This window comes from Phoca vitulina, unplaced genomic scaffold, assembly GCF_004348235.1.
Source record: "Phoca vitulina isolate PV1807 unplaced genomic scaffold, GSC_HSeal_1.0 scaffold13, whole genome shotgun sequence".
Lineage (NCBI taxonomy): Eukaryota > Metazoa > Chordata > Mammalia > Carnivora > Phocidae > Phoca > Phoca vitulina.
In genome coordinates, this window is record NW_022589716.1 from 39,703,655 (window position 1) to 39,825,550 (window position 121,896).

Sequence of the window (121,896 nt, forward strand, 5' to 3'; positions counted from 1 at the left end):
AAGTATTGTTCTGGCTTAATTAGAGAATGGCTTGGGGAATGGGAGTCAAGCATGAATTAGAAAGACCAGAGGGTATTGTAGTCTTCCAGAAGAGAGATAATGGAATAAATGTCTTCCATCTGCCTCTCTGGATCCATTCTCCACCTTACTCCCCTTGCTTTCTCTCTATATCCCTCAGAGATTGACCTAGATAGACCACATTAAAGTTCCTGTGTCCCCTACCTTCTGGTAGTGTTCAGCCAATGGCAGAGGGATAAATGAGAATGAGGGGGTATTTATTCCTCCAGTTCAATTTTATGAGGTCACCCAGGGCTGGTTGGTCCCCTTGACGGAGGTCCTACCAAGGCCTCTCTAAGTAACTCTCTGTTTTGCTCATCCTCTTGGCTAGGGAAATAGTAATAGTTTCTTGTCACTAGTCTCAGGCACTACTTAGTCCCTCCTATTTTCCTCACACCATGCTCACACCTTTGTAACTAGTCCTTTCATTAGACTTCTCTCAATTTACCCAAATTTGATGTTCTATCCACTTTCTACTGGGACCCTGACTAATACAGGTGACAAGGGGCCATGGTTTCAAGAGACTCGTGGACGATCTGTAGAGCCGGTGACAGGACTTCTTAGTTATTTGCTTCCTTCAACGTGCAGCAGACAGACTGGACAAGCTGTCACCGAAGAGCACAGCACTGCTGGCTGGGGCATTCTCTCCCACAAAGTAGTTTCTCTAACTTGACACAAGGAGTAATAACAAAAGCATGAAATACCCTTCAGTATTTACCTTTTTCTCTATGTCACTAAAATTTTTGTTTGATTGCTTCTTTATAATATTTCTGTTACAGGATAGAGGAAACTTGCCCTTCAGTGCCCCAAAGGAGAAAGGAAAGTGCTAACTGGATGCCACCCCTGTCAATCATCTTGGGATATAAGAGGAAGCAGCCACTTCAAAGAGAAGAAGCAGGAAGTTGGTGCAGTTCAGAGTATAGTGAGGAAGAATTTTTCTGTCTAAACATCCTATAAGGGGCTCCTGGGTGGGCTCAGTCAGTTAAGCGTCTGCCTTTGGCTCATCATGATCTGGGGGTCTTGGGATCAAGTACCACATCAGACTTCTTGCTCAGCGGGGAGTCTGCTTGTCCTGCTCACTCTGCCCTGCTCATGCTTGCTCTCTCTCAAATAAATAAAAAAAATCTTTTAAAAACTAAAAAAATAAACATCCTATTAAGTGCAAAATATGTTGAAGTTCTAACCCCCCAGTACCTCAGAATGTGATTTCATTTGGAAATAAGATTTTTACAGAAGTAATCAAGTTCAAATCATGAGGTCACTGAAACCATAAAACTCCTAGAAGAAAACATAGGCAGTAAGCTCCTTGGCATCTGTCTTGGCAAGGATTTTTTTGGATTTGACACCAAAAGCAAAGGGAACAAAGGCAAAAGTAAACAAGTGGGACTATATCAAGCTAAAAAGCTTCTGCACAGCAATGGAAACCATCAACAAAGTGAAAAGGCAATCTATGGAATGGGATAAAATATTTGCAAATCATGTATCTGAAAAGGGGTTAATATACAAAATATATAAAGCATTCACACAACTTGAGAGCAAAAAACCAAGCAAACCAATTAAAAAATGGGCAGAAAACCTGAATAGACTTCTTTTTTCAAAGAAGACATACAAATGGTCAACTGGCCCATAAAAGGTGTTTAATATCACTAATCATCAGGTAAATCCAAATAAAACCACAATGAGATATCACCTCACACCAGTCAGAACAGTTAGTTTCAAAAAACAACAACAACAACAACAACAAAAACAGGAAATAACAACTGTTGGCAAAGATGTGGAGAAAAGGGAACCGTCATGCACCATTGTTGGGAGTGTAAATTGGTGCAACCACTGTGGAAAACAGTACAGAGGGAGAATGGACACCTTCCAATCCATAAACATAAAATCTCTCTCCTTTAATTTGAGACTTCCTTAATTTCTCAGCAAGATGTTTGTTATTTCCAGTGTCCGCAGATTTTCTTGGGGCTCTTTCTCCAAGGCTTTCTTCTCCCTGGTACTCTGCCCCCCAAATCCCAGCCGCTTGATAGCCTCAAACTCCAATCTTTGTTTCTTCTGTCCATTCTACGCTTGGGTTCTATACCATGTCTCACAGTCTGAAAAGTGTCCTCAGGGAGAGAACCATTGTGAATGTGGGACTCACCTTGTAGGCTTCTCTCCTCATGAATCATTGCTGGCGGGATGCCTGGGTGGCTCAGTCAGTTAAGCTTCTGCCTTCAGCTCAGGTCATGATCCCAGGGTCCTGGGATGGAGCCCTGCAGCGGGCCACCAGCTCAGTGGGGAGTCTGCTTCTTCCTCTCCCCCCCTCCCCCTGCTCATGCTCTCTCTCTCACTTTCTAGAAAAGACAAAAGAATCATTGCTTGCATTAGCTACTAACTAGTGCTGCAGTTGTTTAACATTGCCATCACTGCCCTTTTTCAGGGGCAGTTGGTGGCCTAACCAACTTCCTGAGGTTTGGGGTTTTTTGTTTTTTGGGGAGGTTTTTTGATGAGAAAAATAACAGAAGGATGAGTTGTAAGGCAGGAACACAGAATGAATTTGTAGGGATGGGTTGAGTGAAGAGTAATCAAAAGAGACAATGGCCTAGAAAAAGTGAATGGAACTCCCAGCACCCATCAGGAGAAAGCACATCCCTATTTAAGCTAAAATAATTGAGATTCAGATGATTCTGGGTATGTTTGGCATAGTCCTGTGCCTAGAAAACCCAATAACCCTGACTTCTTCTTTTTACTACAATAGCACTATTTTCAGCCCACTAAATTCTGAATGAGCCAGGCAATCTCCAGTGGGGGTGTTACTGGGCACTGGTTAATGTCAGCGTACATGAGAGGCACCCTGGGAGCCTGGTAAAGTGGAGGCTCTTGGGCCCCACTCCCAGGGCTTTGTTTGGTTGGCCAGGGGTGGGGTCCAGGAATCTGCAACTTTTTTTTCAATGCAGAGCTTGAACTCACAACTCTGAGATCAAGACCTGAGCTAAGATCAAGAGTCGGACGCTTACACAGCTGAGCCACCCAGGCATGCCTGGGAATCTGCAATTTAAAAAACTCTCCAATCAGTTTAATACAAGCATCCATGTTTCAGAGAAAGTTGTTTTCACGTACCAGTCAGGCAGTAAGAACCTATGGGGCACAAGATTGTTCCAGGGTAATTTCATCAAGAGGAAGGAGAAGGTCTTATTGATCCCTGCATCCCAGCCTCAGCACAAGTCCTGTCACAGAACAGGACTCTTGGAGAATAGTTCGATGAATAAATGAGCTGTGGTCCCTGCACAATTAGCCCTAATACCACAGGGTGGGCACCATGGCAAGACAGTGCCCAGGGAAAGATTGTGCCCAGTGCCCAGGCCCAGCCTCCTTGTATGCAGAGTTCCACTACCTTAGCTGTGTACCCTTACTTCATACTTTCCATGCCTTGGTTTCCTTGAATGCAAAATGGAGTCAATTAAGGAGGAGCAAACGAGTTACCCTGTGAAAACATTACAAACTGTGCCTGACACGTAACTACATTCTAGATACAAGTATAAACTATTAGCATCTTGATTAGTACTCTGTTGGCAGCTTCAGCAGGCTCCACGAATTGGACACCAATTATGTTTTGGGCACCCTGCTAAATACTTCACATACATTACTGCATATTGTCTTCCTAACCCTACGAGGCAGAGATTATTAGACCTATTTACCAGTGAGGAAACAGGCTCAGGAGAAATAACTTGTCCACAGTCACATGGAGCCAGATATCTGCCTCATGGCTATGCTATAGCAGCAGTTTTCAAAGTGGGGTTCCTGGATCAGCAGCAGCAGCATCACTGGAAATTTAGATACAAATTTGGGGGCCCAACCCTAAACCAGCAGAACCAGAAAATGTGAGGGTGTAGCCCAATGCTCTTTAACAAGCCCTATAGGTGTCTGATTGAGTTCTGATACAAAGTCAAGGCTGAGAACTCCTATGCTGGGAGACTGTGGGTGATCTGGCCAAACCAGATCATCTACAATTCCCAACATTTGGGAGGCCCACCAGGCTTCTCAGTCTCTAAATGTAGAACATAAACTTAAGCAAATGAACTTAAGTGTATGTCAAGATGGAGACATCAACTTGAACATAGAAGAGTTGTTTTAAATGACTTTAAGACAGAGATTTAGGGGCGCCTGGCTGGCTCAGTCAGTACTGCAAGCAACTCTTGATCTCAGGGTCATGAGTTCCAGTCCCACATTGGGTGTGGAGCCTCCTTGAAAGAAAGAAAGAAAGAAAGAAAGAAAGAAAGAAAGAAAGAAAGAAAGAAAGAAAGAAAGAAAAAGGAGGGGCACCTGGGTGGCTCAGTTGTAAGCGTCTGCCTTCGGCTCAGGTCATGATCCCAGGGTCCTGGGGTCGAGCCCCGCATCGGGCTCCCTGCTCCGCGGGAAGCCTGCTTCTCCCACTCCCCCTGCTTGCTTTCCCTCTCTTGCTGTCTCTCTCTGTTGAAAAAGAAAAATAAAATCTTTGAAAAAAAAATTTAAAGAAAAAGAAATAAATAAAATCTTAAAAAACAAAAACGTGGGGCTCCTGGGTGGCTCACTCAGTTAAGCATCTGCCTTTGGCTCAGTTCATGATCTCCAAGTCCTGGGATCCAGCTCCATGTCTGGTACTCCCCAGCTCAGGGGGGAGTCTGCTTTTCCCTCTCCCTCTGCCTCTCCCCCTACTTGTGCTCTCTCTGTCTCTCTCTCTCAAATGAATAAATAAAATCTTTAAAAAAAAAGAAAGAAAGAAAAAAGAAACAACAGAGATTTAATGCGGAATCTTTAGTGGGATATATCTTAAAGAAAAAAGAACTACAGGGGCACCTGGGTGGCTCAGTTGGTTGGGCGTCTGCCTTCGGCTTAGGTCATGATCTCAGGGTCCTTGGATCGAGCCCCGCATCGGGCTCCCTGCTTGGTGGGAAGCCTGCTTCTCCCTCTCCCACTCCCGGCTGCTTCTCCCTCTCCCACTCCCGGCTGCTTCTCCCTCTCCCACTACCCCCTGCTTCTCCCTCTCCCGCTCCCCCCTGCTTATGTTCCCTCTCTCGCTGTGTCTCTCTGTCAAATAAATAAATAAAATCTTTAAGAAGAAGAAGAACTACAAAGCAAACAAAAGCTGAATTCAGTAATCATATTATTATTTTTTATTTTTTTTAAAGATTTTATTTATTTATTTGACACAGAGAGAGAGACAGTGAGAGGGAACACAAGCAGGGGGAGAGGGAGAAGCAGGCCCCCTGCCTAGTGGGGAGCCCGATGCGGGGCTCGATCCCAGGACCCCAGATCACAACCCGAGCCGAAGGCAGACGCTTAACAACTGAGCCACCCAGGTGCCCCAGTAATCATATTATTGATAATCATCTTGGTATTGTTATTTTAGAACTGTTAAAAATAAGACAACAGGCTCCAAATTGAGTTACTTATGTATGCTAAGCCCTACATAACCACACCAAATCTTAACTTAATTACAGTTTTGGCTCTCCCAGGAAGGCTAATGAAAAATTAAAGACACAAGAGGTACCGAAGACAAAAGACTGTCACACTGACACGACTCCTCCTACTTCCTCTAGCCTTTACCTGAGCGCTCAGTCTCTTAATCCTCTCTCTGAATTGCCTTTCCACTCTGAAGAGACTAAAAAAACCTTAGAAGTCGGCCAAGTTAGTGCGGTCTTACAGCTTCAGCAGCTCAACACCAGAAACCTAAAACACCTCTGTCACCAGCTAGCGCCCCCTGGCTGACCTGTACTGCGCACCTGCTTGTACCCAACAACCTTGTCCCACATTTTTCCTTAAGCTCTTCTTTCCAGTTTATCTCTTAACTCAGGCGAAAGACCCAAGGGGCATAGCATCCTGTGATGGAAACCAAAACTACCCCTCAAGCGACAATGACTGCCAAAGAGCTCCTGCTGGCCCAGACCACCCAGACCAGTTTGAACTTAACTCCTGACTCATTCCTGTGCAGACAGACCATGGAGTGACCCATGGAGTGACAGTTACCTTTACCTCATTATAATACTAAAATCTCTGCCCAGTGAGGAGCACAAGCTTCATTTATGTAACCTACAACATATATATATATGGGCATGTTTCCTTAGGGTGCACACGCCACCTTATGCCCACCTCTATATAGGATGACAAGGCTCCCCTATCTAAATATTCATCCTAACCTTAAATAAAAGATACCCATTCACCCTTGCTCGGGAAGTTATTCCCCGTAATCTCCTTATTTGCTGCAAATAAACTTTCCTTGATGTGATAACTCCGCCTGGTGTACTTTCTCTCTGTGACTTCACCAAGAAGCCAACTCAACATTAGTTTGGTTACACCTGGGCACTCTTGTGGGAGTCCATCACCAAAATACTGACCCAGAATTCAGTGTCTCATTTGTACTCAGCCAGGACACTGGAAAAAAGATTGTCCTCAAAGGTTTTATCTAATCCTTCCCCACCAACTCTGAATGCTCCCACATCTACCTTCGAAGGAAGACCCCCCTCCCTCATAGGGCCCCTCCCAGGGTTGATGGGACTCCAAGGGATTCTCCAGTAAACTGATAGCAGTTATTCCCTTAAAGAGCCAAGGGGAAACTAAAATTAATGGAAAATCTTGCCAAATTCTGGTAGATACCAGGGCTACACTCTCTACTTTATTTATTTATTTTTTTAAGATTTTATTTATTTATTTGTCAGAGAGAGAGAGAGAGAGCACACAAGCAGGGGGAGCGGCAGACAGAGGGAAAAGCAAGCTCCTTGATGAACAGGGAGCCCAAGCAGGGACCCCAGGATCATGACCTGAGCCGAAAGCAGACGCTTAACCGACTGAGCCACCCAGGCGTCCGTATACTCTCTACTTTAAACCCCACTTGCTTTTAGCCTGCAGATGGGATCCTGGGAAAATTGGCAGAAGCCTAAGGGTGAGAATTATCAGTGCAGGTCTCCTGGATCTCTGTGGAGCCTGGCTGAGAAAGAAGTCACAATTACACATTGTCCCTTCCTAAGTCTAGACACTTGGAACTTGGTTTTGGTGTAACCATTGGTTAGCAATCATTTCTTTCCCAGGGACAGCTGTTGCCTTCTTGCTTGTTTTTTGTTTTTGTGGTGGCCAGCAAAGCAACGTTTCTTGAGCAATAGCAAAGTGATAGTACAAAGCTCACGAGGAGGGAGGGGACCTGAGAGCGTTGCTACGGGAGTTTCTAAGTCTAGGGGAATTTTATGGGCTTTTTGGCAGGCTGTTTTAATCTGATTAACCTTCCCTGTGCCTGTCATCCAACCAGGTTTTTGTCACCTATCTATCACAGGGGAAAGGGTGGAGGGCTCCTTCCAGGGTGGAGTAAAATCCTTTTAAGGGTGATTTCCTCTTAGGGTGGGGCCCCTTGTCCCTGCCTGCCTGCTTTCCAACTGTCCTTCATCATTTCCCCCTCTAAAGAGGTAATCCTAGACGACCGTAGCTACCTCCTGCTGGTCAGGGGCATTGGATGGAGCAGCAATCAAGGTTGCTCTCCTCCCGATCTATCAAAGGGTCCCCTGTAGATGTCTGGTTTGACCTCCATGTGAGGCTCCATCTGAGCCACCATTTGGAATTTGATGACCTTTATTAGTTAGTTATCCTTAATGATGATGGATATCCCAGACGAGCCCCATAAATGTTACAGGATTTTCTCCCTTGGCGCGCACTGCTTCGAAGAGCGGAGAGGTAGACCAGACAGAGTAGTGGGCGGCAGAGCAAGGTTTATTGAGCAATAGCAAAGTGGTAGTACAAGCCTCCCAAGGAGGAAGGGGACCCGAGGGGGTTGCCCTTGTCTCGGTTTTTGTCCTGAGAACTTGGCTTGGCTTTCTGCCTGCTTAGGGCACATAGGTTGTCACTTCTTGCAAGTGTAGGCAGCTCAGTAGTCAGGTTGGAAGCCCAAAAATATGGTCAGACCAGAAATGTGGGTTGCAGCTAGGGTCATACCAACTGTTGCCAGCCCTTGAGGGGATTGTCTTAAGTCCTTCTTTCTTTTGGCAGTCTTTGGGAGTGACTGGACCTGGGGAGGGCAGTATCTTTCGCACCATCTTTGGGGACACTTCTTGCATCCATGAGGTTGTTCAATACTTTGTCCTGGATGAAATTTACAAGTTTCAAAGGATTTTTTAAGCAGCTCCAACTCTTTGAGGAATTAAAAACAACTGTCCTGAGTCTTTGCAAGAACAGAAGCAGCCCATCTATCCTTTTTACCAACCTGAAAATCTTTACTATTCATCTCAAAAGGCTTGTCGGTATTGTAAAAATTCTGGGTTTAGGAAATAAAAGTCTTCTTTTGAGGAACTTGCATTCTTTCTCTGTGCCTTTGAGATATAAATGTTCTGAGTGGTCTTCTCTAGGAGCTGAGAACCATCTGTTTGAAATGCAAACCTTAGGGAGGTAATTCTTACCAAGGCGGGGAGGGAAAGGCTATTTGGAAACTAGGTGAAAAAAGTCTTAAAAGCTTTCTTCACAAATATTACTAAAAATTTTAAGTCATCTGAACAGGTAACCTTAACTCATTCCATCTGTCTGAAACACAATTTGGATTCAACTTTTCTTTTCTTTTCTAAATTTCTTTTCTTTTTTTAAAGATTTATTTATTCATTTGAGACAGAGATACAGAGAGTGAGAGAGAGAGCATGAGCAGGGGGAGAGGCAGAGGGAGAGGGAGAAGCAGGCTCCCCGCTGAGCCAGGAGCCCAATGTGGGGCTCGATCCCAGGACCCTGGGACCACGACCCGAGCTGAAGGCAGATGCTTAACATCTGAGCCACCCAGGCGCCCCTCAACTTTTCTTTTATAATGTGAGTTCTGCATTATCATACTTGTCTCATGACTAAAATTTTTTTTAAAAAGCTGCAAGATCTCTGTTTGCATATATATGGTTATGCATGTCTGTATGTTATAGATGTGTGATTTATCGACCTCTGGATGTTATTGCCAAAATTGATTTGTAGACTGTTCTATTTAATTGACTTAAAGAAAATCAAACATTTATATAAATCAAGTATACTCTCAGAAATATAGAAAACTAACCCAAATGTTTCTTTCTTTTAAAGATTTTATTTATTGGACGTCTGGGCGGCTTAGTCGATTAAGCGTCTGCCTTCGGCTCAGGTCATGATCCCAGAGTCCTGGGATTGAATCCCGCATCGGGCTCCCTGCTCAGCAGGAGCCTGCTTCTCCCTCTGCCTGCCGCTCGCCCTGCTTGTGCTTGCTCTCTCTTGCTCTCTCTTGCTCTCTCTCTCTCTGACAAATAAATAAAATCTTCAAAAAAAGGTAAAGATTTTATTTATTTATTTATTTATTTGAGAGAGAAAGAGAGCACAAGCAGGGTGGAGGGGCAGAGGGAGAGGAATCCCAGGACCCTAAGATCATGACCTGAGCCAAAGTCAGATACTTAACCTACTGAGCCACCCAGTGCCCCTAACCCAAATGTTTTTCAAGTTCACATGATCTAGATAACTTTGGGGAGGTTAAGCTAGTTTAAATTTGTTGTTTAATTAAAACAGGCATGGCTTTAGAGTTATGAGCATTAAAAATAATGCAGACATACAATTTTTATTCTACCTAGGTTTACCAAAAGTCAAATAAGCTCATGTTATCTGTTACAGAACTTGTCAGCAAGATAACTGGGGCACCTGGATGGCTCAGTTGGTTAAGCATCCTCTTGATTTCAACTCAGGTCCTGATCTCAGGGTCGTGAGATTAAGCCCCATTTAAGATTCTCCCTGTGGCCTTCCCCCAACCCCCACTCGCACGTGCACATTCTCTCTCTTAAAAAAAATATGAAATCCTGCCATTTGCAACATGTATAGAGCTAGAGTATAATGCTAAGCAAAATAAGTCGGTCAGAAAAAGATGAATACCATATGATTTCACTCACATGTAGAATTTAAGAAACAAAATAAACAAAGGAAATTAAAAAGTGAGGGGGGTGGCAAACCAAGAAACAGACTTTTAACTGTAGAGAACAAACTGATGGTTACCAGAGGAGAGGCTGGTGGGGGGAAGAGTGAAATAGATAAAGGGGATTAAGAGTATACTTAGGATGATGAGCAGTGAGCAATGTATGGAATGGTTGAATCACTATACTGTACACCTGAAGCTAATTTCACACTGTATGTTAACTCTACTGGAATTAAAATTAAAAACTTAAAAAATTTTAATATAAAATAAGTACAAAATAAGTATCTGATACAAAATAAGTATTTGGTTTTCTCTCTATTAAAAGGATAAAATTTGGGGGCACCTGGGTGGCTCAGTCATTAAGTGTCTACCTTCGGCTCAGGTCATGATCCCAGGGTCCTGGGATCGGGCCCCACATCGGGCCCCCTGTTCTGCGAGGAGCCTGCTTCCCCCTCTTCCACTCCCCCTGCTTGTGTTCCCTCTCTCGCTGTGTGTCTCTCTGTCAAATAAATAAATAAAATCTTAAAAAAAAATAAAAGGATAAAGTTTTGTTGGACTATTGGTCTTCTCTTAGTAAGAAATCACAAAGGTTTTTCTTTACCTTTTAGATAAATCTACCTGGAAAGCAAAGATTTTGTGTCTTACCAAAATAATTTACTGTGCTTCATGTTGTCTCTATCAGGTCTTTGATTACTGAAGAAAACTTGGTTTTCTCAATATTAAAAGAGCTAAGGGTGTTTTGTTTTTAAACAACTATGTAACTTTCTGTATTTGCCTTCAAAGTCTTTGTCACTTTGATTAAACGGATTTTTTTCAAAATAAAATTTTACTTGGGGTGCCTGGGTGGCTCAGTCAGTTGAGCATCAGAATCTTGGTTTTGGCTCAGATCATGATTTCATGGTCCCTGAGATGGAGGCCCCTGTGTGGCTCCACGTTCAGTGGAAGTCCGCTTGGAAGAGTCTCTCCCTCTGCCCCCCCCCCCCCGCTTGCATGCTATCGTGAACTCACTCACTCTCAAATAAATAAATAAATCTTAAAAAAATATGAAGTTTTAATTATTTAAGTAATCTCTACACCCATTGTGGGGCTCAAACTCATGACCCAGAGATCAAGAGTCATACGTTCCTCTGACTGAGCCAGCCAAGCACCCCTAAATGGATATTTTTGACAAACTCCCCCAAATCAAATTCTAAATGAAGTTTTTTTTTTTTTAATCTTGAACTAACTTTGAGAATTTCAGAGGGTCCCTAGAACATCTCAAAAGATTTGTTCTTTCTCCCTATAAAAAGGGAAAATGTTAAACTAGGTTTATTTGATTTATTAAATTACAAAGGAAGCATGCCAAATAGGAAGTGATGTTTAATCTGCTTAGTTTATATTTGTATGGGTATTTTTTTTTTTTAAGATTTTATTTATTTGACAGAGACACAGCGAGAGACGGAACACAAGAACTGGGAATGGGAGAGGGAGAAGCCGGCTTCCCGCCTGGCAGGGAGCCTGATGTGGAGCTCGATCCCAGGACCCTGGGACCATGACCTGAGCCGAAGGCAGACGCTTAACGACTGAGCCACCCAGGTGCCCCTGTATGGGTATGTTATTAACATACATGTTCCAGAACTTGTATAAAATTCCTAAAAATCTGATAGGCCCTGGCTTAATATTATCAGTTAAAATTTCAGGTATTGGGGCGCCTGGGTGCTCAGTCCATTAAGCATCTGCCTTTAGCTCAGGTCATGATCTCAAGGTCTTGGGATTGATTCCCCATGTCAGGCTCCTGGCTTAGCAGGGAGTCTGCTTCTCCCTCTGCCCCTCCCCCCTGCTTAACCAACTGAGCCACCCAGTGGCCCTGGGAGCTGTTTTTAAAGGGGGAAGATAAGGAGGTGTGGCGGCGTATGAAATTTTCCCTTTTTTGGTAACTGTGTCTGGTTGTAAGTAGCCCATTGGTTAGGTAGGGCCTATGGATATTTTGAGGTGTGTCCCCTGGTGGGCCTGTCTGTATTCTGCCAGGGGGTCGCTGTGGTCCCTTTCTACATTCCATTGCTCAAGCCTATTTGCCTAAAAGCAGCCTCTACATTTTAGGATTCTTTTCTCCACCTTTTCCCTTCTCCTAACCTGTAAAGATAATGCCATTGTGCCTGTATCTCAGGCCATTACAAAGGAAGGTAAATCAATTGCTGGATTTGCTATGCTGCCCTGGTAATCCTACAGTTCTTTCTGCTTGTGACTGATTTCTTCCTGATTTCCAATGCCTCAGCTTCTCTGGAACAAGCTTGCTGGATAAACACTTCTGGGGAAGTGGAGACATAGTTACATGAAATACACAAAATACATAAACAAGTCAACTGGCTTAAAGAAATATTCTCAGTATTCTAGCTGGTTTGGATCATGGATATTGTTTTGTTGGTAATAATTATTACTGTCTCCCTATACGCTATATTCTCTCAAAAGTTTTAAATGAATGTGTACAACTGTTGATCATCCAACAAATGATTTCTCTCCAACTGGAATGACAACAGAGAACTGAAGAACATAACCAGTTCCAAGGATATAATGCTGATATCATCTCTTGTGAATACTATACTGAGACCTGAAGAGACAATGGTAACTGAGAGTCACACTAATACTGATTTTTTTAAAAAAATATTTTATTTATTTATTTGACAGAGAAAGACACAGCGAGAGGGAACACCAGCTGGGGGAGTGGGAGAGGGAGAAGCAGGCTTCCCGCTGAGCAGGGAGCCCGATGTAGGGCTCGATCCCAGGACCCTGAGATCACGACCTGAGCCAAAGGCAGACGCTTAATGACTGAGCCACCCAGGTGCCCCCAATACTGATTTTTGTTTAAAAAAAAATCAAACCATTCAAGAGAATGATCAGAAGGGGAATGGGTGAAATAAATTTTTAGTCCCAAGATAGAGCTATTCCTGACTACCAGGTTAACAAACTGAAACTCAGATAACTTGTAAGTGCTCTGCTTGACCAGAAACACAGTAGCTTTAGTCAGCCAACCCCCAAACACCAAGCCTGAAAGAGGACTTCAACTCTCTTCATTGTGACCTCAAACTTTCGAATTAAGTTCTTCCTTCCAGCTTATTTCTTAACTTTCAAGCAAAAGATCTTCCTGGCAAAGTATCAGATGGTGGGAACCAAAACTATCTCCTCAAGCAGTAAGAACTGCCCTTGCCAGCCAGACCTCACCCATGACAATGACTGACCACACCTTTACTGCCTTAGGTACCCACTGACCTTCGTCCCACATTTTCCTTATATAAACCTGAAAGTATTTTTCGGCATTTTGGAGTCTTTGAGATGCTAGTCGGCTCTCTTCCCTGTGTTGGCCTCATTGAAATAAATTCCTCTCTTGTTTCACTACCACTCGTTGATCTGCCTTAGGGTTTTGTCAGCATTGAGTGGCCGAACCTAGTCGGTCTGGGACCCCCCCGAGTCTGGTGCTCTTGCATCCCTATGCCCCGGCTACAAGCCAACTCTGGGCTCTATACTTACTTCCTTGTTCCTTATTCATTTTCGATTTTTTTCTCTTCCTCGTCCCTTATTCTTTATCCTATAAAACCTTCCTGTCTCCTGCCCCATTTTGCAGTTCTCTGGACCCTGGGGACCAGAGACTGTCTGCTTCAGGAGGTATTTAAGTAAAGTCTGTTTTTATCACCTGTTAAAAAGAAACAATAGGTCCCGAATGGAGTCAATTTTGCTAAGCACCATCAAGACTTAAAACCTAACCTAGTTGCAGTTTCAGCCTCTCCCAGGAGTGTAATTTTAAACCAATTATTCAGGAATTTCCTGATCAGCACTAGTGAGGTAGTCTGCATTTTAATAAGACCCCCTGTCTGCTCCTAAGGAAAGGTAAACTGATGAATGATCCAGTCTTTTAACTTCCTTGTCCCACCTTCCGACTTTAAAACCCTTCCATTTTGTACAGTTCCCCGGAGGTCCTTTTCATTTGCTACCTTGGATGCTGCCGAGTTCATGGACAGTTGATTAAAGCCAAATTTCCTTGAATTTCTTTTAACACACCTAAATTGTCTTTTTAAAAAAATCATTTTGTAACACTACTAATCTGTTAGGGATAAATACTGAAATATTCACAGATGAAATAATGAGATTTGCTTTAAAATTATTCTACTGGCTGGGGGAAAGACTGATTAAACAAGATCGATTGGCATATGTTTATTATTGTTGAAATGGACTAATGGATACATGAGGGGGTCATTATACTATTCTCTCCACTTCTGTGAATGTTTGAAATGTTCCATTAACAAAAAAAGAAAATTATGGTGCTTTTCAATCACAGAATTTCAACATAGTCATGACTGCCGTTTCCTTCTTTGATAACACGGGTTGACTACAGGAGCACTATAATTATAGGGACGTTGTGAGGAGTAGTGTAAAAAAAAGTGCCTTACGAAATGCTGTTTTATTTTTACTTACTATTATTACTATGATTGCCAACACTAATTAGTTGCCTCCAAGCGTTCCCTCCTCCTCTCCCTGTAGTGGTTTATTCCACTCTTCCTCCGGTTATTTCCCATAGTTCCTTCCTCCTAGTTCCCGCACTAACACCCCTCCCGCAACCCCAATGGTTTAGCCCGGCTTCCCCAGGGGAAACCCCGAGGGGCGGAGCAAGAGTTATCTGCGAGTAGCCCCGCTCCCTCTCCCTAGACCATTTGGATCGCTCCACATTTGGGGGTGGGTCGGTAATCACGGGGCAGGGCGCGAGTCCCGGGCTCCGATTGGTCAGGGCCGAAGTAAACATCCGGCTGGGTGGGGCGGGGCCGGAAGTGGAAAGGGAAGGCGACGGCTGAGGCTTTTCTGGAGGTTCCGGACTCGGAGTTGGTGCCTCCAGGTGCCATGGGCAGGGCTGAGGCGTGCTGAGGGGGACGCCGGGTGCTGAAGGGGACGCGGGGCTGGGCCATGGCGGGTGCTAGGGCCGCCGCCGCCGCCTCGGGGGGGCCGTCGGCTTCTTCGGGCAACCAGCCGCCACAGGAGCCGGGGCTTGGGGAGCTGCTGGAGGAGTTCTCCCGGACTCAGTACCGGGCCAAGGACTGCAGCGGGACGGGCGGCTCTAAGGTGAGTTTGGAGGTGTAATGAGCACCAAGAGAACTCCTTGGCTTGAAAAGTTACAGAGGAAAGGCGGAGGTCAGGGGTCAGAGGAAGGAGAGAGGGAAGTTCCCAGGGTCTGGACCCGGCGAGTAAGGGTCGGGTTCAAAAACCGAAAAAGGAAGAACTGGGGTCAGAAGAAGCCAAGGAAGGACGTCCTTTGGTTTGAGACAAGGCGTTTGGAGGTCAAGGATCAGAGCTGAGGGACCATGTTCAGACATTAGAGAGGGAAGCTGAGGAGGGTTCTTCCCGTGCATCAGGTGTGGGTACAAAAGCCTCATGTTGAGATGATAGAAAAAAGTTTAGAGGATTGCTCCAGGTCAGAGGTCAGAATGGAACCAAGACATGGGCCGAGTGTGTTGCTTCCTTTAAAGCCTTCGGGTGACTTTAGGCCCATCCTTTTCCTTCCTCTACAGATAGGAAAACAGCCCACACTCCCTCTATTCCTTTAAAAAGCAAGTCTCAATTCCTCTTTTTTCTACTCTTGGGATTCCCTTCAGTCTCCTTATTGCCAGACCTGGAAGGTATCCAGCCTGGTTAAGGCCATTCCCATCCTAGGCACTGTTTGGCAGTCAATTGGAAATCTTGCGGATCCTCCTATCTCTTACTCCCCATGTGCTTTTGGCAGGTTTAGCATCAGGCTTTCCAGTGGGATTCTGTTCCATTCTGGGCCACGAAACTCTGGTTTGGCTCCAGGGGTACTACTTGCTGGAACATACTGCAGTTGGCATCCTGCTACTCTCTGGAGTAGCCTAGGGAAGACTTAAGTAATGATGGGATTTCCCCACTCTCCAAACAACCAAGTGGTTTTCAGAGCTTAGCCTGAGGACCACCTGTTTCAGCATTGTCTGGGATCCTTGTTAAAAATAAAGGTTCCTTGATCCCATCCAGTTCTACTGAGTCAGAATTTCTGAGGGTGGGAACCTGGAATTTGCATTTTTTAATAGGCTTCTTCATGATACTCATGCATCTTAAAATTCGAGAATTCCTAGTTTAAGCCACTATGAGTTTTTCCATTGGTCTTTTGAGTGGCTGTGGAGGGTCAGTGGTTTGCTGAGCCCCTCTTCCATCTTCCATCTCTAAAGATTAGGGTTGTCTTAAGTTATACCTGACTTTCACTGCAGCTGGCCTTAAAGCCTCTCCAGGCTTCCTGATCTCTTGTAGACTTCTCAAGATAATTACACGTCTTATGCCTTTTTTCTAGTGGACCTTTCCCTAAACTGTGAACTAAATAAGAGCAATTTTTTTTTAAAGATTTTATTTATTTGAGAGAGAGAGAGAGAGAGCACATGAGAGGGGGAAGGGTCAGAGGGAGAAGCAGACTCCCTGCTGAGCAGGGAGCCTGATGTTGGGACTCGATCCCGGGACTCCAGGATCATGACCTGAGCTGAAGGCAGTCGCTTAACTGACTGAGCCACCCAGGCGCCCCAATAAGAGCAATTTTAAGGGGAGTTCATTCTTTTATTTGATAAATAAATGGAGTGTGGGGAGACAGCCTTGTCTGTAGCTTTTACTCATTACACTAACTAGAGTGTCTAGGTACTTGTCTGTGGCTAGAGAATGGGGAGTAATCTGGAGCCAGGGGAAGATAATGGATTAATGTTAAAGTAACCTAGAGCAAGAGTTCTTAATATTTTATGGATTGTGGACCACCTTGAAAATCTAATAAAAATTGTAGCCCTTTCCTTCAAATGCTTAACAGTTTCACTGCAACATTGAGGGGTTCAGAGACCTCCCAAAACATAACCGCATATAGATTAATGAAGTACACATCTAGGGCCTGTGTCCCAGCAAAGTGTCTCTTCCTGGCATTGAATAATAATCACAGAGGCACATGTCATTCCCAGTGACCTCTGCAGGTCCCGAGCTGCCTAATTCTCATACTCAGAATCCCAGAATCTTCTTTATGCTCAGGTCTCCTCCTCTGTGCAGGTTGAGCGCATTGAGAAGAGATGTCTGGAGCTGTTTGGCCGAGACTACTGTTACAGTGTGATCCAAAATGTGAATGGGGATATCTGTGGCCACTACCCCCAGCACATCGTGTTCCTGGAGTATGAAAGTTCTGAGAAGGAGAAAGACACGTGAGCATCATGTAACTAGAGTGTGCCTGTCTGGGGAGGCTCTGACAGCTCATCCCCAGAGTCAGGAAGTCTGCAACTGGGCGGGAAACTGGGCGGGGTAGACTCACTTTCCCCAGGTATGAAACCTTATCGGACTCTGTTCCATTCAGGGTTTGATAAGTTAGATTGACAAAGTAGCATGGCATAGAATGAGAGGTTGGAAGTCACAATCCTGGACTTCTGTTTCTCCCCCACCCTAGGGCCCACTGACCTAAGACAGCTTACTTCACACCTCACCATTCTGAACCTTAGTGTCCTTTTTTAAGGGAATGGGGTGGGAGCTGTGCTGTGTTGTTGACATTCTTAAGAGCACTTAACCATTTATAGGGCTTAAGAGCCTGAGGTCTGAGGTCGGACTGCTTTGAGTTTATGTGCTGGCTGTGTAAGTATCTTGGGCAAATTATGTAATCTCTTTGTCTCTTGGTTTTCTCATTGGTAAGTTTCTGTCTCTGTTTAGAAAAGTGGCTAGTGCAATCCCAGATGATAAGTGGGGCTATTACAAGCCTGGCATGTTTACTGTAAGAATTAGAAGTAGGAGCTACCATTTATTGAGGGCCTGCCAAGGCCCGAGTGCTTTCTCTGGTTAAAACCAGGTCATATACGAGCATATATAAAGCACCCAGCACAGGATACAACCAAAGGTAGTCAGTAAATGGTGGCAGTCGTTTGACACTAATAAATCATGACAGCATGGAGGCTCCAGGAAATGCTTTATGTTGATTTCAAAGTTTGTTCCCTTAGTCTCCGTGCTTGCTGCTGATTTTAAGAGAATCCAGGAGCTGTTGTCCACAGTATCTGTGAAAGCATGGCCCTGTAGATGCGATGTTAATGATGAGTGCAGCAGGCCCTCACTATTGAAGTGTGCCTATCAGGAACCTGCTAGAGACTCTGGATCTCTGGCTCCAGAGCCACTGAATCAAAATCACAGTCTAACACGATGCCCTAGTGATTCATATACACATTAAGGTTTAGGAAGCGCTGCTGCAGACAAACCAGGGAGAATGGTTAATTCTGCCTGGAATGTGTGTTTAGGAAGAGCCTGTGGTAGAGATCCTCTTCAGTTGGAACTGGAAGGATGAGTAGCAGACCTGACATGTCCTAAACGACCAGTTTATATATGGTCTTGATCATCAGGCCAAAGAGTGTGGACCTGTGGGTGTTACGGTTTTATTGTGCTAGTATCCCCTGAGCACTCATTAAAATCACAGATTTTAGGGTCCCTGAATCAGAATTTCCAGAATCTACATTCTTAGAGAGCTCTCTAGATGAGCCTTAATATACCGTGTAGCCTGAGGAACACTGTTAGAGGCCACAGGGAGCCAGAGAATGCTTTGCAGCAGAGGAATAACCAGGTGAGAGGAGTCTAAGGACTAAGCCTTCGATTCCTTATCTGTAAAATGTAATTTCTATTAAGTGTACCATCTCATGAGGTTGTGGTGGGGTTCACTGAGAAAAAGGAAGGTATTAGGAAAACAAATTGTATGTAGATCATAGAAATTATATCATATCCTCAGTCATATAACTTAAGAACTCCAGGGATCTCTGACCCTAAAGATCTGGGTTTTGTTAAGGCTCCGTTATATATGGTTTCCATCTCTTCCTAACTTCTTCCAGAATTAGTTAGGTAGACTCAACATCTATAAGCCCTTAGCTACAGTTTCTGAACAAGATCTCTTTTTCCTTGCCCTTGCCCTCCCCTCCACCCTCTTCAGTGCTGGCTGATGGTTTTACCTTGGTGCCCCGATGGCATTCTGCTATTAAGCTAAGCTTTAGTCAAGATGGTGCTACTTCAGCTAGACTATGAGCGAATCACCTGTGCTTTTAGTGACAACACAAAATCTGACTCAGTAGTCTGGAGTGGGGCCCAAGCTTCTGTATTTTTTCACAAGCTCCCAGGTGATGCCCCCCACCCTGTAGTAGAGGTACATTAAGGAACTCTGTCTTGGTTGCCCCACAGCAGCTTTTCCTGGAAGGAAACCAGCTCAGTGCTGATGGCAGTCGAGCCCTTAAAAAAGGGGAAATGAACGTTTGCCGAGGGCCTAATGTTTGCCAGGTGTTAGAGTTTCACACAGCAGCTCCCTCAAGCCCCGCAACAACCCAGTGAAGTAGGTGGTATCACTTCCATTGTCCCGAAGAGAAAGTGACAACCCAGGGAAGTAACTTGGCTTTCCTGAAGACCACAGAAGCAGTAAGCAGGGTGGGTTTAAAATCCGGGTCTTTCCTCACTCTGCTCCGTGGGTCTGTCTGCCTTTTCTTTCTGTCATCACCACAGTTCTTCCACCAGCAGAGCCGCACCTTCTAGGCCAGGGCCATGGTGGTGTATTCGTCACCCTAGAGGAGTTACTGAACTTTGTTTTTACTTTTTACTTCTTGTAAGGCCTTGAAGTAACCCTGAGTGGGCAGTGCCTTTCAATTGAAGAGAAAGGAGTATATGCATGTTTAGGTGGGAAGAAACAGAACTTTTGCTTCTTTACATACCTGGCTTTGGTGTTAATAGGACAGTAATGAGACCGCATTACACAGGGTAGAACTGGATTTAGGAAGTGGTTTAGTTCTGTTAATCTACCTCCCCAGTTTAGCCCATCATCTGGGAATAGAAGTCTGGATAGGGATCTCTGAACAGCCAAGACATGTGTTTGTCAACAAATGTTCATTGAGCTGCTGCCATGTGGCAGTCCCCAGGGATCCAGTTGGAAGTCCTACCAGATAGATGAAGTCCCTACCCTTAGGTCTTTTGGGTAACACAGACCAATAAAGAAGCAATGACTGTGTAACAAGAACCAGAATTAGGGCAAGTACAGATGAGGCACTGGGGGATAGTGGTTAAGTTCTGTACCTAATTCCAACATGGGTGGGACTGAGGAGTCCCCCACACCACCAGTTCTTGGACACCAGCTGGGCGTCCTGCGATTCAGCTCAATTCTGACGCTATCTCCCCAGAGATAGCATCAGATTCCACAGGTTAATAGCTCAGTCCCACAAGACAAACGTAAATACAAAGCCTACGTTTATTCATTCAAATCTGAGTATCATGTGCCAGATGCAGCTCAGTGCTTAGCACTGTAAGAAAAAGATCCTAAGGCCAAGAGATAATAAAAATAAAAGCAGGAACTACTGAGAATGGAAGCTGAATTGGTTCTTTGAGTAGGGGGACTAGCAAAATAAACCACCACCTAGCCTAACCAGAAAAAGTATGCCACTTCTACATTAAAAGACTGCCCACAGCCCCTAAGAGGGAAATACTGGCATGTTTTCCATCTTGGTTTTATGGAGTTTGCCGAATGGAAGCTCTCAGCCTGGGAGCATCAAACACAGTTTGAAGGCATTTAGAACTCAGAGGGAGCTGCTGGTGTGACTAAGTGAGATCCTGTGGCAATAGATAGTGCTGATCAGATCTGTGAAAATGGCTTGGGGCCACCAAAAGGCAAGAGGAAGACTACTGTGGACAGTATTGTATGTGCTCTCTGTTTCATATTCTCCTGGCATCTGAGTTGAATTAGGAGATTATTTTGTACTGAGGTGCCTTTTTTTTTTTTTTTTTAAGATTTTATTTATTTATTTATTTATAATAAATAAGCAGAGGGAGAGGGAGAAGCAGGCTCCCCGCTGAGCAGGGAGCCCGATGTGGGGCTCGATCCCAGGACCCTGGGATCATGATCTGAGCCAAAGGCAGCCGCTTAACCGACTGAGCTACTGAGGCGCCCCCTGAGGTGCCTTTTTATTTCATAGAGAAACTGAGTGAGGGGAAGTGGCGGAACTTGGTTTTCAGTGAGCCATGGACTTTCTAGGGCATGGCTGGGTGGCCAGTGCCACCCTACAGGCACCTTGAAGAAGCACCCCAGCCTCTTCAAGTTTGCCATTCTTGCTGACTTCAAAGAAGAAAAAAAATGACTACAAAAGTAACATCTTAAATCAGACCTTACAGAAAAACACACCATGGGAAGTGTAAGTTCTGTTCTTTTACCCCCTTGTTCTCTTTCCAAGATCATCAAACTACTGGTCCAGGTTTTTATTTGAACCCCTCTTTTTAACTTCAGTTTCAGACCCCCACTTGACAGTAGTTACTGTGGCCTGCGAATGTATCTGTGAAGACTACTAAGAATCAGCATTATCTTTAAAAGACTGTTAATCCCAACGGCATCCAGATAGACTTAAAAAGCTAACCACAGATGTGTAGGAGTTGAACTTACTCATTTGGAAACAGTTATTTGTATGCATTTGCTGTGCAAGAACACCTGGATGCCCAGAAGGATTAGGATGTAGAAGGAATTAAATGCCCTTGACCTGGAAGCTCACCCTTAAAGGAGGGAACATGAGCGTCTTCCCTCCCTTCTACTCATTTAATCTACATAGTGTCCCACTCTTAACTTTCCTGCCTCTCCTTTCTCGTGTAACCAGAAGCTCTGCCTGGCTGATTTGGATTGGTAGGTGAGTCTATAAGAAGAGACCTTGTTTTTAGGGTCTACTGATTTGATTATGGCTTTGACTTGCTGGAGCTCATCTCTAAACCTGACTCTATGATGTTCTGGAAGTTCCTTACCAAACCCAGTGCATTAACTACTATATTTCTCCGTGCCACAAATAGCTGCTTTTTTACCTCCTTTGCTCCAGCATTCCCTGCCCTGTTTGCTGTTTGGACTGTTAAAGATAGTTGGAATGTTGATGAAATATCAGAAGCTTATCACCATGTGAAATACGAACCTTCTTAGCCTGCCCCCTGAAAGATCACAAAAATGGCCCTGTGATTTCCATAGGGTCCCCAGGACAACTATTGTCTTACTCTGGGAGTAAAAAAATGTACACCCCGGACGTAATCAGCATCCAGTTTGCTATGTATATTTCTGTATTTTATGTACCATGTCTTCAAAGTAGCTCACTTGTTTTTTCATTTTAAGGATTCTAAAATCAGGATGACTTAAATTTTATTACCTATAATATAGCATTTTTTTTCTCTGCCTGAAAAGCTTAACATATCCGTGATCTAGAATTTAGGGATTAAAGCATTTACTAAATTTCAAATGAGTATTCACGCACACATCTGCAGACTTCGCATGGGGTCTTTGTGAACACACACACACACACAGACACACACACACACAGTGCCCACTTAGAAGCCAGCCTGACCTGACTCTTGCCTGTGCCTTAGGTTTCAGAGCACTGTGCAAGTGAGCAAGTTGCAAGACCTTGTCAACCGTAGCAAGACGGCCAGGTGCAGAGGACGGTTTGTCTGTCCAGTGATCCTGTTCAAGGGCAAGGTAAGAATACACCATTCCCTTAGACCCTGTTCTGGGGTAACTGGCTGAATGCAAAGTGTATGGTCGACTTGTTCTCAGCATTTGCCAGCCAAGTGTTGGGTGATTACTGGGTGCCTGGTGCTGTGCAACGCAGGCCATAGAAACAGACCGATTCTTTTTTTAAAGATTTATTTGACACAGAGACAGCGAGAGAGGGAACACAAGCAGGGGGAGTGGGAGAGGGAGAAGCAGGCCTCCCACTGAGCAGGGAGCCCGACGCGGGGCTCGATCCCAGGACGCTGGGATCATAATGACCTGAGGCGAAGGCAGAGGCTTAACGACTGAGCCACCCAGGCGCCCCAGCAACAATCCAATTCTTATACCACCTTCCAAGGGAGTCTATGTAGGGAAGGGATAGTCACACCAGAGTACCCCACCCTGTGCTTTTTTTTTTTTAAAGATTATTTATTTATTTATTTGTGTGAGAGAGAGAGAGAGTGCCCGAGCAAGCACAAGCAGGGGGAGCGGCAGGCAGAGGGAGAGGCAGGCCTCCCGCTGAGCAGGGAGCCCAATGTGGGACTCAATCCCAGGACGCTGGGATCATGACCTGAGCTAAAGGCACATGCTTAGCTGACTGAGCCACCCAGGCATCCCACCCCACCCTGTGTTCTGGAGCCAGATTGCCTAGGTTCAGATCCTGGCCCTGTTACTTCCTGCCTATACAAGGCCTCAGTGTCCTCCTCTATAAAATGGGAATAATAATAATGCCTACATCAAAGGTTTATGGACTACATTAGATCAGGTAAGTTAATACATTGTTGTTTGTTCATTGTTGTTCATCCTATAATTTACTAAGTGTTTACTGAATGTATATTAGGTTTCAGGCCTTAAGATACATCAGTGTGTAGACAAAAACCCTTACTCTCATGGAGCTTATACTGTAGTGACGTTCGTTAACTTGGCTCCTCAGTGTGGTCTCATTTACCTATCTTTTTATAATCCTTTGATGTAATTGATGTTCCCATTTTGCAGATAAAACGAAGTGATTAAGTAACTTTGCCAAGTTTACCAAAAGAGCTGGGATTTGAACTGAACCTGGAGTTCCCTCAGGCTACCACACTGAAATTGAGGGTCCTCCGGTGTGGTGTAAGAGAGGCTTGGACAGCAGTGTGGAGTGACTCAACGGGTGGCCTCATTAAGTGAGCAGGCCGTGGCTTGAGAGCACTGGAGGAAAAACAATGCTAGCTGGCACACAGATGGGAGGGTGCTCCTAGCAGGTGGTGCAACATGGGGAAAGGCATGGAGATAGGAACCAGAGGGGCCCGGGCACCTCCCTGGCTGGTGGGGAAGGTGTGTGCCAGGCCAGAGGATGGAAGGGATTGATTGCAGGAGGCCGAATGCTGACCAAGTTGCTTGCATTTGCCAGGAGAGCAGTGTGATTTTTGAGCAGGGAAATATAGGAGGAAAGTAGCTTTTTCGGGGGGATTAGTCTAGGAGGAGCAGACGAAAGTAGGGAGAGCCTGGAGGAGGAGAAGGGAGCAGATGCAGTCTCTCTCTTCAGTTGGCAGATACATGAGCATGTGGCTTGCAGAACCCAGCTGCCGTTACCCAGTGTGGGCGGTCAAGCGCCCGGACAGTGAGGAGGAGAGATGTGAGGCTTGTTTGGGCCCCTTTGTGCCTGCCTTTTCGTAAAATGGGAGAAGAGCAAATGTGAAAGGGGAGTTAGGAAAGGGGACTTGAATGAAGGCTTGCTTGGAGAGGTCGATTGTATGGAAAAGCTGATATGGAAGTTCCTGAAGTTGATCGTCTTACAGCTTTTTGTCCCCCCTCCCCCTTTGGGAAGTTGTCGGGTTCTTGCAAGTTATTGGAACTCCAGTTTAAAGACCACTGCTCTATGGAGCATAGTGCTTGTCACTAGAAATTACATAGGTAGTACTCAAACCAGTGTTTGCTGAAGTGTGTTCCAAAGAACAGTAGTTTAAGGATACGCTTGTGAAAAGCATTCCCTGTCCGTGAATGAGAAATTCTGCATACCTGAGTTGGCCTGACCACAGGCTCCACATTCATAAAGTCCATTGGTACATGTACATTGATATAACAAAGGCTCAGAGACGTCTTGTAGCAGAGAGACCTGTGTAGCTTTGTCAGGTCTGGTGTTTCTCACTGCTTTGTCTGTACACCACGAGTAAGGAACTTTCCTGAATGTGTTTGAGAAGTGCCACACTGAACAGCTGAACAAGTGGGGTTTCTAAATGGCAGATTGTTTGCACTTACAGACTAGGCAGGCCTGTGAAAAAGAGCCCTAAGCCACCTGATTTCAGAGGAAGACCAGGGAGTTAGAAGGATTATTCTGAGGAGTCTTTGGCATTCATAAATGTTTATGAAGGCCTTTGCCATTAATCCTGCTTTCTTCTCCTTTTACACCTTCTTATCCAGGCAGTGAGATACCATTTCATACCTTTTGGCTTCCTCTGACACAGTCACTTTTTACCTCCCTACCTCCCTACATGGTCTTCATTCTAATTGCGTGTTTGAATGTCTGTCATTTCCTCTCTGCCGTAATCCCTTTGAGGACAGGGGCCTTGTCTGACTGTTGTCCTCCCAGCACCTAGCAAAGTACCCACCCGGCTTAGAAGTGGAGGCTCAGCTCCTGCTGTTGGATAAAGCAGTAGTGGGCCCTGTGCTAGTGTCTGGGGCGACAGAGATGAGTAAGGTGGTCCTCATCCTCGTGAGCCCAGTGAGTGGCAGACAAGTGAACGGGCAACCGAGAGGGAGAGTAGGAAAGGTAGGGGAGCGTGTTCTGTTGTGAGATGGGGACCTCATCCTCAGATGTGTGGCACACGGCAGGCGCTTGGTAGCTAGGGCGGTGATGGCGGTTTATTACTAATACTTCAGAGGCAACCCCTCTGCTAGCTTGGGGAAGGCGGGTGTGTTAGGAAGTGCTTGCTTCCTTCAAAATTCACTTCAGTGTGGCTAGTGCAACTGAGGAACGAAGTGTTTGATGTTATTGCAGTTAATTTATAACTGAAACAACGTGGAATTTTTTTGTGAAACACAACCGTATTTGGGGTCGGGACTACTTTTTCCTTTAAATGCTAAAAGTAAAGGGGCACCTGGCTGGCTTAGTCAGTACCCCATGCGATTCTTGACTTCAGAGTCATGAGTTGGAGCCCCATGTTGGGCATAGAGATTACTCAATTAAAAAAAAAAATTTTATTGTAAAAAAAACAAGGCTAAAAGTAAAGCATTCAAGTAAAATACAGATCGAATTTTAAAGATTTAGTACAAAAAATGTAAAATATTAATGATTTTTAAAGTAACTATATGTTGACATAATATTTGGGATATAGTTGGGTTAAATAAAATATATTATCAAAAATTTTTAAAAACTCAGTTCAAGCATTTAAGGGTAAGGTGTTCTCCTATGCCATTTTCTTCCCCAACACTTGTATTTGACAAGTCATCTTTCTCTTTGTTTCGTCCCTTAAGAGATGGGGAGTAAAGGTCTGCCACTTTCATCTGCGTGTCAGAGTTGGTTAGTAGATAAGCGAATCCTACAGAGCGATACTCCCCATGCGGAATTAGAGGCCACTCACAATTAGATAAATGGAGAGCATTCACAGTGCATCCTGCTTTCTCAGTCAAGAGCTAAGCTTAAAGTGCAGAAGTGATAGGGTTATGGTTTGGAGCCATGAGGCTCAGGAGCAGGGCTCAGGAGATAGAGTCTGCAGTCCAGTACCGCTTCCGCCAGGTGCCACCTGAGGACCTTCCTTCAGAGGAGGTTAGTGCCTCACTGGGGGAGTTAGCCAACTTGCCTGCTCTTTTCAATCTGATGAGTCCTCTGGGCCCGCGTCTCGCTGCCTGACTTACCAAAAGGCAAGGACAGACAGATCTAAGGGATATGAGAGAACTGGGACAGAAGGAGGTATCTGGACCTAGAAGAGAGTTCAAGAAACAGTCTCAAAACTCAAGAGCCAAAGACAGTGTGTGTCTCTGCTCTGAAAAGATTCGACAACAACAAAAAAATGCAAAGAAAAGTGAGATTTGGTGTTAGCAACTTCGATGATGGGGAAGGGTGGGGATGGTAACACACGCCAGTCAAACTCAGAGAAGCTTTCCCAGGCGGCTGCTGAAGATGGCGGAGGGGCGGATACTGGTGCTCGATGGCAGAGGCTATCTCCTGGGCTGCCGGGTGGCCATCGTGGCCAGCTGGGTGCGGCTAGGCTTGAAGTCATGCGCTGTGAGGGCATCAACATTTCTGGCAATTTTACAGAAACAAGTTGAAGTAGCTGGCCTTTCTCTGCAAGCGGATGCACACCAACCCATCCTTTGGCCCCTGCCACTTCTGAGTGCCCAGCCGCATCTTCTGGTGGACAGTGCGAGGCCCGCTGCCCCCTCAAGACCCAGCAGGGCCAGGCTGCCCTGACCGCCTCAAGGGTTCCTGCCATCCTATGACAAGAAAAAGCAGGTGGTGGTACTCGCTGCTCCCAAGTTTGTGTCTGAAGCCTACACGAAAGTTCGCTTACCTTGGGTGCCTGACTCACGAGGTTGGCTGGAAGTACCAGACAGTACTTGAAGGACAAGAGGAAGGAGAAGGCCGAGATCCATTACTCGAAGAAAAAGGTGCTCATGAGGCTACAGAGACAGGCTGAAAAGAACCTGGAGAAGAAAATTTTGACAAATACACAGAAGTCTTCAAGACACACAGACCCCCGGTCTGGGCCCAGTAAAATTGGCTGTTTATTTCTGGGGGGGGGGAACCCTCAAAACAAGCTGAATGCCCCCTATTGTCTTGCTCCTAGGAATCAGACCTCCCCACTTAACGTGAGAGTTTCTCAGGTGCTAACCCTGGGGATTGACACTTCCCTGCTACAGTTTTCCACTTCCCTACTCCCCATTACTGGGGTGGTCCCCTTAGAGCATCTCTTAATGGGGGCTAGAGGTGGGTCCATGGATGGACTTGGGAGAGTCCAGGAACCTCTAAAATGTAAGTTAACTGTGGTGCATACATTTTTTTCTGGGGATAGTTGATCATTTTCATCAGATTTTCAAAATGCTTTTGGACCCAGAGAAAATTAAGCAGCCCCCACCAGAGTGTATCCTGCTCAGGCCAGCAGGAATCCCAGCCCATGTCCTTCATCACAGACTGCCTGGACAACCTTCCCACAAATCTCTTCTTGTCCCCAGCCCTGAAAAAACACCACACCCTGCCTTAGGTTGCTTTTCTATTACCTGCCCCCTCCCCCAGACTGTCACTACCTCAAGAGAGCCGGAAGGTGACCTGGTGATGCCCACCCACACCCCTTTCCTGTAGCAACAAAACCTTGGCTCTCCTACTATCTAACAGGTAGAGAAGAAAAAGAAGCCCTCAGGCAGTATTTTGCAGTCTTTCAGGGACCTGCTTTACCTTGCCAGTCTGTGTGACCCATTCAGAAATGAACTTCACCCCTCTCTGTCATGCAGCTGTCCTCTCTAATATAAACTCCGAGCCACCTCACTGCCACCCCTGGCCTTTAGCTAAACTCTGGGTTAGTTGGCTTACCCATTACCACCTATCTCCTCCCATGCCCCCAACCCTACCGGATCTCATTACAGTTTAATTAAAGATACAGCCTCAAAATTAGATTTTGAAGTTCAGTCCAGTTGCTTGGTTTCTAGGATTCTAGCTCTCAAAGTGATGTTTAAGTAATGAGGAAAAGAGTAAAAAAAAAAAAACGAAACAAAAAAACCCGTAAGCACAGTTATAGCTACTACATTTCCTTGATAAGGAAGAGAGAGATGTAAATAAAAACAAAAACAAACCACCGAAACATTTCTCCCTTAATTGACCCACCTGCTTCAGAAGTTGCTGCCCCCCTGTGCTAAACAGTTCCAGATGATGATAAGCACACAGGCTGTGGAGGTGGGTGGGTCTAGACCGAATCCCAGCTTACCCGTCCTTGTATGACCTTCCCGTGCGTTCTGTGAAGCAGCTGCAGTGCATGCACCCTGCCACAGCTCCTCGTGGGCTCACTGAAAATTCAGTGAGAAGTGGTGTAAACGGTTCAGTGCCACGGCCAGCACACACACATAGACCATAACATCGAATCCTACACACATACACGCGTGACAGCCCCTAAATCCGTCCGTTACTCTTAGTAGCACTCCGGTGCCTCTTGGGAGAGCTCCTCCCTTGACAGGATGTAGATTAAAAATTATAGGCATTCTTCAGATTGACTGCTGTGGCCTGGGTGCTGATAAGACTTTGGGGAGTGCTCCTGGACCCAGAAGCTGGGCCTGGAAGACACTGCGGAGTCCTAGGCGTTCCTTCAACTGTGCGCACTTGAGAAAATCATCTTGACCGTCGGCCAGAGTGTACAAACTGCGGATCTAAATGTACAGCAGAGTGATTATAGTTGTTAATGTTGTATTATATGCTTGAAAGTTGCAAAGAATAATGGTCTTAAATATTTTCACCACATAAAAGAAATGGTAATTGTGTGACATGATAGAGCTGTTAGCTGACTCGATGGTGGTAATGATTTTACAATCTATAAGTATATCAAATCAGCATGTTGTAAACCTTAAACTTACACAATATTGTATGTCAATTATATCTCAATAAAGCTGGGAAAAACAAGAACAAGAAAACCCTAGAAAAGCATCTGAAAATGCTGTTTCTCTCCCAGCACATTTGCAGGTCGGCTACCCTGGCTGGATGGGGGGAGCTGTATGGACGCACTGGCTACAATTATATTTTCTCAGGTGAATATTGAGCTACCTCCTCTGACTGAGAACCAGAGCCCAGATGTAGAGAAGAGCCACCCACGCCACGGTGGCAGAGGTGGAGAGTCTGAGCAGTCTGGGTGGAGACCAGGGGCCTTCCCTTCACTCAAGGAGATGCTTGGGTAAAGAAGCCCGCCAGGCAGAGGGGACATCTGATGCCGAAAGACACGAGGGCTGCCCTTGGGGGTGGTGTCGGAGCGGGGTGGGAGGAGCCTGGTCAGGAAGCTCCTGGGTGGAGCCCTGTGCAACAGCCTTGGTGCTGACAGGTTTCTCTGGCAGGGGGTGCCGATGATGCCTGGGCAGATTCAGAGGACATCACCGAGGAGGACTGCGCTCTTCGGTCAGTGCCAGATTGTTATGGATCTGGGCTTGTATTGGGGATGGGCTGTCTGACCAGTGGTGGGCATTTTCATACCGATGGTGTATGCTCATCACTGGTCCAGGTGAGTGCTTTGGCTCCTTTCCTTCCACGGCTAAGTCCATGCCCCTGAAATAGGGTCATTAAGGTCCATCCCATAGCTTCTCACCAGAGCTGATTTTATTGGCTGGCTGAGCAGTCTGTCTCCCTCCTGGGCAATATCTCAGCCCCAGGGTCTGCAGGTCTGAGACAGGGCTCAGACATCTGTGTGTGTGTTCAAGCCCTGTGGTTTCCAGGGTGCTGACAGCCAGCCTACCAGGTGTCACAGCACACCTGGTGCCAAGGCACAGGGCAGGGGCTACAGGCCCCATGTGGGAAACCCAGAGACTAGAAGTTACACAGTTCATCAACTTGTCATCGATGCCATAATAGAGCTTGATACAAAGAAGTATTTTAGGCCCCCTTAAAGGGAGGAAATGGGTTGGTTCACACTCTTCTACCTCCTTTCCAAATGTTTTTAGAAAATGACACCCTAGGATATTTTGGAAAAGCTCCTTTGCATGGCCTGTACCCGTGGGAAGTCTTTAACTGGTATCAGGCATCTCTGGAATGCACACGAGCACCCTAGTAAGATCAGCTGCCCAAAATCATGGTTTGGTGCATGAAAAGGCATCTCACTATGCCCAGTTCTGCCTGTTAGTTCCAAGAGCAGCAGCCCTGGCTTGTGCTCAAGAATGTTTGGCTCTCCCCCTGAGATCAGACGACCTCTGCCTCAGCCAGGCCGTCTTCCATAGCGTACACTGTTCTTGGCGAGGACACTGCTGTGGACAGCAAAGCAGTGGGCATTAAAAAATTAATGGTGACTGTGTACTCATTCTACTTTTGCCTTTATCTGTATGACTGATCAAAAGACAGCCTGGGGGATTAGGAAAAATTTTATCTCCTTGCTGCTTAGACCTGCTAAGAAGAGGGAATTCACTTGGTAGAATTTCACAATCAGGTGATAAAACAGCTCTAAAAAGTCCATCTCCAACAAGCATTTCACTCGGTTACATTATGAGCAAATCATATGGCTAAAAATGGTCATAAATGGGAAAAGGGGGGCTGGAGGGAGATAAACTCTAATGGAAGCTCAGAGACTCTATCAGCCACCAGCTTGCTGCTTTTTAGAACTCAGAGATTATCTCGAGTCTTTTGGCTTAATGTCAGGTAGTGCCAAAAAGCCCTTTCCCAGTTCTCGGCTGCAAATTGCTCCTCTTTGAAATATGTCCCAGAGAACAGGGTAATCTCTTAGAAAGTCACCTTCCCTGAAGCCAGTTGCCTTGTCTCGGCCCTCCCTCCATCGAATGGAGAAGGGAAACAAGTTCTTGCCAGTGACCTCTCTGCTTCCTTGAACATGCTCCCTATCCCCCAAACTTCTCTGAATGAATGTGCAGTACACCCTCTCCCTTCGGCTCTTTGTTTCAGAAGTTCCGACACACATCTTTTTGATAAGGTCAGAGGCTATGACATCAAGCTGCTTCGGTACCTGTCAGTCAAATACATCTGCGACCTGATGGTGGAGAACAAGAAGGTGAAGTTTGGCATGAAGTAAGTACAGGCCACCTCCTGCACTGGTGATATGTTCACCGCTTTTCAGGTCGGTGATGGTATATACAGCAGTTACTAAGGGCTCATTACATGCCAGGCCTCATGCTGAGGGCTTTGTACATCTTCTAGCTGTATCTTCAAACGTTCTTGCAAGGCAGGTTCTACTGTGCCCCTCTTGCAAGTGAGGAACTAAAGCACAGAGAGGTTAAGTAACTTGCTCAAGGTCATGCAGAGAATAACTGGGGCCATGAGTCTCTAACCTGCGCTCTGCTGCCTCCTCCTCTTAGAAACTCTTGAAGGTTTGTCCCTTGGCTCCAAGTTCTGCATCCTCTCTGGTAGGTTAGAGTCTCTTTCTAAATGGAACAACAACAAAAAAACTCAGTGTATATGCGCAATTTTTACTTCACATATGGACCAAATCTTGACATTTGATAAGGCAAAATTTGAAAATAATGGAAGCTGGGTTGAGGTGATGAGATTATAGAAATCCCCCCCCTGCCAAAAAAAATGTTTTATTTTTTCATAATACTGACTTTTACTTATGCGGAGGTTGTCTTAGAAAATAAGACATACTGAGGCCTTACAGCTCAGCTATGCACAGACACCTGAATATTCCCTTCTCCCTTCTTCCGTCAGAATGTCCAAAGTCTTTCCCTTTCAGATGCCATTTGTCTGCCCTGTTGAGGAGTGTCCTCAGTGAATATTGGAGAAGACAGGAGAGGCTAGAGTCCCCCAGAAGCCCCCTTTGGACAGTGTCTCAGTTACTTATTCTCATCTCATTCCACCCTCTGGGTCAGGGTGGTTGTGCTGCCTTCATTTGTGGGACTCAGCGGGGAGGTTGTTGCGCTTGTGGATGCTGCAGAATTGGAGAGTAACCTCTCTTGCTTGATAAGTTAGAGTAGGGGGCAGAGAAGTTACATTTCTTAATTGTTCAAAGTCAGCACTGCTGAAAGGAATCATTCCTAAATCTGAAGAGTAGTTTCTTTAGCAAGAGGTTCATTTTACGTTGATGTAATACTCACTGGGGAATGGTGCGTATGTGTTGTGATGCCATAACACATTGTGTCCTGTCTTGTAGTGTAACCTCCTCCGAGAAGGTGGACAAAGCCCAGCGCTATGCCGACTTCACTCTCCTCTCCATCCCGTATCCAGGTAGGGAGCTCTTTTCAGTGTCTAGTCAAGAGACAGGTTTCCTAGGACCGGGTGCTCTCGGAGGCCATCTGCAGGCTTCTATACTTAGGTACATAGGTGCCCTAGAGCTTTCCCGGAGGATCTTATGTTTTGTGTTGTCTTGTTTTAAAGATTTATTTCTTTATTTGAGAGAGAGAGAGGGAGAGAGGGAAACTAAGCAGACTCCATGCTGAGCACTGAGCCCAACATGGTGTTCAGTCTCATGAGCCTGAGATCCTGACCTGAGCTGAAACCAGGAGTCAGACGCTTAACCGACTGAGCCACCCAGGTGGGCCACCATGCCTCCACCCACCCCCCCACCCCCCACCCCCACCCTCCGCCCGGAGGATCCTGTGTTGATCAGCATAGGACACCATGGCTCTCAGTCTTAAGCTCTCACACTTAGGGTAGGACACTGTCCGGGAAGGCACTTTCCATTTGGGGTCCAGGGATTGACTCCTGGCTCGGGTACTACTGCTACAGCCCTGAGCGAGTTACTTCGCCTCTCCAAGCCTCAGCTTTTCTCAGGTGTCATTTGGAACTTGGAAAGGCTTAACTCAAGGTTTGTTGTGAAGCTTAGATGAGATCATGTTTGTGAAAGTGCTCTGTGCAGGTAAAACGCTGTTTCAGCATAAAACAACATTACTACTACTCTGTGTCAGCAGCTAATCATGCTGCGCTGGCCTTTGTGGATATGAACCTTTGAATGTCTGTCTTGGGGTGATCAAGTTATTTATGGAAATTGCCCTAGGTGAGGCCCTCCTGGTGATGAAGAACATAATTGCTGTGTCCCCAGTTGTACACCGTGGGTGGCCTCACCATGTTGTAAAACACGTTGGCGTACACAGAGCTAGCTGCAGTTGTCTCTGGTGCCCAGATATGTATGAGACCTATGGCCAGGGCAGTATTGAATGTACTGGATAGTAAAGCTATGTCCAGTTGGTAACACTGAAACTTTCTGATAATACCTGCTTATTCAGCAAGGGCGGTCAAAGAGCCCTAATGTCAGCCAAGACTTTGTCAACAGGCAGCAGGAAGTGTTCTCTTTCTCCTTGAAACCTCTCTTCTGCTTCTCAGCATCAGCATCCGCCTTCGGTCCTGCGCTGGACCTTATCTCCTCATATTGGAGCCACATGGCCAATAGCAGGAGCAGGCCAGGGACAACAGGTTTGCTGTACAGCAGGTCTTCTCATTAGAACTACAAGTTTAGTGCCTGGCAGGAGAGGGTGTCCTCCCCAGTGTGAGCTGGTGGTATTCAAACCACGACCCTTGATAGCCTGGCACTCTTCCCATAATGGCCTCCCCTGGAGTCTCTCTTCACTTTTCTCTGCCAGCTTAGTGGTTAGTGCCACGCAGAGCAGGGCGCGAGTCCCAGCCCTAATAGTTCTGTGCGTCTTGGAATAAGCACCTCAACCCCGCCTCACATTGGCTTCATCCTCCATAAAATGAAGATAGTGGGGCTTATTTCAAGGTAAAATGCCAGATCTACCCCTAACAGGTGCTCAGTAAACAGCAGGCTAAATGATGGGTACACAGGGAGGACAGGCTCAGGGAAATTCCTCTTCCCTGAAAGCTGCTGGGGGCAGATGCAAACCATGATGGTGATGCTGTGGGCTTGAGCCACGTTGCGACAGAAGTGTCCTGTGCAGAGTGTCTGTGCTGGAGCAGTTAGATAGCTCTAAAGCCAATTTTCAGACCCAGCTCCCAGCTCCCAGATGTTTTGGGGGTCCACGGACCAAAGTACTCTGCTGAACAGGAAGAGTCTGTGCTGTGTGAGGAGCCACGCGGCACTTTTCTTTGTTTATATTTAGGTTTTAAGTAGAGCTTGGTTTAGAAAAAAATCGTTTTTTGATTTTATTATGTTATGTTAATCACCATACATTACATCATTAGTTTTAGATGTAGTGTTCCATGATTCATTGTTTGTGCATAACACCCAGTGCTCCATGCAGAATGTGCCCTCTTTAATACCCATCACCAGGCTAACCCATCCCCTCACCCCTCTCCCCTCTAGAACCCTCAGTTTGTTTCTCAGAGTCCATCGTCTCTCATGGTTCGTCTCCCCCTCCGATTTCCCCTTCATTCTTCCCTTCCTACTATGCTCTTTTTTTTTTTTTAGAAAAAATATTTTTGGTTTTTTTTTTTAAAGATTTTATTTATTCATTTCAGACACAGATACAGTGAGAGAGAGAGAGGGAGAGCATGAGCAGGGAGAGAGGCAGAGGGAGAGGGAGAAGCAGGCTCCCCGCTGAGCAGGGAGCCCGATGTGGGGCTTGATCCCAGGACGCTGGGATCACAACCTGAGCCGAAGGCAGACGCTTAACCAGCTGAGCCACCCAGGCGCCCCTAGAAAAAATAGTTTTGCTGGAAGTTGTCCTGCTCCTTCTCCAGAACTGTAGCACTGTCCCCTTTCTGCTGTAGCGTGACAACTTGCTGCAGGACTCCCCAGATCGTAACACCCTTTGACCCCGTTACTCAGCAGGCCATAATGCAGCTAACTCGGGGTTGAGGATGTTCAGCGTGATGTCTGTTTATGCTAACAGAACGCAAGAAGCATTTTCATTAGTCAGAATGATGATTACATAGTCATAGTGAAAATGCTTAGAATTTTTGATATGGAAAGATGCTTAAAATGCTAAGCAGGACACAAAATTGTATAGTACGGTGTCAACAATGTAAGGGAAAAAATGCTTTCACAAAAGGGCGAGCAGGAAATAGCCAAAATGGTAAGATGCTACAACCTGTGAATTTTTTTCCCTCTTCTTGCCAAGGTATCTGTGTACTACACCTGATAGTTGTGTGTGTGTGTGTTGGTGGGAGGGAAATTAGTAGACTCCAAATCAATAGAAACCATAAGGCCAGAGGTGGGGGAGAGGCCATCACACATCCAGGTAAGGGGACGGGAGAGGCACTTTTTACCTGCTCTGCTTATGTTCTTTACAATTTCTTTGAAAGCCTGGCTTACTTCTTCCCAAGGAAAAGAAACAGTTACCGTTACTGAAAGGCCAGTAATGAACTGCTCTTTGTAGCTGTTCATGGCATCTCAGCTGAGTCCTCTGATGACTGTGAGGCCAGATGGGAACTCTGATGCTCTCAGTTCTAGCTCTGTTGGATGGACTTGGATTTGGACTGGCCCTTGACCTGGAGAAGTGTTTTGGGAGCACTTCCTTCAGCACACCAAAATAGCTAAAGACTCAGCTGCACAAGTCTGATTGGTTTTCTTCTTGAGCGAGTGGCTGTTCTCACCCCTGCTTTTGGTCCCATCCCTCTTGTCTCAGTGGGTTTAGGAGCCTGTTTAGGTAATGAATGTCAGGCATTGCCCTGGGTATTGAATCTATTTTATTTTATTTTTTTAAAGATTTTTTATTTATTCATTTGTCAGAGAGAGAGAGAGAGAGAGAGCACAAGCAGAGGGAGAAGCAGGCTCCCTGCTGAGCAAGGAGCCCGATGCGGGACTCGATCCCAGAACCCTGGGATCATGACCTGAGCCGAAGGCAGACGCTTAACCGACTAAGCCACCCAGGTGTCCCGGTACTGAATCTATTTTAATTCTGTCCATTTCTCCCAAGAAATTGCCTCTGCATCACAGGCTGGCCGGAGCTCAGCCCAGAGCCTGCAGTGTTGATTTGAGCAGGTCGAGTTTGGGGAAACTGGTCCTTCGAAGGAGCTCTGAGAGCTAATTGGTGGCTTTACTAAACCTGGGCTTATAAGCCTGGGGCCCCTGTCTGATATTTATATTTCTTCTTTCTGCCAGTGAGGCACCGTAGACTGGAGCCTTAGAGCTGAGGATGGTTTCCTGACTTCTCGATCAGCAGTGAGGCCTGAGGGATTAGAGTGCAGGAGTGCGTCTGGGATGGAAGCCCGGGATACAGGACATGGGCTGCATCTCCAAACCTTCCTCTCCGAAGGAACCTTTCCAGTCTTGCCTGGGGTGGCCTCACACAGGAACTTGGCCCAAGAGTAGCTGGGGAAGTTCCATGTGAATTTTTTTGGCCTGTGGCCACCTTCACAGAATTCCAACAGCTCTTGTATTGCCATTGGGTGGGGACCTCACCAGACTTGGACCTGTGGCCAAAGGCATGTGCCCTCCAAAGTTTGTACTGGTTCTGGTTGAGGAAGTGAGAATAACTTCAAGAAGCTGCGTCGAAGTGCCTTCTCCCACTCTTGAAGCCACAGCAGCCCAGAATGCTCCCTGTGCTGTGGTAGATGAGCAAGTCTCATTCTCTGTGACCCAAGCAGTTGACTGTAAGTGGCAGGGCTGGCCCTGTGGGCCCTCCCTGCAGAAGCAGCATGGTATAACAAGCACTATTATTCATAATACCAATGGCTGTCATTCGAAAGCCATCTATACAGTGCTTGCTAGGTGTTTTATATGTAGTATTTCATCTTCAACCATTTTATAAATGAGAAAATCAAGGCTTAGAGAAGTTAAACCACCTGTTTGCAATCACAGAGGTAAGTGAAAGGGTCAGATTTGAAGCCGAGAATGTTGCTGAAGCCCTTTCTCTCCGCTGTTCCTCTCTATATTCCTGAGGGCCTACTCTGGCCGAGTTTCTTACAGTTTTTCTAGAGAATGAGACAGAAAAGTACCTCTCAGCCAGGTTTGTTGGAGACGGACATGTCTCTGGAGCACCTGTCATGTTTCAGGCACTGTCTGTGGTCTTTTCTACTATGTCACCAGGGGCCTGTGAGGTTGGTGTTAGACAGGAGGGAGAATGGTCCTCGGTAACTAGGGAAGTGGCTGAGAAAAGTGCTGTCGGCACTCAGATTGTAAACCATGCTTTGTTTGCTGGCTGTTGGCACTTCAGGGACATGTAGGACAAAGGGACCTGAAATCAGGGAGAAGTGACCAGTAACCACTGAGCCCAGCTGGAGACAGATACAAAGAGGTGTGCCGGCAGGCCGTACCTCATCAGGAGGCTTGTAACTGGAAACCAAAGGAGCGCTAGCTCTTGCCTGCCCGTGGCAGTGCCCGCCTGTGTCAGCTGTGGTCTCATGTGGGGCCCGCCAGTATGGTGGCCACCTGGGTCCTTCAGCGCTCAGGGGCATCTCAGGAAACTGGGCTAGCAAGGGTGATGTCTTAACTCTGCCCTTCTTTTCCAGGCTGTGAATTTTTCAAGGAATATAAGGATCGGGATTACATGGCTGAAGGGCTCATTTTTAACTGGAAGCAGGTATGAGCAGTAACATTCGTCAACTTGGGTCTTAACATTTCTTTGCAAAGGGAGAGCACAGAGAACAGCTTGCAGTCTTTTTGGGGAAAACAACTACCTTTTCCTTTCTCTTCTCTTCCTTATTTTCCTTCCCTCTCCTCTTTCTGTGTACATGTTGAAATTCTCATATATGCTTTGCTCTCCCCCTTTAATTTATCCCTTTCTTCAAAGGTTTTTTTTCAGGGACAAGATAGGAAATATCCTTTCTGTCTGCTCTACCATCTGCATAAAAAGTGGGACTTGCGTTCTGTTCCTTTCTCAGTCGGCAGGAGCAGGCCACGGGAGCCTGCTGGACGCTGACTGCAGAGTCATCATGTCTGTCTCAGCAGCGAACACTAGAGTGGCCCACTGAAAAACTCCACTTGCAAGCAATGTCTGGTCCCTTTGATTTTCAAACTGTCACTCCTAGGGCAGCACAGGCATCTGGCCCGGAGAAGGCAAGCACGGTGGAGGGATGTCCTGCCTGCCTGTGGAAGCCACGGCTTCAGGGTCATGACCCGCCCTGTCATCATGGCTTCTCCTGGTGGCCACCTGCATCTCACAAGTGTCTTTCTGCCCCCAGGACTACGTCGATGCCCCACTGAGCATCCCCGATTTCCTGACTTGCTCTCTGAACATTGACTGGAGCCAGTATCAGGTGAGGGGCCTGACTGGAGCAGGGCAGGATAAGGGAGGGATGGAGGGGGTCCCTGGTGCCTGCCCTAGAAGTCCTTCATGCGGATACCAGAAGGGCTGGCTCGTGCCCTCTGACCTCTCACAGCCTAGGGCAGAAGAAGCTGCTTATCCATTTAGCTCTCTGCAGATTTGCTCTTAGCCCAGAAAATGAAAGCTTTCTGATCATGACTCACTCAAAGATTTACATCCCCCAGCAGCTTCTGTTTCCAGAGGACCTCATGGAGTCTGCTTCTCCAGCTCTGGGCTTTAGTGACTTTTTTTTTCATTTTCCTTTTAAATGCATGTTCTGCCAGAGGAAGTGCAGAGCTGTCTGACCTCGTTTGATTATAGAAACTTTAAAATTATTTCCGTTGTGCTCCTCTTCCCTCTCCCCATGGAAATGGCCCCAGGCTTACTGGATGGATTCATCCAGTAAGCATGTTTAGCCCATTGTAGAAACCTGAAGGCCATCAGCAGTTTCCTTGCCACTTGCTTCAGCCAGGACAAGTAGCCTTGCTCTCCCCACTGCCTTCCCCATGTCTGTTCCTTCTGCCTGGCTGCCACTTCTCACCTTGTCTTCTCATCTTGTCTGGCTGCCACACTGCCTTTAGGATTCGGCTCCAGTGTCCACTCCAGGAAGACTTCCCCGACATACCTCCTCTCCCCTCTCCCCAGAGGGTTGGATCCCTGTATCTGCATTCCCATTGACCCTGGGCATATCTGTCATGGAATTTCCCACTGAGCTGAAGTCACTGATGTAGAGATCTGCTTCTCCATCTCTGGTAGACTGAGCTCCGGGAGGATGGGGAACCCCAGCTTTGCATCCCCAGCACAGAAACTGGCACGGAGCCTAGAGCTGGAGAAGCCAAGCCAGTACATCTGTAGGAAACATCCTGTTTCCTTCCCTTTTTTTGTCCCTGGGTCTGGACAATTCCCATCTAGCCTTGAGGTCTCCCTCTGGCAGAGAGGCCAGGTTCACCGATTAGGCAGCTGTGTGCTCCCGTATCACCTTGGGCTTTGTTGTCCTGGTCTGTAAGGGGTCTGTAAAGGCAGAGGCTGTGCTCATCTTTTACACCCAGCCCCTGATAACTCCGAATGAGTTAGAGTGGTAGCAGGTGTTCTCTCTGCAGGTGAGGAAGAAGAGCAGGCCAGTTTTTTGTTGTGCTGCAGAAGCCTGGAGAAGAAATGGGTTGGGGGACCCTATCCCCTGGTCTCATGTCCTAGGCAGTACCTAGACAGATTGAGTGGACAGATCTTTGTCCCCAGAGATTCCAAAACTTGCAGGTTTCCTTCTTAATTTGTTGTATGCAGAGGCGTCAAGTGGGCCCTACCCCCAGCCACCCTCACTCTTCTTTCTGGCACCATTCTATTTTTTTTTTTTTTTTTTTTAAGATTTATTTATTTTAGAGAGTACGCAAGCATATGCACGCGCACATCGGGGGCAGAGGAAGAGGGAGAGGAGAGAGAGTCTCAGGCAAACTCCCCACTGAGCCTGGAGCATGACACAGGGCTTGATCCCATTACCCTGAGATCATGACCTGAGCTGAAACGAAGAGTTGGACGCTCAACCCAACTGAGCCACCCGGGCGCCACTCTGGCACCATTTTTCTTATGCACAAACTAGGTCTGATGAACAGCTTAACCAAATAAGGTGCAAATAGGAGTTTAATGTGTTGATGCTGCGTAGGATGTAGGTCTCTTTAGGAGGGAGTCCTGTGCATATGAGGAAGAGTCCTGCTTAGTAGATCAAGGCCCTGGATCTAGGCCCCAGCTTGCTCGGCCCTTCTCTCAAGGCTTTGTGGTTTTGAGCAATGGCCTCACTTTCCTCGAAAAGTGGTGATGACAACACCTATTTCAGAGTTGTGGGGAAGTTCAAATATGATCACGGTATGAGAGTGGCCTCTTAACTGAAATGCCAGATCAATTTTAATGATGATAATTCAGAAGTAGGCTGCTAGCCTGTTAACTCAAGGGAGTGAACGCTAATAAAATTCTAGGCACAAAAGTAGGAGGCCAGGGCATTTTCCCCTCTCCAGTATTGCTCAGCTACTTGGTCTCACTGGGCTTCCTACCATCCTCTTCCTCAGCCAGGTGTGGGATCTGCCTTGTCAGCCGCTTAAGCATGAGTGTCCAGGACTCCCTGTTAGTGGTCTTTATCTCCCCAGGTGACCTTATCTATTGTCCACTCCGTTAGCCCACTGCTCTCCCCTACCCAGGATTCTGGGCCACACCTTTCTTGGGGATCCACATCTACATCACCTCTTTTTTTTTAAAGATTTTATTTATTTATTTGACAGAGACACGGCGAGAGAGGGAACACAAGCAGGGGAAGTGGGAGAGGGAGAAGCAGGCTTCCCGCTGAGCAGGGAGCCCGATGCGGGGCTTGATCCCAGGACCCTGAGATCATGACCTGAGCCAAAGGCAGATGCCCATCTACATCACCTCTTATCAGTGTCCCTTCATGCAACCACCTTAAACAAACTGTCTGAAATGGAATTGGCCACAACCCACAGCACCCCAGGCCCTCAACCATTTACCCGGATGCTCAAAGTCAAAACGTGGGTTTTTTTCCTGCCACATCCATTGCCCGGTCACATCAGTTCTCTAAATCTCTGACCCTGGTGAAACTCTCCAGATCCTCTTGCCTCCGTCTCCTGTACCACTGGCCTAGTCCGGGCCGCTGGTATCTGGGTGCGTCTCGTGTCTGAACAGGCGCCCCGTTGAGGGGGAGCTGGAGGCAGTGAATGTAAAGCATTTGAATAGGGCCTGGCAGAGAGGAATACTCAAATGATGGAACAAGGTCATCACTGTCACCCCTTCCTTAGAATGTGCTACTGACTGCCCCATTTTCCTCAGAGTACAGTCCAGTGATGCTTAGTGGGCCACTCGGCTCCACACGGCCCAGCCCTGTGCTTGTGACTAGCCGTCCCTTCCCTTTTCCCTAGCCACACTGACCTCCTTTTGGCCCCTCAATGGAAGAATGCTCTCCAGGTTTGCACATGCTGTTCTCTCTGGCAGAAGAAGCTTGGCTCCTTTCCCTCCCCTTATATGGATGTCACTGCCTTCAGGAAGCTTCCCTACTGGTCCGCATGGATCATACTAGGCTCAGCCCGCTGGTTACAGGGTCCTGCAGGATCCCACAGGTCTCCTTTTAGTCAGCACACATGTAGAATTTCACTTTGCCTGCCTGCCCCTGCAGCCCTGTTAGGGGGCTGGGGCCGTCATGGGTGCTGCTGTTGCCCAGGGCCAGGCCCTCAGCGACGTTCCCAAGTACAGGAACACTTCTGGAAGTACACATATGGGTGTTGCTGCCCTCCGTGAACGGATTGATTTCCTTAGAGGTCTGCTCATTCTTTCTGTGGCATAAGACCCCTTCCAGTGGCGGCTGCTCCTCGTGAACAGTCAGAGAAGTGACATCTGCAGGTGCCTTCTCGTCCCAAAGCACTAGGCCTTAGAGATGCAGAGATTCCAAAACGGCTTCCGCCCTCACTGGGCTCAGGCTGGGAAAAGAGGCAACAGCATCACCATCACCTGGGCAGTAGAGGTGTTGACCAGGGCTTTCTGAAGACTCAGTAGAAGATAACAGGGCTGGGCCTTTGAAGGATGAGTAGGAGTTTGCCCGCCACGGGGAAGAGGACTCCAAGCATAGACACATAAGCAGTGGCACGGTGCTGAGCTCTGTCCCCAGAGACTTGTTCGTGGAGCACTTACGAAGGGAGAGTTAGTGCTGAGCCTAGATTTTAGTGCGTTTCTCAGGTCCCCCTCACGTTCTGCAGTCCCCTCAAGCTTCAGTTTCATACTCTGCTATCAGAGAAGTCCCTGCAGTGTAGCATGTGACTACAGACGTGACTCTTACGGTCTGGCAGGGCTGGGTTCAGATTAGCTCTGTGACTTTGGGCCTCTCCCAACCTAGAGCTCCCCAGCCTGCGGTTCCTGCCCCAGCACTGGGCACGGTGAATCTGCTGCCTCTGCTTGGGCCTTGGTGTCCCCTTCCAGTAGCCGCCGTGGCTATTGGAGCTCTGCAGGCCACCGCCCTTGGTCACTTCCTGCCCTCTCCTGGCCGCTGCAGCCTCTCCCCGGCTTACCTGACCTCCCTGGGCTTCGTGCTGCCGCATGGCTCCTGCCTCCTCCCTTGCCCCTCTCCTGCTTTTCCATACCCGCAAGAACCCCGGCTCGGGGGAGATCTGTTGGCAGCAGTGTGTGTGACAGGTTGAGCCAGACGAGCACCGAGACCCGTGTGCTGCTGCGGGTGAGGACACTGTTAGTGACGCACCGCGGCGGCCGTTTCTAGGGCTGCCGAAGCAGGTCAGAGCCCGCCAGGGCCCGGGCGAGGCTCACGTAAATGAGCCTGTTCTAAATTCCCGGGAAAACCATTCCAATTCCAGGTGCCATGTTCGCCCTCTCACCGGCACCCGCTGGCCTCTCCACTCAGCCCCAGAACACTGGTAAGCACTTGTGGAGGGGAGGCTGTCCCCAGCTGGGGGGAAGGAGCCTCCGAACTGGCCCAGGCCCCTCCATGGAATTCCGGATGCCGCTAGACGGTTTCTCAGAGCGTCTGGTCTAGACCTTTAGCTTGGGCTATATTTTCTGCAGTTTTTCTTGTTTTTCTTCCCCCCCCCCCCCCCGCCCCCATGGACCTCTTGTTTTAAAAGATTTTGTCTGCCAATCAGACTGCAGTTATTATTCATCAAAAGACAGAGGATGCAGGGGCACCTGGGTGGCGCAGTCAGTTGAGTGTCCAGTTCTTGGTTTCGGCTTGGGTCGTGATATCTCAGTCATGAGATCGAGCCCTGCATGGGGCTCCGTGCTTGGGATTCTCTCGCCTCTCCCCCTCCTACTCTCTCTCTCTCTCTAAAATAAATAAATCCTTTAGGGGCGCCTGGGTGGCTCAGTCGCTAAGCGTCTGCCTTCGGCTCGGTCGTGGTCCCAGGGTCCTGGGATCGAGCCCCGCATCGGGCTCCCTGCTCAGCGGGAAGCCTGCTTCTCCCTCTCCCACTCCCCCTGCTTGTGTTCCCTCTCTCGCCGTGTCTCTCTCTGTCAAATAAATAAATAAAATCTTTAAAAATAATAAATAAATAAATCCTTAAAAAAAAAAAGGAGTATGCAGTGAATAGCAGTAAAAAGTGAATGAAACATGGTTGATGAGGAGGTTGAAGGTTGATATTTTCTGTGATGTGACTGCAGATGAAAGAATGGCTCTTTCCATTTGGCACCAGTGCTCACGGGCTCAAGGCTCTGTTCGCTTCTCTAACCTCCCTGGACAGCCATGCTGCGAGCCCAGGGCTTAGAGCAGGCTAGTGTGTGGCGGCTGCTGGCTGTGAGGCTGTGAGTTGCCCAGGCTGCTGCATGGCTTCCCACTCCTCACCATCACATCGTGTTAGAATGCCGGGCAGGGGCGGCCCACAGGGTGAGGGTGCAGGGAGAGGTGGGAGGAGCTCTTAGCGTGAGAGTGAAATTTCAGATTATCTGGGATTTAGGGCCTAAGGCCTGTGACCAAGATCCTGGGGTACTTGTTGCCCAAGAATAACTCTTGGATTTTATTTCGGAAATACCTTAAGTTCCCAGTCTGAGTGAAATACCGATTCCTAGACACCTTGTATCGTTCTTCAACAGAGTTGGGACCTGGTGCAACAAACACAGAACTACTTGAAACTGCTGCTTTCCATAATTAACAGCGATGGTGAGTCTGCCTCCACCTGAGCCCTCAAGCCGTTGGCCCTTCTGGGTATTCCCAGGTCATGATACCATGAATATGTTTGTTGGGGTCACACACCTGCCTTTTGCTTTATGGGAGAAGGATTTAGAGATTCCCTTGTCCATTGGCAGCTTTATTCCTCAAAACCTTAGAAAACAAAATTGTGAGCTCATTACCATCTGAACTATGCACGGTGTTTCTACACTAGGTCAGCTGACCTTTGATCATCAGTGTTGTGTGTGGGGCCGGAATTGCCTCTTCTAATTCAGAAAGATGAGAGAAAATCAGTTCTGGATTCTTATTGGGCACACACGAAAGTCCCTAGAGGGCCTGTTCACTGGATGGTACTCCAGCTGGTTTGGCTGTTTTGATTGGATGGGCCCATCATGCTCAGTGTCTCTAGGGTGGGCTGACTAACTCATCGATACCAGTCAAGACTTCTGTAGGGTTGCTCTTGCTTAAACAAGTGGAAATGTATAGCTTATATAACCAAGAAAGCCCCAAAGCAGAGCCAGGTGCCTAAGAAATGTCACAAAGAACCTCCTTGTTTCTCATACCTGCTGTCTCATTAGCTTTGTAACCACTCTTGATTTGTTTCCTGCCATCTGACCTCCCCCAGGAGAGAGAGAGAGAGAGAGCCTCTGTTCCAGAGCTCATGCTCATTGGCCCGGTTTGGGTCAAGTGCCCATCCTTGAACCAGTTACTGTGGCCAAGTGTGCAAAAAAGTCACATGCCTAACTCTGGAGTTAAGCAGTGGTTCTCTACCTGGGGCAGTACTGCTTCTGGGGAAGTGGGTGTTGTAGGAACTGGAGGAAGGGGGCTTCTGGAAAAATGGGTGTTACAGGCACTGGAGGAAGGCTACTAGCATTTGGTGTGTGGTTAGCCAAGAATCCCAAATGTCCTGCAGTTCCTGGGACAGCCCTGCACAGTGAAGAATTGTCTTCCTCCAAAATACCTGTAGGGACCCCTGAGAAATGCTGGGTGGGGATATGCACGTCAGCCCCACCTAAATGACCTGGGCAGTACTACCCAAGCAGTACTGCTTTTCTAGAAAGGTAGCCAGAAGAAAGAAGAAGAAATGCTGTGTACAGAGACAAGTGCCTGCCACCCACCCCTTTCTGGGAGTAGGTGGGAGAAGAATCTTGGGGAGGCCCACCAGGAAGAGGGAGACTAGGGGTGGCATGGCTGACACCAGACCAGGGTGGTGGCATGTCCTCTTCTCATGCACCTGTGTTTGCTTTGCTTCTGGGTTTCCTGTCGTGTGGTTCCTGAGTAGATGACAGCGGGCTGCTGGTACACTGTATCTCAGGCTGGGATCGGACCCCCCTCTTCATCTCTCTCCTACGCCTTTCCTTGTGGGCTGTGAGTATGGATGGGCTGGGCCGTGGGGTCCGGGAGCTTGCTGAGGCCATCTACCAAGATTACTCTGGGAGCATTAGGAGTGCCTCCAGAAATTAGAGATTTGGGATGAGGAACCCCAAGTGTTCAGAGCAAGTGTTAGGTTTAATGCTGTTTTGGGGACTGTTGGGCAGCCCGGTTGTCACTGGGTTTGTGGTTGCAGTTCAGCTCCTGGGACAAGGAGGGGGCTTTGTCATGGGGAGTCATCTTTCTAATCTTAGGATGTCTCTCTGGTCTCTTCCAGGATGGGCTTATCCACACATCCCTGAAGCCTGCTGAGATCCTCTACCTAACCGTGGCCTATGACTGGTTCCTCTTTGGGTAAGCCTTCGGGGAATGTCCGGTTGTTGGGTGGGCACCATGCCTGGGGAACGGTGTTTCCGTGTGCATCTGGGTGTGGTGGCTCCTGTGACAGGGTTAGAGGTGAAGACCATCCCGCCTCCTTGGGAAAGACTGAAGGTGCTTGTCAGGCCCCACCTGAGATTGTGGTGCCAAAGCCATGGTCTGTCCCTGTAACTCAAGGCCCCCTTTGCCCTCCCGTCTTGGGGCGCTGCTTGCTTTGACCTCCTCGCCTTCTTGTTTCAGGCACATGTTGGTAGATCGGCTCAGCAAAGGAGAGGAGGTGGGTACTGTGAGCAAATGCCGGGGCTCTGAGAACAACAGCACGACGTCCTGTTTGGCATCCACACTTAGGGGGCAGTTCCTTGCCCAGTGCGTGCAGGGATCGGGCAGCATGGCCACAAAAGCACCAGCACAACAGCCCCCATCCTGAGCCTCCGTTCCTGTCCTGTGTGGTAGAGAATAACGCTTGCCCACATGGCTGCCCTGAGCTCCGGCTGCCAGTCCTCTTCTTGCTTTGGCTGCCATCTTTCTCACAGGTGACCTTGTTTTCTGCACTCAGTTATGGAACCAAATTACAAGCCTTTTCCTGGGCTCCTCAGCCCTACAGCTACAACCAGAGGCTCTTCCCTGTCTGTCTTTCCTGTTCACACCCATGCAGCAACTTGTAAGCCCCAGGGCCAGCGGAGCAAGCCCGGGTCCTGCCCGGCTGCTCCCCACCAGCCCAGGGAGCAGACCCAGACCAGGGCACAGCCAGCTGGCCTCCAGGGTCTCCTTACTCTCTGGGCACTGTTCCCCCTTCCTCTCTCTGCGCTCTCTGTACCCCATCCTTTTCTGCTTTTCGCAGTCTTTGCCTCTTTGGTATGCTTATTTTTCAGCCTGTTTTCCCTGCACGCAGACCTGGAGTCAGACCTGAGTTTGAACCCTGCTTGTCCCACCTATTACTTGGTGACCTTGAGTGATGTGATTCACCTTGAGTCTCCTGGTGTTGATCATGCTGCCTCACAAAGAGAATGAGTCTAGGTGCCCAGCGTGGGAGCTGTCACACAGCGTTAGCTCTTTCTCTTCTGCCCTCTGTCCCCCCCGCTTCCTGAAGCATCTTTCTCACCCTCCTGAGGCTGCCTTCTTTCCAAGCATCTTACCTTGTGTCTCCTCCTTTTGTTCCTCCCTCTAAGCAGCTCCTCAGCAGCTCCTCTCCCCTTCCAAATCTCTTGAGTACTTATCGCATCTGCAGGGGCTGCAGAGCTCATAAGCCTGTTCCTCAGAGGCCTCCATGAACTCTGTCAGAGGCAGTGACTTTGGCATTGAAATCAGCACGTAAAGCCCCTTTGCAGCCTCTCATTTTGAGACTGACTGGCACTCCAAAACATTCTGCCCTCCACGCAGCCTCCCCCACCCTCAGAACAAGCCAGATTCTGCCTTCAGAAACTGGACAGAGGATGAGGCCGAGTCCAGTGGGGTCTGGATTCAGACCCTGGCTATCTCTCATCCCCATAAACAAGAGGGTCTCCTCAGCTGGAAGGGTTGGTTTTCAGGGTGTGGGCCTTTCTCTTACCCCTACCAGACACTCTAGACGCTGATGCTTTAAAACAGACAAACAAAACAGAGGCCTGTTAAACGGCCTCTCTCCTCCTCCCCAGCCCTTGAGGTTCACAGTACACTAGCATATTAAAGACTAAAGTCTGTGGTGAAGACACCTATTTAATTTTATGTAACCCAACATTTTCGTACTGACCTAACCTGGGGCACCCTCCCTCCCTTTTGGTGAGGGGGCGGTGTTTGTTTGAGGAAATCATATGGGGCTCTGGGATACCACGTGAGTGTTTATCCAAGTGAGGGTTTGATGGGTCACACCTTTCAGAATCACTGGGGAGTTTGTGTAAAAACTGCAGAGACTGCCTTGTGTGCAGTTCATGGGGGCCCATTTGACTAGGGCACTGGCTGGAAGGGAGGAGAGAGGCGGTGGGAATGCAGCTAGAGGTCAGGAGCCACCTTCTGCCTCTGCCCACCTCAGACTCTGGCTGCCCCTCACCCCTGGTTCTTCTGAACTACCGTTTCTGGGTGTTCCTCCTACAAAATCTGATCCCTTTCCCTTCCATTATGTTCCTGCAGTGTCCATTAATCTCCTCACCCCCAAATCTCTCTCCCAGCTGTTCTTCCTGGTTAGCCTCTCTCCTTGGGATCCTTAGGAGAGGCTGAGGGGAAAAGCTGCCATTCTCTTCATCCTTTTCAGTGGCTCGAGAACATGCATGTTGAATTTGAAGATGGTTTGAAAACTCACTGGCTTACCCTTATACATTCCCTTCCTTCCTTTCCCTAACCCAGGCACATTACCCTGTCTGCCAAACCCTCTCCCACCCATTTATACCATTTATAGAGCAGAATATCCAGCAGGGTCCCTGAGGCAGGGCTGTTGTCCATCAGGGTTGACCAGGTGGCTGGCTGCCCTCTCCTAGGAGCTCAGCCACCTAGATTCCTCTCCTTGGAGAAAGCTGTCTTCTCATGTGTGCTGCTTTTTGGTTTCTTCAGATTTTCTTCTTCTGCTTCAATTTTTTGAAGCATATCATCTCTGAGGAGTTCTCTGCTCTGAAGACACAGAGGTGAGGAGAGACCTGTTCTCTCACACTGGGCAGGGCACTCTGGGAAGGGCCACTCTGGGAAGAGTAGGCAGGGTCTCACTCACTGTCTGATTCCCTGCCTGGCTTCCCTGCATGCTTGGCAAGTTGGCATCTCGTCCCTGCCTTCCCTCTGAGGCCAGGGTAGGGATTCCTGGTGAGAGCCAGTGGGGAAAGAGGCTCTCCTGCCCGTGAGGCAGGCCTGGGGTCAGCCTGCAGTCATACTAACAGAAAGGCTAGGGGACAAAGGAGTGGTCTCTGGTGACTAGGAGAGCAGGGCACATTGCTGCCGGGAAAAGCCAACCTAGGGACAGGAGGACTCCCAGCACCCCATACTCTGACTGAGACAGCAGATTCTTCTGCCTGCCCTTTCCTGGGCTGCTGCAGAGGTGTGTCTGCATCTCTGTGCAGCCCTCCACCATGGAACAGTCTGCCTCCAGCCTGGGAAACACAGGAGTCTTGCCTGGCCGTTGCCTTACAACCTCTCTCAGAGTTGGTGTCTTTGAGTTCACTTGCCTCCAAATCCAAGCTCCTAGGTGTGTTGGGCCAGATTGAACTCTGAGGGGCCAAGGTGAAAGGGAGGAGTCGGGCTTTGCTGGCCTATCAGAAGTGGCCTGACGTTTTGCAACACTCTAGGTAGGACCTGTCTCATTGATTGGCCAGTGAGTTGGAGCTTCTTTTTTTTTTTTTTAAAGATTTTATTTATTTATTTGAGAGAGAAAGCACAAGAGGGGGGAGCGGGAGAGGGAGAAGCAGACTCCCCGCTGAGCAGGGAGCCGGATGCGGGACTCGATCCCGGGACTCCAGGATCATGACCTGAGCCGAAGGCAGTCGCCCAACCAACTGAGCCACCCAGGCGCCCGAGTTGGAGCTTCTTTCCCAGGCAAGCAGCATGCTGGGTATGGAGACAACAGAGAAGACTGAATGTAATTCACTATTCTGGTTTCTCTGTACAGGAGGAAGAGTTTGCCAGCCCGGGATGCGGGCTTCACTCTGGAAGATATCTGTATGCTGAGTGAGTTACAGGCCCCAGCAGATTTCCCTTCCTCTGTGCATCTTTCTGAGTGTAGACCACGCAGGAACTGTTTGTTCTAGAAACTTCCCTTTCCAGCTGTATGGTGTGGAAGAGCTAGGGGACCAGTAGTGTGAGAAGATAATGTGCTAACCAATGGCACTTGCTTCTTTCAGGACGAAAGGACCGCGGCAGCACCACCAGCCTTGGCAGCGACTTCTCTCTGGTCATGGAGAGCTCCCCAGGAGCTGCCGGGAGTTTCACCTATGAGGCCGTGGAGCTGCTCCCTGCAGGAGCACAGACTCAGGCAGCTTGGTGAGGGGCCAGGCTGGAATTAAGCTTGCTCACAGCTGTGGCCCAGGGCCACCAGCTCCAGGGAGCCCCAAGAACAAAGGGGCCCCCGACAGTAGGGCTGAGAGCACAGCTCCATGCCCTGCTGTCACTCCTAGCCCTCAGAGGCCAGCCATCTGGTTGGTGAGGGGCACTGGCCATGGTGGCCCAGGAACATAAAGGGCTGGGGCTCCCTGTGGGATGAAGAAAGAAGCTGCAGGGCTGGGCAGACAGGGTGGGGTGAGGGGAGGCTGGTGTTAAAGAGACTCCCTGGGGGAGCTCCCTTGTATCATTTGCTTGGGGGGTGGGGGGCCAGTTACAAAAAAACAATAAGTGAGTTCAACATGATGGTGAATTGGGAACTTGTTTGAGGGTGAACTGCTCTGAGAATCTGATGACTCTGTCTCTAGACAGATGACTCAAACTTTTGTATTGCATTTGGAAGGAGGAGCAGTTACTGAGCTGTTAAGAATCTAGCCTGTACTCCAAGGCCAGTGGGACAGCGTTATTTGGATGTCACATTCCCTCTCTGAAGACCCAATCCTTGCTGCTCATGGCCAGGCCTGAGGCAGTGCTAATGTATACCCATCCCCATGTGGCATTTTCCCAGTGGAAGTAAGGACTGGGCTCTGACATTTGGTAAAAGTGGGCAGAGGGCTTGCCTGGGGTGGCCCCTTGGCCAACAGCCCTACTCTTTCTACTGCAGGAGGAAGAGCCACTCGTCCTCTCCACAGAGCGTGCTCTGGAACCGGGCACAGCTCTCGGAGGACTGCCTGCCTTCCCACCACGGGCTGGGGGAAGCCAAGTCTTCCAGCTCCTCATCCTCAAACCATTCTGACTTTTTCAGGATGGGTAGCAGTCCCCTGGAGGTCCCCAAACCCAGGTGAGGAGCTCCAAAGCCCCTAATGGTGGACGTGATTAGCCCTTCCCTCTTACTAAGCCTGGGGAGTGGGGTTCCAGCCCCTGAGCTGGCGTCTACGATGGTGTCTTGGGAGAGAGCGCCTTGGCCTGCGGCCTGGTGGGCAGTGTACCCAGGAGGCAGAGGGGCTTGACAAGCTTGACAAACCCCTGTTTGGAGGATGGGTTAATGTTTGTGTAAGAGCTGGTTTGTAGAATGATTTGAGACTCCTTCCCAGAGTGCTAGCAGATGGGGAATCTAGAAGGTGTACTGACTGCAGTGTGATGGGCAGAGGGTCAGGGCTGCCTCCCCCTATTGCCTTTGGTGGGTCTCAGCCTTCATGGCCCTCACATTCTGCTTAACGAGATGGACCCAGATCCTCAGAGTCCTTGGTTCTCACATTCCATGTCTGAACTGGAAGGGCAGTGAGGAGAACAGACAGGGAGTTAGGCTAGATAAGTGTGGCTCAGGCAAACCTTGGGAGACTCTGTACACCTGAGAAGTGCTCAGCCAGATAGACAGGTGTGGCTGGAGTGTGCTGCGGGAATGGTGTTCCCTAGAAGAGAGGAAAGCTGAGCACTGGGCAGGGGCTTAGGATTGAGGGATGGTCTGGCACTTGGGGAAAGCATTTCCTGGCTGACCCCATACCACTTTTTCGTCATACCCACACAGAAGGAATCCTGTGAGTTGCTTTGTTTTTTAAAGTCTCGAGAACGTCTGGCCCTTCTGGAGAGAACAAAGCAGTGTGTGACTTACGAGGTCCTTGATAAATTCCAAGGAGAAAGGGGCATTTAGCATAAAGAGTGTGAGCCTTGGAGTCTACCTCAGATTTGAACCCAGCTCTGAAATGGACTGCTCCAAAAGTTTCAGGTCTTTTCCTTTTAGCAGGCCTGTTAACAGTGAGGAAACTGAGCCCCAAAGTCATAGGCATATTACAAGGGAAGACCTGAAACTTCTGGAACCCGCCTCCTATCCCCACCCTCTGGCTTTTCTCCATGGGCAAAAAGCAGGCAATGGAGGAAGACACCTTCCCCATGCCGGCAGCAGATCCGCTCTAGGCCAGCAGGAGCCCCATGGAGTGCACTGACCAGAGGAGTCCTTTGTGCTCACCTCTGAAGGTGAGCCCTCCAACCCGGAGCACTGCCGTGTCTGCCAGGGGCGTAGCTGAGTCTGCTAAACAAAGACCAGGACTCCTCTGACCACACAGGAGGTTTGGTGAAGATAGCTGAGCAGAGATGGTGCCAGGCCGACAAGGCCACATGCCTGTGCTCGGTCCTGTCCTCTTTGTGTGCCTACTGCCACGCCACCCTTGTCTGCACGCGGCTGCACGCCCGGCTTTCCTCAGAGCTGCCCTGCGGCCGCGGCGGCACGGCCTAACCCTCGCAGTTCCGGGCTGGAACTCTTGTTCAGTGTCCCCACCTCCTTTCCTGTCTGTGCAGCATTGCTGGACAGCTGGGAAGGAGGCCAGAAGAGTCCTCCTCTCCTCTCGGGTCCTGCTGCAGCCTTAACTGTCCCACTGCTAGGGTTCCCCCGCTGAGGCAGCATTCCCATCACCTTTGCGCACACCCCAGCTTTTTATTATTCCCTTCTTCCTGCCAAGAGATCCTCCTTCCCAATCTGGTGATCATTTCCTTCAGTCTCACCAGTGGTTCTCTGCCTGCACTGGGTGGCTCAGACTCCTAGGGTTGGCCCAGCAGAGCTACAGAGGCCCCTCCCTAAGGAGACAGAGGAGGGTTGGGGGTGTCCTCTGGCCTTTCAGCCCTGTGTGCTTGGCCTGGTCGAGGCTGGGGTAGCTGGGCCAGAGTGGGGCACAAGGCCTTGGAGAGGCGTGGGCTGGGCTGCTTTGAAGTGTTTGGCTCTGCCAGTCTATTCTGGGAATGCCTGCTCGGAGCTCGACTGGTCTGGCCAGGCCAGGCAGCAAGTTTCTGGACTGGCTGCCTGTTTGCCAGAGCTTTTGAAAGACTAGATTATTCAGATTTGGAGCATTCTAATTATGTATTTCCATTAACATTAAAATTAATTTAGTCTCTTTTAAAGTGCCTGAGGGATCCTGTCATTAGCTTCCCTGCCTCTCTTAGGTAACAAGAGCCAATCAGCTTTTTAATGCAGTGGGGGGAACTGTATGGAAAGAAACCCTTTAGTAAAGCTATCTGTGACAGCTGAAATTCCCCTCATTACGTGAAGTCTTTGGGTTTCGAATGCTCCAAATTCTGTAAGCGTATTTCTCTTAAAGCAGGACTTCCCTATGAAAGGAGTCAGTAAAGCTTTGTTCAAAGTTAAGAAGTAGGTGAAAAAAGTTCTGTGGGGTGCTAATTCTTATCCAGTCCCAGCCCCATGTGCCTCTCTGAGAAGACTGGTGGCTTTTTGCTTTATTAGCTGCCACTGTAACAGCTTCTGATGGAGCTGCATTTCTGGAACATTGTTAAATCTCTAATCAGCTGTAGGGCTGGGGGCTGAGAAGAGGCAGGGCCAATGCTCTGAGCTCACATGCCTCCCAAGGTTCTGGTTAGTAAGTGGCTCAGCCCCACGTGGCCTTGGTCTCTGCTCCAGAGTCAGACATCTTTAGGGGTGGGAGGTGGCTAGCACAGTCCTGTCCATACCTGAGGAGGGATGGTGCCACCACAGAGCCCAGCTTGAAGCTAAGCTGCCTAAAGAGCAGATTAACTTGGCTAAGGGACACCTAGCAGTCTGGTTGAATAGCTAAGTAGAAACATAGATACCAACTTCTGTTGCCCAGCTAGCTTCTCTTTCCCCATCTTCCACCACATATCAACTGCTCATTATAAGCAGTGAGCTCTGTCCTGGGCTTTGTTTAATGAGGCAGAGAAACCAGACTGCTTTCTGCAATACATAGGGTTCCTGTCCCATGTTTGACATTGTCATGCATAGGATCATAGCTTCCAACCAAGGATGAGTGGTAAGAAGCGTGAAGGCATTGCCAGCTTAAGTCCCAGAAAAGGACACTTAAGAGTCCTAAAATATTTCTTGAGCTGCTGCTCTTTCCTTCTCTCTCTCTCTCTCTTTCTCCCCCCCGCCCCACACCCATGTTTAAAGGCTTAAAGTCTGGGCTGGGGAAAACTGATATTTTTTCCTTTATTTTTGTCCCCAAATGTGGTTAAGAAATCCTGTCCTAGCCATCTCTGAAGTCAGTTGCTTTGTGAGTTCAGGAATTTGTTGAATTGAAGGAATCTTCCCTAAAGCTCCATTCCTGGAAGCATTCACTTAGGCAGAGGCTCTGGGACCATTATCTAGAGGCTTGGGGGGTTGGCAGGTGTAGGTGTAGATTAGAGGGGACCTCCAGGCCCCCTCAAAGTGTGGGATTTTCAGTCTTGGCTCAAACGTTCATTCCTTGCATGACTTTAGACATGTCACTTGATGACTCTGAGTTTCTGTTTTCTCATCTGTGTAATCAAGAGGTTTAGACAGGCAACTCTCAGGTTCTTCCTAGTTGTGTACCTTCCAGCCTTCTGTGTCAGCTCAGGTGCTTCCAGGTGCAATTAACAAAAAAACCCATCTCAACAGGTTTAAACAATAAAGGAAAACTGTTGGTTCTTATGGAAAAGTCCAGTGGAAAATAATGACCTTCAGGGGTAGTCTGATCAAGGCTCCAACTCCATTTTCCCGTGATTCTTTCCCCTTGCCTCCTTCCACGTGCTAGCTCTGTCCTCTAGCCAGCTTCCGTAATGGTGAACAGCCACTCCTGGGCACCCTGCTTCCTTTCTCACATCCAGGAATCACATGAGGACCCCCCTTCCAACCATGAATCACAAGCTCTCTGCTTTATGCCAGTTGAAAAGTATGTGCCCATCGCCGAACCAACCCCTGAAGCCCCTACTGCCCCTAATCAGGAAGGAAGATCAGTATACTATGGGGCTAGTTTGGGCCGGGTTTCAGTCCCAGCTTGGCCACTCCTAGCGATGTGCGACTTGGAAAAATCACTTCCCTCCTGAGCTCAGTTTTTTCATTCCACCTTAAAGATCAAGTGATGATCCTGCCTTCCATAAGTTTGGGTTTAAATGAGATAATAGAACTAAGTATCTGGCACACAGTAAATACTCATCCTTTCCACAGATGCTCAGTAAACTGTAGTTGTAGTGAAGGACCAGTCCTTATTCACATATCTGAGGGCATATGGGCCATGTCAGGGCACTAGGCATCTAGGTAAAAGGCCAGGCCAGGCACCACAGGGCAGACCTGTTTATTCATGCCTCAGCTGTGTGGGTCGGGCCAGCTCTGCTTGTGTGGGTATTCTTGTACCTCTTCCCGAAGAGGACTAGCTAAAAGATAACCTGCCTGAGTCCTGCGTACACTGGGTGGCAGGGGGGGCGGGGGGGGGAGTGGGAGTTGCAGCTCTTTTGGTGCTATAAAGAGGGGCCTAGGCTATATCCAGATAAGGGAGTGAAATGTTGCCAAAAATCCAGTCTCCTGGGCAGAGGTGTGAGCCGTCCGAGACCTGGGGATGTGGACAGATGACCTTGGAAGCATCATCGGTTCCACAGTTCTCCAGTTGGAGGGTAGCTTGGCCCCATGTTCCCTCTGGCCCTGTAGGTAGATTGGAGGAGCTAGAACTCAGACTTCTCTCTCTTTTTTTTTTTTTTCCCCCTGCTTTGTTTGTGCTTGAGTAAAGATGCAGGGCAGTAGAGTGTGGGGTCTTAATAAAGCTGGTTAAGTTACCTGTGTACTGAGACTATCTTGAAAGTTTTCTTTCTTTCATTAGGCAGGTGCAGGTACTACTTCTGGTGACTGTTTGCTTTCATCTTTAGGTGTCCCCTCCAGCCAGCTAATCCAGACCGGCACTTAGGAGCACCTTTCTGCTTAGCATAGTCCCTTGAGAGCAAGGGACTCTCAAACCCAAGAGCTGAACAACTGCTTTGCAACCCTTTCTTTGACAAAAGCCTCAAATAGGAAGATTTGTCTGCAGCTGATTGCTTCCTGAGATGGCTTTATGTCCCCTGGGATCACATACCCTGTTGCTATCTGTACTGCCTACTTCATTCCACAGCTATCCCCTGGCTCCCCCAAATGTGTCCCTTGCCTGGTGGTGCTAACTGCTAGATGCTAGGGACCTGACTAGCCTAAGGGGACCAGGAATCCTCCCATTCCATCTTTCTGTCATTTTTCCATTGGTAGTTGAGTCTCTCATAGTCTGGGAGCGGGGGGTACGGAGAACATAAGAAACCTCCATGCTCCCAGCCCCAGGAGTGCCCCATCCTACTCAGCATCCCTTCCATTCCCTCAACACTGGGGGTTCAGCAGTTGTTTTCCTACAGACTGCTAAAACTGGAAGAGAAAATCTGCCCTTAAAGTTTCAACAGTAGATGAGATTTGTGGAGCCAAGCTGACCTCAGTCGAGTTATGCTGACTGAAGGCCCAGCATAACCTGGAGGAAGTACAGGGAAACTACCAGACTGTGATGTGATTAGCCCCTCCTGGGCAGCTGTCTCTTTGATTTACAGACTGCTTGAGTCCTGCCAAGTTTAGAAACAAGGAAACCCTGCTTTGTGGGGCATGAGGGGCTTCCACCAGGTAGCCGACCATGTCCTGTTCTCATCCCTAATGCCATCACACGCCTTCCAGAGTTGAGCAGGAATGATGAATGTGGAAGTCTCTGTGTTGCAGGGGGTTCCTATTCATGGCAGCTTTAATGTAGAAGACCATCTGTTTTCCCTGGTCTCAAGGTGGTTCTGTTGTAGGACAAATCTGTAATCAAACTTGGCTTTAAAAATCTCTTCTTGGACTCACTAGCGTGGGACCTTCAGTAAGTGTCTTCACCTGTCTGGACTGCCATTTCTTGCTCTGTCTCTAAGATAAGGATGGTTAACGATTACCAGAGCTGCAGTACCTGGCCAGAGTATCACTCAGGTGGCAGCTGCTTGAGGATGAGGCTGGGGTGGCCACTCATGAGGGCTGTTGCCTCAAACTTGGGAGACACTGATGCTAGCTAACTGGGTAGGCCAAGGTCAATGAATGTCTCTGTTTCCCACCCCCTGTACCACTATTCATGCTTCTCTGTTCCGGGTCCCTACAGAAGCACTTTCTGCTATTCTTGAATTAAAGAATAAAGGGTCAAACATCAAAGATGATGTACCTCTGGGGATGGAGACCTGGGGTAGCCGATGGAAGGGCCTTGTTTGATGTCTTCCTATCTCCCTTCCTCCTCCACCCCCAGTGACTGGGCTACTGCCCTGAGACAGTAGAGAGAGGTTAGCTGTCAGCGAGGTGGTGGCCGCAGTAGATTCCCAGTACAGCTTTCCTCTCCCTGCCCCGCCCAAATCTCCATCTGAAAAAGGCCTGATGAAGCTGTCAAGTTGCCTGCCTGATTTCATCCCTTAGGGTATAACCAGTGAGTTTGCCAGGTTGATGCTTGTGAATACAAACTATGGCTCCTGGAAGGTGCTGCAGAGAAAGCCTGTGTGTGGGGTGGGGGGGCGCCTCAGGGCTCCCATCACCTCACTCTTCGGTCTAGGTCACCACCCTCCACCGTCTCCAGGAAGCTTATTCTCCCATCGCTCTGATAAGACTTCAGTGGCCCCTGGGTTCTGCCTTGCCCACCCTGCCAATCTGCATGCCAGGGGTGTTTGAGGTGATCCTGCCTCCCTGGTTCCTAGGGCATCCGGCCTTGCTTCCTTCCTTTTGGCGCTGCTGAGACTGTACTTGCTGTGTCAGCCGCCGGGGCAGGCATGCCCTGACCTGACGCTTTGGTTGCTGGCTCACCTCTTCTCATTCTGCTTTGCTCTTGTTTTTCTGTAAGTCTTTGCACGAAGCATTGTCCTCACAGCTGAGCCTGTGGCCCAGGACCACCATAGCCCCACCCCGACCCCTCCATAGGGCCTCCCCTGTCAGGCATATGACTGACTATGCATCATCTCCCCTCTCTCTCCTCTCTGCCCCAGATCAGTGGACCATCCCCTGCCCGGATCCTCTCTCTCCACAGACTTTGGCAGCTGGCAGATGGTAACAGGCTGTGGCAGTATTCAGGAACGGGCTGTCCTGCACACAGACTCCTCTCTCCCTTTCAGCTTCCCGGATGAGCTCCCTAACAGTTGTCTGTAAGTGTCTTGCTTGAGGAGGCAGGATGCTCCCCTGCCCGTATCAGAAGCTGGTGAGCCATCAGGAGTGTTGGTTAAGGAGTGAGGCAGCAGCTGGCCCGGGATCCCTGCCCCTCCTCAGTGTCTCAGCTAAGTATACCTCACTGCTCCTGGACTCCTGAGGTATGGAAGAGGCTTTCTGGGCTGCTCAGGAAGTGTGTTGCGGTGTGTGTTCACTCTCTTGAGCCTCCGAAACTCGTCCACAGGTGCCTCGGGGCACACCCTGAGGGAAAGCTGTCTGGACTGTAACTATAGAAGGTTCTATTTCTGTCCGAGGCTTTGCCTGACATGAGAATCCTTTGAAATCAGAACAGTGGGGTAGTGAAGGTAGGTGTATGGTGGAGACCACAGCCAGAATGGAGCTAGGTCAACTCAAGGGATGTGCTCCTCCAAGCAGAACCAAGAGTTCCATGCCATCCCCTTCCTCCTCTTGTCTTCTGCTTTTACCTCTAGTCAGGTAAGAAAATTGGATGGGGATACCAAGTCCCAAGCCTGTAAAATCCTCTCCCTTTAAGGCTCCAGCACTGGGCTTTCAAGTCTTACAGTGTGTCCGCTTGAGTGGCTGCCTCTGTGGCAGCCCCCTGCCCGCTTTACTGCTTCATGGGTGTCAGGCCGGGTAGAGCCTCTGGTGGCCTGGGGAACAGGGCCTCTCCTCCCCACGACGGGCTGAATGAACTTCAGGTGCTGGGCATTCATTGTCCCCACCAGAATCTGGCTCATACCCACCAGAGCTGACAGGTCAGAGGCGAGTTGCCCTGGGGTATTAAGAAGGATCCCTGCTGAGGGCAGGCAGAGGCCGGACCTTGGGATTCCAGGATGGAATAGGCCCAAGAGCCATCTCTGGAGGAAGCAGACATCTCTGCCCCTGCTTGATGGCACCCCTCACATAACTGGCATTAACCACTGAAACGGGCAGCTCTCTGAGCTTCTAGCAAACCCCCACGATCTGGGTGGTTCCCAGAAGAAAGCTAGGTTCTATGTGATCTCATGGCCTCCAAAATTGCAGTGTAGGGATGGGGTCAGGGTTGATTCCTGCTGAGGTCATACAGTATGTCGATTTAGTGCTTGGGCTTTGTTATCAGAGAAATTTAGTCAAACTCCTGGCTGCTCTGCCTTACCAGCTATGTCTTGGGGTGTCAGCCCTTACTTCTCTGAGCCTGCTGGCTCATCTCTTGAGAGAGAATGGCACTAGAGTATCTCTGCCTGTCTACCCCTTACCTGCTGTGTGTCCTCAAGTGGATCACCTATCCTCTCTGGGCTTCAGTTTTCTTATCTCTAAATAGGCTGATCCCTCCCTCTTCTGCCTCCCAGAAATAAGGGGCAGTGAGAATGTACACGTGTGGACCTTTGGATATTCCCTGTGAATACAAACTACTAATCTGAATTATATGATATGCTCTAAGGAAAAGCTGAAGAAGAACACATGGCCTACAGCCTATGTGAAACCTAATTAGAGTGTAAAGAAGAACTAGGGCCACATGTCTCCCCCAAATGCCAAGACAGACTTTGGAGTTCTTCACGGTATTGCAGGAATCCAGTATCCAGTATCCGCTCCATTTTCCTAGTGTTGCTGCGAGAGCTACTTGACTTTCCCTCACCCTAGGACCTGCTGCTTCTCTCTCTCTCCCACAGTAGTCACCCACTCATACCTACCACTCCCACCAGTCTACTTTCCTTCAGTCTGTTCTCCCCATACCTACCCCAGGACTGCCATTTATCCTCATACCTCCATCTGTTTCCCCCAGGCCCTGGGGTACAAGTCATTTGGGCTTGGGAATTGGAGACAGTGCTGCTACTTCTGACAAATTCCCTGGAGGGATTACACAGGGATTGGTCTCTTGGGGGAAATTTTGGTGTCAGTGGTCAGGGCTAGTCTTGATTTTTAGGTGGATGGGAACATGAGGGTTCGTGTCATATAGGTCTGTGGCCCCTGAGAAAGCCCTCCAGGGGACAGTTAGGGTGAATACCATGTGAGTTCCTGACCTTTCCTCTGATTCCATGTCCCTCTCACCCCTAGACTGCATACCTTTTAGTTCATAGGTTGGGTGTGGCCGGTACCTCAGGTCTCTTCTCCTCTTCTATTAAAGACCTTTCAAAGTGTCAAATAGCCTCATGGAATTCATTCTTTGATAAGCCTGAGTTTTCATGCGCTTGTTCCCCTTTAGGGGTTTTTGTTTGTTTTTTTTTACTTGTTCCCCTTCTTGACTTGGATTTGCAGGCCAAGGAGAGAAGAGGGGCTTCCCGTCTTCTGTGATCAGTGTCTGCAGAGGCCAGGGAAGGAACAGCAAATAAAATCAGAACAGGAATCCTGCTAGAAAAGCCAGCATCCTGCTAGCTATTTCCCTAGGGACCACAGTTGACCAAAGATGTAGCTGAAGCCTCAGGAGTTTCCGGTTGAGGCCTCTCCAGGACACTGCCAAGAACTTTCTCCCTGAATGCTCCAGGTCCTGGCCACAAGAAGGCTAAGCCTTTGGTCAGCCAAGGCTTGATGCCTCATCTTGTGGTCTCTCCTTAAGTCTCAGATTGGTGCCTCATATTATTCTCACTGAGGAATGGCAGCCAACAGTTGGCAAACTCCCTCCTGCTCACCTTCCCCCCCACTTCCCCAGTGCACCATTAAAACATGCTGGTTCTAGGTTCTTAGTAGCCTGAGAGCTGAGAGGAAAGATTATGGAGGGGAACAAGGCCAAATGTTTAGGGCCTGAACTGCAGGGGTAGTATGGCCACAGGACATGTGCTGGCCTGTGCTAGCAAAGGCAGAAGGATAGGTAGTATGGTGTGAGGATCAGGATGTTGGATCCTGCCCAGGGTAATGCATTCATTCTCCCTCCTTCCCTTCCTCCCCACAGGCTTGCAGCCCTGAGCGAGCGGGAGACTCGGCTGCAGGAAGTACGGTCAGCTTTCTTGGCCGCGTACAGCAGCACAGTGGGGCTTCGAGCAGCAGCCCCCAGTCCCTCTGGTGCCATCGGAGGCCTGCTGGAGCAGTTTGTCCGTGGCGTTGGACTCCGGGGCACCAGCAGCAGCACCTTATGAAGTAGCCAGCCCCCAACAATTTCCTGTTCTCTCACCTGAGCCCTGAGCAGAATGAAAGCCATGCCCGGACAAGGGGTGCTTCAAGATAGGAGAGACATCTTCTCCTCCTCCTCCATCATGCACATGGCAGCCCCAAAGCTGAGCAGGGCTAAGGACAGGGTTCTCCAACAGCTTCCTGACTGGTGACCACCATCCCTCTTGTCACTGCCTTTCCACCCACCCTAGTCTTGGTTGGGATTCCCATCAACTCTCAGAACTGTGTGCGGTTTCCCTGAGGCCTTGTGGAGGCTGAGACCTCACAAAAGACTCCCGTTTTCCTGTTCTTGTTTCCTGGAGAGGAGGGATCACCTGCACTGAGAATGAGGCAGTTTGACAGATCACAAAATTAAAAATCTTTTTGAACAACTGCTCTCTTGCATCCTCATTTGGTTGCTGTCTTTGTGGAGTTATTTGGAAGGTTCTTACTGTTCTTCCTTATGCTGGAAGGGGTTGGGGTGGGGGTCAGATAAAGCAGAAAGACAACTGAAGACTGGGTTGTGCCTCTTAACTCCTGAGCCATGACAGTCTCAGATGGGGACAAGTAGTCACAGGTTGTCAAGGTGGGAGCAGTGGTCCTCAGGCGTCAATGGGCCCTAGTCACCTAGGAACCCATTTATTCAAACAGATTCCCAGGGCTGCCTGAAATTGAGACTTAGGTTTGCTGAGATCGTCATTTAGCTGGAATGGGCAGAGGTGTGTGGGGGGGGATCCTTAATTTTTAACAAGTTCTGCAGGGAGCACAGTCCTGGTACAGGTGACTCGCGGCCCCTACCTTATGAAACCCTGACTTTGGTGGAGGGACTGGCTTCTGGGGCTTTGGAGGCAGTAATTGGTCTGGGGAGAATGGACCTGGCTGACTACCACCCTCATCTGCACTGTGACCTAGATAGATTGCATCTTCACAGTATGTCTTCTGCATCTGTAACATCATGAAGTCAAGAGTTCAAAGACTTGGGCAAAGGGCTTTTCAGAGTGCTATCAAGCTGCCATTTACTGAGTTCTGGCTCAACACAAAAGAGGCCACCCATGTGACTGCCCAGAGGAAGGAAATAATACCAGTGAATATTTCTTTAGTACTTACTGTGTATAATCCCCTGAGCTAAGTCCTTTATGTGGATTATCTCAAAATTTTACAACACCCCAAGTAGGTGCTATTCCGGCCTTTCACTGATGAGACTGAGCCACAGAGATGTTGAGTAACTTGCCCAAGGTCACACAGCTAATAAGCATAAATGTAAAACTCCTTCTATTTGGAGACCTAGGCAGGGCGGAAGTGGGAAGGGGAAGAAGCAGAAGGTTCAGGGAGCAGCTCAGGAAGAGGAAGCGTCCCCAACGCCCACCAGGTGCCCCAAACCCTTCAGTACCGCGGACAGTTCTCAGAAGGTTTTTGGATTTCGTCTGGGTGAAATGCGCTGGGAGGACTCTCCCACGGTCTGGGCTGGATTTGGGGTCGGGGTTAGGTTCCCGGCTGGCTCGAGGCTGCTCCAATGGGGCGGGGGCCACCCGCAGGGCCGGGCGGGGCTAGGTTACCATCTGGAGTCGCTGCCGCCGGCGGCCACAGTCAAGGAGCGATCGCGGGAGTGCAAGCAGGGCTGGAGGGAGTGCAGCCGCCGCCGCCGCTGCTACCGCGGCGGCACATGGACCAGCCCCGCCGCTGCCGCCGCCCCTAGCCCCGGCGGCCCCCGTCTCACAGCCTCCCGCAGCTCCGGCCACTCGACCAGCCATGTCTCTCAGCGGAGCCTCTGAGCGCAGCGTCCCGGCCACCAAGATTGAAATTACCGTGTCCTGCCGGTGAGCCGCCACGCTGGGGAGGGCGTAGGCACTGCCCCTGCCCCAACCGGCTGTGGGGCTTGGAGCGGACAGGGGCCAGCCCCCGGGGAAAGAAGCATCCAGGGCCGGAAAATCTCAGATTCAGACTTAGGAGAGTCTCTGGCGGGTTCGGGGAGGGGGTTTCTTTGAACAGCTCCACCCGCAAATAAAAGCTCAGCCTGCGGGTTCAAGGAACGGGTCATGGGGATCCAGTAGGATCTGGGCCTCAGGAGGACAAAGTTCTGGGGCTAACCCTCTTTCCTGGGCCCTTGAAGACAGGGTGGACGCACAGATAATGATTCTTGAGCTGATATTTCCGGTGCTGTCCAGGGTGCTGACAACGCGGACCCTCCTCCCCACCCCCCCACCCCCAACCCCAACAACTCTCCACTGGGTGTAGTAATGAGGCAAGGAGATGCGATTTGAGCCCCATGCCTCCCCCGGGTGCCCAACTCAGGGCAGAGTCGAGGCACTGGGCTCCAGAATGACCCACCCTCTGTCCGTCTGTCTGTCGCTTTCTCTAGGAACCTGCTGGACCTCGACACCTTCTCCAAGTCCGACCCCAGTAGGAGGCGCCAGGGACGGGAGGGGGAACTAGGGTCCGAGCGCGACTGAGGGGTGGGGAGAGGTTCAGGGCAATCTTACATCCTTCCTTCCCCGCCTCCACTTTCGCCTGCAGTGGTGGTGCTTTACACGCAGAGCCGGGCCAGCCAGGAGTGGCGAGAGGTGAGTCCAAGAGCCCTCTCCCAGCCAAGAGCCGCCCCCCCCACACCCCCCACCCCCCGCGAATCACCTGCCCCCCTGACCGCCCCGTGCTAACTCTCCGCCCCCTATCCAGTTCGGACGGACAGAGGTGATTGACAACACGCTGAACCCAGACTTTGTGCGCAAATTCGTCCTGGACTACTTCTTTGAGGAAAAGCAAAACCTGCGCTTTGATGTGTGAGCCCCGCCCAGAATCCCGGGTTGGATCCCCCCCCCGCCCCCGCCCCCCGACCTGGATCCACACAAAATTCTGGCACGCTCCTCCCCAGCCCGGCCTCCCAGCCTGGCTCCTCCACCAGGCTGTTTGGTCCCATTCCGAAGGCCTCCACTCTAGTCTTAAAGCAGAAAGACAACTTTGGTCAGGTGCCCCAAACCTGTCCCCAAGTCTAGCTTGGCCCTGTCTTTAGGTCAGATCCAATCCAGTTCACTCCCCAGACCTAGCTGGGCCCAAAGCTTTGCACCCTAATTTAGCTCAGGCTCCATCAAGGCCCCTGCCCTGGTATGACCCCACCCCCAGCAGGCCCCAGACTTGGCCTCATCCCTGACTTTCTGTGACCCTGACTCCTGCCCTAAAGGAGATCCTGACTGAATTTGGATCCAAGGCTGCCCCTCATTCTACCTACAATCTTAACCAGTATTCAAAACACGACCCCTTTTCCAGGCTGTCTTTCACCAGCCCCCCCCCTTATGCTGGTTCCACTCTCTTCCCAGATACAACATTGACTCCAAAACCAACATCTCCAAACCGGTGAGCAAGCGTCCCCTCGCGGGCTGGCCAGGCACACGGGAGGCGCTCAGTGTGTTAAACAACCTTCCTTAGAACCCTCCTACCCTTCAACCCCAGCTCCACCTTCTTGGGCCCCAAACCCACCCTCCTGGCCCTCCTCTCATGCTCCTGCCTCTTGGTTTCCCACCCATGCCTTTTACTCACTGTTCCTCTTCCTTCTCGGCCACCTGTGGGACACACAGAAGGTGAGGCTGAACGGGGCTGGCTTTGGGATGGTGGGGTGTGGAATGGAAGGTGAGGTGTGGGATGGCATTGTGGAGAGCAGCTTAAACTGACAGCAGGACCAAGAAGCAGAATTGGCCTGGGGACTCCTTCCCCCTCCTTTAAAGCACAGGCAGGGCGATGCTTCTAGCGTTCTGCCATCCTGGAACACACTGGTCGGTGCAACAGTATCACCAGGGCTAGGCTGGGACTCTGCATCCCCAGTCCCTCCTGGCCTTCTTGACTCCATGTCCTGGTGCAGGATTTCCTGGGACAAGCGTTCCTGGCCCTGGGAGAGGTGATCGGAGGCCAGGGCAGCCGTGTAGAGCGACCCCTCACGTGAGCTGAACAAGAAGGGGTGCTGGGGAAGGGTGGGTGCCCCCAAATTTTCCTCCCAAGGACACTGCTGACCCAATAGCTGTGAAGGCTGGGACTCCCCTGGTTGGGAGACTTCAATGGCTCCCATCATCTTCCTGGGAAAGACCAACCTCCAGGGCTCCGTTCAAGTCAGTCTTAGGCCTGATATGTCTTGTCTTGTCCTCTCTCTCTCTCTGTCTCTGTCTCTACCTGTCTGTCTCTGTCTCTCTCACCTCACTCTTTTTCTAAGTCTGATTCTACCCTTAAGGTCCACTTCCAAGCTTTTTTCCTCCGGGAAGTTTCCCCTCACTAAATCAAGACCCCTGGAATTTCCACTGTATTTACTCACTAAATATTTATTAGCATGTTTTGTATGCCATACCCTGTGCTAGGCACCAGGGACTCATCCATTCCATAAATACTATTGGGCATATACTCTATGTCGGCCACTGTTCAAGGGGCTTGGGTTGTAATGGTGAACATAACAAAGGTTCCTGCCCTTGGGGAGCTTATACTATAGAAGGTGGGGGAGAAACTACAAAATAGACATAACAAATAAGTAAATTATATAATATATTGGAAGACATTAAGTGCTATGGGAAAAAGGCAAAGTAGAGCAGAATTAGGAGGATTGGAAATGCTGGGTGGGTGGGACTTGCAATACTCTACAGAGTGGCTGACTAGGTTTTATGGAGAGGTAACTTTAGAGCAAAGACCTGTAGGAAGTAAGGAAGTGAGCCATGCAGATATCTGGATGTGGGATGTTCCATGCAGAGGAAGCTGGCCAGTGCAAAAGCCTGATATGTTCACAGAGCAGCAAGGAGGCCAGTGTGGCTATAGCCAAGTGAGCAAGGAGGAAGAAAGGAGGAGACGAGATTGGAGAACAGTTTAGGGCCTTGTAGCTACTATAAAGACTTTAGCTTTTACTCTGAGTTGGGAGTCACTGGAAGGCTCTGAAGAGAGGAGTGACATGATCTGACCATGTTTTCAAAGAATAATGCTGGCTTCTGGATTGAGAATAAACCTTGCGTAGATGAAGATAGTACCAGGGATCCCATTGGAAGGCTATTACAGTAATCCAGGGTGGCAGCAGTGAAGGAAAGAAATGGTCAGATCTGGATATAACTTGAAAGTATAGCCAACAGATTCCTGACAGGTTGAATATGGATGTGAGAGGAGAAGAGGAGTCAAGGATGACATCAAACCCTTTGGCCTGAACACCTGGAAGGATGGAGTTGCCATAAATAAGATGGTTAAAAAAAAAAAGTGAGGGAGAAGTACATTGCAGGGGGATTTAATCAGGAGTTCATTCTGACTCCTGTTGAATTTAATAATTTTTATTAGACATCCTAGCAGATATGTCAAATAGGCAATAAGATCCATGAGTTGTAGATGCTCTTTCAGACCGGAAGACTAGATGAAATCACCAAAGGGGTGGGCAGAGAAAGAAAAGACCAAACACCAAGATTCCATGAATTGGAACTAGAAAAGGAGACTGAGAAGGAGCATTAATGAAGTAGAAGGAGGACCAAGAGAAGGGGTGTTGTCCTGGAGGCAAAGTGAAGTTTGTGTATTGAGGAGAGAGTGACCAGCCATGTCAAATGCTGCTGCATGTCTGAAGTTCTGAAGGAAGAGGTGGGGGTGACAGCCTGGTTGGAGAGGTTTAGAAGAGAATGGAAGAGAGGAATGAAAGTCAAGAAATCTTCCAAGGGGTTTTGTTGCAAAGAGAAGAGAAAAGGAGGGTTAGGAAAAGGAAGTGAGGTCAGAATAGGTTTGCATTTTTTAACATGAGAAAAATTATACCACATTTGTATGTTAAGGGGAATGACCCAGTAGAAACTGAAAAATTGACATAATAAAGAAAAAAGGAGAGAATTGCTGGAATGATGTCCATGTATAGGCAAGAGGGTGTGGAATGTAGCACAGAGTGGAGGGATAAATAGGCACACGGATAGTCATTTATAGCAACAGTTGCGTGGGTGAAGATACTGGAGGCAAGGTAGGTGTGGTGGTAGGTCTGTGGACATTCTCTTCTGGTTGCTTCAGTTTTGTCAGTGAAGTAGGAAACAAGGTCATTGGCTGAGTGAGGATGGGGGAGGAGGCTTTCCAGGTTTGAGAAGAGAGGAGGAGTGAAACTGCCATCTAGCCGAACTGGAGAGTGAAGTATGATTAAGGACCCTCTTGAGGTTTGTGGTCATGCATTTAAAATGAGACCAGTTAGGGGCGCCTGGCTGGCTCAGTCAGTAGAGCATGTGACTCTTGATCTCGGGGTCATGAGTTTGAGCCCCATGTTGAGTGTAGAGATGACTTAAATAAATAAGATGTAAAGAAAAAAAAAAGTGAGGCCAGTTAACAAGATTGTGTGTTTTCCTCTGGCCTTATTCAGTTGCACAGGTGCAGTACAAGCTAGGCAGAGAATTGGATTTAACTAGGGCTGTGGTTCTGCCAAATAAGTGTACTGAAGTGACAGAAAGGCAATGGATAAGAGGTAGGATGCAAGGGAGCGATTATTATAATCATTGACTGGAATTCACACTGGGTAAGGAGGTGAGGGAAAACATTAAGGGGGCAAAGAACAGAGAGAAAGCAGTAAGATCAGAGACTTGGTCCTCCTGGGTGTGCAGGTGAAGAGTCCCTATACTCCTTACACTCTTTTTAAAGCACAAAGAGTCAAAAATTGAAAGAGCCAAAGAAATGGTTCAACATTCATGTCAAAGATGGGAAAAATCACATAATAAATTGGAGCCAGGACTTGAACCCAGAACACTTCTGACCTAGCTTTCTCTCTGCCACACTTGGGATCCCTTTGGGGTCAGGGTTCACAGGCCCATATCAGCAAGGTCCCTGACCACTTGGAGACCCAAGGCAAGGCAATTTGGAGATGGGTGTCCTAATAATATGTACCCTTCAAATACATGGAAGTGTCCCTTCTTGGGTCAGGAGAGGATAAGGCTTCCCTTGTCTTTTTTATTTCACTCTTCACATTTTATTTCACTCTTCAAAAGCACAGCATCTTTGATCTAACAAAACAGCCTTTTGCCCTGGGTCTGGATAGAAAATCCTCTCCCTCATTCAGGACTGCTACATCACATTCTACTTGCCTATTGGCTTTGACATCCCACCTCCCTCTGGAAGCTCCCCAAGGGTACAGTCTAACAGAACTGGAGAGTGCCAACTGGCCAATTCATACCTAGCACAGTGCCTGACATATAGTAGATACCAAGGTCTGCTTTGAGAAATTTAACCACCTTCATATCAATAAAGCTTCCCAATTGCTTGTCCTTCCATGCACTCATTCAGATCTTTTCACAACCCTGACAGGTAGGCATGATTCCCATTTCATAGTAGATGAAACTAGGACCCCAAAAAGAGGAAATAACTTACTCAGGACTTTAAATCCTATGTCTTTCCCATGCTACCATTATAACACGTCCACCTAGGCCAGATTAGCCCCTTCCTTTCAGACTACAGACCCCTTCCCTATCAAAGTCAGGTCCTTCCCCACAAGGAACCACACAGGGCAGAAAGGGATACATTTAGGGGACTGTCAGGAAATGGCATATTGAATCCCCTAGCCCACCTAATCCCAGATTAGCTACCCCATTCTTTGTTGCCTACTCTCACTCCCCTGACAAAGAGGCTTTTTCTGCTTCCAGGGGTGTACCAGGCAAGAAGTGTGGGACCATACTGCTGACTGCAGAGGAGCTTAGCAATTGTCGGGTCAGTAAGGGCCATATACTAGACCCACAAGGCTCCCTTCTCTCCTAAACTCCCTTTAGTGGACTGTTTGAGGCTATGAATAATTTGGGTGTCAACAGCCAAATTTCATCCCTAGGACATTGCTACCATGCAACTTTGTGCAAACAAGCTGGACAAGAAGGATTTCTTTGGAAAGTCAGACCCCTTCCTTGTGTTCTATAGGAGCAATGAGGATGGCACGTGAGTTAATGTCTTTTCCAGTGGCACCCACCCCTGCCCTGCTGTGACCATGGGCCCATTAGGGCTCTCAGGCTGGATGTGGGCATCTTAAACTCTACCAGGACCTGAGCTCAGAATTCACTCAAGGCAGCACACAATATGTGCTTAACAAGTGGGGAAATCCCAGGAATCTCCAATAGTATGAGGCCCTATCTCTGGGCTCAGTCCTGCCCCAAGGCAGGTTCCAGTCCTCTTGCTCCTCTCCAGGTTCACCATCTGCCACAAGACGGAGGTTGTGAAAAACACACTGAATCCTGTGTGGCAACCCTTCAGCATCCCTGTGCGGGCATTGTGCAATGGAGACTATGACAGGTCTGCTTCAGTGTAAACTAGGAAGTAAGGGAACAAGGGCATGAGAATGGGATTCCTGAGCCCCAGACAATAGTTTTGGAGGATCCTGCCTGGTGAAACAGAGTTTCAGGCATGGAGATAGATAGATGGGGAAGCAAATGGATGGCCACATAGATGGATAGGAGGATGGAAGGGTAGATGGGTAGATGAAAGGGCAAATGAACAAATGAATAAACAGATACATGGGTGGAGGGTCAGATGGATGGATAAGCTGGTGAATGAATGGATGGGTATATGGATGGATGTGTAAAAGGACTGGTGGGTAGAAGGGGAGATGGATGAAAGGGTAACAGATAAGTGGATAAGTGGACTGATGGGCAGATCAGTAGATGGACAAATGATGGATAGATTAATGGATGAACAAATAGATGGATGGGTATATGAGAGATTGTTAGATGGCTGGAGAGGCAGAGGGATGACTGAGAAAGCAGGAGGATAAATAGGTAGAGCAAAAGGTGGATTGGTGAATGGATGGTAGATGGATGGAAGGACCAGTAGATTAATTAGTTGATTAATGAGTGTAAAGTAGATGGATAGGCTGACCATATGAACTAATAAATGGACAGTATGAAGATAGGTAAGTGGGTCGAAGGATGGATGGGCACATACATGGTTGGCTATGTAGGTGAATGGATGATCATATGGACAAATGTGATAGATGGGTGTTTGGTTAGATAGCTGAATGGACAGAGAGATGGATGCTTGCATACATCAGTAAGTCAGTGTATGCCTGGATGTATAGTTAGATGGGTGAATAAAGATAGGTATTAAAAAGTAATTAGGTTGGCTAATGTATGGGTAAGTGGGTGGCTACATGGATAGATAGTTGTAACTGCAACACAGATATATGGACATATAGGAGGACTTAGGCATAGTACTTAAGAACAAAGTCTTTGGAACCAGGATGTCTGAGTTTAAATCTCAGCTCACTCACTTACTAGTTATAGTCCTTAGTCAAGTTACTGTTTTTTTGCACCTCAGTTTCCTTATCCAAAAATAAGAATAATAGTATTTACTTTATAGTAAGTGCTTACTTTTTAGGATGGTTGTTAAATCAAATGAGTCAATCTACAAAAGCACTGGTAACAATGCCTAGAATATAGTAAGACTCAACAAGTAGTAGTAAAGAATAGTAATAGTGGTACAAATAGCAGTGGAAGAAATAATGGCAGTGGCAATAGATAGTTGGGTATGTGCATGGACTGATGAATGAATAAATAGGTTGGATGGACTGATGGGAGGAAGGCTGAAGGAAAAACAGATGCGTGTATGGGAGGATGATTTGTGAATGGTTAAGTAGGTGAGGGTGTCTCTAGGATTTATCATACATGTTAGCCTATGTTTATCTCCTGCATTTCAGAACAGTGAAGATTGATGTGTACGACTGGGACCGCGATGGAAGGTAGAACTGCCCCACATAGTACTGTCTTCTTTTGTAGTTAATTTAAACAGCTTCCTATAATACGTAGTACATTCACTAGGAAACCAAAGTGGTCTTGGGAGTCAAGAAGGGTGATAATAGATGCCAGGACCTTGAGTACAACTGACCCTCTCAGTTGGATCTTCCTTCTCTCCCCCTTAACTTGGCCTCCCCTCTGGCCCCAACCCCAGTGCCCTGCAGCCCAAGTAGAGGCAAGGGATAATGGGGGCAAAAGACTAGTTTCAGGGCTGGCTCCAAGCCAACAGTAGCTGCTGCTCACCCACCCCGGCCTCACTGCAGCCATGACTTCATCGGTGAGTTCACCACCAGCTACCGGGAGCTGAGAAAGGCCCAGAACCAGTTCACAGTGTATGAGGTGAGAACTCCAGCCCTGTCCAGGTTGCCCAGGCCCTCCATCCCAGCGTGCTCAGTCTGTAGCCCCCTTCCTCTGTTTCCCACCATCACTGTTATCTTCTTCACTCAGGTACTTAACCCTCGGAAGAAATGTAAGAAGAAGAAATATGTCAATTCAGGAACTGTGAGTGTTCCCTGGAGCTCTGGCCCTCCCTAGATCCTTCTGTTTCTATTCCCACTGACATAGTATGATGAATGTTGGGGGAAGGCTGGGGGCACAGATTACTTGGATATAGTAACGTTGGGCCCAAGGTAGCTCCATTTAAGTTTCTTTTTTTTTTTTTTTTGATTTCTCACCTGAGGAAAATTGTTTGCTCATTACTGTTTTGCAGATTTTTTTTAAACTTAAGTTGTATTTCCCAATTTAATACACTTTTGAAAATCCAAATATGTTTCTGACAGCTTCCTCTTTTTTGCCCTTTCAGAAATTAGACAGGGTTGGGGAGTGTGCAGTAGGGGGTGGAATCATGTGCCTCTCTGCCTTCTGCCACCCAACTGCCCTTTCCAAAGTAGCAGGGCTGTCTCTTTGCCCCACAGGTGACGCTGCTCTCCTTTTCTGTGGACTCTGAATTCACTTTCGTTGATTACATCAAGGGAGGGTGAGTCACAGGCCAGGTTCTGGGCTGAAAGACCAGCATTGAATTAGTTACTCCCAGTTCTAAGCCTCAGTTTTCATATTTATGAATGGTTAGGGTCCATGGAGATAAACTTTTAAACACTTGGCAAACTATAAAGTGCTCTGTAAAATGCATAATGTTGCCCATCTTAGTTTTCTTCATGAAGCTGACTTTCATCCCTAGCTTCCAGTCCTCCCACGGGAAGATGCGAGACAGGTGGTCTTCAAAGATGGCCCCAGTAACCTGACTGGGGTCCAAATAAAAATCATGGCCAGGCAACAGGAAGAGGCCAAGAGAGAGGGAAAACTCAAGCAGGACATTCCTTTTGGCTCAGTAGTGGTAGGCAGACGTGGGTAAAGTACTTTGCTTCTCTGAAGCTCACTTTTCTCCTATGCAAAATGGAAATGTTAATTACTACTTCAGGGCTATAGTAAAGATTAAGTTAAATGACATAAATTACATACACTTGTCACACAGTAGGCATTTAATTCTGCTACCCAGAGTGTGCTCCATGGACCAGCAGCATCGGCATCATCTGGGAGTTGGTTAGAAATGTAGAATTTCAGGCTCCACACAGATCATCCACACCAGAATCTGCATTTTAACACTATCTCCAGGTGATTCGTATGCACACTAGTGTTTGAGAAATCCTGATATAATAAGTATTTGTCCCTCACTTCTCAACTGATCTACTTCCCCAACAGGACACAGCTGAACTTCACAGTAGCCATTGACTTCACAGCTTCTAATGGTGAGGCATGGATGGGGGAATGGGGTATGGAGGAATTCTAAGGAATTCATTAGGGATTGGCCTGGATTCTGACCTGGGGATAAGAGTTCACCTACCGAGGGGTGCCTGGGTGGCTCAGTCGGTTAAGAGTTCACCTACCCAGTAAGCCCAGTCTTGAGGCAAAGCCCAGCCAGGCTGGTACTGGGACAGGAGTTTTGGGAGGAGATTATTGGGTATAATGGGGGACAGAGGGTAAAAGAAAAAAGGTGTGTCAATTTTAAAAAGTTGAAAGGAGAGATACCTCAAGAAGTGGATGAGTAAATGAATGGATGGGAAATAAAAGGAGTGTAAGGAGAAATGAAGCAGTAAATGTGAGTGAGTAATGACTGGGTAGGTAAATAGATGAATAAACCAAGTAGGTAGTTGGGTTAGTGAGTGAGTACAATAGGTTGGACAAGTGGATGCATGAATAGGCATGCAGGTGGACAAATGGACAGATGTTTAAATTGGAGAAATAACAGGTAAGTAGATAGGATAATGAATGAGAGTGGATAGGTGGATGAATCCATATGAAGACAGAATGAATGGAAATGAATAGGAATGATGGGTGGGTGGTAGTTGGGTAGATACTGGATAAGAGAATGGAGAGGAAGATGGCTAGAAATGGATGGGTAGATTGAAAGATGGATTTATGTCCAGTGGATGGGAGAATGGATATGTGGGTAAGTGGATAAACTGATTGATAAATATAGGGGTTGGTGGATGGATAGATGGATAAATGAACATATGGACGACTGGGCAAAATAATGAGGGAGTACATGGGTAAAGAGTGGGTGAATGGATAGGCGGTCGGATGTATACATGGATGGACAGGTGAATAGATAAATGATCAAGGTGACCATGAGGCTGGGGGTCCTGTGTCCCTACAGGGAATCCTCTGCAGCCCACCTCCCTGCACTACATGAGTCCCTACCAACTCAGCGCCTATGCCATGGCCCTCAAGGCAGTGGGAGAAATCATCCAGGACTATGACAGTGACAAGCTCTTCCCAGCCTATGGCTTTGGGGCCAAACTGCCTCCAGAGGGACGGATCTCCCACCAGTTCCCCCTGGTATAGTATAGGCCAGAGCCTACGCTCCATGCCCTGGCATCTGGTCCACTCAAGTTGGTGAATTTCTTCTCAGGATCAAGTACCTGCAGAGGACCTGGAAACTATGAGAGGGGAGCAGAGCAGGGAGGGGAGCAGGGCTGGAGTTTGGAGGGGAGCATGAGAGAGAGAGAGATGGAAAAAAGAAGGAGTGAGCTGGGATCAGAGTACTCCTGGGTATACGCAGCATGGTTCAGCCTAGCAAGGCATCTTTCCTGACAGAACAACAACGATGAGGATCCCAACTGTGCGGGCATTGAAGGTGTGTTGGAGAGCTACTTTCAGAGCCTGCGCACAGTGCAGCTCTATGGGCCCACCTACTTTGCTCCTGTCATCAACCAGGTGGCCAGGTAAGGGAACTGGGTGGGGGCTGGGAGAACTGAGGGGACCCAGACAGGGGACTGACTTCCCAAGGATAGTCAAGACCACTCTTAGGTGAACCTGGGCTTTGGCAAAAGGGTAAAATTTTCAGTGTTGGCCAGGCTCTGATATAAAGAGATAAATGCCTTATTCTGGGGTAGAGAGGGTGTGAACAAACTACCCCAACCCCACTCTTTGGGAACAACAATTCAGGCCTCAAGTTTGGGGAAAAGAGAGATGGTCCTATAACACCATAATTAAGGCACAAGCTTTGGCATCAGACCTGGCTGCACCCCTCACCAACCATGTGACCTTAAGCAACTCAGCCTAAGTCCCCATTTTATCCCTACAAATGGGTATAAGGATAACAATAGCACTTCTTTATAGGGTTATTGGGAGGTTAAAATTAGATAACAAATTAAGAATTATTAGCACAGTGTCTGGCCCATAGTAAGTGCTCAATAAATGGTAGATTAAAAAATAGGAAAGTAACTTCTAAAAATAAAAGAGTAACTCCAGGGGCGCCTGGATGGCTCAGTCAGAAGAGTCTGTGACTCTTGATCTCAGAGTTGTGAGTTGTTTTGTTTTTTGTTTTTTGGTTTTTTTTAAGATTTTATTTATTTATTTGACAGAGAGAGACAGCGAGAGAGGGAACACAAGCAGGGGGAGTGGGAGAGGGAGAAGCAGGCTTCCCGCTGAGCAGGGAGCCCGATGCGGGGCTCGATCCCAGGACCCTGAGATCATGACCTGAGCCAAAGGCAGCCCCTTAACCGACTGAGCCACCCAGGCGCCCCTCAGAGTTGTGAGTTTGAGCTCCATGTTGGATGTAGAGATTACTTAAATGAATAAATAAATAAACACTTAAAAAAAATAACTCCAAATTTTCAGAATAAAAAAAAAACAAGATCACATATCAAATCACTTTTTAAAAGGCAAATAAAATAAAATGACAGAACTAAAACCAAACATATGTCACTAAACATAAATTGGATAAGTTCACCTATTAAAAGAAAAAGATTCTCTGATTGAATAAAGCAATAAAATAATAAGTAAATCCTACAATATGCTGAATAGAAGAGACCCAGCTAAAACAAAGTACCTCAGAAAGCTTGAAAGTAAAAAGATTAAGCAAAAAAAGAGAATACAAATGGAAGGATTTCAGGGAGGTTTATATGCCTATAGACTTCCCTTTTCCCTGATAAAGATTGTTTATGTAATTCATAATGAATATAATAGTTTCTTTCAATTATGAAAGTAACATAACATTGCTGTAAAAAATTTCAAGGATGGAGAAATAAAATAAGAGATCACCCAGAATACTGCCCATGGGAATATGGATGCATATACAGTTCTTGACAGAGTTTTCCTTATGAATCCATAATTGCAGTCAAATTACATGCAGGGGGGGCCTGGCTGGCTCAGTCAGAAGAGCATGCGACTCTTGGCCTCGGGATTGTGAGTTCAAGCCCCACACTGGGTGTAGAGATTACTAAAAAATAAATAAACTTAAAAAAATACATGTAATAGTTCACTACTGATTTTTTCACTTAGTATTGGAGACTGAGCATATTTTTGTTGTTATTAAACAGATTTCTTAATTTTATCTTAGTTCATTCATTCATTCATTGAATAAACATTCAATAAAGAGGCAGTGTAGCATGAATGTGGGCTGTGGAGCCAGACTAACTAAGTCGATACACCCACTCTACCACTCCCTAGCTGTGTGAATTTGAGCAAGACCCTGAACCTTTCTATGCCTGTTTCCTCAATTGTAAAATGATAATAATAATAGTAATATCATAGGGTTTTTGTGAAGGTTAACTAAATTAATATATGTCAAGCTCTTAGTGCCTGCCACATCATAACTGCTATAAGTGTCAGCTATTACTGTTACTATTATTATCATTATTACTATTCAAAGGGCATCTGCTGTATGCTCAGTTCTCTGCTGGGGCACTGGAGACTCACAGATGAATCACATCTAGTCTCTGCCCTTGGGAGCTCCCGCCTTGGTGCAGGAGACAGAAATATAAATAAATCATTACTTTCCATAGGCCAGAGCTTCCCAGACTTTCCCAGCAAGTTGCCTGTTGGCAAAGGCAAGTGATTGCTTCCCCCAGGGGAATCTTAGGGGCACAGCTGAAAGCAACCAGGCTGAAAATGTCTTTGAAGTCACCATATTTGTCTTAAAAAATTCATGCAAATTTTACATCCTCCTCATGTTGTGTCCATGTTTGCTTTAATTTGGAGGAGAAAAAAGGTGTTTTAAGTATACTTAGAGTCATCGAGCTTTATCCACCAGATCATACAGTAGAATGGATGCTCCAGGTATCCTGTGACCTTGGGTCTCCCTGGGCACACATGCTGGTACCCTCATGGGTGTGAAAACCCATGTGGAAGGGCTGACAGCCCAAATTGGTGGGTGGTATCCTAGAAGGCAGAGGGAGAGGAGGGGAGGGTATAACCTAGTCTGAAAGACCCAAGGGAGCCTAACTTGTGGAGGGGAATTCTTAGCTGGGTCTAGAGGGCAAGTTGGACTTTATCAGAAAAAGAGATGCAGAGTAGGCCTGGCAGAAGGAACAGCATGTGAAAAAACAGAGTCATAAAGAGGCAAGCTCAGGAAACAGTAAACAGTAATATTATGACCAGAATGTACCACATATATGGAGGAGTATCTAAAGAACAGACCAGGAATGGAGAGTGAAGGAATCAAGAGCTCAGGCTTTAGGCTTAGTTGGGCTCTTTTACTGAGCATTTGAAATGTAGCTTGGGTGAACAAGAAACCAAATATTTACTTCTATTTAACTTAATTAATTTAAATTTCAATAGTCACATGTGGCCAGGGTCTGCCTTATTGGATAGTGCAACTCCGTCCTTTCCAACCCACTCAGTGCCTAAGACTGGGAGTCAAGAGACCAGGATGTACCATGACCTTTGTGCTCTCTGAAGGTCTCATGTTTCTTATATGTAAAATAAGGGGACTGGACTCAATGGCTTCTGAAGTCCTTTTCAGATAGAAAAATCTTGGATTCCAAGATTGATGGTGAGAGAAGGGAAAAGGAGCTTGGGAGCAGCTGTTAGACTGGCTAAGGACCCAGCAGCATAGGCAGTGGGAGGTGGTCAGCAGAGGGGAGAAGGAAGAAAGAAGAAATGGGTGAGAAAGGGAAGAAAGGAGGCCTTTAGCCTTTGGTCTTGCCCTTGTATAAAAACCAAAATCTTCCTAGGGGCTGTCAAAGCCCTATGTGATCTGGCCCCTGCCCCACCTCAGCCACATGGCCCACTTTGCTTCCCTCACTTTCTGGGCTCCAGACACAGTGGGCTTCCTTCAGTCCCATCACAAGGCCCTTATTTGTGCTGTTCCCTTTGTTCCTCCCCTTTGCTTAGCCTCTCCTTCATCCTTAAACATTGTTTCCTTAAAGAAGCCTTCATTGACCTGCTGGACCATGTCAGGATCCCCTACTAGACACTGTCATAGCAGTGTCCCTTTCCATCGCAGTACTCATCACAAGAGTAATTATACCTATTTCTGTGATTCTGGGATTAATGTCCGCCCTCGAGATGGCTGGGATGAATTTGTTTTTTCTCATTGTGTACCTCCAGTGCCTACCATAACACAGTAACTACCAAAGTAAGTTCTCCATAAATGTTACTGGAGGGGTATCAGGCAGGGGCAGGCATCCAGGTTTAGGGAAGGAGCATGAGCTTCAGAAACCCCAATCCTTGCCCACTGCTTATACAGTGCTGGTGGAAGCTTTAGGGGTAGGGTGTTCCCTTGGACTCTGTGGACTTTCAGCTGGATTCTGATCTTGGACTTTCAACCAGGGCTGCAGCCAAAATCTCTGATGGTTCCCAGTACTACGTTCTGCTCATCATCACTGATGGGGTAATCTCCGACATGACGCAGACCAAGGAGGCCATCGTCAGTGTGAGTCTAAGGAGGAGGGCTTGGCAGGGAGGGGCACTGTTAATAACTGTGAAGGGTTTGAGGTTTTACCCTACTTGCAAGCTAACAAATTAGCCCTCCAGTTTCATGGATGCTGGCAGAAGACACAAGACTCCTGGATTGGAGACAAAGGACTTTGTTATTCTCAGCCATAGTAGTAGCTCAATTATCAGCATTTGCTTTGATTCTAAGTCCCAGTTCCCACAAGATGTTGTGAGGAGGGTCAAATGACACCTGCAGTCACAGTGGGATGACTGTAGGTCAGAAACCCTGAGCTTAGGGTATCTGAATCTTTTATAATGGGCAGTAAGCATGCCTGCCCTTTGTTCTGGTGTGAGATACTTTATTAAACTGAATAGTAAACAAACCTGCCCTTTGCTCCAAAGGAACACACTATATCTTTCAAGGCTGTTTGATATGCAGACGTCCTTGAAAAGATAGTCTGAAACAAAGGGAATCAGTGCCTCTGCTTGCAAGGTGTGCAGAAACATGATACATGCACAGAGAATTGTCCCCAGTAGTCACCTCCATTGTTATGATTGCTCACCCCAACCATTCAACCTCTTTCCCTCACAGGCCTCCTCACTGCCCATGTCTATCATTATTGTCGGTGTGGGACCAGCCATGTTTGAAGGTGAGTAGGATCATGGGTGTCCAAGAATGAGACCAAGAACTGGGGAAAATAGGGGAGGATCTGGGCACCCAGGCCTGTCTAACATAAAAGATAAGATGGATGCCTGTGTTGGACCTTGGCCAAGTCACAGACCTTCTCTGAACCTATTTCTTTATCATAACCAAGGCTGTTGATATGAATACTTCCTTCTTGGGGTTCCTTGGTGGATGGAATGCATGGGAAGGCATAATAACAACTCCATAACAGTGCCTAAAATTTGTTAGGACTTGAATACAACCACTAAATATTCTCATGATGACTCCGAAGTGGAGCTAACAAGGAGGGGGGTAGCATGGGTTTGGTGTGGGAGAGGGCAATCAGCTGAAGAGTGTCTTCTCTGCAGCAATGGAAGAGCTGGATGGTGATGACGTGCGCGTGTCCTCTAGGGGACGCTATGCAGAACGGGACATCGTTCAGGTAGATCTAACCAGGGAGAAATCATGGAGCCAAAAGGCACAGTGGGAAAGACAGGCTAAGTTGGCAGCCACTCTCCCATACTGTCTTCTTAATCATCTACCTTTCTCCCCATTACTCTTCCAGCTGTCCTGCATTCATTGAACAAATTCTTTTTGAGAAACAGGCAGGTTGCTGCAGCCATTCTGGATCCATAGTATAGGAGATCCCCAAAGCCCCCACCCTCTAGTGGAGGCAACCAATAATAATCACACAGCTAAATATCTATTAGATTGTGATAAGTGCTCCAGAGGAACAGCAAATGCCACTATGATATAGATATAGATATAGATATAGATATAGATATAGATATAGATATAGATATAGATATGTAGGTCCTATAACAGGGACCTGATTTAGCAGGGTAGTCAGGGAAGGCTTCTATAAGGAAATGACATTTGAGCTAAAACCTAAAGGAGGGTTGCTCTACCTAAACATTGCAGGTAGAGAAGCAGCACATGCAAAGGCCCTGAGGCTCAGAAGAATAAGCCCAAACATGGAAAAGGCGAGAGGCCAGGGGGCAGGATCCCAGGAAATGCGAAGAAGAGGGAACCAAGGCCTTGTTGGTTATGATGAAGATTTGGAGTTTTGTTCTAAAGGATTAGAAATCTCTTGAAGGATTTTACATAGGGGACTGAGATGGTCAGACTTGCATTTTCAGAGGAGCTCTGCTGCATGGAGGGTTGATAGCAGCAGGTTGAGAGAGATGGCAAGTAGACAGACCTGTCAGTGAAGAAGCCTTTGAAGTAGCAGAGGAGAGATGACTGGGATCTGGACAGGAATGGAAGCAATGAGGATGGAGAGAAGAAGCAGGTTCAAAAGATTATTTAAGAAAATTTTACAAGAGTTGATGCTTTGATTAAATGGTGATGAGGAGTGAGGAAGGCTTTAAGGATGACTCTCAGTTTTCTAGCTTGAGCAACTGAGTGAGTGATAGTCCCATTTATTGGGAAGGGGAAGGCTGGGGGAGGAACAGATTTGGAAGAAAGGGCCAGAACTCAGTTGTGAACACACTGGGTTTGAGATATCTAAGACAAGTGAATGGAGATGTGATATGGGCAACTAAATATGTGGCTCTGGACCTTAAAAAAGAGGCCAGGGATGGATGTATAGATTTGGGAGTCATCAGAGTATAGTTTTTAAAGTCATGGAAGTATATGAAATCACCCAGGAAGAGAACTGAGAGAGAGAAGTGACCAGGTTTAGGATCAGGTAGACCCCAGAGGAATGGGGGTGACAGGGAGGAGCATCCAGGAAGGAACGAGAAAATCCAGAAGAGTGTGGTATGTCAAGAGTGGGATGTGTCTAGTAGGAAGAGTATGGTCAAATGTAATGAAAAGCTAAAGAGAAGTCAAGCAAGATGAAGACTGACAATTATTGCCCACTGGACTGATTTGGTAACATAAGGGCTATTACACTGGCAAGAGCAGTGTCAGTACTGTGTGAAGCCAAACTGGAGTGGGTTGAAGGTGAATAGAAGGTGAAAAAAAGGGGGTGGGGAGAAAGTAAATGTGGAAAGCTGTCCAAAATGGGGGGGGGGGGAAAGGATAGTGTGATATTTGGAAAGAGATGTTAGGGGTCAAAGAGGAAACCTCCTTACTGCTCCCCTTCCCATTCCTCTCTTCCCCGGCCATTACCCACACCTGGTTGTCTGTGCCTGTCCCAGTTCGTCCCATTCCGAGACTATGTTGACCGGTCAGGAAACCAGGTGCTGAGTATGGCCCGACTAGCCAAAGACGTGCTGGCTGAGATCCCAGAGCAGCTGCTGTCCTACATGCGCACCAGGGATATCCAACCTCGCCCCCCACCTCCTGCCAACTCCAGACCAACCCCCGCTCCAGAACAGCCCTGAGGAGCCTACCTATTCCGTAACTAGCAGCCTGCTTGCCTGCCCACCCACTGCTTCTGCTGAAAGCCAGAGGCACCTGGAGCCCTGGACCTTACTGAGTCCAGCTTAGAGGATCAGTGCAGGCTGGTCGAGCCCTCTGTCCCCTCACCCATAGAAGGGCCTGGCACTGTCACCACCTCCCTGCCTTCATGCCAATAATAAAGCTGATCTTTACTCCACCTCTGTCTCATGGTTCTTGGGGAAGGAGAGTGGGGGACCTGGGGGCCTGGGGCCACACCAAGAGAAGTGAGCAAAAATAGCTTCAGTTAGGGTTCATCCCCATCCTATCACCCATCCATCCAATCACTTCTTCAGACATTCTTCAAACACTTTAAGAAATGATAAGTGAAACTTTGTGTGCATGTTTTTTTCTGAAGAGAGGCCCATAGCTTTCATCAGGTTCTCAAAGGGATTCCTGACCTCAAAAGGGGTCAGCTTTCCAATGACTCTAATTGTGCTCTGATCCATTTGTTCTGAATCTTTTAATGAGGATAATAAAAACAGCTATATACTTGAGTATTCATTACATATGGAGGCGATTTACAAGCATATTCTTATTTAATCCTCACAACAATTCTGTGAGGTGAGCACTATATCTTATCTCCACTTTATACATCAGGAAACTGAGGCTCAGAAAGGTTAAGTCGCTTTTTGAAGAGAACTCATCAGTTTGACTCCAGATCCCAAGATCTTAACCAGCAAACATCTTCCTGGAGTGTTGCTTTTATTAGGATGTTTTACAGAAAACATTATTTATGAAAATACATACATTATAGTGGGTCGAATGCAAGGTTTGCATTAAGATATAATAGAAGCTTCCATTCACTCCGAGCTTTGCCCCAGAACCCTGGAAGACCCTTTCACGCTCTTCTTTGGATGGCAAAACTGAAGAGGCTCAGCAACAAGCATTGCCTAACAAGTGGACCCTTCCCAGCACCCAAGAACTGACCAAACCCCCAAGAACTGACAATAGTTTTTGAGCCCTCTTTTATAAATGCGGAATTTAAGGTAGGAAGAATTTAACAACTTGCTACTTGTTCACATAGCTACTAAGTGGCCCAGTCACATTAAAAACAATTGTCTGTTTTGACAGTCTTCCAACCTTCCACCCATAGCCATGATGCATTTCCCCGCCAACCCTAAAGGGTTCCCAGCATCTGAATCCCATTTTACCATGCACAAGTCTTTTCACCAGCCTCTTACACCTCCCCAAATTCGGCCCCTTCCTTCAGATCCACACCTTTCCTCCAGTCCTGCTCATTTGCCTTTCCCAAGCTCCTTCCCTTTCCTTCAGCCACTCCCGTTATCCTTAACCTGGTCCCGCCCCTTCCTTCCAGCCCCGCCCCTTTACCTTTTCCACGCCCCGCCCTTTCACTTCAGTCTCGCGTCGTTATTCCCAGCTCTGTCCTTTCTCCCCAGCCCAACGCCTTCCAGGCCCATCTAAAACCCCTCCCTTTATTTCCCGAGGCCCACTCTTCTGTTTAGCCCCACCCTTTTACCCCTGTTCAGCCCCTATTCTCCTTACTGAGGCCCGCTTTACAGATGTCCCCGCCCATTCCCCGCAAACTCCGCCCCATGGACTGGTTTATTCTCCGCCAGACCCGCCCCACCCCTACCCATAACTCCGAGCCCTTCCTCAGGCTCCAGCCTGCGTCCCTCTTGCTCCCGGACCTGCCCCCAGCCCCGCCCCATGGCTCCAGCCCCGCCTCGCCGCCTTTCTCGGAGACCAAGGCCAGGTCCCTACTGCAGCCGAGGCGCCAGCAGGAGGGAGGGAGGAGGCAGAGGGGGAAGGGAGAAGGGCGGGCTCCTCAAGCCCAGCCCCGCGCTCACCGTCCGTGTCCGCAGATTCGCCACAAACGGCCCGACTACTCCGGATCCCGAATATCGCGTCTTCAGTCTACAGAAACTCAACTCTAAGATGGAGGTGCTAGAGAAGCCATGTGGGGCGTCCAGGGACTCTTTTGAGTCTCAGAGAATGGCCTCTCGAGACTCAGCAGGCGGGCGGGGATCTGTGGCGAAAGTGCAGCTCGACAGCGCCGAGGCGCCGAGTTTACCCTGCGCAGACGCCGTCGCCGCCGCTGCTGCCGCCGCCGCTGCCACTGCCTTTGCCGCCACGGTCTCCGCCGCCACTGTCCCCGCGCTGCCTCCGGGAGCCTCCATTGTTCCGGCGGTGTCGGGTCCCGAGGCCGGACAACCTAGGGGTTTTCGAAACGGGCGGCGGCCGACGGAGTTGAGACACCGGGGCGCCGGCGGGACCGGGAGCGGCAGGGGTCAGCGCGGGAATCCCGGGGAGCCGGGGCCAGAGCGTGGGGCGGCAGGGGACCGGGGTGGCGAGATCTGCGGTCTCCGGAGTTGGGGCTCTCTCTCCCCGGCCCGTCTTTCTCCGCCGGCCTCCCCAAGTGGGGTCGGAGCCCCGGCGGGCGCCCCCGGCGATGAGCCCGGACTCGAGGTGGCCGGTGAGTGCGGGCCTGGGACCGGGGCGGGAGTGGCCAGCGGGGAAGGACTAGACTACTTTCGTGGGGCGTGCGCTGAGCTGTCTGGCCCGGCTGCCCCTTGGGCTACTCCAGCCGGGAGAACTGACAGTGCATTACCTCCCAGCCCGCGTCCCAGGGCAACAGAGTATCCTCCAGGGCTGCCTGGGCCAATGGCAGGAGGGGAGCCTTGTTTAACATGTTACACTTCGACAAAAGGGAAACGTCGCCGCATCCGGGAGAGGGCTGCGGGCACCGCCTGGGCCCGGCCTGATCGCTCCGGCCCCCGCCCCCTACTTCCTCCAGCCCCCTGAGCTCTGCCGCCATACCCCTGTGGGCCCTGTGCCTTCCTCACGGGCTTCCAGTCTGAGTTCTTGTCGCCACCGCGTGTGCCTCTGCCGCCCAGTCCCAGCGGGACATCTGCCTGGGGCTCTGTGCTACTTTGGGAGCCAGGGCGACAGAGCCGCAGCGTACACCAGGGACCCATCATTGAAAAAGAAGAGCTTGCGTGTTCCTCTGATTGGTTTGTGTTTAAAGACACAGCTGCAGGTAGGAAGTAAAAGTTGAAGTAGTTTTACCAACGTAGAAGTCAGGGGCTTTGACAGAGAGGCTGGAGCAGCCCACTTGGCTTAGCTAAGTAGCTGGAGAGAGGACAAGAGGGGTCACTGTTTGGCTTTGCCTGAAATGGTGCCAACCCCCTAGCTGAATTGTTGAACTCAACTAGGCCTGGAGAAATTGGGGCAGTCTCTGACCAAGCTGGGCTTCCTGGGGGCTGGTGCCATCTGCTGTCACTACTCACCTAGGAACACTGGCGAGGAGGAAGGGAAGGCCCTGAGGACCATCATGGAGCTGAGTGTGCCTAGATTGTCATGTTCCTGTTTGTACCCTTAGTACCTGGTATCACTCCCAGGGCCAGAGTCTAGTACCACTCCCAGAGCCAGGGCCAGGGCATAGGCTTCCCCTAAAGACCTCAGAAATGAACTGCTTTTTTCTGTAATGCAATGATTTCTGCTGGTGCCCAGGATTAAATATTTGGCTACCCATTCAAGCAAGCTTCTATATGGGTTAACACTAGCCTTCATCCATCTGTCAGCTCCAAATCTGGTGATCCCCTCATTTAGCTATTCATTCAACAAGTTCTTCATTCATTTGCCAAAAACTGAGTGTCCACTACATGCCAGGTACTGGGGATATATAGAGGTGGGTAGGCTCTGATGTCTGCCCTGCATAGCACCGTCTAGTGGGAGGAGACAAAGAACTTCCAGTGTGCTAAGTGCCATGCCACCATGATGGAATGATGAGAATGGAATGCTGTAGAAACATAGCTCCCCATGGGAAAGACAAATCATAACAAGAAGTGACATTTGAGTTGGGTTTTGAAGAATGAGTAGGAGCTCACCAATCAGGTGGAAGCCATTTCAAACAGAGATCATCTTGCAGGAATGAGAGGTTATAACATTCAGGAATGGCACGTTGCCCTGGGTAGACAGAAGCACAGCTGTAACTAGTGAGAAGAGTCTGGAAAGGAGGACTAGGGCCAGACAATGAAAGGAGTACCTTGAATGTCATCATAGGGAATTTGGATATTATCCTGAAATAAGTGGGGAGCATCAGGAAGCTTTTAATCCAAAGATTGACATGATTGTTGCTACTCTTGTCACATTATGTGAGATTAGGCTAGAAGAGTTGAGATATAGGGCAGGATGACTAGGCAGGAGGTGATGAGGCCCACACTGTGGCCATGTGTGGAGGTGATGGCATTTGGAGTCACTATAGAGGTGGGCTGGCCAGGACCGTTGGGGAGAAGGAGGGCTGGAGAGAGTAGAGTGGATGGCCAAGAGCTTGTCCCCAGGCCTATGCTAACTAATCTGTACATTCTAGATGTGACAGCATGGGGGTGGACTTTGACGTGAAGACTTTCTGCCACAACTTGCGGGCAACTAAGCCACCGTATGAGTGCCCCGTGGAGACCTGCCGCAAGGTCTACAAGAGTTACAGTGGTATCGAGTACCACCTATATCACTATGACCACGACAACCCACCGCCCCCGCAGCAGACTCCACTCCGCAAGCACAAGAAGAAGGGGCGCCAATCACGCCCAGCCAACAAGCAGTCGCCCAGCCCCTCAGAGGTATCCCAGTCACCGGGCCGTGAGGTGATGAGCTACGCACAGGCCCAGCGCATGGTGGAGGTGGACCTGCATGGCCGTGTCCACCGCATCAGCATTTTTGACAACCTGGATGTGGTGTCAGAGGATGAGGAGGCCCCTGAGGAGGCTCCTGAAAATGGCAGCAACAAGGAGAACACTGAGACACCAGCTGCTACTCCCAAGTCAGGCAAGCATAAGAACAAGGAGAAGCGCAAGGACTCCAACCATCACCACCACCATAATGCTTCTGTGAGCACCACTCCCAAGCTGCCAGAGGTGGTATACCGGGAGTTGGAGCAGGACACCCCTGATGCCCCGCCCCGGCCAACTTCCTATTACCGGTAAGGCCACCTCTACCTCCCAACTCTGGAAAACTGGTCAAGCAGGGCTCAGGAGCTGGAGAAGTAACAGGCAGCAGAGAGGAGAGTGGCAGAGATAAAGGGTAGCAGAAGCACACTGGTCCTGCCAGGGCAGTGAGAGGAACAGTGCCCCAGCTAATGATGGTGGTACTTACTATATACTGCCACATGCCAGGCCCTGCACTGGGTACTTTATAGCCACTCCCTTATTTTATTCTTACAATTCATTCAGGCAGGTATTGTTCTCATTTCGCAGATGAGGAACCCACAGTCCAGAAAGGGGACCGAAAGTCACATGCTAGTAGATTTGAACTGGAATTCAAATCTAGGTTACTCTGACTCCAAAGCTATACTGTTTCCACTGTATCAAAACATCATGTGTCTGGTTGCTGACCCTCTCCACTCCATCACTGTGTAACCTTGAGAAAAGCTTCTGGTGTTCTAATGACCCCATCTGCAAAGCATGTATAATATTCCTCTGCCAAGTAGAGGTAGAAGACTAGGCACACTGATTTTATAAGGTCCTGAAAGCAATTGGTAAATCTGCAGAGGTAATTTTCCCATTATTCTGTTACTGTCACCCATCCTTTGGCATGTATAAGCAATATTTTCATTGCCTATGTTTTGTTGTTGGCCCTTTTATTTATTTCATTTAATTGTTTCTTGGCATCCCATTTCCTTCCAAAATTAGTCATGGTGGCTCCTAACAAAGTCACAGGCATAAAGCTAAATTCCTTTAACACAAGGTAAAAAATGAAGGGATGGGGGCAGTGTGGTGGTGAAGCTACATACAGAAACCTTAGTTGAAGGATGGTACAAAAACAAAGTGTAAAACTTCTCTGAGTCTTGGCATTCAAGACAAAGAGGGCATTTGGCTAAGTTTAAGGAGCAATGTTTGGTGTCAACTAATCAGAAGGCCTGATCTCTGAAAAGGACTTGTAAAGGTTTTTATATGAAAGGTAGTTTTTACCAAAAATGCAATCCATGTGATGGTATACTCAGTCTCAGTTCTTTAAAATCAAGTCTGGGAGGGAAAAAAACAAATATAAAAAAATAAATAAAATCAAGCCTGTGGGAACTCAAGTGATTAGGCCTAGTAAGACACTTCGGTCTCTCCCTTGTTCATATGTTAGCCAGTCTCTTCTTCCTCTCTTCTTTTCTTTCATCTGTCCAGCCCAGCTCCACCCCCTTCTGGCTTTCCACTGCTTCTCTTTTATGTTAGCACTCACTGCTGTGCCCACCCCCCAACACACAGACCCCTGCCTGGGCCTGCCCTCCCTCCTAATGGCTCTTCAGCACTCTCTGCTCTGATAGGCAATCCAGACCATTCATTCCACCCAATTTCTTCCTCCCTCTGCTCAGATTCACTCTTTCTTCCTGGGGTTCAAATCTGTTCTCCAGGGGAGCAGTGCTCAGCTAGGTATACTGCGATCAGCTGGGAGATATGTTGCATATCATTTATTACTACTGTTATCAGAACTGTCCAAGTTTTGTAAATGATATTTTTTATATATAAATTTGAGAAGATTTGAAGTTACTTCTCTGAGAACACCATTTTCTCTTGCTTACATCTGATACGCTTTCTTGAGGGGGAAAGTGGGGGGAGTGTAGGCTGGTGTGCCAGGAATTATACATGACATGCAGCCTACATTATCTATCTGTGCCACAGCCTGTAATCTGGGTACACTGTGGGAGTGTGTTATGCACCATCGCGTAATGTCACATGTGTCATGGCAGAGAAAAGGTGCCAAGGCCTGGAAGTGGCTGGATGGTTCATACAAGCTCTGAGCCACACCCTTTTTCGAGGACGAGGACATTGTGGTCACTTTGGGGAAGAAGTAAAGGGCAAAGGAAGAAACTGCTTCCTATAGAGACAGTATTTTAGTTTCTCTCCTCCATTCCACCCCCAAAATGCCTTTGAAATGAACAACACTGTGCCTATTTCTGTGTAGTGAATCACACATGATCCTTGCCTCTAGCCTAGAGTGGAGGAGTTAGACACATAAATAGTTAGAATATAAGGCAAGATAGGTCAGGGCTGTACAAAAGCTAATACTAAAGCTAATGTTTATTGAATACTTGCATCATGCCAGGTACTGTTCTAAGTTCTTTACCTGTATTAACTCATTTAATGCCCACAACAGCTGTGTGAAATAGGTTCAGGTTAGCATCACCACTTTGCAGATGAGGAAACAGAGGCCCAGGGAGGTCACCTTATTTACCTACTATTGTACAGAGCATTGCTCCAGAGTCTATGCTTACCTGGCCTGCTCTTAGCACCCAGAACCCCATTTCCCTTGTGGAGAGGGGAAGGGAGGAACAGAAACTAACATTTAGGGCCCGCTATGTTGTGCCACTTCATTTAGCCCATTCATTTTTTAAATTCCATTTAGTCCTGACAAGTGTCTTTGGGAGAAAATGGTAGCATCTTTATCTTATCATTCAATAATACTGAGGTTCAGGAAAGACCAGTGATGACTTGAAGGTCACAAAGTGGCAGAGCCAGGATTTAAATCCATGTTTGTCAGAAGCCAAAGCCCCATTCTTTCCATTGTAGCTCCCTGTAGCTTTATAATACCAGAGTCCAGGCAACCTAGAGCATAGCAGGGGGCATGGGGAGTCTGCTCTGTAATGCCAGAGACCTGGAGCGGCCCTCAGCTCCAGTCCTGCTGGTCCAATGAGTGCTGTAGGGTAGAGTGTGAACTGTAGCTCTGCCACTTCCTGGTTGTATGACCTATCTGTGTTGGGCAGTTAATTAACTTCTCAAAGCTTCATTTTCCTCATCCACAAAATAAGGGTAATAAGAACATTAATGCTATGGCTCTGGTGAGAATAAATGTGTAACAGTACAATGCTTGGCTCACAGTAAATGCTCAGTAAATCTTAGCTATTCTGTTATCTTCCAAGGCTATCCAGAGAACAAACACAATACCTAGAGTTTGAGGGAGCCCTGAGCTGCACCAGCTGACAGCAGACCCATGGCAACTCCATTCAGGACACTGCCAGCTGGTACTAAAAATGATATACAATTTGCAAGTGACACGTGAGGACCTTCCTTCGGACTCTTTGCACCATCATCCAGACCAACGCAATAGGTCCTAGCTGTCCCACCCTCCTCCCTTCAGGAGTTTGAGTGAACCTCTGCACGTCAGAGGAGGTGGTGTAGTAGCTAGTACACAAGCTTCCTAACTCCCTAAACCTTAGGTTTCCTTTTATGCAAAACCATAATAATTACAAAACCTGGGGTTAAGATGACGATGGAATGAGACAGCATAAGTAAAGGCACAGGCCTGGCATTGAGTAAGTGTCCAGCAATTGTAGCCCATTGTCTTTAAGGGAAGGAAATCTCAACCATATGGTGCTGAGCTGCCTCTGCACACTGCAGGTACATTGAGAAGTCGGCAGAGGAGCTGGACGAGGAAGTAGAGTATGACATGGACGAGGAGGACTACATCTGGTTGGATATCATGAACGAGCGGCGGAAGACAGAGGGTGTGAGTCCCATCCCACAGGAGATCTTTGAGTACTTAATGGACCGGCTGGAGAAGGAGTCCTACTTTGAAAGCCACAATAAAGGTGACCCCAATGCACTAGTGGACGAGGATGCTGTGTGCTGTATCTGCAATGATGGGGAGTGCCAGAACAGCAATGTCATCCTGTTCTGTGACATGTGCAACCTGGCTGTGCACCAAGAGTGCTACGGTGTCCCCTACATCCCTGAGGGCCAGTGGCTGTGCCGCCGCTGCCTACAGTCACCCTCCCGCGCTGTGGACTGTGCCCTGTGCCCCAACAAGGGTGGTGCCTTCAAGCAGACAGATGACGGGCGCTGGGCCCATGTGGTATGTGCCCTGTGGATCCCTGAAGTCTGCTTCGCCAACACAGTCTTCCTGGAGCCTATTGACAGCATTGAGCACATCCCGCCAGCTCGCTGGAAGCTGACCTGCTATATTTGCAAACAGCGGGGCTCAGGGGCCTGCATCCAGTGCCACAAGGCCAACTGCTACACAGCCTTCCATGTGACATGTGCCCAGCAGGCTGGCCTTTACATGAAGATGGAGCCTGTGCGGGAGACGGGTGCCAACGGCACCTCTTTCAGCGTCCGCAAGACGGCCTACTGTGACATCCACACGCCCCCAGGTTCGGCACGCCGCTTGCCTGCCCTGTCCCACAGTGAGGGTGAGGAGGATGAGGAGGAGGAGGAGGATGAGGGTAAGAGTTGGAGCTCAGAGAAGGTCAAGAAGGCCAAGGCCAAGTCCCGAATCAAGATGAAGAAGGCACGGAAGATCCTGGCAGAGAAGCGGGCAGCAGCACCTGTGGTATCGGTGCCTTGCATCCCACCACACAGGTATGTGGGGAGTGGATATAGGCTGGTAAGGGAAGAAGAAGCCCTCCTAGAGATGGATAGGCCCAAGTGGAGTGACAGGGGTGGGTTATCTTACCAGGAGCTACAAAGAAGTTTAAAAAAAAAAAAATCACACCAGATTCCAAAAGAATTTAGCTCGAGCAGGTCACCTGACTTTTACATCAGGAGCCAGAAACGTCAACTTTTATCGTAGACCTAATAAGTGTTTTCAGCTGCCCTTCATTTTGATGGTCTAGTTTAAGTTAGGAAGAAAGAGGATGGAGTAGCTACCAGCCACAGTGGCAGAAATGGTCTGACCCTGAAGGGAGAAATGGAACGAAAAAGGGGGAAGGAAACGCTCAAGGAGTTGCAAAGTGGTCACTGCCACAAATGAATCCAGATGAGGGCTGCCATCATCAGTTATTTTTAACTCTCTCTTGTGCTATCTGGTTGATTTTCTATAGTTTACTGCTTTACAATTGTACTTTATCCTAAAACCTTCCAAGGCTCAATCTGAGCAGGGTATCCCAGGGTCAAATAGTACTCCAGGCTGCCGTGACAAGAGCAGTCTTAGGGGCCAAGCTCCCTGATACCCCTCCCCCACCCAACTTCGTGAACAGGGTTAGGGATCTGGCTTCATGCTGGGAGCTTGGCTTCCTGTCTGGTACCATTTGCTCTTCTTTGCATTAAGCCAAGTGTCACAGCCTTTTTGACAATAGACTTATTCCTGATTCAGCCCCATTCAGGAATTCTCACTAGCCAGAGACCCCTGTTCTGCTTAAGAAAAGCATGGCTCAGTGGGTTTATCTCTTTTATTCCCTGCTTCCCAGGCTCAGTAAAATCACCAACCGCTTGACCATCCAAAGGAAGAGCCAGTTCATGCAGAGGTTACACAGCTACTGGACGCTAAAACGGCAGTCCCGAAATGGAGTCCCGCTGCTACGTCGCCTACAGACACACCTACAGTCTCAGAGGAATTGTGACCAAGTCGGGGTACCGTGTCAGATTCCCTGTGGGCTCTGGGAACTGGGGCCAGGGACACAAGGACTGAGATTTGTGACTGTAGCTTTCAGTGTCCAAGGACTTAGGCTATTTCCTCCTTTAAGCTAGCCCTCAAACCAGGCTCAGGACGAAATCCTTATAGATTATCCGCTCGTTAGAAGGGCACTGTTCCTATGTGTTCATTCATCCATTCATTCAACAAGCATATACCAAGCACTGATTCTGTGCCAGGCCTAGGGGGCACATAGGTTGAGGAACTCCCACTTTAGCTAGCAAGCCTGCCAATAAACTACTATGTTCCCTCCTTAAGCTTTACCTACCCTTGACCCAGGCTTCCTGGGCTCTCCTCCCCTTTGGCCTTTCTTCTGGCTACCTCATCATCTCCTAATCCCTTTTTTGCCTCTATAGAGAGATTCTGAGGATAAGAACTGGGCCCTCAAAGAACAGCTCAAGTCCTGGCAGCGACTCCGGCACGACCTGGAGCGAGCTCGGCTGTTGGTGGAGCTCATCCGCAAGCGGGAGAAACTGAAAAGGGAGACGGTGAGTGCTCCTGGGCCAACTCTGTCTTACAGAAGAGAAAACAGTCCGGGGACGAGGAAAAGCATGTATCCCCTGGCCAGGAAGCAACAGGGCTGATGCTGGAGTCAGGTTTCCTGGCGCCCAGTGTGTTCTCAAGCTCACTGCAAGCAGAATGTCACAGGAGAGTATGAAAGGGACCCTAGATTATGTGATATAGGTAGCTGGCACTGGGAGCTTAAGGAAGGGAAAGGCCAGCCAGAGTAGTTGGGCCTTTTTATAAAGTAGACCTGAGTGAGTACACCCAGCTGTGGGCCGGGGAGAAGGAAGGCAATGTCCCAAACCAGCTGCTACCATCCCCTCAGACCTCTGCCAAGGGACTGGTCCGGGCCTGGCTGATCGGGCCTTTATGTGTGTCAGATCAAGGTCCAGCAGATCGCCATGGAGATGCAGCTGACCCCCTTCCTCATCCTCCTTCGCAAAACCTTGGAGCAGCTCCAAGAAAAGGACACAGGCAACATCTTCAGCGAGCCGGTCCCTCTGTCTGAGGTAACCGAATTGGACGAAGTAAGAATCCCTTCCCCTCACTCCACCTTCTTTCTGTTCCTCTCCCAGTTGGACCCCTGCTGCAGGTCTGGGCCAGGGACTAGGAGGGGACCATGAAGAGAGGGGCTGGTGGCTCTGGGGCTCCAGGATGAACTGGAGCCACATGCATCACCTGGACTCTGTCTTGTCCCTGTCATACCCCAAGGGCCCAGAATGGGAGGCAATCTGCACTCCTTCCCCAGAGGCAGGGACTGAGTCTGCCAAATGAATAATCCCAGGGCAGGAAGACACTTTCGGGGTGCTGAACCCTAGAACGGAGACTTTAGAAGGCTCAGCACCTAAAGAACCAGCTCTGAAGCCCTAGGTCCTGACTGGCAGACTCTTCTCTCTAAAAGGTATAAAATGAGAGGCCTGAGGCAGTAGCCTCCTTATAAGTCTTAATGATAAGTAAAAAGAACTATAGGAATGCAAGATGGTGTTATTTCCAGAGGATTGCCGTAGCCATTTTCTTACTGAAGCCTCATATGGCTGTAGGAAGTAGATTTCAGTGTAATTTCATCACCATTTTCCAGGCAAGGAAAAGAAGGCCCAGAGAGGTTAAGAGACTTGCCATGGTCACACAGCTTGTGACTGGTAAAGTCAAGACTAGAATCCAGCTTTCCTTTCCCCTGTGCTATGTGCCTGCCTCTAACTGTGGTGGGAGGAGGTTGCTGGATGCATTTCAGGGGGTGGGGGTGTTAGGAGCAAGGGTTCAGGGGGAATGAGGAGCGTGTCTCCACTTAGCCACACCTACCCTACTCTCCCAGGTACCTGACTACCTAGACCACATCAAAAAGCCCATGGACTTTTTCACCATGAAGCAGAACTTGGAGGCTTACCGCTACCTGAACTTTGATGATTTTGAGGAGGACTTCAACCTTATCGTCAGCAACTGCCTCAAGTATAACGCCAAGGATACCATCTTCTACCGGGCAGCAGTGCGGCTCCGTGAACAGGGTGGCGCTGTGCTCCGCCAGGCCCGGCGCCAGGCAGAAAAAATGGGCATTGACTTTGAGACGGGCATGCATATCCCCCACAGCCTGCCTGGAGATGAAGCCCCACAACACACTGAAGATGGTGGGTGATAAGTCATGCTACACACATAGAGGCCAGTGCCAGGGACGAACAGCTTTCCAAAAGCCCCCTACTGGGAACGGGCAGTGTAGGCAGGAAGTAGCTAGGCTGAGCAGTGGCAAGCTGTCCCCAGGAATGCTCCCCAAGAAGCCAGACTGGGTGAATGGATAGCAGTGCCCGCCATTCCACATCTTGGTGCTGCTGTTTTACAGCTGTTCCTGGTGAGAAGCCAAGGGGAAAAGACTGGGTTCTTGCTGCCTGCCCAGGTTCAGGGGGCCCAGAGGGCTGCCCTGAGTCTGACCTTTCCCCACCTCCCCATGTCCACCCCTAGCAGCAGAGGAAGAGCGGCTGGTCCTGCTGGAGAACCAGAAGCACCTGCCGGTGGAAGAGCAGCTAAAGTTGTTGCTGGAGCGGCTGGATGAGGTGAATGCCAGCAAGCAGAGTGTGGGCCGTTCACGGCGTGCAAAGATGATCAAGAAAGAGATGACGGCACTGCGGCGAAAGCTTGCCCACCAGCGGGAAACTGGAAGGGATGGGCCTGAGCGGCACGGCCCCACGAGCCGGGGCAGCCTGACACCTCACCCGGCAGCCTGTGACAAGGACGGGCAGACAGACAGTGCCGCCGAGGAGAGCAGCAGCCAGGAGACAAGCAAAGGTCTGAACCCCCTAGCAAGGTGGACCCCAAAGCAAGCCAGACTTGATTCTGCAGCACACACTCAGCCCCTGCCATCCCCAGGCAGAGGTTTCTCCTACACAGCTAGCTGTACTTTCTCCCTCATTCCCCATTCAGGGGCCTCTCAGCTGCCTCTCTGGCTATTTGTATAAGAGACAATGTTCCCAATTCCATATCCCCCAGATCATCTCCCAACTGTAGCTGGAGTAATGGTCCTATAGACCCAGGGCATACCCTGGGCATCTACCCTTCCCACATCAGGCCCCTCACCAACTCTCCTTCTCTCTTTCTCTGCTCCAGGCCTGGGTCTCAACATGTCCTCAACCCCCGCACATGAGGTGGGCAGGAGAACCTCAGTTCTGTTCTCCAAAAAGAACCCGAAGACGGCTGGACCGCCCAAGAGGCCGGGCCGGCCCCCCAAAAACCGGGAGAGCCAGATGACCCCCAGCCACGGAGGCAGTCCTGTGGGGCCCCCCCAGCTCCCCATCATGGGCTCCCTACGTCAGCGCAAGCGGGGTAGGAGCCCCCGGCCCAGTTCGAGCTCAGACAGCGACAGTGATAAATCCACAGAAGACCCCCCAATGGGTGAGCCTCACCATCACCCAGCCACCCCCCTCCCCAAGAGAGTGAGCTAAGCTGCCATCGTCCCCAACATAACTCCCACTTACCCTTCATTTGCCTATAATATATCAGAGCTAGGAGGGCCCTTAGGGATCCTTTAATTCAGTCCCCTCATTTTACAGATGGGGAAACTAAAGTCCAGAAACACTGACCCAGCTAGATTCCTATCCAGGATCCCCTCCATTGTATCACTTCACCTTTTCTCTTCTCACCCTCCTTGGGGATTTCCTGCCCTTTAAGCCATTTGTGTCTTAAGACCAGTAACTGCCAAGGGAAGTGGAAGGGGTGGGGCAGGACTATGGCCAACTGTGGCAGACCCTGCCCAGAGCTGGCTCTGTTGGCCAAAGTTGGAGGAATTTTCCAGCACAGAAGGGAAAGTTAAGCTCCAAGTCCCCCCTACCCCCATGCCATCTCTGATCTACATCTTCCTGACCGATTCCTTCCCTCCTCCCCCTCCCGCCAACCAAGACTTACCAGCCAATGGCTTCAGCGGTGGAAATCAGCCAGTGAAGAAGAGTTTCTTGGTATATCGTAATGACTGCAGCCTTCCCCGGAGCAGCTCCGACTCTGAGTCCAGCAGCAGTAGCAGCAGCAGCGCTGCCTCAGACCGAACCAGGTACCAGCCCTCCAGATCAAGGCCTGTCTCCAGGATGCCCTTCCATGTTTCCCTATGAGAAGTGGGGTGCCAGCCACCTCAGCCTAGATTAAGATGGCTCAGACCCAAGGTTCTCTGCAAAATAAACAGCATATATAAGAATGTCACCATAATGGAATAGTGGGAACCATCCTGGGTTAAGCTGACAGAGCAGAGAGTGTAAGCTGATGCCTTGGGGCCTGGATTTGGCCTGCATACATACTTTGTTTGGCCAGCATGGTGTTTTTAAAAAAATGAATCCAGTACTCCCACATAAAATTCCTAGTGTCTATATTCTCTTTAAAAATCAGATCTGGCAAATCTAGCCAGTGCTGCCTTTAGACGGGGTGTACTCATCACCACCACTGCTAAATCCAGCCCATGTCCATCACATCACTGCCAACCCCCTGAGGGCATTTGGATTTGAAATTTTTCAAGTGGCCTCAGCTTTCAAAAATTCTTAGACCCTGGGGCCCAGTTTAAAGAGAGGACATCTACCATGCCATTACCCACTCTTCCCCTGCTTTAAGCTCAGTTCTTATTGTCTTGTCCATAGCACAACACCCTCAAAACAAGGCCGGGGCAAGCCCTCCTTCTCTCGGGGCACGTTCCCGGAAGATAGCAGTGAAGATACCTCAGGCACTGAGAACGAGGCCTACTCCGTGGGCACTGGCCGCGGCGTGGGCCACAGCAGTAAGTACCCTCACCCAAGGCCAGGGATGCCGGGGGCCCAGTGTCAGGGCCTTGCCAGCCCCCTGGCTGCTGATCCGCCCCCTCTCTCCCATTCCTGTGAAGTGGTAAGGAAGAGTCTGGGACGGGGAGCTGGCTGGCTGTCAGAGGATGAAGACTCGCCCCTGGATGCTCTGGACCTGGTGTGGGCCAAATGCCGAGGATATCCATCATACCCAGCTCTGGTAGGCTTCCCCTTTTCTTATCATACCCTTTGTCTCCCAACACCAGATGGCAGACACAGTTAGCAAACTTTACTTACTCTCTGCTGAGCTGCAGAGAACAAGCGTCTTTGGCAGATAGACACTTAAGAGGTTCCTGGTTAGTTGTTCCATGTCTCCCTTTTCCTTCCCTTTGTACCCTTGGGTCTGAAATAGTTCATCATTAGAAGAAGCCAAGGGTCAGCACTGCAGCCTTGTGGCATAATAACCTTTCTCTGTCCCCACTTCAGAGATAGTCTCCCAGTTCTTAGGTAGAGTAAGCCGTGCAGAAGAAGGGGACTGAACCAAACAAAGGTCTTATTACACCCTCAGATAATTGATCCAAAGATGCCCCGGGAAGGTATGTTCCACCATGGGGTTCCCATCCCTGTGCCCCCACTGGAGGTGCTGAAACTTGGGGAGCAGATGACCCAGGAAGCCCGAGAGCATCTCTACCTCGTCCTCTTCTTTGACAACAAGCGAACCTGGTAAGGGAGGAGGGGAGCATTTGGTGTGATTCACAGCCACAGATGCAACTCTGGGTATAGGGGCTGGCTGCCAGGAAATTCCAGCAAGACAGACTGGGCTATCACAAATCAGAGGGGGAGGGACTTAGATCTTTGAGCAAAAGGGTTGTGTTGACCATGAGTCTGAGAGCCTGAGTGGGCAGCAGCTGACAAACAGCTGTAGCTAGAAGCCAAAGGGCCATTAGTGACTATGACAAGTATGCTCCCCACCCAGACTTAGGTGGCTTCTAGACTTAGTTTTCCCACCTCTGCCTTCAGGGTGACAAAATGGGGATAAAACAAGCATAAACATTCACGCTCTGAATCTCTGTTCTGTCACATGTACGTAGTGTGATTTTGTGCATTGTCTGCAGAGGATATTTAATGTCCGTCAAGTCTGCCAGGAGCCTCTGGGACAGGGTACCTATTTCAGGTTAGGTCATGGCTCTGCCTTTTTTGCACTCAGAAATACCCTGTGGTTACCCCGTAGTAGGTCTGTTGACTGGGCTCTTTTCATCACTAGACTATGAGCCATTCCTAGAGGGCAGGGACTGTTTCTCTTAGTCTCAGTAACCCCATTACCCAACAGAGCCTGGCTCAGAGTGGGTGCTCAGGAGGTGTTTTTGAATGAGTGTGTGATGAAGGCTGATGCTTGTTGCTTTCCCAGAGATGACTTATGTGATCCTCACCTCGTCCTACAGGCAGTGGCTGCCGAGAACTAAGCTGGTTCCTCTGGGCGTGAACCAGGACCTCGACAAGGAAAAGATGCTGGAGGGCCGCAAATCCAACATCCGCAAGTCAGTGCAGATTGCCTACCACAGGGCTCTGCAGCACCGCAGCAAGGTGCAGGGCGAGCAGAGCAGTGAGACCAGTGATAGTGACTGATAATGCCCAGCACAGCCCAACCTACAGTGCCCTGCCACCTCTCTCCTCCCCCCTTTGCTCACTGTCCTGGAGTGGCACCGGCCTCTGCACTGACTCATTCCTGGTCTTGGGGCCAGTCTCAGGGGAAGCTGGGTGGGGGAGGTCCCTCCCGCCCTGAGTGCAGCTGGACTGTACAGAACACTCCAAGGGCCCATGGTGGCTCTGCGCAAGGAGAGGGGAGGTCCCACTGGCCAGAAAGCTCCAGAGACCTCACAGCATTGTAGTGCAGGGTGGTGGGCCAAGGTTAGGACACTGCATAAAGCAGGCCAGCCCACCACTTCTGCCTGCTTTGCTTGTTCCAGGAGAATCTGTAACTGCCTAGTGGCCTGAGGCCCCCCTGCAGGTGGTGAGGTGAGCGGGCATCTGCCCAGCCTAGCAGTGGGATTGATGTCTGTCCAGCCCGGAAGAGGGGCACTAGGTGACCCCCTCCCCTGCTGTTGTAAATACTGTAATTAGCGGAGAATTTAAATTATTCTCATTTGTAACTGCGTTTCCGGGTCGCGCCAGAGTCATTTGGTACTAAAAAAGACTGGGGCCTGTCCCCACTTCCCTTTTCCCCATAGATTCCCCCACCTTTCAAACTGGTTTGTATTTATTTCAAAGGAAGAAAATATATTGATTCTTAGAAAATAAATGGTCTGTTTGGAATTCTTGGGTTCTTACCTCTTGCCAGGGCAAAGGGATAAAAAGGGAAGCTCAGTCCCCCAGGGATGGTAAATAATTGGGCTCAAGAGGTTGCTGGTTGCTGTGCCTGCTGCATTTGTAAGACAACAGCAAAGATGATATAACAGTTCCCATTTCCCAGGCACTTAACTGAGTGGCAGGCCTTGTTCTAAGCACTTTTAGATACACGATTTCATGTGATCCTTGCAATAACTCTGGGGAAAGTTAATAATAGAGTGGTTATCTCCACAAAGACACTGAGGTTAAGAAAAATTAAGTAACTTGCCTAAATTTCCACAACTAGGAAGTCGCAGAGCTAGGATTTGAACTCAGGTCTGTTTGTCTGCCAAGCTGGCTCTTTAACCAGCACGCAGAACTGCTGGAGGAAGAGTCTACTGCCCATCCCTTCATGAATTTCAGATGCTTCAAGTTCTCTGCCCATAGGATAGTCCAAGTGTTTCAGAGTCTCTATAGCTGTGACCTTCACCTGTTTAACTGGGGCCAGAGCAGGCATGTAGAGGATTGCTTTTCACTCATTCCCAACCTTGGCACCCCCTTTACAGATTCAAACAGTTACTGAAGGAATACCTTCCAAGTGCTAGGCACCTGTGGGCTGGCACGCCTAGAGATGAGACAGCCACAGGACGTAGGTGCTCAAGGGCCTTGCAGCTGTTGAGTGGAGCAGACAAAAACACCATTTGATGATAACCATGCTCCTGGTGCTCCATACTAGGTACTGTGGGTGGGACACAAATCAGCTGCAAATCTTGCCCCTGAGGAATCTGCAGTCTACTCATTCAGACACAGTAACCCCAAATCACTGCGCTACAAGGTGAAAAGTGGCCCAGATAAAAGTTCCTGTCTCCTAGCTCCTTGCTCATTGTGTTCCTCCACAAGGGAAGAAATTACTTAAAACATCTTTCCTCGGCCCAGGCAGCCAGCCCTGGAAACGGCGAGGCAGACAGGCCCCACTGGGCACGGGTGTGAGATGATGGGAGTGCTGTTGAAGGAATGCCCCGAGACTGAAGGGAGCAGCTGGGCAGCGCAGCTGCGGCCGGGGCGCGGCAGTCCGAGGAGCCCGGCCTCTGATGGAGTGAAGTCTTGAGGCCTGACTGCGGAGTCGAGCCTCGGTGAGGCCTTCTGGAGGGGAGCGGCCCAGCCGGCGGGTGCGAAGACAGGATCCGCAGGCGACAGACGCTGTGGAGACGCCTCACGGGGGCTCGCAGGGGCCCGAGCTGTGTTCGGGTCCGATTCTCGGTCAAGAGGGCGAATATCTGACTGGAGAAGCTCGGTGGAGAAAGGCTTTCTGAGGACGGTGAGGGACAGGATTTGGTTCTGCGGACAGGCAAGCCTGAGGAACCCCGAGGGTCTGAGGAGATCAGGCCGTGAGGATTGGGGCCCGAAGGCGCATTCTGCGGCCGGTCCGCGGGGCGCGGGGATTGGACACCCTGGCGTGCCGAGTGCAGACATCCCCAGAGAAAAGGCCGAGAGCGGGCAGCGAGCCCAGCGCGCGCCAACCGCTGCGGCGCCTCGGAGAGACCCGCCCACCTACCACCACACCCTGTTCTCATTGGCGCCTCTCACTTCTTCGCGGATTGGCTACCTCCGGATCCAATAAGCCAAGCCTGAGTCCTACTTCCGGGGAGAGTGAGGTCGGCCCCCTGGAGAAGCCGGAAGAGTGCATTTGCGCGCGCTTCCCAAAGTCGCGACAGCTCGGAGGACAGTGGTGCGCGCCGCGCGGGAGGCGGGGGCCGGGGAGGATACTTAAGGAGGAAGGGCGGAGGATTTGGGGGGGAGGGGCCCTTGCGGACCGTAAGGGGCGGGGCCTACGGGGAGTGGAAGAATTAAATGAAATTGGGCGGGCCTTAAGTAAACTAGGGGGCAAGGGCTTGGTGGGCGAGGCCTTAAGGGATGTGTAGTCTGTGTGGGCGTGGTCTTTTGGCTACGGGAGATCTGGTACCGAGTGGGCAGGGCCATTATGAGGCGGAGCCTGGCGTGGAATTGTTCGCTCCCCTCTGCTATGCAGCATGGGGCATCGTACTCTAGCTTCTTTCCCGGCCCTGTGGGCCTCCATCCCCTGTCCACGCTCGGAGCTGCGCCTGGACCTGGTTCTGGCTTCCGGACAGTCCTTCCGGTGAGTGACCCTGACTCCTGGACCCTCGACACTGCAGGTCTGGAGTGTAAAGGAATGTTGGGGGTGATGGAAGAAACCTCAGGGTACAAAAGAGGAAACTGAGGCACGGGTGGTGAGCCTGTTTACCCCCTTTATAAAGTGGAGGTAAAAAAGCAGTGCAGGGGCACTTGGGTGGCCGAGTCGGAAGCATCCGACTCTTGATCTCTGCTCAGGTCTTGATCTCAGGGTCATGAGTTCAAGCCCCGCGTTGGGCTCCACGCTGGACATGGAGCCAACTTAAAAGAAAAAAAAAGCCAGTGTATTGTGAGGATCAAATGACTTGGCATTTCCTAAGTCGGTTTTGTGTATGAAGCTGTTGTAGGATGGGAGGGCCCCAAAGGGTGCAAGAAGGAAAACTGAGTACCAGGGCTGCTGTGTGCCTGGGGGCTCAGGTGGAGGGAACAAAACCCTGCGCACTGGACTGGAGTGCTGGCGAACCAGGTATGGACACTGACCCAGACTGAGGAGCAGCTCTACTGTACTGTGTACCGAGGTGACAAGGGATGGGTTGGCAGGCCTACACCAGAAGAGCTAAAGACTGTGCACCAGTACTTCCAGCTGGATGTCAGCCTGGCTCAACTATATCACCACTGGAGTTCTGTGGACCCCCACTTTCAAGAGGTGGCTCAGAAATTCCAAGGTGAGTTCAAGGATTGGGGCAGGGGTTGGAGTTCTTGTAATTTGGTTAAATTACACAGTTTCACCATCTGTAAAATGGGGATTATATCAGAATTTTACAAGGGTTCGTAAATCAGAATTTTACAAGGATTAAAGGAGTTAATTTAACGTGTAAAGCTTTGCTTAGAATAGTACCTGACACATAGTAATTATTTATTACTATTATTATTGTTCTGCTGATTACCACAGTGTAGTGACAAGGATATTGGACCAAATCCTGGCTGTGTGACCTAGGGCAGGTGACGTCATTCACTCTGTAAATATTTACATAGCATCTGCTATGGGACTGGGGATATAGCAGTGAACAAAACAGACACAAATCCCCATCCTCATAGTGTTTACATTGTGCCTTCTATATCTGTGAAATGTAATGATAGCCCAGACCTCATGGATTCTATGAGGAATGAGAGTTCTGGTGTTGCTTTCTCTAACAACACTGTCCGTCATTCCCCCGGGATGCTTCTAGGTCTTTGGTGCCTAGGATCTGAGGGTAAGAAGAGGCCACTCCTGACAGCAGGTCTGTATCCTATCCCCTACTTTTCCCTAGGTGTGAGACTCCTGCAACAGGACCCTATCGAGTGCCTTTTCTCCTTCATCTGTTCCTCCAACAACAACATTGCTCGCATAACTGGCATGGTAGAACGGCTCTGTCAGGCCTTCGGACCTCGGCTCATCCAGCTTGATGATGTCACCTACCATGGCTTCCCCAGCCTGCAGGCCCTGGCTGGTGAGTAGGTGGGTCCCTGCCCTCAGACCCTCCAATAGCTTTCAGGGTCTCTTCACTTCTGCCCTGGTCCCCATCTCCCATCTCAAAGCTTCTTGCCTTCCCAAACACTGCCCTCTTCCAGAACCACCTCGCCTGGTCTGATCAGCCCCACCAAATCCTCCCCGTCTGTCCCTAAAATGTCAGCACCTCACTAGTCTTTGCTTTATACCCCATGGGTTCAGTGCTTCATCAAAAAAACAAAACAAAAACAAAAACAAAAAAACCCAACTATATATAGTATATGGTACTTTGGGATTAAGAGCACTCATTCTGGAGACAGACTGCCTAGGTCTGAATTCTACCTTTGGCACTTGACATCTAGCTGGATGACCTTGAGCACATTATTTAGTCTCTCTGTGTCAGTTTTTTCATCTGGAACAAGATAATAATGGCACCTACCTATCAGAGTTGCCACAAGGGTGAAGTAAAGAAATACACATACTGCACCTAGGACAGTGTTTGACATACAGGAATTATGCAGAAAATTTAAGTTGCCATCTCTAAGGGAACCCAAAAATTTTGCATCCAAGAACATTAGTGTTCTTCATAGCAGCCCTGTAAGGCAAGTATTTTACAGAGGCAAATATATCAGTTGGCAGATGTGAGAATAAAGTGAAGAGAAGTGCTTAGGGACTGCATAGTAAGGAAACAGGCCAGCTAGAGAAAAGAATGTTTTTGGTACTTAGAAACCCCGTCTTGGGGGGGTTGAGGAATAGAAACCCAGTCTCGTGTCTCAGCTCCCAGTTTAGTAGTCATAAGACCAAAAGAATTCATTTACCTATCCAAGCTTCTCTTGTTTGTAGGATGGGAATAACAGTTTCTATTCAGAAGGGTTTGAGTGGTGAGTAAAGCATTCATGAGGCAGGGTGCTCTAAGGGTCTAAGAGCATGGGCTTTGGTTTCCCAGACCTGGGTGCAAGATCCCATCTACACCCTGTCCTTTCTTGAGTAAGTTATTACCCTAAATAGTAGTGCTGTCATCAGGGTCCTTGAGAAAAGTGTAATAATGTGCCTAAAGCACTTTGCCCCCACACGATACCCAGCACTTGATAATAGAAGCTATTGTTGTTATTATGGTTATCATTTGAGATCATAGATGTGAATGCACTTTGGAAAGGTTAAAGAACTCAACTGGGGAGTTCCACTAGGGCAAGTCCTTCTTGTCCCTGCTCCAGTGCCCAACACCGGGTAGTAGGTGCTCAGAAAACATTTGTAGAGGGGCAGAACCCAGGCTTTAACCCTTACCTTTGCACAAGTAAGTGTCCTGGCATCTCCCAAAGGGCAATGAGGTGGGAGAGAGGTGCCTAGGGAAAGCATTCCTGTGGGGCAGAGGGCTCACACATTAGCTTGAAGACAGGAAGTATTTGAAGATGCCTGACCCCTACTTTCCCCAACTCCCAACAGGGCCAGAGGTAGAGGCTCAGCTCAGGAAGCTGGGCCTGGGGTACCGTGCCCGCTACGTGAGTGCCAGTGCTCGAGCCATCCTAGAAGAACAGGGCGGGCTACCCTGGCTGCGGCAGCTGCACATGGCCCCCTATGAGGAGGCCCACAAGGCCCTCTGCACCTTGCCCGGGGTGGGCACCAAGGTGAGGTCCCACTGGGATAGGAGCTACCCTCACCACCCATGTGGAGAATAGCAGAGAAGGAGATAAGGCAGGCCTGAGAGCTGGATACATGCTTGGCTTCTGGAGGCAGGGCAGGAAGAGAAAGGATACAAGCAGATGTTTTATTAGAGAAAATGCAAAGTGCAGAAGGAATATAAAGGACTTTGTCCCTTGAGTGCATTTTTAAAAAGGCTATTTGTTCAGGTGCACATATACACTGCTATATGTGTACAAAAATTTCCAGAAGGAACCACAGGAAACTTAATAGTGGTTACCTTTGGGAAGACAAGTGGAAAGATGTTTTTCCTTTTCATGTTGTTCTTATCTTGAAATTATATGTACTTATAAAAGTTTTTGTTTAATATCAACAAGGTTTGCTAGCAGTAAAATGATTGGGAATTGGGCATTTATTGTTTTCTTCTTTATACTTCTCTCTAGATTAAAAATGGATTTTTGTTTAAAAACCTTTTTTAATGGGCTCTGAACTTCAGCCCAACAGAGAATCTTGGTTCTGCCTCTTCTAGCCTTGTAACCTTGGCTAAGTCACTTCACCTTTCTGAACCTGTTTTCTTGTTTGCAGAAAGGATATAGTACTGCCTTCTTCCCAGGTTACGATGAGAACCTGGCCCACATGGGTGTTCACACAGTAGAAATCTCATCATAGCTATTTTTAAAGTTATTACAAGAGGGTGTATATTGATGGAGAATGTAAAATAATAGTAACCTTGGAGTGGAGAAGGAAACAGCCAGCTTTGGGACCAGAAGCAGGATGCTGGCTGGATCCTGCCATTCCTCCTCTGTGGCTCACTCTTTTTCTTTCAAAGGTGGCTGACTGCATCTGCTTGATGGCCCTAGACAAGCCCCAGGCCGTGCCCGTGGATGTCCACATGTGGCAGATTGCCCAGCGTGACTACAGCTGGCACCCCACCACGTCCCAGGCCAAGGGTCCAAGCCCCCAGGCTAACAAGGAACTGGGTAAGGAGAGAGTGCGACACTGGAGCTGGTAGTGGGCTGAGGTGGTAGAAACTTTTCACACCTCTCCATAAAATCCCACTCCTGTGGATAGGGAGTAGGAGGGCCAATTAATTTCACCTTATCGCTTCTGGTGTAGGAAGCTTTTTCCGGAGCCTGTGGGGACCTTATGCTGGCTGGGCCCAAGCAGTAAGTGTACTGAAGCTTCTCTTCCTCCTCCTCTTCCTCCTCCTCCTCCTCCTCCTCCTCCTCCTCCCACCCAGACCCCTTAGGACTCCTCCCCGAGCCCTGACCCACTTGACTCCTCCACCACCACCGCCATTCCAGGTGGTCCTCCAGGACTCTTCACCCACCCCAGCCCTGACTCTAGTGGGCGCTCCTTGCCCTGACCCTGCTTCCCGTGAACTCTTGTAGCTCTCCACACTGCCACCAGCCCCACCAGCCCTGACTCCGTGTACCCTGACCCCCCAGAGTGTCCTCCCTGCTGCCCCCAGGTACTGTTCAGTGCTGACCTGCACCAACCCCACCGGGCTCAGGAGCCACCAGCAAAGCGCAGGAGATCTACAGACCCAGAGGGCTAGGTGGGGGGCACTGGACAAAGGGGTTCCCCAAATACCTCTCCCCCCATCCAGTCTTGTGTTGGGAAAGGGGCTTCCTGCAACTACCACAGGGACCAGGTGCACTCAAATTAAGTAGTTTGCACAGCAGTGTGGGGTGAGGATTCTCTGGAGAGACAGAGCTACCTATGTTTTTATCTCTTCCCTTTATTACAAGAAAGAACAATAAAATAGAAACATTTGTATGGAAAATGCAGCAGAGGAGTGATAGGGAAAGGGGTGGGGAGGCGGCGGGGCAGGGTAACTCTCCAATTCAGGGAGGGAAGGGGAGCAGGGTGCCCCAACCCCTCCAAAGCGAAGGGTTCGGACCCTGGATCCGGGGCCCTAGAGCTGTGGGGGCAGCGCAGGGGACAGTCCCGGACCTGGCTCCGTGCAGCCATCTCGACAGCAGCAGCCAGCCGCTGGCCCTGCATGAGGAGAGAGAACAGAGTTGGCCGTAGGCGCAGACCCTCTACACCAGCCTGGATGCCTCTTCATGGACCACTCACGCCCTTGCACAGAGCACTGGTCCTCACCCCCAGCTGCTGGTGTCAGCAGCTCCCCGTGGCTCGCCGTCGGTCCCTGCCCCTCCTGGCTGGTGCCCAGCTGGAGCTTCCTCATGTGCCGCACCACGGCCGTGGCATTGAAAGCTTGCTGTGGGGAGAAGGGGGAGATCATGTGACAGGGTCTAGTGGTGGGATTCTTGCACTGGTTTTGTTACTTTTCCTTCAGGTGTTAGTGGTTGCTCCGCTAAAGCCCCTGAAACCTCTACAAGTCTTTATTAAACGACACTCAGCCATGTTATATATTTACACACACATGCATGCATATATATAAAATGTGTGTATATGAACAAGTATATATTATAACCCTTTATAATTAATTCATGTTCACATCATCGCAAACACTTAATATAGCAGCATGTGTCAGGCACTGTTCTAAGCACTTTATTTAGCAATTCATTTAATCTTCACAAAGGTCTTTGAGGTGGGCTCTGTTAGTGTCACCATTGCCACAGGAGAAAACTGAGGCACAGGGAGTTTGAATAACTTGCCCACATGCCTGTGTGTATCATTCTTTAACATATCCACCAAGGTGTCCGGCACATCCCTTAAATTCACCATGTCCAAAACCAGAATCATACCCCCCCAAGTGTGTACCCCTGGGATCCCCATCTCAGTGATAGTACCACCATTCACCATTTCCCCAACCAAAATCTTGGGCTAGCCTTTGACATCTCTCCTGCCAACATCTCAAAATACATCACTTGTTGTCAGTTCTACCTCCTAAAGGACTTCTGAGCCATCCACTGTTCTCAGCCCAAGCCCTTACCATCTCCTGCCCACATCTCTGCTATAGCCTCCCAGCCGTGACTCCATGCCTCTCTCTGCACCCTGAGAGCCCTTTCTGGAAGGCAGGTTACTGCTGAAAATCCTTCTGGGGCTCGCCAGTATCTTCAGGACTGAGTCCGTTCACTGTGGCACTCGAGGCCTCTACCTGCATTTCCAGTCTGGGCTCCTGCCCCGCAGCCCCTCCAGTCCGGGCTTACTGAACACGTGCACCTCCCTGAATGGCCACATTCTCTCTCTCTTGCCTCTGGCCCTCTGCATGCCAGTTCCCTTTGCCTCAGACATGATTCTGCTGTACCCGGCTAATTCCTACCTAGCTGTCGAGTCTGATAGGTCTGTCAGGCCATCAGCATCCTTCCAGGACCCCATAGATTGGAGTAAATGTCTCTAAGAGTTATACTGTTCTCCCTCTAGACTTGGAGGTCAGGGACTCTCACTGGGATAGAGTAGGTGTCAGGGAGTGTTGAATGAATGAATGAATGAATGAGGTTCTTTAGTAAGCATCCCTGAGCAGTTACTGTGTGCTTGACTTGATGCTAGGTGCTGTGGGAGCTGAGGTCTGGAGTGGGGTGGGGAGGACGCCTGGGGAGGCTGGGACTCAGGATTAGGAACGTGGGCTCACCTTCCACTTGCTCTTGGCAAAATTCTTCTTGATCTGCTCGCTCACCGACTGGTGAATATTCTTATCTAGAGCCGTATCTCCTGCAATCCTAGGATGGGGGTGTGTGGAGGGTTGTCTGTGAAGGCAGAGGCAGGCTTGAGGGCCCCAGACCCCACCCCAGCTTGCAGCTTGTGGGAGCTCTCACCATGGGTGCTGCAAGGCCTGTTCACAGGTGAACCTCTTTTCAGGATCCTTCTCCATCAAGTGCTGGATGAAGTCTTTGGCTGAATCCCCAAGGCAAGAGCAAAGACAGAAACAGCATGGTGGTGCCTGTGGACACCCCCAAGACAAAACCCACCCCCTCAGGTCTGGCCTGGCATTTAAGCAAGACAAGAGGCCAGATCTGTCCATCCACCACCCGACCCCACTTGTACTCTTTCTCTAAGCCCCCCACCCACCGCAGCCTTTCAGCTCTCTTTTTCCCTTATGAAAAACTTGTTCTTAAAGAAGATGCTACTCAGTGTATTCACACTGATGTGTAAGTGACTGATAATGGCTTCATAGGTTTGCCTCCTAATAGGAGGCACAAAAGGACAGATGAAAACCTTTATGGTGGTGTTTTAGGCATTAGGAAGTCAAATGGGTGAGGTATTTTCAAAAATACTATTTTTGAAGGCTGAATGAATGCATGCCTACAAGCTTCTCAGACCGGGGGCCAGGCAGAGGGAAGCACCTGGGGTGGGGTGTCTGGTCTTGAAGACAGCTCTTAGTTTGGGGCTGGGGAATCTGACCAAAGGCAGGCAGTGAAGAGACCCCAAAACAGATGTGAAAGGCACCAGAGGTAGGGCCCAGGGGAAGAAGGCAAAGCCTCAAATACCAGAGTCAGAGATGTCGTCCCAGTAAGGAGAGTCAAACTCGTACTCGGCCTTCAAAATCTGTTCAAAGAGTTTGGCATCATTCTCGTCATAGAAGGGGGGGTAACCGCAGAGCCTGGGCAGGGAGAAACTCATCCTCATATCCACTTTCAGTGCACCCATTGGCTCCAGGATGGGGCTTTGGGGCAGTCTCGGGTCAGGCAGCACCCACAGGAAGGAGTTCCCCCTTTTACAAAGAGGGGATATCTGCCCCTCTCTGATTTTTTTCATTCCTGTCCAGCTACACCAGCCTTTCTGTTTCTTAATTTGCTACCATCTTCCCTTCCTCAGGGCCTTTGCACTTGCTGTTCCTTCTGCCTAAACCGTTCTTCCCCCACACCTCGAATGTCTGGCTCCCTCACTTCATTCAGGAGGCTATTCAAATGTCACCTCCTAAGAAAGGACTTTCCTGACCTCCTTATCTAAAATGGCATCCATCCCCATCTCCCTACCCTGCTTGATTTTTCTTCATAGTATTTTAATACCTGACATTATTTTATAGATTTGTTTACTTGTTTATTATCTATCTCCCCTACTAGAGTTTTTCCTCCCTGAGGGCAGGCACTTTGTTTTGTTCTCTGCTAAATCCCCAGTGCTTAGCATAGTGCCAGAAACATAGTATGTATTGAATGAAGTAATCTTACTCATTAATTGGTAGATATAAACATAGGTGGCAGGAAAGAAGAAATAGCAGAAAGGAGGAAGAGAGCAAAGTAGGGGAGAGGAGAATGCTGGAGCCACATGCCCCAATGGCCAAGCCCCCACTCACAGAATGTAGGCAATGACCCCAATGGACCAGCAATCCACTGCCTTGCTGTAGGGCTTCTGGGCCAGGACCTCAGGGGCTATGGAGGGAAAGGGACATGGTGGTGACAAATCTCTGCCCTGCAGCTCCCGATTCCTCCCCTACACATAGCCCCAGCCCAGGATGCTCCATACCCACGTATCCTGGGGTTCCACAGGCTGTAGAGAGCACACTGCCAGGGTCCTCCATCTTGGAGAGACCAAAGTCAGAGATCATGATCTTGGAGTCTTCATCCAGGCTGTAGTACAACAGATTCTCTGGCTTGGAAGGGGGAGGGAAAGGAAGAGGCAGAGATGGCCAGACGCTGGCAGAACCATCTGCCTCCCCAAGCACCCCTCAAAAACTGAGCCTCCCAAAAGCCACTGTGGCTTCACGGCTGCCATCTTGGTTGAAGGCACATGAAACTCAAGGAAGTTCTCAAGGAGGTTAAAAGTACCAGAAAGGACAAGGGCCTCGGGAATGTGAGAAGGAATTTTCTATAAACTTGAGGTTTATATTGTGAGCCCTGAATAATTTTTGAGCACCTACTGTGTGCCAGATCCTGTGCTAGTGCTTGATTTCATTTCATCCTTACCACATCCCTGTCAGGCCAATCTGAATAATCCCCCTTTACAGATGGGAAAACTGATGCCTTGAGAGGCAAAGTGACTTGCCTGAGAACCTACAGTTAGGGAGTAGTAGGGACAGAATTCAAGCCCAGATCTGTCTCACCCCAGCGCTTTTCTAGACCGGAGGAGATGTACTACAAAATGTGAATCCATCATAGTCTCTGAGGTGTAGGATTTCAGGGGTTTCTGGCTTCCTTCTTTATGTTTTGCTGTCCCCTCCAAGTTTTCTACAAAGAGCAAGGGGGACTTTTATTATGAGAAAAAGACCTAGCCGTTATTTGGACAAAATACCAGCTCCATTCACCTTTGTATCCATTTAAGTGTCCAAACTGGAAGGGGAGGAGGCAGTTTAGGCTTTACAGGGTGCATTTTGCAGAAGGGAAGCCAAAGCTCAGGGAAGGGGTAAGAGTTGCCCCAGGTCATACAGTGAGGGGTTTGCGGAGGCCCCACCCGGCACCCCAGCTCACCACACACCCTCTCTCACCCCACCTTGAGGTCTCGGTGTACGATGCCCAGGTCGTGCAGGTACTTGACGGCATCTAGCACCTGGAAGATGAGGCGGCTGGCGTCCCGCTCTGTGTAGAAGCCTTTCTCCACAATGCGGTCAAACAGCTCCCCGCCGGACACCCTGCAGCCGGGGACAGGACAGTCTGGCCACAGAGTCTAGGGAGGGGCAGCAGGGAGAGGTGTGAGCAAGGGGTGAGGCCACTCACAGCTGCATGATGAGGTAGAGGTGACCCCCACTCTCATAGATGTCATCCAGGGCTACAATGTTGGGGTGCTTGATCCTGAAAGGAGAAATGAGGTAGTTCAGAGCTGAGGACAGCTCAGCCACTTTGCTGCCCTCACCTCGAAAGGCCACTACTGCAGACCTGGGCAGGACAAACCAGAGTTCTGTCCCAAAAGGAAAAGCTGATTTACCACAATTTATTATGATGTAATGGAAGGTAGGAGAGCACAGAGATAAACAAACACTGGGCCCTGGCGTCGGACCCATCGGACTGGGTCTCACCTGCCTCTAGTGCGTGCTGTTTGGGGGCAAGTCTTTTCACCTTGCAGCACTGATCAATACACGATTTTAAAATGTTTCTGTGTTTATAAGTCTGTCAGCCTCCACCACCAGAACACCAGCTCCAGGAGACCAGGGGCTTTATCTTACCATTGTTCCTCCCACACCTGGGGTAGAGTAAGTGCTCACTTATTCATTGACTATTAAGCCTCAGTTTCCTCATCTATAACATGAAGCCAATGACTTCCCTCAGTACTTCCCTCAAAGAGTTGGGGTGAGGATGACGTAAGAAAATGCAGATAAGAATCTCGGCATAATGCCTGGTACACAGTGAATGCTCAATAAATGAACCAATGATGGTGACTGAGCTTGACAGAAGCCATGGCTCTGCCACAAAGTTGCTATGTGACCTTGGGCGAATCACTTACCCTCCCTGGGCCTCAGTCCCCTCCCCCACCCAGTAGTGGAAATTATCATTTCATCCCTGCCCAGGGTGGTTGGAAAGCTCAGGAGAGAGGATGGAAGTGAAGGTTCTCTATCAGCTTTCCAGTGAGGGCAGGAGGTTTCACATCAGTATGAGCTAATCATAGACTAGTTGGTTATTTAATCAGAGGGTCATGAGACAGGCATTTTTTAACTTCCTGAGTGGCTTGGCTTTAATACATAGGGGGGAGCTTGAGGTAGGTCTACGATCGCACCAGTTGAGATACATTGCTTCGAGCCACATTTAAGGATTGGCTTTTAGATCTGACTGAACAGATTAAACCACTGTAAATAAGCAGTGGCATTTCAGTCACATCTGTCATGTTAACTGCTGCACCAGACACATGAAATAAAGGAACCTCTAGGGACGCCTGGGTGGCTCAGTCGGTTGGGCGGCTGCTTTTGGCTCAGGTCATGATCCCGGTGCCCTGGGATCGAGTCCCGCATCGGGCTCCTTGCTCAGCAGGGAGCCTGTTTCTCCCTCTGCCTGCAGCTCCCCCTGCTTGTGCTCTTGCTCACTCTCGCCCACGCTCTCTCTAACAAATAAATAAATAAATAAAACTTAAAAAAAAAAAAAAAGGAACCTCTAATGTTCTCCACAACCCTGCCAAGTGGAGATTATTACCCCATTTTATAAATGAGCAATTTGAGGCTCACAGGTTAAACGATTTGCCCAAAGCAGAGGTAGGAAGAGAATGGGAGGAGTCAAGGCAGGGTCAACCCCGGCAGAAACACTGTGGCCCACGCACTTGTGCAGGACAGCGATCTCATTCTCCATGCTGCCCTCCTTGCCCTCCAGAGCCTTCTTGGCGATGCATTTGATGGCCACCAGCTTGTGAGTTCTCTTATCTTCTGCCAGGATTACCTCTGAGAAGGCCCCCCTGCAGAGAGAGGGGATTCATGAGCTGGGGAACTGGAACCTTAGCTTCCCTTCAGCCCCTCCTCCATACCCCTAAGGGTTAGGTGACCACCTGTGAACCAAGGATGTGGGATGAGCCTCCCTCCATCACTCTTCCACCCCCTGGTCCGTGCGGTGGTCACATGACCCAGGTCTGGCCAATCAAGAGTAGCCTGTCCTTGGCCACAGTAATTGGGTCCTGTGATGCAAGCCAGGTTACTGGCACTTTGAGAATGAGCTGCTCTTTCCTGCCAAGCTGGTAAGATGCGAGTCTGGAGCTAATGGTGGTTATCTTTGCCACCACTTGAGAAGAGCCTGCTTGAGAATGAAGGTAACACAAAGGAAATCAGAGCTAAGAAATTCCTGATGACAATTTCCTGGGGCTCCTGGGTGGCTCAGTCATTAAGTGTCTGCCTTCAGCTCAGGTCATAATCTCGGAGTCCTGGGATCGAGCCCCACATCGGGCTCCCTGCTGGGCGGGAGGCCTGCTTCTCCCTCTCCCACTCCCCCCACTTGTGTTCCCTCTCTCGCTGTCTCTCTCTCTGTCAAATAAATAAAATCTTAAAAAAAAAAAAAAAGAAATTCCTGATGACAATTTCCTGATAACATCATGTGAGTCTCTGAATCCAGCCATGCCTGATGTTTATGCCCTCAGCTTATTGATTTATGCATAACTGGTTCATTTTTTTCTGCTACAGTCAATTTGAGTCATGGTTTATTAACACCTTTTATATCCTTGAAGAACCATCAGCATCACCTGGGAACTTTTTTATGAGTGCAGAATCTCAGGTCTCAACCCCAGACCCACTAAGTCAGAATCTGCATTTTAACAAGATCTTCAGGTAATCTGTACGCTCACTGAAATTTGAGAAGCAATATTTTACAACAAGCTCTTAGAAAAGAGCAAACTCATTTGCACTAGAGTTCACTGATAAGGAGGATTTACTGGAGTATTTTTCTAGTACTTTTTGCTTTCCCTGGGATAAGAGGAAGTCATATGTCAAAAGCATCTCTTCTGGTGAAATCTCAATCATCAGAATAACTAGTGACTATGGGGGCACCTGCATGGCTCAGTCAGTTGGGCATCTGCCTTTGGCTCAGGTCGTGATCTCGGGGTCCCAGGGTTGAGCCCCATGTCAGCCTCCCTGCTCCATGGGGAGCCTACTTCTCCCTCTGCCTCTCCCCTGGCTTGTGCTCTCTCAAATAAATAAATAAAATCTTGGAAAACAAACAAACAAACAAAAAAAACTAGTGACTGTGGTAGCCTCATTGCTGGTTTCCAGTCTTGTCCCTCTCCAATTTACCCTCCACGCTTTGGCCAGAGTGACCATCCTGAATTGCAAGCCTGCGAAATGTCTTAAATGTCTTCCTATGGCTCATGAGACAAAGTCCAGCCTCCATAGCTTGGCTTTCAAGGCCTTACATGACCTGTTCTCTCTTCTCAGCCTCTTCTTCCACGCTTCCCCAGTCTCTGATTATAATAAGCTCTATCATTCTTTTCCTCTTTCCACACATAACCTGCTTCTCAGCCTTTGCTTATGCTCTTCCTTCTGCCTAGAATGCCCTTCTCCCTCTCTGACAAGTGCATTTCCGCTTATCCTTCAGTCCCTAGCTCAAATACCCACTTCTCCAGAAAGGTTTCCCCAGGCAGAAGCCACCATTCTGGGCTCTACAAAGTCCTCATTCCTGACTTTAACGGGAGCACATCATACACCCTGTTGTCATTTTCCCTGGGTGTGTTTCCCTCACATGTTTAGGATCGACTTGAGGGGCAGAGATCAGGTTTGAGTTATTTCTGGATTCCCACCACTGAGAAAAGAACCATGCCCAGCTTCAGTTCCTAACCTAGGCCAAAACCCCCAGCTCTTGGCCAAAAATTGGAAAAACTGGCTCCTTCCTTCTCCCCTACTTCGTTCTCTTCACAGGAACCCAGAGCTGCAGCCAAGAGCAGCGTCTGTTCTACCCACTGTCAGCCAGAAGTGAAAACATGGGCCAGACTGGGCCATGGCAAGGCTGCCACGGGGCCAGGACTATAGGAAACAGGAAGCGGTGATCAACTGACCAGAGGAAGTACCACCCTGGACTCAGTCTCCCCAGCCAGCCAGGCCCAAGAGTGAAGACCTTCCCAACCCACCCCCTAGTTCAGAGACAGCCTCCCCTGCCAGCCCCGCTTGCCTGCCCTGAGACTCACGTTCCCAGAACATCACGGAAGTCGTAAATGTCCCTAATGTCCTCCACCTGCTTCCAGCTGGGGCCGTCCACTGCCCCCGGCATGGCCCACTGCCCCCTGGCCACAGCCAGGGCTCCTGAGAAGGGGAATGGAGGGAAAAGACTCAGTGGGGCCCAGCCTTCTATGTTGGAACTTCGGGAACTGAGGCCCCATTCAGTCATTCAGCCTGCATTTATTCATTCCTTGATTGATTCATTTGACAAAATTATTCAGCAAATTCATTCATTCACCAGTCATTTGTTCTTCCCACAAGTCCTCATGCCTAGAGGAAAATCCTTCAGGGTGGCAGCAGAAGTCTTTTTTCAACAAACTCATTCGTTCACTAATTTATTCAGCTTACATCCCAGTTTCTCCCTTTTCAAATCCAAACACTCAGGTGGACACTGACCCCCAGGAGGACAGCAGAGAAGACCCCAGAGCAGCTTGTAGAAGCACAGGGTCCTGGAGGGTCCCCCTATCCCCAGAACCAGCAATGTCTCAGCCCCACCCTGGGAATTGCTGGGGTGTCTCCTCTCCTTCCTCTTTCTTCTCCCACCCAGCCTCTCGGAAATCAGGTTTCCGGCAGCCTGGGCTTCCAGCAATATCTCAGCCATGTTTTTAAATAGCTCCTTTTGCACTGTTACCACGGCAACAACAGCCACAGCTGGAGCTCCCCAGGCCTCCTATTACCCCCTCTCCCTCCTGGCTCCCTGTTTGGGTCCCAGAAGCCTGAGAAATGGGCTTCTTCTGACCCTGATCCAGCCTGTACCTTTCTCCATTGAGACCTCTGTCAGCCGGAGGGTGGGAGTTCTCTCCCCATTTATCAGATGGACAATGGGGAGACTGAGGTTGGCAATGGATAGGGACTGGGTCCATCTTTGCCCAAATGATGATTGGCTGGGGTCCAGCTAAGCTTGCTGAGGACAAAGGACTTTGATGGGGCCACTCTCAGCTTGTCTTTCCAATATGCAGCCAGATTGGGGCCCATTCAGAGCCCAGCATGCTGTGTGACCTCAAGGAAGGCACTTTCCCTTTCTGTTTCCTCTGTGGGAGAATGAGGGATGGTGTCCTGACTAGAGTCCCTGGTGTGAGATCCCACTCCTTGGATGGGACCTGGTTCTCAGGAAGGGCCTGACCACCCATCCCAGGGGCAGAAACTTTTAGAAAAGGAGACGTTATGGTAAGTTCTCAAGGCAGAGTTTTAAAACCCACCTGGAGGCTTGGCAAATGCAACCCTCACAGGTCCACAGACACACCCGAACACGCCGAGCTCCACCCACACCTCTGAAGCAGAATACCTGCCCCAAGATTCAGTACATTCCATACCCAGATACCCCAACACCCGATCATACATGGAAACCCAGACATCAGCACACATGTCCACACACACACTCCCCCCACACATCCTCACACCCAAACAGCCCTCCCACGGATCCCTCTTACACCCCCCCAAAACACACATCTGCACACACACACACACACATTCCTCACCTATGTACCGGACATCCCAGATTCACTCATACCCTTCATCCTGTTTCTATACACCCTAGAAACTCCTGTGCTCCAAACCCACCCCAACTCCTTACACACCTAACTTCAAACATCCTCAATACACAATCGTATAGCCTCAACTCTTACTACTCTTGAGCCAGATACCAGCATGCACAACACTTGGACACACATCTGCAACAAAAACACTGATTCCCAGACACCCCCCACCCATAAACATACCCTTACACGCAACTCCGTATCTGATCCACATGCCTGTGCTAAGACATTAGCACAACCCAACACAGCCCCCACACATCTATAGCTCCAAATGCCAAGTCCGTCCATATTCAGGCCCAGCCGAACACAGGCGCGCGCGCGCACACACACACACACACACACATACACACACCCTCCCCACCTTCCTCTAGTACCCACTCAGTTCTCCCACAGCCGCCCAGCACCTGCTGGGCCTCGGGCCGAGGTTGGAGAGAAAGGCCCTGCCCTGCCTCTCCCTGCCCATCCAGAGCCCAGCCCGTCCGGGCACCCACTCCCATCCTTGGGGGAGGGTATCCAGCGACTGGGGCCGTCTGGCCACCCCTCCTCCGCGCCCCGGAGCACAGGCGGGGCGGCCCCTGGGCTGTACCTGCGGCTGCCCCGCCGCGGGGCTGGCTGGGAGGCCCGAGGTGGCTGGCGCCGAGCTCTGGCTGCCAGTTGCCGTCCGCCGCCGCTCCGCTCCTGGCTCGCCCGCCCGCTCTCTCGCTGGGGCTCGGCTCGGGCTCTGCTGGCCCCCTCCGCCCGCCTGCGGCTCTGATGTCAGTGGAGGAGGAGCCTGCGGCGGGGGGACGAGGGACTGGGAGGCTCCACTGCGCTCCCGGGCTGGGGAAGGGGCGCGGTGGTTGAGGAGGAATCCCCTAGTTCAGGTCAGATCCTCTTTTGGGCTCTTCCCTCCCCTCCTCTCTCCTGGAGCCCCCATTTCACAGAGGGGACAACTGAGGCCCTGAGAGCTGAAGGGTTCAAAATCAGCAGTTGGTCAGAGGAAAAATCGAATTCGAATCCAGGTCTGTGTGATGTCAGATACTGGCGGGTTCCACCCAGTCGTCTTGTGGAGTTTGAGACCAGTTCTGGGAGCTCCCTTGGGGATCTTGGGCTCTTTCTCCCCATTCCCGCTCACCCCCCACCTTTCCCTCAGTGCCCCAAAGGGAATTAGGCCCTCAAAAGGGCTCAGGAGACTGATGGGGGCGGGGATGAAGGGGTAGAGAAAGGGCAAAGCAAGAGTAGACAGTGAAGAGAAAGGAGGCAGTTGTAGGGAGGTGGCCCCAGTTGACAGGCAGGAAAACAGACCCGGTGTTCCTGTTCCAGTCCCCTGCACCTGCCCCTCAAAATAGGTGTGGTGCCCCCGAGGGACTGGGACAGGGAGGGGGAGGGGGGGGAGGGAATTAAATCAGGATCCTGGAGGAAGCAGGCCAAAGAAGACCAAAGTGCCACGGGACTGGGCGGGTGCCAAAGGCTGATGGCTAGGGGCCAGGTTTGGAGTGAGGGGGGAGCACAAATTGCTCCTGGGGTGTGGGCAGGGGGCCAAGGGACCTGACTGAGGTCCTCTTGCGCAAGTCTTTCCTTGGGAAGAAATTTGGTGCAGGCGGAGAGAGGGAGGAATTCAAAGGAAGTGTGGGTGGGGCTGGATTGGAGCCAGTCAGAGAAGGCACATTGCTGTGACCCCCCACTCCACCTCCCTCACTTCCCACTGCCCAAATTTCTGCAGTTTCCAGTGGGTCGTAGGAAAAGGACAATGCTTACCCCAAATCAATTTCCACTGGCTTTTACCTCTCTTATCCTTGGGACTAGGTCAGGGGTGGTCGATGTTATGCCCATTTTACAGAGAGAGGACGATGGCTGAGGTTCCTAGAAAGGCTTTAAAGACTGACTTGAGTCACACTTCACCTCTCTGAGACTCAGTTTTTTCATCTGGAATATGGGAATATGGAGGACCAACTCAGAATTCTCCTGAGAATTCTGTGAGATAATGAATGTGAAGTGCCTGGAATATTGTAGGGGTTCAAATATGAAAGCTAGACTTAGTGTAAACTGAGGCTCCGAGAAGGGACTTGATTTGTCCAGGGGCAAGGGACTAAGGGGCAATTTCCTTCCCCTGAATCTCAGTATCTCAGACTTCCTAGTCCATGGAAAATCACATTTCCTGCCTAGGGCTGAGCCCCTACTCTCCCCTATACCCACCCATTGAGCTAGAATTGTTTCACCACAAATTCCTGTTTATCTCATTGACAATATTCCTAAGGTGATAAGGTAGTCTCTGCCTGAAGACTTGTACAACTTTTATACTCTGTTTTACATTTTGCCTGCTTTTGAGCATGTTTGAGGGCACTTACACTTTCTTTTTTTAACAAATACATTCTCTTTTATTTTTAAAATATTTCTACCAAACAAGTAATTACGTCAGATACTAAAAACATACAAAGACCATCCTTGTCACTGATCAGATTCTTTCACTTGCCAAATAACAGAATCCCAACCAAAGCCAGCTTCATCGAAGAGGAAACTGTGACTGCAAGACTGAAGGAAGAACACCATGGATCAGGGTCTTGGAGACTGGAACTGGAGACACAAGACTCACAGGATTTGCTTTCTTGCTTCTCTCCTGTCTTGATTTCTCTGCACGTTGACTTCCCTTCCTCTGCAGAGTGATCTCTCTGCCTGGCAGAAAACATGGTGTGAGGCAGACCCAGCTTTCCAAATAAACCCAGCAGGAGAGCTATATACCCACTTTCATATATCAGTCTCAGGGAAGGACTCTGATGAGTTCTGCTAGAGTAACATGCCTACCGCTTGGCCCCAAACAAACTATTGCCAAGGAAATAAGGTACTATATTGGGCAAATGTACTGTCACGGGCAGCCACACCATGGGATGAAGACGAGTATCTTGCCAAAAGGAAATAAGGGTGCTGGGCACACTTTGAATAACAAATCCATCCCAGCCCTGCTCCCATTAATCAGAAATAACCAGTATTAGTATTTTTGCTACATATTCCTCCAGACTCTTTGGGATGCAAATACATATTCACATTTCCTACTACAGTCCCAACCCCCAATGAGCATATTTCAAGGTACTAAAACAAAAAGTCAAGGGAAGTCAAATATATGTAGGAAAAAAGGAAATAATCCTCTTCTCCCCTTTGTTATTAAAAAGGTGACAAAACAACTCAGACATCTCCATCAATTCTCTAACCTGACACTGGAGGGGCGAACGGTTTTCTAAGATTAGAGAAAATGGAAGAATTCTTTTTTTTTTTTTTTAAGATTTTTATTTATTTGAGGGGCGCCTGGGTGGCTCAGTCATTAAGCGTCTGCCTTTGGCTGAGGTCATGATCTCAGGGTCCTGGGATCAAGCCCCACATTGGGATCCCTGCTCGTCAGGAAGCCTGCTTCTCCCTCTCCCACTCCCCCTGCTTGTGTTCCCTCTCTCGCTATGTCTCTCTCTGTCAAATACATAAATAAAATCTTTAAAAATAAAAGATTTTTATTTATTTGAGAGAGAGAGCAGGAGCAGGGGGAGGGGCAGAGGGAGAGGGAGAGGGAGAGAGACAAGCACACTCCCTGTTGAGTGGGGAGCCTGACGAGGGGGTGGGGGTGGGGGGGATGGGGGGCTCCATTCCAGGACCCTGGGATCACAAACTGAGCTGAAGGCAGCCGCTTAACCTACTGAGCCACCCAAGCACCCGAAAATGGAAGAATTCTTATGGAAATGATGGACAGGGTTATTTACAAAACAGAAAAACATTCTTTAACTTCTATTGCTGGAAACAAACCAAAAAAACCTACCCTACTCCAAAATTATATCCAGCATTAAAGGGCAAACTTCAAACTGGGGAAATGTCTTACAGACAGATAATATTTCTATTATGTAAAGAACACCTAACATTGATAACAAACAGACTAAGGACCCAATAATTGGTCAGCGGAGACAGATAAAACACGATAAACATGGGACATTTTCTACCTCACATAAGTAACCAAAGCAGTGCAAACTAAAAGGCCATTTATAGTCCTTCGATTTTGAAGTTTAAAAAACTGGTGACACCGAAGACTGTTGTCAGTGTGAACAACAGATACTTCTACATTTCTGGTGGAAAAAGGACTTGCTAAAATCTTTTGGAAAGCCATTTGGCAATATTCATCAAAGGCTTAAATAATGACCAGGACTTAAAAAAAAAAAAAAAAGATTTTATTTATTTACTTAAGAAAGTGAGAGAGAGAGAGAGATCACTAGCAGGGGCGGAGGGTAGAGGGAGAAGCAGACTCCCCACTAAGCAGGGAGCCCGATGCCGGACTCGATCCCAGGACCCTGGGATCATGACCTGAGCTGAGCACAGATGCTTAAACAAATGTCCAGGCCTTTTGACCCAGGCATTCCTCTTCTGGGAATTAATTTCAGGGAAATAGTCCTAAATTAAGACAAAGCTATATACTCCAAGATATTTTTTTTTAAAGATTTTATTTATTTGTTTGACACAGAGAGAGAGACAGCGAGAGAGGGAACACAAGCAGGGGGAGTGGGAGAGGGAGAAGCAGGCCCGATGCGGGGCTCGATCCCAGGACCCCGGGATCATGACCTGAGCCGAAGGCAGACGCCCAACCAACTGAGCCACCCAGGCGCCCCTACTCCAAGATATTTGAAGAAATATTTTTCTAACAGCAAAATTTAGAAGAAATCACAAAGAAGGGAATGATTTAAAAACATAAGGTATGCCTATGAGATGTAATACTTCACAGTTCATAAACTAATGGTAATGCAACCTACTTAATAAAAGGATAGGGGTGCCTGGGTGGCTCAGTCGTTAAGCGTCTGCCTTCGGCTCAGGTCATGATCCCAGGGTCCTGGGATCGAGCCCCGCATTGGGCTCCCTGCTCCGTGGGAAGTCTGCTTCTCCCTCTCCCACTCCCCCTGCTTGTGTGTTCCCTCTCTCGCTGTGTCTCTCTTTGTCAAATAAATAAATAAAATCTTAAAAAAATAATATTAAAAAAAGGATAAAAATGCTTGTAACGTTAAGCAGGTACGCAGTTTGGCAACTTCAGTTTAAAATGTGAACCATATATTATTCATAGCAAAGAGTGGAGAGGAACACCACAAATGATAATAATGGTCCAAAAATTATCCGCTTTTGTTTTGTTTCTTTTACTTCTCTCTATAGGTCCGTATTCTCCAAACTTTGTTGAATATGTTCAAACTTTATGGTCAAAAAGTCACTTTAAAAAAATTATGCCAAAAGATGGTGGGTGTGTACCAACTTGGTGTTTAATTTTTAAAATTTTATTTAAAAAATAACAACAAAGAAATAGAATGGATTTAAATGTCATATCCATCAACTCTTTTCTCTCCTACTATTGAAACAGCGATGGCTCATTAAAAGAAGTTTTGGGGTCAGACAGACCAGGGTTCAAACTCCATCTCTAACCCTTACCAGCTATGGGACCTTGAACAAATTATTTCAACTGTTCTGAGCCTCAGTTTCTTCATCTATAACATGGCATAATCATACCGATAAGCATACCTACTTTGTAAGGTTATTTTGAGAATGAGACAGAAAGTGACTTTCAGCCATTGTCACTTGGGTTTCCAGCATGTATCTGGTGCATAATAGATGCTCAGTAAGAAATGAGATAGAAGAGGGGCGCCTGGGTGGCTCAGTCGTTAAGCGTCTGCCTTCGGCTCAGGTCATGATCACAGGGTCCTGGGATTGAGCCCCGCATTGGGCTCCCTGCTTGGCGGGAAGCCTGCTTCTCCCTCTCCCACTCCCCCTGCTTGTGTTCCCTCTATTACTGTGTCTCTCTCTGTCAAATAAATAAGTAAAATCTTTAAAAAAAAAAAGAAATGAGATAGAAGAGAGGAGGTTTCTTCTCCTTTTATAGACATCGGCTGCCCTGGGACAGCTGCTTTTAATATTATTTTTCCTTCCATTCTTGAAGCCCCACATAGTCTAGTTAAGCTCCAAATGTGGGGTTTCCTTTCTGCCCTTATGGTGCCTACCCCTACTTCTCATCCAATCAGGAGCAGCCCATCTCAGGAGGCTCAGAGGTCCCTCCAATATTTATCAGATCTCACTGATTTCTCCTGGCTAGCAGGCATACTCTGGGGCAATGACAATTGTGCTTTTCTCTGATAATCAACCCATAATTTTGTATGTGGTGGTTCTGGCAGGCCAGAGAGGGACGCTTAGAATAGGGCCTCTAGAGTCTACAAAACTGGGTTACAAAACTGGTTCCCCACCAGCTATCTGATCTGGCTCTTCCCCTTTCTGTATCTTAGTTTCCTCATCTGTAAAACAGGGTAATGATCTTGCCTGCTCTGACACAGAGAATTCATGTAAAATGCTTGGTGCCACCCTAGGTTGGTCCCTGGCAGAAGCATCCTTCCAGAGTTGTCTTACAACAATGTGACCTGAGCTTTCATCAAAAGTTGTGATAAGGAATCACCATGTGAAACTCAATTTCCACTTGCTGTCAAATTTGTGGAGAACATTATCAATATATGACTCTAGTGGAGAAACTTCTCCAGCATGAGAAATTACTGGAATTTTTGTCAGGAAAACTGGGAAATGCCCTTTCCTCTGATATCAAATGTTCTGAGACTGATTCATCTTATCTCCATTTTTGTCTTGGCTTCCAGGAAGCTTAGAGCTAAATCTCATGCTTAATGACAGCAGCTCCATTGAACCTGACTGGCTTAATTCTATATTTGTATTTCATGAAAACCATTGTACACATCCTC

At 48.9% G+C, this 121,896-nt stretch overlaps 5 protein-coding genes and 1 pseudogene across 18 annotated transcripts; 5 read left to right on the forward strand and 1 right to left on the reverse strand.

Moving 5' to 3' along the window:
• Positions 1-14,749: 14,749 nt before the first annotated feature.
• MTMR14 (myotubularin related protein 14) lies at positions 14,750-60,986 on the forward strand. 3 transcript variants are annotated; one of them, XM_032411883.1, is made up of 19 exons: positions 14,750-15,037; positions 17,000-17,148; positions 22,334-22,442; positions 29,090-29,165; positions 29,466-29,526; positions 31,012-31,134; positions 32,213-32,286; positions 37,408-37,478; positions 38,080-38,154; positions 43,785-43,851; positions 45,143-45,228; positions 45,509-45,585; positions 45,850-45,886; positions 48,133-48,203; positions 49,175-49,233; positions 49,407-49,545; positions 50,267-50,443; positions 57,352-57,507; positions 60,396-60,986. In XM_032411883.1, the coding sequence occupies exons 1-19, from the start codon at positions 14,882-14,884 to the stop codon at positions 60,577-60,579; spliced, it is 1,947 nt and encodes a 648-aa protein (XP_032267774.1). In that variant the 5' UTR covers positions 14,750-14,881; the 3' UTR covers positions 60,580-60,986. The 3 variants fall into 3 exon arrangements, with proteins under 3 accessions (XP_032267774.1, XP_032267775.1, XP_032267776.1); XM_032411884.1 differs by having other exon boundaries at positions 31,015-31,134; XM_032411885.1 differs by lacking the exon at positions 57,352-57,507.
• LOC116636769 lies at positions 25,786-27,730 on the forward strand (annotated as a pseudogene). The gene has a single exon (XR_004300393.1). The product of XR_004300393.1 is annotated as a 60S ribosomal protein L13a-like (transcript).
• Positions 60,987-62,020: 1,034 nt separating the features above from the next.
• Positions 62,021-80,672, forward strand: CPNE9 (copine family member 9). Its single transcript, XM_032411896.1, has 21 exons — positions 62,021-62,409; positions 62,952-62,992; positions 63,107-63,153; positions 63,266-63,369; positions 63,904-63,940; positions 64,162-64,164; positions 64,443-64,519; positions 68,194-68,257; positions 68,373-68,476; positions 68,723-68,827; positions 70,227-70,268; positions 70,587-70,662; positions 70,771-70,824; positions 71,238-71,299; positions 72,022-72,068; positions 72,977-73,158; positions 73,417-73,544; positions 77,377-77,479; positions 78,074-78,131; positions 78,514-78,587; positions 80,290-80,672. The coding sequence occupies exons 1-21, from the start codon at positions 62,342-62,344 to the stop codon at positions 80,473-80,475; spliced, it is 1,662 nt and encodes a 553-aa protein (XP_032267787.1). The 5' UTR covers positions 62,021-62,341; the 3' UTR covers positions 80,476-80,672.
• Positions 80,673-82,583: 1,911 nt separating this feature from the next.
• On the forward strand, positions 82,584-98,216 carry BRPF1 (bromodomain and PHD finger containing 1). 9 transcript variants are annotated; one of them, XM_032411890.1, is made up of 14 exons: positions 82,584-82,967; positions 84,864-85,472; positions 88,876-89,835; positions 90,663-90,825; positions 91,243-91,374; positions 91,771-91,917; positions 92,703-93,012; positions 93,341-93,664; positions 93,983-94,267; positions 94,772-94,919; positions 95,494-95,630; positions 95,733-95,851; positions 96,200-96,354; positions 97,074-97,340. In XM_032411890.1, exons 2-14 carry the CDS (start codon positions 84,874-84,876, stop codon positions 97,255-97,257), a joined length of 3,663 nt encoding a protein of 1,220 aa, XP_032267781.1. In that variant the 5' UTR covers positions 82,584-82,967; positions 84,864-84,873; the 3' UTR covers positions 97,258-97,340. The 9 variants fall into 9 exon arrangements, with proteins under 9 accessions (XP_032267781.1, XP_032267782.1, XP_032267783.1 ...); XM_032411891.1 differs by having other exon boundaries at positions 93,344-93,664; XM_032411892.1 differs by having other exon boundaries at positions 91,771-91,899.
• A 1,475-nt stretch (positions 98,217-99,691) lies between these two features.
• On the forward strand, positions 99,692-117,772 carry OGG1 (8-oxoguanine DNA glycosylase). 3 transcript variants are annotated; one of them, XM_032411897.1, is made up of 7 exons: positions 99,693-100,093; positions 100,525-100,772; positions 101,358-101,537; positions 102,980-103,161; positions 104,004-104,154; positions 104,291-104,340; positions 104,646-104,826. In XM_032411897.1, the coding sequence occupies exons 1-7, from the start codon at positions 99,987-99,989 to the stop codon at positions 104,730-104,732; spliced, it is 1,005 nt and encodes a 334-aa protein (XP_032267788.1). In that variant the 5' UTR covers positions 99,693-99,986; the 3' UTR covers positions 104,733-104,826. The 3 variants fall into 3 exon arrangements, with proteins under 3 accessions (XP_032267789.1, XP_032267788.1, XP_032267791.1); XM_032411898.1 differs by lacking the exons at positions 104,291-104,340; positions 104,646-104,826 and adding an exon at positions 117,634-117,772 and having other exon boundaries at positions 99,692-100,093; XM_032411900.1 differs by lacking the exons at positions 102,980-103,161; positions 104,291-104,340; positions 104,646-104,826 and having other exon boundaries at positions 104,004-104,058.
• On the reverse strand, positions 104,900-115,910 carry CAMK1 (calcium/calmodulin dependent protein kinase I). The gene is made up of 12 exons (XM_032411901.1): positions 115,758-115,910; positions 113,606-113,720; positions 111,266-111,397; positions 109,738-109,812; positions 109,514-109,652; positions 108,551-108,677; positions 108,381-108,456; positions 107,575-107,687; positions 106,903-106,981; positions 106,719-106,806; positions 105,284-105,401; positions 104,900-105,175 (listed from the first exon to the last, which is right to left on the reverse strand). Exons 2-12 carry the CDS (start codon positions 113,686-113,688, stop codon positions 105,093-105,095), a joined length of 1,113 nt encoding a protein of 370 aa, XP_032267792.1. The 5' UTR covers positions 113,689-113,720; positions 115,758-115,910; the 3' UTR covers positions 104,900-105,092.
• Positions 117,773-121,896: the final 4,124 nt, after the last annotated feature.

Excerpts from the sequence above, each read along its gene's own strand:
- MTMR14 (XM_032411883.1), top strand. The coding sequence starts at position 14,882 with ATGGCGGGTGCTAGGGCCGCCGCCGCCGCCTCGGGGGGGCCGTCGGCT. Across the intron at positions 45,229-45,508 it reads TACGCCTTTCCTTGTGGGCT|GATGGGCTTATCCACACATC; the intron begins GTGAGTATGGAT and ends GGTCTCTTCCAG. Across the intron at positions 45,887-48,132 it reads GGCTCAGCAAAGGAGAGGAG|ATTTTCTTCTTCTGCTTCAA; the intron begins GTGGGTACTGTG and ends TGGTTTCTTCAG.
- CPNE9 (XM_032411896.1), top strand. The coding sequence starts at position 62,342 with ATGTCTCTCAGCGGAGCCTCTGAGCGCAGCGTCCCGGCCACCAAGATT. Across the intron at positions 64,520-68,193 it reads CGTGTAGAGCGACCCCTCAC|GGGTGTACCAGGCAAGAAGT; the intron begins GTGAGCTGAACA and ends TTCTGCTTCCAG. Across the intron at positions 78,132-78,513 it reads GGGACCAGCCATGTTTGAAG|CAATGGAAGAGCTGGATGGT; the intron begins GTGAGTAGGATC and ends TCTTCTCTGCAG.
- BRPF1 (XM_032411887.1), top strand. The coding sequence starts at position 84,874 with ATGGGGGTGGACTTTGACGTGAAGACTTTCTGCCACAACTTGCGGGCA. Across the intron at positions 85,473-88,875 it reads CGGCCAACTTCCTATTACCG|GTACATTGAGAAGTCGGCAG; the intron begins GTAAGGCCACCT and ends TGCACACTGCAG. Across the intron at positions 93,013-93,340 it reads CCCACAACACACTGAAGATG|CAGCAGAGGAAGAGCGGCTG; the intron begins GTGGGTGATAAG and ends GTCCACCCCTAG.
- OGG1 (XM_032411897.1), top strand. The coding sequence starts at position 99,987 with ATGGGGCATCGTACTCTAGCTTCTTTCCCGGCCCTGTGGGCCTCCATC. Across the intron at positions 100,094-100,524 it reads GCTTCCGGACAGTCCTTCCG|GTGGAGGGAACAAAACCCTG; the intron begins GTGAGTGACCCT and ends CTGGGGGCTCAG. Across the intron at positions 104,341-104,645 it reads ATGCTGGCTGGGCCCAAGCA|GTACTGTTCAGTGCTGACCT; the intron begins GTAAGTGTACTG and ends TGCTGCCCCCAG.
- CAMK1 (XM_032411901.1), bottom strand. The coding sequence starts at position 113,688 with ATGCCGGGGGCAGTGGACGGCCCCAGCTGGAAGCAGGTGGAGGACATT. Across the intron at positions 109,653-109,737 it reads CTCTACCTCATCATGCAGCT|GGTGTCCGGCGGGGAGCTGT; the intron begins GTGAGTGGCCTC and ends CCCCGGCTGCAG. Across the intron at positions 106,807-106,902 it reads CAGGCCTTGCAGCACCCATG|GATTGCAGGAGATACGGCTC; the intron begins GTGAGAGCTCCC and ends CCCCCATCCTAG.